At 44.6% G+C, this 119,468-nt stretch overlaps 6 protein-coding genes and 3 long non-coding RNA genes across 13 annotated transcripts; 4 read left to right on the forward strand and 5 right to left on the reverse strand.

The window, feature by feature from the left end:
- Positions 1–9,019: 9,019 nt before the first annotated feature.
- LOC126980325 (C-type lectin domain family 6 member A-like) lies at positions 9,020–28,316 on the forward strand. 3 transcript variants are annotated; one of them, XR_007733073.1, is made up of 5 exons: positions 9,020–9,226; positions 14,589–14,774; positions 15,825–15,918; positions 16,460–17,128; positions 28,191–28,316. XR_007733073.1 is itself a non-coding variant. In XM_050830071.1 (5 exons), exons 2-5 carry the CDS (start codon positions 13,876–13,878, stop codon positions 16,596–16,598), a joined length of 495 nt encoding a protein of 164 aa, XP_050686028.1. In that variant the 5' UTR covers positions 9,094–9,226; positions 13,562–13,875; the 3' UTR covers positions 16,599–17,254. The 3 variants fall into 3 exon arrangements, 2 of the variants coding, with proteins under 2 accessions (XP_050686027.1, XP_050686028.1); XM_050830071.1 differs by lacking the exon at positions 28,191–28,316 and adding an exon at positions 13,562–13,951 and having other exon boundaries at positions 9,094–9,226; positions 16,460–17,254; XM_050830070.1 differs by lacking the exon at positions 28,191–28,316 and having other exon boundaries at positions 16,460–17,254.
- LOC126980322 (killer cell lectin-like receptor subfamily G member 2) lies at positions 11,249–13,277 on the reverse strand. The gene is made up of 4 exons (XM_050830066.1): positions 13,121–13,277; positions 12,517–12,723; positions 11,973–12,069; positions 11,249–11,702 (listed from the first exon to the last, which is right to left on the reverse strand). The coding sequence occupies exons 1-4, from the start codon at positions 13,191–13,193 to the stop codon at positions 11,549–11,551; spliced, it is 531 nt and encodes a 176-aa protein (XP_050686023.1). The 5' UTR covers positions 13,194–13,277; the 3' UTR covers positions 11,249–11,548.
- On the reverse strand, positions 18,212–18,680 carry LOC126980327 (uncharacterized). Its single transcript, XR_007733074.1, has 2 exons — positions 18,503–18,680; positions 18,212–18,455 (listed from the first exon to the last, which is right to left on the reverse strand). It is a non-coding gene; the product is annotated as an uncharacterized LOC126980327 (long non-coding RNA).
- Positions 18,739–21,521, reverse strand: LOC126980323 (killer cell lectin-like receptor subfamily G member 2). The gene is made up of 4 exons (XM_050830068.1): positions 21,383–21,521; positions 20,521–20,727; positions 19,486–19,579; positions 18,739–19,024 (listed from the first exon to the last, which is right to left on the reverse strand). Exons 1-4 carry the CDS (start codon positions 21,453–21,455, stop codon positions 18,874–18,876), a joined length of 525 nt encoding a protein of 174 aa, XP_050686025.1. The 5' UTR covers positions 21,456–21,521; the 3' UTR covers positions 18,739–18,873.
- On the forward strand, positions 23,442–28,316 carry LOC126980324 (C-type lectin domain family 4 member E-like). Of its 2 annotated transcripts, XR_007733072.1 has the most exons (5): positions 23,442–23,604; positions 25,403–25,594; positions 26,338–26,452; positions 27,253–27,890; positions 28,054–28,316. XR_007733072.1 is itself a non-coding variant. In XM_050830069.1 (4 exons), the coding sequence occupies exons 1-4, from the start codon at positions 23,529–23,531 to the stop codon at positions 27,389–27,391; spliced, it is 522 nt and encodes a 173-aa protein (XP_050686026.1). In that variant the 5' UTR covers positions 23,442–23,528; the 3' UTR covers positions 27,392–28,316. The 2 variants fall into 2 exon arrangements, 1 of the variants encoding a protein (XP_050686026.1); XM_050830069.1 differs by having other exon boundaries at positions 27,253–28,316.
- Positions 28,317–31,398: 3,082 nt separating this feature from the next.
- On the forward strand, positions 31,399–33,797 carry LOC126980326 (U-scoloptoxin(01)-Cw1a-like). Its single transcript, XM_050830072.1, has 2 exons — positions 31,399–31,496; positions 32,889–33,797. The coding sequence occupies exon 2, from the start codon at positions 32,901–32,903 to the stop codon at positions 33,267–33,269; it is 369 nt and encodes a 122-aa protein (XP_050686029.1). The 5' UTR covers positions 31,399–31,496; positions 32,889–32,900; the 3' UTR covers positions 33,270–33,797.
- Positions 33,798–34,321: 524 nt separating this feature from the next.
- On the forward strand, positions 34,322–47,640 carry LOC126980321 (venom carboxylesterase-6-like). Of its 2 annotated transcripts, none has more exons than XM_050830064.1 (12): positions 34,322–34,402; positions 38,674–38,954; positions 39,255–39,410; positions 39,718–39,865; positions 40,273–40,458; positions 40,637–40,830; positions 41,159–41,309; positions 43,211–43,389; positions 43,733–43,892; positions 45,445–45,574; positions 46,297–46,411; positions 47,353–47,640. In XM_050830064.1, exons 2-12 carry the CDS (start codon positions 38,682–38,684, stop codon positions 47,512–47,514), a joined length of 1,854 nt encoding a protein of 617 aa, XP_050686021.1. In that variant the 5' UTR covers positions 34,322–34,402; positions 38,674–38,681; the 3' UTR covers positions 47,515–47,640. The 2 variants fall into 2 exon arrangements, with proteins under 2 accessions (XP_050686021.1, XP_050686022.1); XM_050830065.1 differs by having other exon boundaries at positions 34,381–34,402; positions 38,677–38,954.
- Positions 41,952–78,313, reverse strand: LOC126980328 (uncharacterized). The gene is made up of 3 exons (XR_007733075.1): positions 78,101–78,313; positions 77,002–77,090; positions 41,952–42,297 (listed from the first exon to the last, which is right to left on the reverse strand). It is a non-coding gene; the product is annotated as an uncharacterized LOC126980328 (long non-coding RNA).
- A 504-nt stretch (positions 78,314–78,817) lies between these two features.
- LOC126980646 (uncharacterized) lies at positions 78,818–115,444 on the reverse strand. The gene is made up of 3 exons (XR_007733437.1): positions 115,281–115,444; positions 80,226–80,300; positions 78,818–79,141 (listed from the first exon to the last, which is right to left on the reverse strand). It is a non-coding gene; the product is annotated as an uncharacterized LOC126980646 (long non-coding RNA).
- Positions 115,445–119,468: the final 4,024 nt, after the last annotated feature.

Below are 119,468 nucleotides of genomic sequence, written 5' to 3' on the forward strand. Positions count from 1 at the left end.
AAGGTTATCACCAGCCTGGGGAGTGTATGTGTGTGTGTGTGTGTGTGTGTGTGTGTGTTTGGGGGTCTTGTCTGGGGAAAACGCACATGCACCAACTCTCTCTCACACACACACACACACACACACACACACACACGTGGGTACACATACGCCATGAATCTACGCATTTATGTACACACACACGCACACACAAACTTTCTCATTCTTTTCCTAGCTCTCTTTCTCTCTTTCTCTATCTACCTGCCTATCTATCTATCTAACTATTTATCTATCTACATATCTATCTGTCTATTTATCTATTTTTTCTCCCTCTTTTGTAACTGCGCATAAAAAGTTTCCAAGCAAAAATTACTCTACCATTCTCAAGACAAATGTTGGCTATCATAATTCGTCACTGTCTTCTTCACGTTTTCCTCTTAACTATCTCTTTGCCTTCACTCAGCGCGTCAACCTTTCCTTCCCTTTCTCCCTCTTAGCGTCGGTCATCAGCAGTTAGGCGTGACGGAGGGAACACCACAACGCCTGACAGCACTTGTCACAACACCTCGATAGTTTCTGAGGACCATTTTCTGAAACATTTCGTCGCCCAAGAACACATAATCGACGAGACTTCTTCGTAGGCGTTTGGGGCATTTCCAGGGGGTAGTTTTATTGCCCTGGTGGTAGTTTGACCCTTCTCCTGCACCGTTAACCTAAAATACCACTCATTACAACCCGACTGATCTCCCTTTTGACCTTTGGGAATGGTTGACGTGAGAGGGGAAAGCGTTTGACAAGACCAACCTGAATCTTTTATAAAGTTTAGGAAAATAGTTTCGCTTATTATTACTATTATTATTAGTATGAGACGAAGCAGGTAGAGAGGGGTGAGTACGGACACTATAAGCTACCTGTACAGCAATCCCCTGAACACCTGAGACACCGAGAAAGGGAGGAATGAAAGTGAAAGCGACGAGAGAGGAGAAAGAGGACGGGAGAGTATAGACGATTATTGGAATGGAGGGACAGGGGGTTGAGGTAGGTATATAACTAAGGACTTTAGCGCATTATATAAAAGATGGTTACTAAGAGGCTTCAGGTACACGCAGGTTAATGAGCTTGTAAGGTGTGATATTTTTTTTTCTCTCGTGGTTATTAGACTCGTATCCAGTTCTGCCTTTTTTATATATATATTTTTTTTGTCTTCTTTTGTCTTCTCCTTTTCTCGCTCTTTATCACCTGTTTCGTAATATTCAGTTTCTCTATAGTTTCAACAATTTTTTTTTCTTTCGTTGTTGTAGATTTCTAGGTGACAACGATAATGTGTGTGTGTGTGTGTGTGTGTGTGTGTGTGTGTGTGTAGGTACGGGTTATGTAAATGAGCTGTGAGGAGGTACTTGTGTGTGTGTGTGTGTGTGTGTGTGTGTGTGATCACCGTCTATCTGTCTGTCTATGTTTTCTGCATGTTTACGCGTGTCTGTCTGTCTGTCTGTTTGTCTCATCTTCTCCCTTCGCCTGTCTGTCTCTCGCCTTTATCTCCTTTTGCTTGCTCCTAAAAAAAGCTTCCTACCTCCCTTCTCTCCATCACTTTCGTCATGCTTTTCTCTCCTTCCCTCCCTCCCTCCTTTCTCCTTCTCTTCCCCTTCCCTCCCCCCTCCCCCCCGACACGTTGCTTGACTAACAATAAGTATTACACCACCGCCGAAACCATCTCTCTCTCTCTCTCTCTCTCTCTCTCTCTCTCTCTCTCTCTCAACTTTTCTCCCATTTTCTACTTGTTTCTCCCACTTTCCTTTGTTTCCTCCTTTCTCTCTCATATTCTAACATTCCTCTTACTCTTCATTTTTATCTCTGACTATATCATCCACCTTCTTTCTCTTCTCTCCCTTTCATCTTCCTCAGTACATAATTCCGCCTCTCCTTCATTCCTTTCCCTCTTACTCCTTCCTTCCTTCTCCCTATTCTCCTTCCTCCTTCATCATTTAGTTCTCTTTCTCTCACTTTTATCTCCTCTTCCTCACCTCCCTACTCCTCTTTCACTTTTTCCTTCCTTTCCTCCATCTCTCTCCCTCCTCCCTCCTTCTCTCTCTCACACACTCCCTATTTCTCTCATTCTCCTCCCTACTTCCCTTCCTTTAACTCCCTTCTTCCTTCCATTTCTCTTCCTTCTCCTTCCTCCTCGCGACAATATGGTGAAATTCTTCGAAGAAAATAATATAATAAATAATTCGCAACATGGCTTCCAGAGTAAACGTTCGTGTTTAACTAACTTACTTGATTTTTTTCATTATATTTTTGAGGTGTTCGATGAAAGCAGATCAGTAGATATCATATATCTGGATTTTCAAAAGGCATTTGTTAAGGTCCCCCACCAACGATTGCTCAACAAACTATTGGCGCACGGTATCTCGGGTAACATTCACAATTCGCTTGTGGACTGGCTCTCTGAGCGGAAACAGAGAGTTGTTCTAAACGGTGTTACATCTAACTGGCTCGATGTCAGAAGCGGCGTACCTCAAGGATCAGTGCTTGGCCCCATGCTCTTATTAATTTATGTTAATAATACCGATGATGGGCTCACTTGCAAAGTATCAAAATTTGCTGATGACACAAAAATTGCTAGTAAAGTAACTGTGACACTCGACGAAGACGCTTTACAATCAGATCTAGATCGACTTGCACGTTGGGCCAATCAATGGCAAATGAAATTTAACGTTGACAAATGTAGTGTTGCACATCGGAAAAAATAACAATCGCGTTCGGTACGTAATGAATGGCCAACAGCTTTCTGCAGTAAGTAAAGAAAAGGATCTTGGAATCACTATATCAAGCGATTTAAAGCCCGGTCAGCATAGTTCAGAGGTAGTTAAAACTGCAAACAAATTGGTTGGCTTCATCGGACGAGTCTTTAATAATAAATCGGAAAAAGTAATATTAAAACTGTATAATTCATTGGTTCGACCCCGTCTAGAGTACGGTGTACAGTTTTGGTCTCCCTACTACAGAAAAGACATAGAAAAGTTGGAACGGGTCCAACGAAGAGTAACAAAGATGATTCCTAGGTTGAGAAATTTGTCATATGAACAAAGGCTTAAAGAAGAAAATTTATTCAGCCTATCAAAACGAAGAATGCGAGGCGATCTAATAGAAGTGTTTAAAATGTTTAAAGGATTCAGTGATATTAATGCGGAAGATTACTTTACAATTGATCGATCAAATAGAACAAGAAGAAATCACAATTTGAAGATAAGTGGTAAAAGATTCTCGTCGCACGAAGCTAAACACTTCTTTTTCAATCGAGTTGTTAATGTTTGGAACTCTCTACCTTGTGATGTCGTTGATAGTACAACAGTTTTTTCGGCCTTCAAGAATAGATTAGACAAGTGTTTTGAATCCAACCAACAACTAAGATATTACTCATTGTCGTAATAATGTTAAGTTCTTTCGAATACTGGTGTCCTTGTCCGCTTTTATCGCCCGGTTAGTGGTAGCAGTAATGGTAGTTCTTTTCTCTTTCCTACATAATTTCCATGCAGTTTTTCCATGCTGCATGGTTCTTTTTCCTTTCCTGCCAGCTTTGGCTGGAGGGATGGGGGGTGGGGAGGAGCCTTCGCCTTTGCTGTCCTTCATCTTCCACCTTTGATTAGATAGTTAGTGTAGCTTGTCACAAACAGCCTCGTAAGGACCAGCAGGTCTGCTGTTGTTTGCTCTTTCTTTGTGTATGTTTGTGTTCCTTTTCTCCCTCCCCGCGTTCCTCCTCCATGGGCAGACGAAGGAGGAAAGAAAAGACAGCGCCCGAGGGGAAAAATGATTCTTCCCTCCCCTCTCCCCTCCCCCTTCTCTCCCTCTCCTACAAGGCCAGCAGCTTTCCTCCTCCTCCCCTCCCCACACCCCATATCTCTCTCTCTCTCTCTCTCTCTCTCTCTCTCTCTCTCTCTCTCTCTCTCTCTCTCTCTCTCTCTCTCTCTCTCTCTCTCTCTCTCTCTCTTTATTGCGTTTTTGTCTTAATTTCCTTTTATTTTCTTACAATTTCTCTTTTTGATATTAAAGAAAAAAGTGAAAAATGAAAATAAATAAAATAAAACTGAAATTCCTAAATAATAAAAAATCTTCCTTAGTTTTGTTTATTTAACGACACACACACACACACACACACACACACACACACACACACACACACACATACCTCGTAAATTATTCACGAGCGAGACAAGTTGCCGGATAAGATTTTGCACGTGGAATTTCAAGTTTTTTCTGATGCTTTTACTCTCCTCTTCTTCTTCTTCTTCTTCCTCTTCCTCCTCAGCACAGAGTATCAATAGCTTCAAGTCTTCATTGGATAAGTACTTCAGGGATATAAGATTATACTGACCCTTCTTCGCATGTTTTCAGACAGATTGCAGCAAGACGTCAACCTAAATTAATATTATTCTCCCCCACAACCTAGATTGCAAGTAGCGTAAGTTAACAATAGAGTAAAGCAACAGTTAATGTCCGCATGACAGGTGGAGTGAGATGTGGGTGCAGTAAGGTGACAGGTTACTGGTGCGTGCCTAGTACCGCCGGTAAAACGAGGATCAAGCCTCCACCTGTGCCCCTGAAACTACACCTCACCCATCGTGGGTATTAGGGGGGATCCTGAGGCTGCCCTGTGTAGGTCACTCGTCCTCTTCCATTCTCCTTGTGTTTCTATGTTCTTATGTTCTTATGTAATGAAGTCATTTTCCCCCACAGCTTAGGTTACCAGTAGTGTAAGTTAAGGGTAGTAATTTCCTCTTATTTCTCTCTTTACTGTAAAATTCCCATGTCCCTTTCTTCCTTAAAGGTACATGGTGTTCTCTTCTAACTATTTCCTGCCGGCACGTTGCCGGAGGGAGAGGTGGGTGGGGAGGAGCCTTCATCTATTCTGTCCTGTCCTACCACACGTAGATTACTAGTAGTAGCGGTAGTAAACAGACACCCTCGCCATAGACCGATAGGTCTTCTGGTGTCTGTTCTTCCTATGTATCCTATGTATTCCTCCTCCTCCTCCTCCTCCTTTCTTCCTTCTCTCTGTCCTTCCCACTTTCCTCTTCATCGCAACTTAAGTCAATAATTACCTTGAGTCTGTAAGGGAGGAGGAAAGGGAGGAAGGAGGGCGAGAGGAAAATAGGAGTAACGAAAAGGAGGGAAAAAGGAGGAGGAAGAATGGATATAAGATGAGGAGAAAGAAGGGAGGAAAGAGGAGAAGGAAGAAGGAGGAAAAGGGAGGATGAAGGAAGGAAATAGGAGGAGGAAAAAGAAGGAGGGAAAAGGGAGGAAAAAGGAGGAGGAAGAGGAAAGGAAAAAGGAAAAGGAAGAAAAGAGGGAGAAGGTGGATGAGGGGAAAATAAAGCAGAAAATTAATAAAATGCAAAAACAACAACAAATGAAAAGGGAAAGAAAATCATGGATGAGAGTGGATGGAAAAGGAGAAAAGGAGGGAAAGAAAGGAGACACGGAAAAGGAAAACGAAAGTGGAAAAAAGCAGAGGATATAGAACAAAAGAAGATATATGAAAGATGAATGAAAATGAAGAGTGAGAGAAGAGTAATAGAGATGAAAGTAAGAAAATATGATAAATTGATAAAAAAACAGAAAAGAAAGGAAAATCTGAAAAAAAGTAGCGAATGTAGCAAGAAGACATATGAAAAGTGAGTGAAAGGAATAGAGAGAGAGAGAAAAATAAATTGTGGATGGAAATAAGAAAATGTAATGATAAAAAAAGTGAAGAAAGGAAAGGATGAAAAAAAATTGATATGAAAAAAAATATTGATATGAAAACGAAAGAGGTATGAAAAATGAATGAAAAGGAAGAGAGAAAATGTAATAGGGTATGAAAATAAGAAAATAAGAAAGATTAATAAAGAAAACGGAAGAAAAGGAAAGTCTGAAAAATGTCTAAAAACGGTAAACTAAAAAAAAGGGAAAAAAATCGTAACATGAAAGAAATTCCTCACTTATAACTTTACTACTTACGCTTTATACACTTACATTTTTAACTTTACTACTTATCAACTTTTCCACGTTTTATTTCATCATATAACATAACACAAAAAATCCAACAACTCCAAGGGTAACGTTTTTCTGCTTACACTCTTTCTAACATAATTCATTCCCCCAGACGTACAATTTTCTTAACCAAACACGAATATTATCATACAAAGCCTCTCTGGTGAATAGCAATTAGATTCATGTTCAGAAAGATTGGCGTATGACAGGAGGAGGAGGAGGAGGAGGAGGAGGAGGAGGAGGAGGAGGAGGAGGAAGGGTAGGTGGGTGGAAAGTGGAAGTAAATCAGCTAAAATTGAACAGGAGCAAAATTTAATGAAGGGAAGAGGAGGAAGAGGAGAAAGAGGAGGAGGAAGAGGAGGAAAAAGAGGAGGAGGAGGAGGAGAAGGATGAAGAAGAAAGAATAAGTAAATAAGTTAAAAGTGGGAAGGAGGAGCAAAAGATGGGAGGTAAGGAAATGAGGGAGGAGTAGGATTAAGAATAGGAGGAGGAGGAGGTGTGCGAGGACGGACAAGTGTGGAAGGTCTCCGTTAAAGGTCTTTTTTTTTTTGTGTGTGTGTGTGTGGGTGGGGGGGGGGGAAAGGGAGGGAGATGGGACAGCCAGGAAGAGGGTTTACCTTGTCCTTCCTAATTAACCTCGTCTTTCACCTGTTCACTGTCTTACTCCTCACCTTTTCTCATCCCATTCTCTTCCTCTCTTTCCTTATACTTACTCTTCGCTTTATTTCTCCTCTCGGTCTTTTCCTGCCCCTCTTTCCTCTCCTCTTCCTGCCCATACTTCTCCTCCTCCTCATTCTGTTTAGTTTTCCAATTTAACATCCTCCACCTTCTACATTTTCCCACTCCCATTGTTTATTTTTTTCTCCTTCTCGTCCTCCTCCTTCTAGTATCCTTGCTTTTCTCTTTGTATTCTTCTTTCTCCTCCTCCTCAAGCTACAGGGAATTGAAGTCTTGGGGATTACTCAGCCACACGTTGCGTTTTATATACTTCTAATTTCTTGATAAATGTTCACCACCAAATCCATCCTTTACTATTATTATTATTATTATTATTATTATTATTATTATTATTATTATTATTATTATTATCATTGTTGTTGTTGTTGTTGTCGAGTAGAAACAAATACTTCAGCATAAAAAGGAACGATCACATTTGATGAGAATCCTTATTTTGGACGTTGTTGGGGCAAATTCATATATATATTTTTTTTACTCCTTACTGAGCAAAAGACGAAAAAGTATTTATATGTTCCATACCCAATTCTGTCTTTATTTACGACTGTCACACACACACACACACACACACACACACCTGGGGCTTCACCCAAGGCTGGCGGCGTGGATGGCAGACTTTGTCAGCGCGCGTCATCAGGTTGTCAGATTCCAGAGCAAGACCTCATCACCCAAGCCCCTCACCTGCGGAGTCCCCCAGGGCACAAAAATCGGCCCTTTGTCATTTTTGATACTCATAAATGACGCGATGACCAACACTCCCTTGCGCTGGAAATACGTCGATGACTCCACGGCGGGGGGCACCATTGACAATGTACACCCTGACTACAGCCACCTGCACGACACACTTGACGACCTTCAGGAATGGACGAGGCTAAACAAGGTGACTGTCAACCAGAACAAGACAGTCCTCATGCACATCGCCACCTCCACACCAGCCACACCTCCACCTGTAGTCTCCATCAACGGCACTCCGCTCCAGTGGTGGAGACAACCAAGCTTCTCGGCGTCACCATTCACAACCGCTTGACCTGGAAGGAGCATGTCAGCCGCCCCATCGCTTCAGCCTCGTATCAACTCTACCTTCTGAGTAAGTTGAAGTCACTGGGGACTCCCACACGTGAGCTGGTGGGAGTCTATAACACATTCATCCTCCCCAAGCTCACTTACGCCTCCCCAGCCTGGTTTCCATCCCTCAAACCACCCAGCGCCGCCAGCTCGAGAGGGTTCAGAAGCGAGCGTGTAGGCTTATCCTGGGCCCGTCTTACTCCACCTATGACGAGGCCCTCGGCGCCCTACACCTGCCCACATTTCAAGACCGCTACCAGCACCTCCTCCAAAAATTTGCGGTACAACTATATATATATATATATATATATATATATATATATATATATATATATATATATATATATATATATATATATATATATATAAGGATGCATGTGTATGTATGTATTTGTAAGGTTCTATAAAATATTAAAAAAATGCCTAATTAGCTAACACAACGTGCTTTATCCTATATAACTGATAAAAATAAGGAGCTCTTTAAAATGATTTTTTTTCACTCAAAGAGCTCTGCCTTGTAATAATGTTGTAGTTGATTATTGTATTTTCAATTTATCAGGCAAATGTGTTTGACTTTTACTTGACTTTGACGTAACTGAACCTGCCAGGGCGAGTTTTTGTCGCAGCTCAGGTGAAAACGGATGACCTGACGATACTTAACTCTAGGAAACTTTTGTGTAGTTATGAAACTCTGGCTGAGATGATACGTGGACAACGTGTGTGTGTGTGTGTGTGTGTGTGTGTGTGTGTGTGTGTGTGTGTAGACAGGACAGGTACCGTACTCGTATTCCTGTCATTTTGCCAGAAAGTAAGAAAGTTATCTTGACCAGGCCTGTTTCCTCTTCCTCTTCCTCCTCCCTCTCTTTTCCAGTTACACACAAGTCATACCCTCTTCTCTCCTTCTTCTCTTCCATATCCTCCTTTCCCTTCCCTCTCCTCTCCTCTCCTCTCTTTCTCCTCTCCTCCTTCCCCTCTGCCCACCAACTAACTAGTCCAGTTCACTTAAAAAATAATATAAATAAATAAATAAATAAATAAAAAATGAGTTCCAGGAAGGCGAAATAAGCCACTCGTCACTACGAAAATTCAAGGCACATAATGAGACTCAAACGATGGATCGCGCCACAACAGAACCTGAGTAGCGAGAGCTGGGGTAGCAACAGGCAGAGTGGAAAAAAAAAAAAAAAAAAAAAGAGGAATACAAAGCAAGGCAAAAAAGGGAGTCGGTCAGGTTTACGGGGATGCCCATGTAAAGAGGCTGCGACAGGTGAACGCACGCACTCCCTGGCCGGCCGCCGAGCACAGCAGAACACAGACAGGTACAGGACGAGCAGCACTGAGATGGCACTACACTACATGACACCGATACTAATTCTTGCGGCTGCTCTGGTGGCACTCCCGACCGCCCTGGCAAAGTGTGAGTGTTTACGGTTTTATGGATTTACTTTAAGAGTACAGGGGATAAACCAAGAGCTACACAGGCATACTCTCTTATACTCTTTCTTTATAGAGGCAGTGATTGGCGTGTTTTTTTTATCTATTTTTTTGTCCTTTTTACCTTGAGTCGCTTCCTTTACTGTAAAAGAAGAAGGGTTGGTAAAGGCAAAATCTCAACGACATAAATTACTGTAAAAAAAGGGTTGTAAAAGTAAAAAAGATGGCATACTAGTCTTAATTTAATAATATTTGTGGTATGTGTGAGAGCTCGTTGATTTATTTACTTTAGGTTGCCGGAGATAAAGCAAAGACTAAACAAGAATAGATAAAGAGAAAACTCGCGACAGTGCTTCCAGAGAGTAAGAGAGAAGGTACGAACGTCATCCTAATTCAACGTGTTTTATAGTTCACTTTCCTTATGAATACAGGAATTACTGATTATAGAGATGCAGGTGTGTGTGTGGGTGGGGGTGGGGGAGGGGTGGATGTATGGGTGTGCGTGTAGGAGGGATATGTGTGTGTGTGTGTGTGTGTGTGTGTGTGTGTGTGTGTGTGTGTTACCATGTGGCATTGAAGCGGAATGCAGTGGGCAAAACACATACCCACAAGAACACCATACCACTACATCAATCGTCGTCGTCCTCCTCCTCCTTCTCTTTCTTCTTCCTCTACTCTCATTAAATCAGCTTCCTCGAGGTTGGGCGTTCTGTATCATCTGCGCCCGTTCTCCCCCCGCACAGATGATTTCCATTTATAGAGGCCTTGTCCGCCCGTGTATGGAGTATGAATCTCACGTGTGGGAGAGCTCTACTCACGCAGCTCTTCTGGATAGAATGCAGTCTAAGGCTCTTCGTCTCATCTGCTCTCCTCCTCTTGCTGATAGTCCTCTACCTCTTAAATTCCGCCGCCATGTTGCCTCTCTTTCAATCTTCTATCGACATTTTCACGCTGACTGCTCTTCTGAACTTGCTAACTGCATGCCTCCCCCCCTCCAGCGGCCCCGCTGCAATGGACTTTCTACTCTAGGTCATCCCTATACTGTCCAAACCCCTTATGCAAGAGGTAACCAGCATCTGCAGACTTTTATTCCCTTCACTGATAAACTCTGGAACAGCCTTCCTTCATCTGTATTTCCTCCCGCCTATGACTTGACCTCTTTCAAGAAGAGTGTATCAAGACACCTCTCCATCCAAAATTGACCTCTCTTTTGGCTAATCTTTACTGTCTTTTATGGGAGCGGCGAGTAGCGGGCTTTTATTTTTTTGCATTCTTTGTGTTGCCCTTGAGCCGGTTTCTTTGATTTAAAAAAAAAAAAAAAAAAAAAAAAAAAAAATTCCAGGGCACTGTGTGGATTAGATGGTCTGTTCCAGTGAGCCGAGATGGCCAGGTCAGTTCATGTCAGGTGAGTTTAGGTCAGGCAGTGACGACTATGGAAGGTTACAAAAGGTCACTTCTAGCCCGGTTAGACGCTTACGGCCATACCATACATCTCCCTCAAAACCTTCCTCTTCCTCTTCCCTCAAACAGTGTTCCCTTTCTGCTGGATACTATAACTTGATCTCGACCCCTTCCCTCGCTAGAACTTCTTCGAGCTGGGTCGGTAGCCTCTGCAAACACCTCCACATGGAAATCTTGATAACTGAATCATTTTATATACATTAGTGTGATTATACTATAAAGTGTGATTATGCTTTGGTGATTATACCAAATAAAATGGTTGACTGAATGGTAAATATATAGGTATCATTGCGTGCATAGCGTGAGTGACAGGGCTGGCATCCCTGCGCGGCCCGTGTTTCCACCTCTTCACGCAGTCAGCCCAGAGTCCACACGTGCCCGCCCTTCTCTGCCCCTCGCTACCATCCCGTCAAGCAAGGAGCCGTTAGAAAAGTGATCGAGCCCCATCGGAGCTATAGCAAAAGACTACCTACTTGAGTTAATCAAGCAGGTGTGTTGACACGGCAAGGGTTAAAAATCATGATACAACCCTAAAGTCTTTAACAACATTTTAAATAATTTATTTAAAAAAGGCTTGCCGATTCATATTAGATGAAATAAGCTTTATTATAATTCCTGGGTCATTTACTACTATATTAAAAGAAATGCAGGATTGATGCATAAAATATGCGAAGGGGCTGACGAAGATGTGCCTCTCTCGACCCTTTGACCCCTTGCCAGATTCCAACAATTTCCCCCAAGAACACCTTCCCTCCGCCTACGGAGCCCCCCCTCCAAATAGTATGGAAGGAGAAAATGGACGAAGAGGTTCTACATTCGAAGAGGCTGCCTAATGGTACGGCCGTTAGACGCCCGTCGCCTCACACACGTACCCCAGGCCCAAGGAATCGGCGGGAACGGCCCTCAAGTGGAGATGTCCACCATCAACGATGTTCCAACTCACGAAAGTGATAGCGTGAACGTACGTCTCATCAGGGTTGGGCTCCCCTTCCAGCCATCTGAGGGAGGAGGAAAAAAAAGTCATAGGTTAGGGTTGTCTAGTATGCTGAGGAGAGTTTCATGATGGTTCCAAGGCCACCGTATTACCTGCTTTTCTTTTCTTTTCTTTTTCTTTCTTCAGTAAGGGAGGCAGCTCAACGGCAATAAAATCTTCTAATGGCAGCCGGTTTACTAGTATCTTCGTATTTTTTGCCCTTGAGGCGCTTCCTTTACTACAAAAAAAGTTACTGGCCACGCACGCCCAGGGGACTGTGTCAGGGGGTACTCACATGTTGGAGTCCACGGGTAAGGGTGCTGAGTTGAGCCACCACCAGCCCGTCGCGTTCCTCGTGGCGCCCACCCACATCTGAAGAATTGAGCTGAAATCTGTTGGGGGAAGCAGAAGGCATCGTGTGAGGGAGAACTAAAGCTGAGAGGAAAACTGGGGAATAAAGGGAAAAAGGAATGGGAAGTCAGAGCTAGGGAAGGAGAGGGAGGTGAGGAGGAAACAGGAATAGGAAAAGGATGTGACAGGAAAACTGGAGGGTAAAAGGAGGGAGAAAGGGAGGGGCAGTCTGAGCTAAAGAAAGAGGAAGGTGAAGGAGACACAGGAAATAGGACAGGGATGTGACAAAGGAAAACCGGAGGGTAGAAGTCGATTGTTTAATGTGTTTGTCTGTCTGTCTGTCTGTATATGTCTGTTTGTATGTCTATTTGTGTGCCTCTCTTTAGAATGCTAACCTAATATGCTGCACCGTTCACATAATAAGTTTGAAGCGACAAAATTGAACGGAAATGGTAAATGTTGTATGTACCTATCTGTCTATGTCTCACCAAAATTTGAGTGGAGGTATTCCGTGAGGGCCTTGTGCTTCTCAGGTGTGTCCAGGGAGACCAGCCTGGCACCGTCGGCCTTGCACATATTGTTGGTGGTGGCCCAGGAGCGCGCGTCGAAGTAGTTCACATTCAGACTCCGCACCGACACGCACATCCCGAAGCCGATCCCCGTGAAGCCCTCGGGACACTGCTGCGGTGAGGCTCCTGGAGGGGGAGGGCGGGTAGAGAGGTGAGGAGAGGAACTAGAGGCGAAATGTACAAGGAAAAATAAATTGAAGAATATGTAAAATGAGAATAATAAAAGTGAGACATAGATACATATATAGATGATTGTTACAGATTGTTTGATAGATAGATAGATGGTGTTTATAAGAGAGAAGATAAACTAGAGTCGAATATACATTGACAAATAAGAGGGAGATTGTAAAATGAAAATAAGTGAATTGAGATTCCGATAGATAGATAGAGATAGAGATAAATAGATAGATACTCACCATCAAAAGTACTATCAGATGTGCATGTTGTGTGTGTGTGTGTGTGTGTGTGTGTGTGTGTGTGTGTGTGTGTGTGTGTGTGTGCGTGTGTGTGTGTGTGTACCCACGTTTAGCACGCGCCGCTAGCACTGCCACCACCTGCAGCGCCACCAGCAGGAGCACGCAACACCTGGTCTGCATCGCGGTCGTCAGGAAGAGGAGGAGTAACGCGTCGACGCTCCACCCTAGCTCTATATACCCTCCTGACGCGGCTCCCCCCTTGCCCTCCTTCTCTCCTTTTTCCCTCTTAACATCCCTCCCACCACACCCCTCTCCTCTTCCTCCTAACCTCCCTCCCACCACACCCCTCCTCTTCCTCCTCCTCTTCCTCCTCCTCCTCCTCCTCGAGAGAGAGAGAGAGAGAGAGAGAGAGAGAGAGAGAGAGAGAGAGAGAGAGAGAGAGAGAGAGAGAGAGAGAGAGAGAGAGAGAGAGATTTTCCTCTGCCAGCCAACTAACCAGTCCACTTCACAAATATGGTTAAATAGCTTCTGGCTTTCATGAGTTCCAGGAAGGCGAAAGAAACTCCACCCGTACACTAGGAAAATTCAAGGCACATAATGAGACTCCAACGAGGGATCGCGCCACACCAGAACCTGATTAGAGGATTGGAAACTCTGAGTACCGACAACTGGGGTAGCAGCAGGCGGGGTGGAGACGAACAAAGTAAAAAAAAGGAGGAATACAAAGCAAGGCAAAAAAGGGAGTCGGTCAGGTTTACGGAGATGCCCATGTAAAGAGGCTGCGACCGGTGAACACACGCACTCCCTGGCCGGCCGCCGAGCACAGCAGAACACAGACAGGTACAGGACGAGCAGCACTGAGATGGCACTACACTACATGACACCGATGCTAATTCTTGCGGCTGCTCTGGTGGCACTCCCGACCGCCCTGGCAAAGTGTGAGTGTTTACGGTTTTATGGATTTACTTTAAGAGTACAGGGGATAAACCAAGAGCTACACAGGCATACTCTTTTATACTCTTTCTTTATAGAGGCAGTGATTGGCGTGTTTTTTTTATCTATTTTTTTGTCCTTTTTACCTTGAGTCGCTTCCTTTACTGTAAAAGAAGAAGGGTTGGTAAAGGCAAAATCTCAACGACATAAATTACTGTTAAAACCTAAATTACTGTAAAAAAAGGGTTGTAAAAGTAAAAAAGATGGCATACGAGTCTTAATTTAATAATATTTGTGGTATGTGTGAGAGCTCGTTGATTTATTTACTTTAGGTTACCGGAGATAAGCAAAGACTAAACAAGAATAGATAAAGAGAAAACTCGCAACAACGCTCCCAGAGAGTAAGAGAGAAGGTGCGAATGTCATCTTAATTCAACGATGTCTGTGCTCCTTCCCCCCCACGAGCAAGCATACATACCCTCCCTTCCCGTCCTCTCTCCTCTTCCTCCCCTTCTGCGGATTTCTATACCCTACCCGCCTGTCAATCCTTCCCTCCTCTCCCTCCCCATTCCTACCCTGCGAGTTCGTACACACTCCCCGTCACATCACCCCCTTCAGCACCTTCCTCCTCTCCCCCTGCAGCCTGTCAGACGCCCTTCGTGCCCCTCAACAACCAGTGGTGCGTTCACGCCCTCATCACGGAGTCGGGTCCCGAGTGGCCGTCAGCGCGGGAGGAGTGCAAGAAGCTCGGTGGGGACTTGATGGTGGTGGACACTCACGAGAAGATGCAAGCTCTGACCGCTCACATCGCCGCTAAGTACCCTGGAGGTGTGTGTGTGTGTGTGTGTGTGTGTGTGTGTGTGTGTGTGTGTGTGTGTGTGTGTGTGTCGACGTCCCTTCATTCCATCCAGTCATCCCTCGTGTCCTATCATTTTCGTCCGTCCCACGCATTCCTGCCCCTAAGAGCAACCCCCTGACGTGAATCCTTTCCTATCCACTCCTATTCCAACCTTCCACACCCTCCCAGCCCTCAATGTCTAGCTTTCCTTCCTTCCATGCATCCCTTTATCACTCTTCCATATCTTAAAGCATTCCAGGCCGCAGGTCTTTCTTTTCCCTTCCTTCCCAGGCCTTCCTTTTCACCCTTCCACACCCTGAAAGATCCTAAGCCTCAATTCTTCCCCTTCCCTTTCTTTCCCATGCCTTCCTTTTCATCCTTCCACACCCTCAAATATCCTAGCCCTCATTGCCTCTCATGCATTCCTATTTCACTTTTCCACATTCTGAAGAGCACAGGATCTCTGTGGTCCCACAAAAATGCTTAACGCCCCAAGGCTCCAGCAAAGAGGCCTCAGAGGCCCAACACCACGGTATTTTGTTGCCCAAAAGTTCTAGGGAGTGACATCCTGGAGGCAGTAGCTGTTGTTTACCCCATTTCACGAGTTACTTGGAAGAATAACTGCTTGCACCGTCTTGGAGTCGGCTCTTACCACTATCTAGTTGTTTGTCTGAGCTTCTGCATCATAATCAACGTTTACATTAACGATAAACGGGAGGTTTAAACGGGCCCAAATTTTGGCATGCAAACTCGCACGGACTCCACACGAAAAATGGCAAATTGCACACTGACAGAGTTGGCTTCATTGCTGAAATTGCCGAAAATACTGCTCCTGTGACCGCAGCTTAAACACTTCTCCTTCTGGACCCTCCTACTTTTCCCTTCCTCTCATGCCTTATCACTTCATCCTTCCACACCCTGAATCATCCTAGACATCCATCCTTCCCTTTCCCTTCCCTCCTTGCCCCCTTTTCTACCCTTACCAAGTAACGTCTCACTCCCTACCACCTCCGCCCAACCTCCTCCTTTTTCCCCATCAGCGGCGTCGTCGTATCCTTACTGGGTCGGGGGCAGCAACGAGGCCGGCCAGTGGCAGTGGGTCAACGGTTCCCCGATGAGTCTCGCTTCCAACCTGTGAGTGTGTGTTCCCACCCGTGTGTCTTACGTGCTGGTGGTTTGTGATTTTTTCTCTGTTACCCCTTTGAAAGAGTGCGTTGGTCTTTCTTTCCATTGTATTCTTATGTATTTTTAATTCCTTCCTTCCTTTTTCTTTCTTTTTCTTTCTTTTCTTCCTTCCTCCCCCGTTCCCTTTATTTCTTTCTTTATCTAATTATTTCTTTTTTCTTTCTTCCTCCCTTACTTCTTGCCCTCCTTCCTTCTTTCTTTCTATCCTTCTTTCCTTCCATCTTTCCCTTCTCCCTTCCTTTCTTCTTTCTTTCCTTCCTTCCTTTCTTTCCTTCCTTCCTTTCTTCCTTCCTAGACCATAAGCACACGTCACGATTTTCACAACGTCTGCTTTGCTTTTCTTCCTCACCTTTCTCATAACTGTTCCCATATGCCCTTCCTTATGTGTCCCAGTACTAATGGCAGCTCGGTACGTCTAATGACATGGACCCAAACCCCTTTCCCTTACACGCCTAAAACCTCACCGGCCCTCCTCCTCTACCCCCCACAGTTGGTACCCCGGCAGTCCTGACGGCGGACCCCCAGACTACAAGTACACCTTGCTGATTTTCACCAGCCCGTGGAATAGGCGGTACCTGGGGTCTGTGTCCCCCACCGATAAAGCTCCCGCCTACGTGTGCGAGCAGTGACGAGACGGAGGAGGGGAAGAGATGCCGCGGCTACGAATGCCAACACCGTAGAGAGAAGAGGGAGAGGGTAGAGAGAGAAGGTGGAGAAGGGAGAGGAGGGAGAAGGTGGAGGGAGGGGAATAGGAGGGAGGGGTGGAAAAGAGAAAAGGAGGGAGAGGGTAGAGGGAGAAGAGGAGGGAGAAGGTGGAAAAGGGAGAGGAGAGAGAAGGAGGAGGGAGGAGAATAGGAGGGAGGGGTGGAAAAGAGAAAAGGAGGGAGAGGGTGAAGAAAGAAGAGGGAGACGATTGAAAAGGGAGGTTAAGAAAAGGGAGAGGGTGGAGGAGGGGGGAAAAAGAAGAGGGAGAGGGTGGAGAAGGGAGGAGAAGAGGAAGATGATGAAGGGATGACGTTGAGGTTACATCTATGACTACTAGAGGGAAGAAGAAGGGAAGATAAGCTGCTCAGAGGTAAGCTATGAAGGGAAGGGATGAAAGAGATAAAAGAGACTGGCAAGATAGGGATGAGACACGCTACGAAGACACACTACAAAGGTTCAACACTAATACAATGGAATGCGTTTTGAGCTAAGACAGAATTCAAGGAAAAAAATGTTCAAAAGACCCGAAAATTACAACCATGATTCTCTGATGCAATAAAACCTTTTGGCATTAAGACCATACATGTGTTTTATAGTTCACTTTCCTTATGTATTCAGGAATTACTGATTACAGAGATGCAGGTGTGTGTGGGGGGGGAGGGTGGAGGGGGGGATGTTTGTGTGGGTGGGGGGAGAGGGGGAGGGGGGGGGAATGTGTGTGTGTGTGTGTGGGGGGGGGGGGATGTGTGTGTGTGTGTGTGTGTGTGTGTGTGTGTGTGTGTGTGTGTGTTTTACCATGTGGTCTTGAAGAGGGATGCAGCGGGCAAAACACATACCCACTCCACACCATACCACTACATGCATCAATGGCGCCACTGTAAAAAATTGCCTGGGCCATGACGGGCTTGGGCCAACCATCTGGCCCTTGAAGAAAGTCTACCGGCGCTATAGGCGGGGATTAAAAAAAAATTAACAAAAAAAAAAAAAATCGTCCTCCTAATTCTTCCTCCTCTCCTCCTTGTCACTCGAAGGGGCCGCAAGGGTCAGTGCTGGAAACCATTTTCTTTATTATATGCATCGACGACTCAAATATAAGACCGAAACCCTCCATATCAAAGTTTGCTGATGAGACAAAGGTGGGTGGAATGATCCTCACGATGGCCGACTGCGAAATCATCCAAAAAGACCATGACTGCCTAACTCAGTGGTCTTAAAAGGCAAAGTCCTTCAACCGTGCTTAATGATGTTCACGCACTTTGGGTCCAGAAACAGAAACCAAAGATACAACATGTGTGGGAAGTCTTTGGAGGTCGCACGTTGGCAATCGGGTCTTTGGGTCACTACTAGCAGTGATTTGAAACATGTAAGTCTCACAGAAAAAAAAAAAAACTAATAATATGCTAGAGATCATATCGAGGAACTGAATGCGAGACTCCGGGAATAATGTCATCCTTGTATAACGCATTGATGAGGCCTTACACAAAATACGCATCGAATTATGTACTCACAACCATACAAAACATTGACACACATAACATACATCACAACTTTTTATTAACAAACACAGAAATCTCAGCCCAGACATTTCCTTCCCTTCATACTTCTTCTCCTGTCCCAGACACAACCAAGACAGACTCACTCACCGTTGAAATAAACATACAATCCCTTACAGATACCAGTGTGCCTCGTCTCACTCTCCCAGGTGTGTGCAGGTAAGGGTCCAGCCACACTGTACCTCCTGACTCAAACAGTATATATCAAGAAACTCAACCAACTTTCACCTAATATAACCTAACCTAACATATCACGAAACTCAACCAACTTTCACCTAATACAACCTAACCTAACCTAATCACACATTAGCCCCTGACCCAAACACCGTATATCAAGAAACTCAATTAACTCTCACCTAATCTACAGACATCGTTATGCCAAGACCAGGTGGACAGGTGGTCTGATCAGGTAAGTAAAGGAAGTGGTCTGTTCCACTGAGCCGAGATGGTCAGGTCAGGTTCAGGCCACTGCATATAGGAGGTGATCTGTTCCAGTGAGCGGAGGTTCATTTCCAGGGCACTGTGTGGATTAGATGGTATGTTCCAGTGAGCCGAGATGGTCAGGTCAGGTCATGTCAGGTGAGTTTAGGTCAGGAAGTGACGGCTACGTAAGGTTACAAAAGGTCACTTCTAGCCGGTTAGACGCTTAGACGCCCGTCTCCTCACACACGTACCCCACGGCCAGGGAATCGGCGGTAGCGGCACTCAGGTAGTGTCGCCCTTGGTTGTTGAGCGAGCGCGCGACAATGGTAGCGTGAACGTACGTCTCATCAGGGTTGGGCTCCTTCGGCAGCCACCTGAGGGAGGAGGAAAAGTCAAAGGTTAGGGATGTCTAGTATGCTGAGGAGAATTTCATGATGGCTCCAAAGCCACCGTATTACCTGCTTTCTCTCTCTCTCTCTCTCTCTCTCTCTCTCTCTCTCTCTCTCTCTCTCTCTCTCTCTCTCTCTCTCTCTCTCTCTCTCTCTCTCTCTTTTTCAGTAAGGGAGACAGATCAAGGGCAAAAAACTTCTACTGGCAGCCTGCTTATTGGTACCTTTGTATTTTTGCCCTTGAGCTGCTTCCTTTATCGCAAAAGAAGTTACTGATCACGTACACGCAAGGCACTATGTTAGGAGGGACTCAAGTGTTGGACTCCACAGCTGAACCTCGTCTAACAACAGCCAGCTTCTCAGTATCTTTGATTTTGTCTGTATAGCTTTCTTTACTTTACTGCATGACCACCTACGCCCAAGGAGCTGTGTCAGGGGGTACTCACATGTTGGAGTCCACGGGTAAGGGTGCTGAGTTGAGCCACCGCCAGCCCGTCGCGTCCCTCGTGGCGCCCACCCACATGTAAAGGGAGTTGAGATCTGTTGGGGGAAGCAGAAGGCATCGTGTGAGGGAGAACTAAAGCTGTGAGGAAAACGGAATGGTAAATGGAAGGGAGGGGCAGTCTGAGCTAGGGAAGGAGAGGAAGGTGAGGAGGAAACAGGAATAGGAAAAGGATGTGACGGGGAAACTGGAGGGTAAAGGGAGAAAGGGAGGGGCAGTCTGAGCTAAGGATAGAGGAAGGTGAGGAGGAAACAGGAATAGGAAAAGGATGTGACGGGGAAACTGGAGGGTAAAGGGAGAAAGGGAGGGGCAGTCTGAGCTAAGGATAGAGGAAGGTGAGGAGGAAACAGGAATAGGAAAAGGATGTGACGGGGAAACTGGAGGGTAAAGGGAGAAAGGGAGGGGCAGTCTGAGCTAAGGATAGAGGAAGGTGAGGAGGAAACAGGAATAGGAAAAGGATGTGACGGGGAAACTGGAGGGTAAAGGGAGAAAGGGAGGGCAGTCTGAGCTAAGGATAGAGGAAGGTGAGGAGGAAACAGGAATAGGAAAAGGATGTGACGGGGAAACTGGAGGGTAAAGGGAGAAAGGGAGGGGCAGTCTGAGCTAAGGATAGAGGAAGGTGAGGAGGAAACAGGAATAGGAAAAGGATGTGACACAGGGAAACTGGAGGACAAAAGTCGTATGTTTAATGCGTTCGTCTGTCTGTCTGTCTATTTGTCTGCCTCTCATTTGAATACTAACCTAATATGTTGCACCGTTCACATAATGAGTTTGAAGCGACAGAATTGAACAGAAATGGAAAAAGCTGTATGTTTAATGTGTGTCTGTCTGTCTGTCTGTTAATCTGTCCCTCTTTTACGTGCTGACATAATATGATGCACCGTTCACATAATCAGTTTGAAGTCAGTGAATTGAAAAGAAAAAGTTGTATTTAATGTCTCTGTCTGTCTGTCTGTGTCTGTGTGTCTGTCTCTCTCACCTGGATTTGAGTGGAGGTATTCTGAGAGTGCCTCCAGCTTCTCAGGTGTGTCCAGGGAGACCAGCCTGGCACGGTCGGCCTTGCAAAGCTCGTTGGTGGTGGCCCAGGACTGCGCGTCGAAGGAGTGCTGCACCAGACTCCGCCCCGACACGCACATCCCGAAGCCGATCCCCGTGAAGCCCTCTGAACACTGTTGTGGTGGGGCGCCTGGAGGGGGAGGGCGGGGTTGAGAGGTGAGGAGAAGAAAGTTGGAAAGTTTCGTTTAGTCGGCGCAACATCTGTGGTCATATACCGGAGAGAGACAGGAGGGGGAAGGAATTATAGGAGAAGGGAACAGACCTCAGGAAACGGGACACAACCCCCGATTAATACCTGGTACCCATTCACTGCTGGGTGGACAGGGGCGTAGGGTATCGGAAAAGCCGCCCAAATTTTTCCACTCCGCCCGGGAACCGAACCCGGGCTCTCTCGATTGTGAGCCGAGTGTGCTAACCACTGCACCACGAAGCCCCCGGTGAGGAGAAGAACTAGACGCGAAATATACAAGGTAAAGGAAAAAGAAGTATGTGAAAGGAGAATAAGTAAGTTGAGATATAGACAGATAGGTAGATAGATAGATAGATAGATTGATCGATAGATAGATGGTGTTTATAAGTGAGTGGAAAAACTTGAGTGGAAAAAAAAAGAAAAAAAAAAGAGGAAGTATGTAAAAGCAGAATAAGAAAATTGCGATACAGATAGATAGATAAATAGATAGATAGAGACATAGCAATATGGAACTAAAGTAATATCAGGTCTGTGTGTGTGTGTGTGTGTGTGTGTGTGTGTGTGTGTGTGTGTGTGTGTGTGTGTTTGTACCTACGTTTAGCGCGCGCCGCCAGCACTGCCACCACCTGCAGCGCCACCAGCAGGAGCACGCAACACCTGGCCTGCATCGCGGTCGTCAGGAGGAGGAAGAGTAACGCGTCGACGCTCCACCCTAGCTCTATATACCCTCCTGACGCGGCTCCCCCCTTGCCCTCCTTCACTCCTTCCCTCTTCACCTCCCTCCAACCACACCCCTCTCCTCTTCCTCCTCATTTCCCCCCTTCTCTCCCTCCTCACCTCCCTCATAGCACGCACCTCTTCTCTCTCTTCCTCCTTACCTCCCTCCCACCACACCCTTCTTTTTTTTCTCTTCCTCATCTCCCTCCTCCTCCAACACACATGCCCTCTACCCCCTATTTTCTTTCTTCTCCATCTCTCTCTCCCTCTCTCCCCTTCCTTCCTTCCTACCCCCTTCTCTTTTCTTCCTCTCCTTTCCCCTTTTCCCTCCAATTCTCGGTAACTTTCAAAATGCATGACGTGGGTGACTTCACACTTAAAGACATCGCCCATTTTTTTTTTCTTCGTCAGGTTCCCGGAAGAAGATTTCGTTACATTATTCTTTTTCTTTATCGAACTTAATGTAACTTGATGGATCTTTCCGCGTCTTCATGGAAACCCGCGCAGGCAGGTGACTAATTTGGACTGGAGGTGGATGGAATAGGTGAGGGCGATTGAGGAAGAAGAAAAAGAGGAAAAGGAAGTACGAGGATGTTAAGCAGATGGATGTGAATGGGCTGGAGGTAAGGGGAATAGATGAAGGTGTTTGAGGCAGAAGACAAAGAGGAGAACAGGAAAAGGAAGGAAGGGAGAGGGATTTTAGCAGAGCTTTAAAAGGACTGAAAGTAAATGGAATATATGAAGGTATTTGAGGAAGAAGAAAAAGAGGAAACCAGGAAAAGGAAGGAAGGAAGAAAAATTTTATGCAGAGAGAGTGTGAAGGGACTGACGGGAAATGGAAAAAAGTGAGTATATATGTTTGAGGAGGGAGGAAACTAGGAAGAGGAAAGGAATGAGGAGGGATGCTATGCAGAGGCTGTGAAAAAAAAATAGGGAAAGTTTGGAGGTTAAAAAATAATGAAAAAAGCGACGATAATGAAAATCAAGGAAATCGGGGAAGGAATGTAATTGACGAAACAAATAGAATAAACGTAACAGAAGTAGTGAGAAGCAGACGAAGGGAAGCAGAGGGAAGCAGACGTCACTGTACCTGCCAGGGCGAGTTTTTGTGTCCAAGCTCAGGTAAAAAAAGATGCACCTGTCGAAACATAACTTTGGGAAGCTTTTGTGTTGTTATGAAACTCCGGCGGAGGTGACACGTGGATGACCTGTACATGTGTGTGTGTGTGTGTGTGTGTGTGTGTATGTAGGTCAGGTACTGTACTCGTTTTCCCATCATATTGCCAGAGGGTAGGAAAGTTATCTTGACCCGGCCTGTTTCCTCTTTACCTCCTCCTCTTCCCTCTCTTTTCCCTTACACACAGGTTATACCCTCTTCTCTCCACCTCCTCCTCCTCCTTCTCCTGTGGCTTCATCGGACGAGTCTTTAATAATCAATCGGAAAAAAATAATATTAAAACTGTATAATTCGCTGGTTCGACCCCATCTAGAGTACTGTGGACAGTTTTGGTCTCCCTATTACAGAAAAGAAGCAGAAAAGTTAGAATGGGTTCAACGGAGAATAACAAGAGTGATTCCTAGATTGAGAAATTTATCTTATGAACAAAGGCTTAAAGAAGTAAATTTATTCAGCCTATCAAAACGAAGAATGCGAGGCAATCTAATAGAACTGTTTAAAATGATTAAACTTTAAAGGAGTTCCAGGAAGGCGAAAGGAACTCCACCCGTACACTAGGAAAATTCAAGGCACATAATGAGACTCCAACGAGGGATCGCGCCACACCAGACCCTGATTAGAGGATTGGAAACTGAATACTGAGAACTGGGGCAGCAACAGACGCTTGGGGGAGGTGGAGACGATAAAAGAAAAAAAGGAGGAATAGAAAGCAATGCCAAAAAAAGTGAGTCGATCAGGTTTAAGGGGATGCCCATATAAAGAGGCTGCGACAGGTGAACACACGCACTCCCTGGCCGGCCGCCGAGCACAGCAGAACACAGACAGGTAGAGGACGAGCAGCACTGAGATGGCACTACACGGGACGGCACCGATACTTCTTCTTGCGGCTGCTTTGGTGGCACTCCCGACCGCCCTGGCAAAGTGTGAGTTTTTTTTTTTTTTTTTTTTTTTACAGCAAAGGAGACAGTTCAAGGGCACACAAAAAGCAAACATTAATAAAAAAGCCCGCTACTCACTGCTCCTAAAAAGAATCCAAAGAGGTGGCCGAAAGATAGGTCAGTTTCGGGAGGAGAGGTGTCCTGATACCCTCCTCTTGAAAGAGTTTAAGTCGTAGGCAGGAGGAAATACAGATTAAGGAAGAGTGTTCCAGAGTTTACCAGCGTGAGGGATGAAAGAGTGAAGATGCTGGTTAACTCTTGCATAAGGGGTTTGGACAGTATAGGGATGAGCATGAGTAGAAAGTCGAGTGCAGCGGGGCCGCGGGAGGGGGGGAGGCATGCAGTTAGCAAGTTCAGAAGAGCAGTCAGCGTGGAAATATCGATAGAAGATAGAAAGAGAGGCAACATTGCGGCGGAATTTAAGAGGTAGAAGACTATCAGTATGAGGAGGAGAGCTGATGAGACGAAGAGCCTTAGCCTCCACTCTGTCCAGAAGAGCTGTGTGAGTGGAGCCCCCCCACACATGAGATGCATACTCCATACGAGGGCGGACAAGGCCCCTGTATATGGACAGCAACTGTGCAGGGGAGAAGAACTGACGGTACAGAACGCCCAGCCTCGAGGAAGCTGATTTAGTAAGAGATGAGATATGAAGTTTCCAGTTGAGATTTTGAGTTAAGGATAGACCGAGAATGTTTAGTGTTGAGGAAGGTGATAGCTGGGTGTTGTCAAAGAATAGGGGATAGTTGTTTGGAAGATTGTGTCGAGTGGATAGGTGGAGAAACTGTGCTTTTGAGGCGTTGAAGGACACCAGGTTCTTCTTGCCCCAATCGGAAATAATAGTAAGGTCTGAGGCTAAGTGTTCTGCAGCCTCCAGCCTTGAGTTGTTAAGTTCCTGAAGGGTGGGTCTTCTATTAAAAGAAGTTGAATAATGCAGAGTGGAATCATCGGCGTAGGAATGGATAGGACAGTTCGTTTTGGAAAGAAGATCATCAATGAACAACAGAAAAAGAGTGGGAGATAGGACAGAACCCTGTGGGACACCACTGTTAATAGATTTAGGGGAAGAACAGTGACCGTCTACCACGGCAGAAATAGAACGGTCAGAAAGGAAACTGGAGATAAAGGTACAGAGAGAAGGATAGAAACCGTAGGAGGGTAGTTTAGAAAGCAAAGATTTGTGCCAGACCCTATCAAAAGCTTTTGATATGTCCAGCATACGGTTACGGTTTTATGGATTTACTTTAATTAAGGATGCTGGGGCTAAACCAAGAGCCATAGCCATACTCTTTTATACTTTTTTTTATAAGGGCAGTGACGTTTTTTTATAGTTTTTTCTTGTTTTTTTTTATATCTTGAGTCGCTTCTTTTACTGTAAAAAAAAAAATAGTTGACAGAAGTAAAATCCCAACAACCTCAATTGGAAGTGAAAGACGAACAATACAGAAGAACCTAAACCATTATAGCCGTAAATAAAGGTACAGAAAATAGTCTTAAGTTAACGATGTTTGTGCTATGTGTGAGAGCTCGTTGATTTATTTACTTTAGGTTACCGGAGATAAAGCAAAGACTAAACAAGAATAGATAAAGAGAAAACTCACAACAGCGCTCCCAGACAGTAAGAGAGAAGGTGCGAATGTCATCCTAATTTAACGATGTCTGCCCCCCCACCCCTACCCCCGGAGCAAGCATATAGACCCTCCCTTCCCCTCCTCTCTCCTCTTCCTCTTCTGTCTCCCTGCCATACCACCCCCTTCAGCACCTTCCTCCTCTCCCCCTGCAGCCTGCCAGACCCCCTTCGTGCCCCTCAACAACCAGTGGTGTGTTCACGCCCTCACCAACGTGCCGGGGAAGACTTACACATGGCCGTCAGCGCGGGAGGAGTGCAAGAAGCTCGGTGGGGACTTGGTGGTGGTGGACACTCAGGGGAAGATGGAAGCTCTGACCGCTCACCTCGCCGCTACGTTCACTGAAGGTGTGTGTGTGTGTGTGTGTGTGTGTGTGTGTGTGTGTGTGTGTGTGTGTGTGTGTGTGTGTGTGTGTGTGTGTGTGTGTGTGTGTGTGTGTGAGTGTGTCCTGCCCCTACGAGTAACCCCCTGACGTGAATCCTTTCCTATCCACTCCTATTCCAACCTTCCACACCCTCCCAGCCCTCAATGTCTAGCTTTCCTTCCCTCCATGCATCCCTTTATCACCCTTCCATATCTCACAGCGTTCCAGGCCGCAGTTCTTTCTTTTCCCTTCCTTCCCAGGCCTTCCTTTTCACCCTTCCACACCCTGAAGGATCCTAGCCCTCATTGCCTCCTTTTCCCTTCCTCTCATGCACTCCTATATCATCCTTCCACGCTCTGAAGTATCCTAGGCCTTGACTCTTCATTTCCCCTTTCCATGTTTTCCTTTTTCAACCTTCCACATCTTGCAGAATCCTAGACTAAACTCTCCTTCTTCTCCTCCTTCTAGACCCTCCTACCTTTCCCTTCCTCTCACGTCTTATTACTTCATCCTTCCACACCCTGAATCATCCTAGACATCCATTCTTCCCCTTTTCCTTCCTCCCCTGGCCCCTCTGATACCATTACTAAGCCACAGCTTCCATATCTCGAAGGATCCTAAGACATCAATTATTTTTCCCCTTCCCTTCTTTTCCAATGCCTTCCACACCCCCGACCACCCTGCCTATCCCAGTAACCCCCAACCACCTCCTTTTTTCCCCGTCAGATGACTCGTCGTTTCCTGGCTTCGTCAAGTTGTATCCTTACTGGGTCGGGGGCAGCAACGAGGCCGGCCAGTGGCAGTGGGTCAATGGTTCCCCGATGAGTCTCACTTCCAACCTGTGAGTCTGTGTTCCCACCCGAGTGTCTTACCTGCTGGTGGTTTTGATTTTTTTGTCAGTTTCCCCTTTGAAATAGTGTGTTGATTTTTCTTTTCACTGTGTTCTTATGCGTCTTTCCTTCCTTCCTTCCCTCCTTTCTTTTTCATTCTTTTTTCTTCCTTTCTTCCTTCCTTCCATTCTTTCTTACTCTCTTCCTTCCTCTTCGATCTTCCCTCCTTTTCTTTCTATTTATCTTTCTTTCTTCCTTTTCTTCTTCTTTCCTTCCCTCTTTCCTTCTTTCCTTCCTTCCTTTCTTCCTTCCTTCCATTCTTTCTTACTCTCTTCGTTCCTCCCTCCCTCCTTTTCTTTCTATTTATCTTTCTTTCTTCCTTTTCTTCTTCTTTCCTTCCCTCTTTCCTTCTTTCCTTCCTTCCTTTCTTCCTTCCTTCCATTCTTTCTTACTCTCTCTTCCTTCCTCTTCGTTCCTCCCTCCCTCCCTCCCTTTCTTTCTATTTATCTTTCTTTCTTTCTTCCTTTCCTTCTTCTTTCCATCCCTCTGTCCTTCCTTCCCTTCTTCATTTTTCTTTTTCTTTCTTTCTTTCTTCCTTTCCTTCCTCCCTTCCTTCCTTCCTATTACATAAGCACACACAAGTCTCGATTTTCACTACGTCTATTTCGCTTTTCTTCCTAACCTTTCTCAACAACCCTTGCTTATGTGTCCAAGTACTAATGGCAGCTCGGAACGTCGAATAACATGGACCCAAACCCCTTTCCCTTACACACCTCAACCCTCACCGGCCCTCCTCCTCCACCCCCAACAGTTGGCTCCCCGACAATCCTAGCGGCGGCCCCTCAAACATCCAATACGCCTTGCTGGTTCGTGTCGGCCGTTCGAAGAGGCGGTACCTGAGATCTGAGCCCTCTACCAATGACGCTCCCGGGTACGTGTGTGAGCAGTGACGAGACGGAGGCGGAGGAGGGGAAGAGATGCCGCGGCTATGAATGCCAACACCGAAGGGAGAAGAAGGAGAGGGTGGAGGGAGAAGAGGATGGAGAAGGGAGAGGAGGGAGGAGGATAGGAGGGAGGGGGTGGAAAAGAGAAAAGGAGGGAGAGGGTGGAGGGAGAAGAGGAGGGAGATGGTGGAAAAGGGAGAGGAGAGAGAAAGAAGAGGGAGGAGAATAGGAGGGAGGGGGTGGAAAAGAGAAAAGGAGGGAGAGGGTGAAGGGAGAAGAGGAGGGAGAAGGTGGAAAAGGGAGAGGAGAGAGAAAGAAGAGGGAGGAGAATAGGAGGGAGGGGGTGGAAAAGAGAAAAGGAGGGAGAGGGTGAAGGGAGTAGAGGAGGGAGACGATAGAAAAGGGAGGTTAAGAGAAGGGAGCGGGTGCAGTAGAGGGAAAAGAAGAGGAGGGAGAGGGTGGAGAAGGGAGAAGAAGAGGATGATGATGAAGGGATGACGTTGAGGTTACATCTATGACTACTAAAGGGAAGAAGAAGAAGGGAGTAGAGGAGGGAGACGATTGAAATGGGGGGTTAAGAGAAGGGAGCGGGTGCAGTAGAGGGAAAAGAAGAGGAGGGAGAGGGTGGAGAAGGGAGAAGAGGAAGATGATGAAAGGATGACGTTGAGGTTACATCTATGACTACTAGAGGGAAGAAGAAGGGAAGATAAGCTGCTCAGAGGTAGGCTATGAAGGGAAGGGATGAAAGAGATAAAAGAGACTGGCAAGATAGGGATGAGACACGCTACGAAGACACACTACAAAGGTTCAACACTAATACAATGGAATGCGTTTTGAGCTAAGACAGAATTCAAGGAAAAAACTGTTCAAAAGACCCGAAAATTACAACCATGATTCTCTGATACAATAAAACCTTTTGGCATTAAAACCATACATGTGTTTTATAGATAACCTTCCTTTTGTATACAGGAATTACTGAGTACAGAGACGCTGGTGTGTGTGTGTGTTGGTGGGTCGGTGGTTGGAGGAGGGATGTGTGCGTGTGTGCGTGTGTGTGTGTGTGTGTGTGTGTGTGTGTGAGGGAGGTGTGTGTGTGTGTGTGTGGGGGGGGGGGGGGATGTTGGACCTGCCTGGCTAACCTCGTCCTGACCAGCTTCCTCAAGGCTATGAAGAAGACACCTGAATGATTACTTAAGGTGAGACGGCAGGTGTATTATTATTATTATTATTGTTATTATTATTATTATTATTATTATTAGTAGTAGTAGTAGTAGTTTTCGTAGTAGTAGTAGTAGCAGTAGTGATAGAGGTAGTTGTTGTAGTAGTGACTGTGGTGGCACCCATAAACATAACGGAGGTGGTGATGATGGTGTTGGTGGTGATGGTGGTGGTGATGATGGTGGTGGTGATTTTCGATGTTCATAAAAGGTGTCAAAGTTTGTTTTGATGATCTGACTAAATCGTCCTTGAGTGAACGGGACGGAGAGGGAAGAGGGTAAGATGACAAGGGATTGATAGACAGATATGGGTAAATAGACAGAGACTTGAACTCTTTCAAGAGGAGGGTATCAGGACACCTCCCCTCCCGAAGCTGACCTCTCTTTTTGGACACTCCTTTGACCTCTATTCAGGAGCAGTGAATAGCGGGCTTTTTTTTATATATATTTTTCTTTACGCCCTTGAACTGTCTCCTTAGCTGTAAGAAAAAAAAAAGAAATAAAAAAAAAAGATATATAGATAGCGATAGACAGATAGAGATAGATAGATAGATAGATAGATAGATAGATAGATAGAGAGATAGAGAGAGAGAGAGAGAGAGAGAGAGAGAGAGAGAGAGAGAGAGAGAGAGAGAGAATGTCTCATAAAATATCATCACTCGAAGTCAATGAATCATGAATATATTATTAAGAACGTATGACTGCAGAGTAATACCCGGTGGCCACGTCGCACCACAACATAGACTGCAGTTAAACGTGCCAAGACCGAGGAAAAGGATATATGAGAAGAGAATAAAGTGGACACAACTGCGGGAAGAGACGAAACGGTTAGAATTCAAGACAAAAGTGCTGGAAATGACGGAATGTGATATACAAGATGTTAATAGGTGGCGGGAGACAAACGCGGAAAGAGTGAGGAATGCAGCCAGGGAAGTACTGGGAAAACCACGTCGTGTGAGGCAGGAATGGTGGTGGAAACAGGACATACAAGAAAAGTTGAGGGAAAAGAAGGAGGCGAAGCGGAAATGGGAACAGACGAGGAATCAACTGGATAAAGAAGAATACCAGCGAGCGAAGAAGGCGGCAATGAAAGAAGTAGCAGTGGCGAAAGTGGAAGCTTGTGAGAACATACGAAGAAATGGAAGCTTCCCAAGGTCAGAAGAAAATATACTGGCTGGGGAAAAGCAGAAACAAGGCTACAAAAGCTATTCAACACGTAAAGCAAATATTAGATGCGGAAGGGCGTGTACTGAGTAAAGTGGAAGAGGTGCGTCAAAGGTGGAAGGAGTATTTTTCAGGACTGCTGAACGAGGAGAACCACCGTGAATATTTTGAAGATGGAGTTCCATGTAAGGGACCAACGAGGTCAATGGAGAGAGTGGAAGTGGAGAAGGCCCTGAAGAAAATGAAGAGGAACAAGGCAGTTGGCCCGGATATCATCCCCGTGGAGGCATGGTTGGCTTTGGGAAGGGAAGGAGTAGATATTTTGTGGATACTAATGAGGAAAATTGAAGACCAGCAAGTTATACCGGAGGAGTGGCGAGAAAGTGTAATGGTTCCAATCTTCAAGGAGAAAGGGAATGTGCAGGATTGTGCAAACTATCGTGGAATAAAGCTTCCGTCCCACACAATGAAGATCTGGGAGAGGATTATGGATGCAAGATTGAGACAGGTGGTGGAGATAGCAAGGGGCCAGCTCGGATTTATGCCGAAAAAGGGAACGACGAGTGCAATTTTTGTGCTAAGACAGACGATGGAAAAATATAGAGAGAAGCAGAGGGAGATACACGCAATATTCATAGACCTGGAAAAAGCTTATGATCGAATACCGAGGCAGGAAATATGGAGATGCAGGAAGAAGATGGTACCAGAGAGTCATATAAAACAAATTATGGAGATGTACAGAAAAGTGAAAACGAGGGTTAAAACTGCAGGAGGCATGACTGAGAGTTTTGATGTGATGGTTGGGCTACACCAAGGTTCAGCCCTCAGCCCTTTTCTCTTTAATATAGTATTTGATGTCCGCATGCATGGGACATTATGCATGTGGATGATGTGGTGTTGGTTGGTGAATCAAAACAAGAAGTGGAGGAGAGGATGGAGGAGTGGCGTATAGCACTGGAGAGGCGGGGAATGCGAATAAGCAGAAGTAAGACGGAATACATGGTGATGACAGACCAGGATCAAGGCAGGAACAGGGACATGAGGAGCATAACATTAGATGGCCAGTCTCTGAATAGCGTGAGGGACTTCAGATATCTAGGCTCAACGGTTGCGGCAGATGGAAATGAAGAGGCGGAAGTTACAAGAAGGATACAGGCGGGATGGAATAATTGGCGTGATATGTCAGGAGTCCTCTGTGACAAGCCAATGCCAATGAAATTAAAAGGGAAAGTGTATAGAAAAGTGGTGAGACCAGCTATGACATATGGCCTAGAAACTGTGCCAATGAAGAAGAGTAGTGAAAGAAAATTGGAAGTGGCAGAAATGAAAATGCTGAGATGGATGAGTGGAGTGACAAGAGAGGATAGGATTAAGAGTGAAGTCATAAGAGGTACAGTTAAGGTAACAAGTGTGGGTAAGAAGGTGCAGGAAGCGAGACTGAGACGGTTTGGTCATGTCATGAGGAGAGAGGAAGGGAGTTGTGAAAGGCAGATAATGGACATGAAAGTGGGTGGCAGAAGGAAGAGAGGAAGACCCAGGACAGTAATGCTGCGGAAAAAGAAGAATGTGTTTGTTTGCGTGCGTGTGTGTGTGTGTGTGTGTGTGTGTGTGTGTGTGTGTGTGTGTGTGTGTGTGTTCGCCAGGTGAGGGCCAACAAGGGAGGCTGCAGACAGGTATAAAAACGAGCCTCCTTCCCTCTGTCCACACACTACCTGCTTCATCTTCTCCAGGTAAGCATCGCATCTTTCCTGTTACATCCTTTCCTAATAATAACCTTTTTTAATGCAACCTTTCCTAACACAACCTCCCCTAACGCAATCTCTTCTAATATAACATCTTCTAACACAACCCTTCCTAGTACAACCTCTCCTAACGCAGTCTCTTCTAATAAAACATCTTCTAACACAACCTTCCATGACACAACCCTTCCTAGTATAACCGCTTAACATCTTCCTTAGAATGTCCCGTCTTGGTTCCTCTTCCCCCATTTTTATTGTCCTTTTTACATTTTCTTTAATCAGTACTTCTGTCATCTTTCTTAACCTCTATTTCACTAGCTTTTATGGTGTTGGTCTTTTTTTTCCTATTATTCAAACATCTATAATTTTTCCTATCCGCATAACGTGTATAAACATTTTTACTTGGTCTTCATCAGCACTTCCTATGCTGTTCTCTTCTCACACCATCTCTACAAACATTATTTCCCCATCTACTTAGTTTTCCCTCTTCGCTAAAACTCCTCCCGCATAACCGTGTATAATCATCTCTACTTTCCCTTCACCGCCACTTCTTATACTATTCCCTTGTCATACCATCTCTTATTTTCCCCATCTACTCAGTTTTCCCTCTTCGCTAAAACTCCTCTCGCATAACAGTGTATAATCATTTCTAATTTTCCTTTACCCTTCCACTGTTTCCCTGCTGCTGTACATTACCACCAAGTCTAAGTCGTAAGAAATCAAGTGTTCAAAACTCGCAGGGTAAACAAACAATAGGAAGCAAGCAACATCAGCGAGTTAACACACAAGTGAAATATTTGCGGCGCTGATGAACGTAGGTGCCAGTAAGATAGTGATAACCAGTGAATGTACAAACCATGGCGCGAAAGGGAATGATAATAGAGACTTGTGATCTACGAAATTCAATGCGATGAATACGATAATTTGGCAACGCTGCTTGTGATGGACATGGAGGTGGAGGGTAGACGGAATAGAGGCAGACAGACAGATGGATGGACAGCGTGAGGGAAGACCAACCTGACAGGGAGAGGAGTTCCGGGACCGCGCTGCGTGGAGAGGGCTTGTCAGGAACGTTGAAATACCGATAGAAACGGGAAATAAGACGCAGTAGAAGTGAGTGAAGGGAAAAGGGTCGTGTGATGGTCTTTGGTAGGGGGGGGGGGGGCACCAAAGCGAGGCAACGGCTTTAAATGATACACGAACTGCGGTAGTCACTGAAGGGGAAAAAAGTTGGGTTAGATTAGTCTGAAAGCGTAAACAACGGTAAACACACCCACACGGACGCTACCACCCACCCACACCCACAACCACGCACAACAACAACAACAACGCACACAGTCTCCATCTCTCCATTCCTCACAGTCCTTCATTCCTCCCTCCCAGGCCGCCTCCACCATGCTGCGCCCCGCCCTCCTCCTCCTGCCGCTGTTCGCCGTCTCCCTGGCACACTTCAGGTACGCCTTCCCGCTCCATTACGACGACCTCCTCATCAGCCCGCTCGTCACCTCCTTCAGCTGCGACAACCGCCCCTACGGCTACTACGCGGACGTGGACAACGCCTGCCAGGTCTACCACGTGTGCATGCCGCTCTTCGACGCCGACGGGGACCTGCACGGCTCCTATCACTTCTCCTTCGTCTGCGGCAACGCGACGGTCTTCTGCCAGCAAACGCTCACGTGTATTGTCCCCAACGAGTTCTGCCGCTGTGAGGACTCGCCAGAACACTACGACTTCGTGAATGCGCGGTTCGCGAAGGTGCATTAGGTAGAGGAGCTGGAGAAGTAGAGGCTGGGATAAGAGATTAGAGGTGGTGGAGGAGAATTAGAGGAGGAGGTGAAGTGTGTGGGTGGGATATGAGAGCAGAGGTGAAGTGATTGAGTGGGATATGAAATCAGAGGTGGAGAAGTGATTGGGTGGGATGCGAAAGTAGAGGAGGAAATGGAGAAGTGAGTGGATGAGATACGGTTCGATAGGAGGAGGAGGTGGAGGTGAAGTGACTGAAGGGGATACGGAAATTAAAGATAAGATGCTCGTGTAAATGGTTGCGTGATTTTTTACTCTTTCTGTCTCTCTCCTGTCTGTCTACATGTCTATCTGTCGGTCTGTCCGTCTCATTTAAGAGTTGACATACCTGCAGCTTCTCCATTCCGATACAGGTCCCGATTGTCAAAGGTCTTCTCTAAAATCAATCTCTATATTTCACCTCATCTATTTCTCTTCTCTAATAAGTTTCCGCTCCCTCGCCATGCCCTGTACACTGTAACTGATAAATAAACCAAAATCGACATTCAACCCCCTTTACAACACATCCCAAACACGTGAACCATGAAAGAAAACAAAACAGGAGACTCGCATTTAAAGAGTGACTTCCCTATAACGACAACCGTAAGAACACAAACGGCATGGCAGCTAAGGTCATCACATTTGCCATCACTATAAAGAGTAAAGAGGTGGAACGTTGACTCGTATCACTCTGAGAACTATTTTTTTGTGTGTGCGTTGGTTGGTCATTAGAGGAACTAATAACATCGCGTTGTGGGCACTGAGCGGGGAGACGAGAACGTGTGCAAGGAGAGGAGGGGGGGGGGGAGGGAGAAGGATGAGGAATGGAGAGAAAGAGAGAGGGGAGGAGAGGAGGGAAGGTAGAGAGAAGAGGTAAGTGAGAGGGTTATAAAAGGTATATAAAAAAAGAGGGTAGATAGTGGTAGATAGGAGAGCGTGATGAGAGGACGATGGGGGAGAGGAGAATGAGAGAGAGGAGAGGATGTGAGGGGGAGGGAGGGAGGGAGGGAGAGGAGTCATGATATCAGTGTACTCTCAACGATCTGGTCACTTAATCGTCACAGCGCGGCGGCACCCAGCATCAGGAGGACCTTCGCTGCTACACCCAGACGACGGTGAGTTAGCGCCTCCCCGTACCCCATTCAGTCTGAGGTGAGGATACGTCTGGAAAGTACCTCTCCTCATATAGGTAATGGAGGAGGGCATGGTTTCTCTGGGGCTGGGAATTGGTAACAGTTGATCCGATGAGCGCTGGGCAAAATCTAGCTTCAGGTTGTCAGGTATTAGGACTGCGGGCGGGACTTACTTGGGTCGTATTTCAAGACGTATCGCCACCCAAGAACACATAGTTGACTAGGCTTTCGCAGGAGTTGTGGGCATTTCCAGGGGTAGTTGTATGACCCTGGTGGTGGTTTGACACTTCCTCTGTACCGTGAACCTAAAGAAACACTCATTAGAACCCGACTGACCCCCTCTTTGACCTTTGGAAATAGGTGATGTGAGAACCGAAAATGTCTTGTAATACAGACCATATTCTCTGGTGCATTTTCACCTTATGCTGAATAGAGTTTGGTCATATTACTCCAGGACGCCGCTACACTCACACACGTATCCTCAGGCATCTTGAGGTTCACACACCCGGGTTTCATTAGCTTGTGTAGAGGTTGTGGGTCTTTCCATGTGAAGTTTTGCGAGCCAAGTGATAGTTTGACAAGGCTTCTGCACCGTGAATGTGATAAACAGCAGCGAGTAGCGGGCTTTTTATTATTATTTTTTTTTGTGTGCCCTTGAAAAAACAAAAACAAAAAAAAAACGCATGGGAACCCGACTCATCACCTTTCTGGGCTTCGGTTATATTTGTGAGAGCCGAAAGTGGTAAAAGCTAATGAAATATGGGTCTGAGAATATATGTGTGGGTGTAGCGGCGTCCTGGGTTAATATGACCAAACTATATTCAGCATAAGGTGCATCAGAGAAGAAGTCCCGCTCGCAATCCTCCTATCTGACAACCTGAAGCTAGATTTTGCCCAACCCCCATCGGATCAACTGTTACCAATCTTAACTTATTATTTATAGAAACCTCGCCCTCCTTTTTGGTGGCTATTAGGGTTTGCCTCATTGAAGTTTTCTATGACGAGATACTTTCAAAGGCTAGAAATTCACTCATAGAAGTCCGGTTAATCTTTTCCGTGGTCTTGGGAAATAGTAATAGAGGAAGCTTGGTAGTTTTTTTTTTTTTTTTACATTAGTGGAAACAGCTCAAGGAAAACAAAACAAAACAAAAAAAAAAAGGAAACAATAAAAAAAAAAGCCCGCCACTCTCTAGTAAATTCATTTCTCCTTATTATAAGACCATTTTTTTGTAAGCATAATAAAGTGTTTCCACAAAAAAAAAAAAGTCGAGCCGAGTCAAGGCCGAAAGACAGGTCAATTTCGGGAGGAGAGGTGTCCTGATACCCTCCTCTTGAAATATGGACCAAAATATCTTGAGGCTGAGCAGGGAGCGAGTGAGTGAGCTGTATTATGGAAGGGAACAAAGCATCTCAGGAAATACAATACCACTCCACAATAAGCACTACACCACTATCAGCAGTTCTGTTATCATTTTTGTGGAGTGGCGTTTTTCCTGTGTTTTCCCGGTTTGTCCTGCATCTCTCCGTGAGTAAAATTCCCAAGCAACAAAATGCACGAATTATTAATCAACACATGCAACAGTATATTCTAAATCCGTCTATGTCCTCATCTCCCTAATTCCTGAGTGCCGGCCTCAAGGACACCCCGGCACCAAGCATCCCTCCGCCCCAGCCTCCATACACGCGCGCGGTTTGCCTGACAACAAGACACAGGCACGTCCTGCTAGCTGCCTCCGTATAACCTCGGCCGATCACGTGATAACCGGCGACTAGCAGGCAGAGTGCGCTCGGGATGAATGTGTTTTGTCTCCTCTCGTGGCGGTAACCAACGTGGACAGGAGAAGAGGAGAAACAAAAGCCCGTATTCAAGATAGTATCGATGCCTCAGTTCGTCTGTTTGAATAGCCTCTCGTTGAAAGTTGGAAAGTTTCGTTTAGTCGGCACAACATCTGTGGTCATATGCCGGAGAGGAACAGAAGGGGAAGGAATTATAGGAGAAGGGAACAGATCCCAGTAGACGGGACACAACCCCCGATTAATACCTGGTACCCATTTACTGTTGGGTGGACAGGGGCGTAGGGTATCGGAAAAGCCGCCCAAATTTTTCCACTCCGCCCGGGGTCTCTCGTAGAAGTTGCTGGGCTTTTCATGGACTGTTTTCCAATCCTAGTGATAGTTTTACACGACCTCTGCCCCTGAACTGGAAAATCACCCATAAAAGCCCGGTTGATCTTCTCCGTGGCCTTGAGAAACAGTAATCAAGGGAGTTTGGTAAGATTAATAATATGGACCAAAATATACTGTGAGGGCGAGCAACGAGTAAGCTGTTTTATGGAAGGGTACGAAGCATCTTATAATTACTGATAAAAACATTGCTTACGTAAGATAACGACTTTCATTTTTCACTCCGCCGGGAGGAAAAATAGAATGAAGGAGCAAAACAGCGAAACCTTGAGCAGCGTTATCACGGCCCTTGACCTTGAGCGTGAGGTGGTCCGGTGTACCCCACTGAGAGGCCGACACGCGGGGGTGCTTTATCATCCTCCCCCCCACGCCTCCCTCCTCACCCCCCACACGGCTCGCTGGTAAGATTTTGTCCCTTATCATTGCTGACTTCTTAAGAACATTTTAAAGAGAGTGTTTAGCACCTCTTTAATTAAAGCCATCTCTTCATTTTCTTTACTATTCCTCTTTTCTTCATCCATCTGCTGCTGGCATTTATCACGTATCTTTTCTCTTATTAAGAAAAGATTATATTAAGGAGTACAGCAGTGTAAACACCAATATAATTTCATCATACCGTCCACTGAGTCCAGGAGCCTGAAAGCCTTGAAACCTGCGAAAACGAGAATCTGTAAACTTGAAGACACGAAAAACACAAAAGTTCTTGACTCCTGAAGCACGACAGCTAGGCCGAAATAGAAAAAAAACCCTGCCAATATTAAAAAAAAGGGGACAGAAGAAGGTGCCAAAAGACAGAACTACATTATGGTTCAAGATATGCATTATACTCCACTCATGAAAGATAAGCGATTCTGACTGGCAAATGTGCATGGTCAAATACCGGAAATGCTTGCTATGCTTCAACTGGATGACTGTCACGAGCAGGGTCCCTTGTACGAGGTGAGCACGCCGGCGCCACGCGGGACGGCGTTTCCTAGGGCCATATTTTTCAACCTTTCAAGGCCCAAGAACACAACTTTGACAACGCTTTCACGGGTAGTTTGGGCATTTCCAGGGGTAGTTCTTCGACCCTGGCGGTAGTGTGACAAAGCTTCTGTAACATGAACGTGGAAATAACATTAATAACAACGCTATTAATATCCTTTTCGGTCTTTGGATACAGCTGATGTGAGAGGCGGGAGCGTCTGAAACTACCGGCCCTAGTCCCAAGTTATCATCATGTAGGTTAGATCGAGATAACAACGGGGTTCGAGTGGCACCGTTGGGGACATGGGAGTCAGAGTGATTAGAGGTGGAGTACTACACGAGGAGCCACGAACACCAACTCCCCATTGACGGGATTGCCGGGGAGGGGCTGAGATGACGGAGATTGTGTAATGCTCATGTAACAACCTCCAGGGAAAGATGATTGGGTGGTTTGATGATTTAATTTATTTGTACCCCTTCTGGTGACATAATAGAGATAGTGATGAAGATGATGACAGCAATGGAGGCAGAAGTACAGGTAGAAAGGGAAAGATAATTGGGTGGTTTAATGATTTCATTTATTTGTACCCCTTCTGGTGACATAATATAGTGATGAAGATGATGACAGCAATGGAGGCAGCAGTACAGGTAGAATTGCTTAGTTATAGGTAGGTAGGTAGATAGTAGTAGTAATAGTCGTGTTTGAAGTAGCAATGGCGACTAGCGTATTCAGGCCTATAAACTTAACACGCGCAGGTGAGATCAACGATACGGGCAGGTAACGTAATGATAAGTGACGAAAACTTTGCAAACAGCCACCGACAACTGCTAAACCCGTCCGCTGCGATTGGCACGGAATTGGTCTTCCATGGTAGCCTGGTAACATATATAGTCCCATGTCTTTCCCTGCCTCTGTGGTGGATAGTAGGGTGTTTCCCATGTGGTATTGGTGTGCTGGATGTCCCCTCCCATGGTGCAGGACTTTACATTTTTCGATATTGAATTGTAACAGCCACTTTTTGCTCCATGCCTGTAGCTTGGTGAGGTCTTGTGAAAGGATATCCGCACCCAAAGGGGTTAATCTCCCTCTTGTCCTTCACCAGCAGGCACGATGAGGCTCCTGCTGCTGGCGCTGCTGGTGGGGGCATCCTTACTGACGGTGGTGGGGACGGAGGCAGAGAAGGTGGAGGCGACGGAGGAGGAGGTGGTGGTGGAGAAGGAGGTACTGTCCAAGGGGAGGGAGGAGGAGGGGGAGGTACCTGTGGTGATGACGTCCACAGGTAAAGTTTCGGGAATTCGCGAGAAGACGACGGAAGGGAAGACGTTTTTCTCCTACTACGCCATCCCCTACGCCAAGCCGCCTGTGGGTGACCTCCGCTTGAAGGTGGGTTCTGCGCACACACACACACACACACACACACACACACACACACACACACGAACATATGTTTAGGGTACGATGCTTGACCAAACACCCATCACTTCCCTAAAGAAATTTGTTTATAGTAGTGTGTGTGTGTGTGTGTGTGTGTGTGTGTGTGTGTGTGTGTGTGTGTGTGTGTGTGTGTACAATATTTTGCCTACGACATATCTTGAATACATCTATGACCACCACCACCACTACCACCACCACCACCATTATCAAAAACAACAACAAGAGTAACAATATTCTTCCCGCCGGCAGGACCCTCAGATGATCAACGGGTGGGGCGGCGTGCGGGACGGGTCCAAGCCCCCGCCCATGTGTACCCAGCTGTCCCTCATGGCGATGCTGACCGGCGTTGAGAGCAGCGTGGAGGGCGAGGAGGACTGTCTCTACCTCAACATCTTCACCCCCAAGGCACGACACAGAGGGCTGACGGGAAGCTCCTCTCTACATACTTTTCGCCTCTTCTTCCTCCTACTCTCCTCTACCACTACCATCGCTCCGCTAGTGCTCTTGGGTTAAATCATTCACGTCTATTTCTGTATTTCTTCCATGGGGAGTTAAAGGTGTGACTGAACTAGAAAAAGGACTAGACTTATATGGACCACTTCCCCTCTCTCCTGACTATAGTGAATTTATTTTTATGTTCTAAGGACTCCGTAAACGAGAAAGCGGTCATGTTTCCTTCTTGACTTAATTTCGTGCTGCCCGCCCCTCACAGCCGCGGGACCAGCGGCCGCTCCTTCCCGTCATGATCTTCATCCACGGCGGCGGCTACCAGCACGGCTCGGCGGAGGAGTACAAGCCACACGTCCTCCTCAACGAAGACATCGTCCTCGTCGTCATACAGTACAGGCTTGGCGTCCTTGGTGAGTCTCCAGAATGGGGGAGGCATGTTGCTATTGTACTGACGTGTGTGTATGTATGTGTGTGTGTGTGTGTGTGTGTGTGTGTGTCGTCATTATTATCATTTCAGAAGTTCAGGTCAATAAGAGCGCTGCATGAGGACCAGCACAATATTGATGCAGGAAAACACACACAAAAATGTAATATTATCTATATTTCCAAGAGGTGACCCTGTTAACTTGTGCTTGTCATAACATATAGGTATGGCAAGCCTTCTTCATATTAATTCAATCAGACAACGTGCAGGTGACGCCGTTGTGGTTCAGTAGAACCTTTTTATATGTATCGGTGCACATGCTTTGTTGTGGTGGGATTTTAGTGTAAGGGTTCCACTAGCCACTGCAAGACCCATTCTTTTTTCTCCGTGGAGGCTTCCTGTCCACCGAGGACGACGTGATCCCCGGGAACTTCGGCCTCAAGGACCAGACCATGGCGCTCGCCTGGATACAGAGGAACGTGCCCTCGTTTGGCGGCGAGCCGCTGAAAACGACGCTGTTCGGGGAGAGCGCCGGCGGCAGCTCCGTCCACCTGCAGATCCTCTCCCCAAAGTCCATCGGTGAGTGAGGCACTCCCGCCCGCCGAGGACCAGGCGTGCAAAGTATAGTTCGTGATGCCACTCATATAATGAATGCATCTACTATATTAATATCCTTCTGCATGACATCATCTAAAGGCCTTCAATAATCTTTAAGACTGAGCATACTTGTGGCACTGAACAGTTTCTCCCTCGGCAGGCCTGTTCCAGCGCGCCATTCTTCAGTCCGGCACGGCCCTGTGCCCCTGGGCGATGGGGGCCAGACACGCCGACGTGGCCGAGTACGCCGGCAACGTCTTCAACTGCAGCACGGACGAGGGCAGCGAGAAACTCCTCTCGTGCTTGCAGGAGGCGGACCCGGGCAAGCTTACCTCAGTCGGCTATTTTACCGCGGTAAGTAATGTTAAGAAGATCTGTTTCGTCTTATGTTACGTCCTTTAGCAGGGGACTGTCCACAGGTATGGCAAAGAGGTGCTAAAAGGGACTGCCTTAAAGAATTATTCGTGGGGGTTTTGAGATACATACCTGGAAGAAACAGCTGATCTTTAGAGAATCCAAACTGCCAACAAACAAACAAATCAAAAAACGTAAAAATAACGTACAAGAAAAGACAAAGCAGTGTGTGTGTGTGTGTGTGTGTGTGTGTGTGTGTGTGTGTGTGTGTGTGTGTAGCCCCCCCACACTCACCTCACTAAGCATGGCCGGGTCGGTGTCGGGGCAGGAGTGGCTCTTGTTTCCCCTCCTGCTGGGCCCGCGCGTGGACGGCCAGTTCCTCCCCGCCGACCCCGACTACCTGATGAAGGAGGGGAGGCACAAGCGCGTGGACCTCATCAGCGGCATCACGCGGGACGACGGGGCCATCTTCACCCTTAGTAAGTCCTGGAGTGGTGGAGTTCTTAAGGGGCTCTTCTACTTCTTCCTTATTCATTTTTATCTTCTTTTTCCTCCCCATCATCTTTTGTTTCGTTTTCTTTCTTTTCATTCTCTTCGTCTTCCTTTTTTATTCTTCTTTCTCCTTTTTCATTTTCATCTTTTTCTTTCCCATCTTCTTTTGTTTCGTTTTCTTCCTTTTCATTCTCTTCTTTTTTTCTTCTTCTTCTTTCTCCTTTTTCATTTTCATCTTTTTCTTCCCTATCATCTGTTTCGTTTTCTTCCTTTTCATTCTCATCCTCTTCTTTTTTATTCTTCTTCTTTCTCCTTCTTCATTTTCATCTTCTTTTACTTCCCTATCATCTTCTGTTTCGTTTTCTTCCTTTTCATTCTCTTCGACTTCTTTTTTATTCTTCTTCTTACTCCTTCTTCATTTTCATCTTTTTTCTCCCCATCATCTTTTGTTTCGTTTTCTTCCTTTTCATTCTCTTCGACTTCTTTTTTATTCTTCTTCTTACTCCTTCTTCATTTTCATCTTTTTTCTCCCCATCATCTTCTGTTTCGTTTTCTTCCTTTTCATTTTCTTCGTCTTCTTTTTTATTCTTCTTCTTTCTCCTTCCTTTTCATCTTCTTTTTTCTCCCCATCATCTTCTGTTTCGTTTTCTTCCTTTTCATTTTCTTCGTCTTCTTTTTTATTCTTCTTCTTTCTCCTTCCTTTTCATCTTCTTTTTTTTCCCCATCATCTTCTGTTTCGTTTTCTTCCTCTTTTTTTTTTCTATTTTTCTTCTTTCACGTCCTCCTCATCTTCTTTTTCTTTTTCTTTCCTTCATCTCCTTCGTCTTCTTCTATGTTGTCGCCGGTAGCTCCTGTCTTTGCATCCTGTTCCTCTCAACCCAACTTCCTCATGTCTCTCTCTAAACACTCCACCTAATCCTCTGTCTTCCCCTTGTTCTTCTTCCCTCCACCCTACTTCTCCACAGGACTCGTCTGCTGGGAGAAAGGAAACAAGCGATAGAACAGTCATTTAAGAGTACCATAAAAAAAAAAATAACATATTGAGATAATGTTGATAAAAATGAGGGAATTTGTAATTTTGGCGGAGAGGAAACGAGGATAAACATTACAAAACACATGAACCATAATCTAAGTTAAGAGTATAATTCAGAAACAGCAGCAGATGAACCTATTTTCTCTTAGTGGAGGCCTAGGTTCTCATCAGGTTAGGTAAACAAGGACACGAATACTTTTTTTCTTCTCACAACAAAGGAGACGGCTCAAGGGCAACAAAAAGAGTGTAAAAAAAAAAAAAAAAAAAAAAAAGCCCGCTACTTACCGCTCCCATAATAGACAAAAGCAAAGAGTGGCCAAAAGAGAGGTCAATTTCGGGTGGAGATACTACGACTACGATGATAGACGTTACAATACACAGGAACCATAATCTATGTTGGGAAAAGAAACTAAATTAGGGCAGGTATATCTATTCTCTCTCACTGGGGTGGTTTCGTAGGGGTTTTAGGCATCTCCAGGGGTAGTTTTAATGACCCTGGCGGTAGTGTGACCCTTCTTCTGTGCCATCAATGTGAAAAACCCCTCATGAAAGCCCGATTACTCTCCTTTTCAGCCTTTGGAAATAGTTGATGTAGGAGGTGGAAGCGTCTGAGAATATCGCCCTTGGATTCTCATTAACTTAAGAAAACAAGGAAACAAATACTACAGACACCATCTCCACCCGAAATTGATCTCTTCTGGCCTCTAATTCTGTTTTCTTTAGCCTTGTTCTTTGCCGCTGAGCTGCCTCCCTTGCTGTACAAACAAACAAACAAGGTAGCGAGTGAGTGAGTGAAAAAGCCGAAAAAGTGATTAAGAGAGCGAGTAAGCCTCCGTTCATCTTTTCTCCCTCAAGTGACCTACGCGAACGAGATGGCCCGCTCGTCCCTCATGTATGACTTCAAGAACAAGGCGCCCTATAGCCTCGAGTTCCGCCCGGGAGACGTGGCGCTGCTCAACCAGACCGTCATAATCTTCGACCGCTACCTCAAGGGCCTCAACGTGGACGCCGAGCATGCCGACGACGTGACTGCGGTGAGTAAACGCGTGATGGACGTAGCCATCGACCGCAAAAAATACACAGTCGTTTCACGCGCAGAATGATGACGTCACATGGTGCCTATCTATGATTCTAGACATTTAACTCCAGGCTCCTGAGTTCTTATAGAGAAAACTAGAATTAAGGGGATAACTCATGTGTGACGAATGGAACGCAAGTTAAAGACGGCGGAAGTAAGAAGCCTAGTGTTAGTCCTTGCAGCGAAACAGTGTAACGTCATGCGCGAACTGCTTCAAAACTGGAATCAAGAGTTAGATGACTGTTTATTCTGTGCCTGTGATAGAAACTAAGAACAGCCTCTTCCTCCCTTCACCGCAGATGTTCACGGACCGTCACTTCGCCGTGTGCCATGACCTCACCACCCAGCTGTACTCGGCCACGGTGGCGCCCTACAAGAACACCACCTACAGGTTCGAGCTGCGGCACCGGGCCAAGCGCTCTACCGCTGACATGTTCCAACTGAGCATCGGCAAGCACTGTGAGTTGAGCGACTGTGTGTGAGAGAGGACCTTCTTCTTCTTCTTCTCCTCCATTTGACTTGTATTGCATTGTATCGCTTAATAGCTTAATTCACTTGATCCCTCTCTTACTAAATCAGCTTCCTCGAGGTTGGGGGTTCTGTATCGTCTCCGGCAATTCTTCTCCCCAGCACAGATGCTGCCCATATACAGGGGCCTTGTCCGCCCGTGTATGGAGTATGCATCTCATGTGTGGGGGGGTTCCCACATACAGCCCTTTTGGACAGGGTAGAGTCTAAGGCTCTTCGTCTCATCAACTACCCTTCTCTCATTGAGTCTTTTACCTCTTAACTTCCGTCGCAATTTTGCCTCTCTTTTTATCTTCTACTAATTTTTTCATGCTGACTGCTCTTCTGAACTTGCTAACTGCATGCCTCCCCCTCTCCCGCGGCCCCGCTACACTCGACTTTCTACCCTATACTGTCCAAATCCCTTATGCAAGAGTTAACCAGCATCTTCATTTTTTTATCCCTTCTGCTGGTAAACTCTGGAACAGCCTTCCTTTATCTGTATTTCCTTCTGCCTATGACTTGGCCTTTTTCAGGAGAGGAGCATCAAGACACCTCTTCTTCCCAAACTGACCACTCTTTTGACCTCTTGTTCTACTGTTCTTTTGTTGGAGCAGCGCCTGGCGGGATTTTTTATTTTATTTGTTTTAGTGCCCTTGACCTGGCTCCCTTGCTGTAAAAAAAGGCATTCGTAGGAGCTATAAGGGTTTCCGGGTGGTGTTATGACCCTGGTGGTAGTGTGACAAAGCCTCTGTACCATGAATGTAATGAAATAATTGATGAGGGAGGCGGAGGCGTACATTAATACCGACCTCAGCACATGATTTAATATTTCTAAGCTCCCCTTTGAAACATTTTCTATCATAATATCAAAACAGAAAACGTAAATTTGAAGGCAAACTACACAGGATCCTCTGACACATGCAAGCTGACCTGAACACATTAATTTTATGCTACCATGAGCCACAAAGCTAACCGACCATTCAATATTTCTAAGCGTTCCTTAAAAGCGTTTTCTATTATGCCAACAACACCGAAAACGTAAATTCAAGGGCAAACTACACAGGAACTATATGCTCAAGCGTTTCAACATCTTAGTGCTTCTATGTAAAAAACCTCTCGTAGAAGTTTTAGTCATTCTCATGGGCGGTTTCATGACCCAGACGGCAGATGAGCAAGGTTTCTGCGCCAATAAGTTAAAAAATACTTTCGAGAACCTGTCTTATCTTCTCCGTGGGTTAAAAATAGTTGACAAGGGCTAAGTTGTCATTATTCTTTCGGCTCGCATAACAACAATATCCAAAGGCCACAAAGATGAGTCCGGTTTTCATGTGTGTTTTTCACGTTCGTGGTACAGAAGCTTGTCAGACTACCATTAAACTCATAAAACTACCCGTGGAAATACCCCAAACTTCTACGAAAGCCTTATCCTGTGTGGGTGTGTAATATGCCCCGGAATGTTTGAGAAGATGGGTGAGCTGACCTAACACTTGCACTCTGCCAGGGATCCCACACATGGACGACCTCATGTACATGTTCGAGGGGGGGCCCATCTTGCCGCAGCTGGAGGACGAGGTGGACCTTAAGCTACGGAAGACTATTCTCAAACTGTGGACCAACTTCGCCGCTACTGGGTAAGGGAGGGACAGGGGAACACAACGAGTGGGTGAACGGTGGTTTGTTTTTGTGGAGACTTATGTGTGAGATTGCTACTACTACTACTACTACTACTACTACTACTACTACTACTACTACTACTACTACTATTACTACTACTACTACTACTACTACTACCAATAATAATACTTGATAAAGAATAATAGAATAGGAATAATGATAGTAACAACAACCGCCATTCTAGTAATATAAATGACAATCAGATAATAATTCCTTCCTATGTGAATTAAAGAAGAGAATAGCAATCCACACTAAGGAAAAAAAAAAAAATCTTCGTCTAAATATGAACACAAATAGGTTCTCTGGAGTCACACAGTCGTTCTTCCTCAAAGCTTAACAGAATCACAATCATTAGCACCGGTAGTCGAGGCAATCACCACAAATTCATTTCTACTTTCTTACAACTATCTTCTTTTGAGTGGCGAAATAGATTACTTCAAGACGTTCCTTCCCTCTTTTTTGGTGTGACAGAGGTTACAACTAACCCAATCTTCTTTCCGTCTTATAGTCCTTCCTTAAGCAACAGGTACATCTAGGGAGTCTGTACAGTCGGCAAAAATACTATCGAACACTCATGGGTCGACGGAACAGACTTTGAGCGAAATCTAAAGACATGTGTTTTGTTGGTTTGGCTAACTGTACACTTTCTTTCACCTTCCTTTCCCTCCCTCCCACACAGGAACCCCACGCCGGACGACTCTCTAGGGTTCGTGTGGGAGCCTGTGAAGGGCGGGGATCTCAAGTACCTGGCGCTGCAGCCCTCGCCAGCCATGGAGGAGGACTACAGGAAGGAGGTGAGCCTGTCTGCGCCTGCGTATCCTCCTTCCCACGACTTGAAGACTATCAATCTGTACACGCTATGCCATAATTCCTTCCTTGCTAATTCGTTTCCGTGACGTCTGGTTCTCTTCCCTCACACCAAACCTGCGTATCCTCCTTCCTACGACTTGAACACGAAGACTATCAATCTGTACACGCTTTACTATGATTCCTTCCTTGGTAATCCGTTTCCGTGACATCTGGTGCTCTTGCCTCTCACACCAAACCTGCGCATGCTATTTTATGATTTTTTTCCTTATTAATCCCTTTCCTTTTACCTATACGTACTATAACCTAACCTAAGTTGACCTAACCTGACCTTACCTTACCTAACCTAACCTAACCTGACCTGACCTGACCTGACCTTACCTTACCACCTTACCTAAATTCCTTTCTTACTATTTTTTTTTTGTCCTCATTCTTCTTTATTGCAGACATTGTGGTTTCTGATTCTCTTTCCTCTCATACAAAACAGTTAACTACACGCTTTTCTGTGAGTCCTTCCTTACTAATACTTTTCCTCCTCATTCTTCTTTATTGCAGACCCGTGACTTGTGATTCTCTTTCCTCTCATACAAAACAGTTACCCACACGCTTTTCTATGAGTCCTTCCTTACTAATCCCTTTCCTCCTCATCCTTTATATTGCAGACCCGTGACTTGTGATTCTCGTTCCTCACACACAGAACATTTACCTACAAAGTTTTCCCTCCTAATCCTCCTCCTTCACCCTCATTGCAGACACGCAACTTCTGATTCTCTTTCCTCCCAAACAAAGCATTTACCTACAAAGTTCTCCCTCCTAATCCTCCTCCTTCACCCTTATTGTAGACCCGTAACTTCTGATTCTCGTTCCTCACACACAACATTTACCAACAATTTTCCCTCCTAATCCTCCTCCTTCACTCTTATTGCAGACACGCGACTTCTGGTACTCCCTCCCGCTCAAGCAAAACCTTTACCTCCACCCTGAACGAGTCCCCAATCTGGTCTACACACGCGTTGAGGAGGACGCCACCACGGACACGCCGACGCAGGGAGAGGCACCCCCGCCAGCGAAGGGGAAGGAGGAGCTATGAAAACACTCACTTGTATTCTTACCAACGTGATACTCAACTCGATGACGCTTTAGACGACCCGATAAGCCTACAGAAGGTGCCGAAGTGTTCAACAAAAGTGTTCGGAATAAATGAGTTTTTCCTACATGCTCTTCTTTACCTAACCCAACTTTCGGGGAGGAGGTGGAAGAGCAGCAGCAGGAGGAGGAGGAGGAAGGGGAGGAGGAGAGACAAGGAAAAATAAAAGAACAACAAGAAAAGTAGATGGGCCAAGAAGGAGAGTAGGAGCTGAAGGAGATGGAAGAGGAAGTAGTGTAGGAATAGGTTGATATGGGAAAGGAAATGGAGGGGATGGAAGAGGAGGAGAATAGGAAGGAACAGAATAAAGATGAATATGAGGATAGGGAGGAACAATATCGGAAGGAGGAGGAGGAGAAGGAAGAGAAAAAAGAAAAGAAGGAAAAGAAGAGTAGATTATGGGAAAGGAAAAACTGCTGGAGAAGGAGAAGGAGTAGTAAAAGAAGAACAAGAAAAAGAGAGGAGATGGGAAAAGGAAGAATTGTAGGAGGAGGATCGGCAAGAACAGAAACAAAGACAAAGATGAAGAAGATGAGGAGGCGAAGAAGGAACATAAGTAGTATATCGACGGCCGCGGTGGACAGGACTGGACGGGAAGCGCTGGTCGGTGTCGGTGTCGGTCGGTGGGTCGGCAGCGTCTCGTGTCTCATTTTGTCGAGTTTTGCCGTGTGAAAAAAGCGAGGAGTGTCGGCGTTCCATTAGCGGCGGACATGATGTATAGCGCGGCTTTGTTCCGCGCTGGGGACGCCGCGTGCTAATGGAGCGATTGTCTGCCGCGGAGGTGACGGCGACACGACCACCACCACCACCACCAGTACCATCGACAGGGGTGGTGAGTGTCAGTGATGGTGATAGCGGAGGACATCATCGCAGCACCAGAAGGGTTTTGTTTGTGTAGAGGCTGTCATTTTTATTGCTGTTATTGTTATTATTAATGTTGTTATTGTTTCTGCTTATACAACATACGCCACAATAGACATTTAAACGCTGGTTAATTCATAGTTTACGTTCATGAAGGTATCCATACATGTACATAACTATATACATACATTTGTTCATGCATACATAGCTCCACACACATGTCCACATACAAACAAAAAAAAACATACAAAAACATTCCCCAGCGTGCGTTTCTCCACACACTAATGATTTAGGGATTAATTAACACATGGAAGGAGGAAGAGGAGGATAAGTAGGTGGACACGGAGGAAGAGGAAAAATAGAAGACGAGAAAGAAAAAGAAGTGGAGGAGAAGGAGAAGTAAAGAAGGAGGAGAAGAAAAAAAGGAGGACGATAAGGAGGAGGACAAGGAGGAAGATGATTAACTGGAAGAGGAGAAAATGGAAGAAGAAGAAGAGGAGGAGAAGGAAAAGGAAAAAAGAGGAAGAAGGAAGAGGAGGAGAAGGAAGTGGAGAAAGAGGAAGAAAAGAAGAACGCTAAGGAGGACAAGGAGGAAGATGATAAACAGGAAGACGAGGAAATGGAAGCAGAGGAGGAGTAAAGAAGAAAGGGGAGAAAGAAGGAAAAGGAGAAGGAAGAGGAGGAAAAATAGGAAAAGGACGATAAGGAGGACGAGGAGGAAGATGATAAACAGGAAGACGAGAAAATGGAAGCAGAAGCAGAAGAAGCAGAAGAGGAGGAGGAGCAAAGAAGGAGGGGGAGAAAGAAGGAAAATGAAAAGAAGGAAGAGGAGGAAAAAGAGGAGGAGAAGGAGAAGGAGGAAGATGATAAACAGGAAGACGAGAAAACGGAAGCAGAAGAGGAGTACAGAAGGAGGGGGAAAAAGAAGAAAAAGGAGAAGGAAGAGGAGGGCGAATAGGAGGAGGACAAGGAGGAAAGGGCAAACCAGTAAGACAAGAAAGAAAATGGAAGCAGAAGCAGAAGAAGCAGCAGAAGAAGAGGAGGAGGAGGAGGAGGAGCAAAGAAGGAGGGTTGGGTAATAGGAGTTAAAATTATAAATGAAAAGTATGATGGGTCAATTAGGCGGACAAAAGGAGCCGGGCGTAAGAGTGTGGCCGAAAACACTTCCCACGTCGAGGCTCCGCGGGCTTTGTCTCATCCCATCTCCAACTGCATTTTACTGAAGACTCCTGAATGTACACTTAAACCAGCACCCTCACCCCTCCCCTTCCTCTAACACCCCTTACTCCCTACTCCCCCTTTCTCACCCTTGGCACCCCCCTCCTCTAGCTCATCTCACCCTTTAAATCCACTCACACTCATTTCCCTTCCATCCGTCTACTTTTCTCATTCTCCTTATTCAAAACTCATTAACTTATCCGTTTTCTTCTCATCCTCCTTTCTCATTCCTCACCTTAGTCCTCATTCCTTCCTTCATCCACTTTTGTCACTGCTCATCATCCACTGTTCTCATTCCTTCCTTCATCCACTTTCCCTATTCTCCTTCATCCACTTTTGTCATTGCTCATCATCCACTGTTCTCATTCCTTCCTTCATCCACTTTCCCTATTCTCCTTCATCCACTTTTGTCATTGCTCATCATCCACTGTTCTCATTCCTTCCTTCATCCACTTTCCCTATTCCCTTTCATCCACTCTCCCTCATTCTTCCATTATTAAGCCCTCCCCCCGCTCACCCACACACCCCTCTCTCTCTCACCCCTTAACCCTTCCTTCCTCTAACACCCCCTACCCCCACCCCCCTTTCTCACACTTGACACCCCCCTCTCCTCTAGTTCATATCACCCCATTCTCTCACCCTTTAAAACCCTCCCCCCGTTCACCCTCGCACCCTTCTCTCTCACCCTTAACCCCACCTTCTCATTCCCTATCGCCCCCCCTCGCTCATCTCACCCCACCCTCTCCCCGCTCACCCTCACACCCTTCTCTCTCACCCTTAACCCCCCATTCTCATCCCCTCTTCCCGTTTCTCACTCTGGACCCCCCCCCTCTCATCCCCCACCTCCCTTTCACCTCTCTCACCCTGAACACCTTCCATTTCTTCTTCTTGGTTGTGCTTTTTATTTTTCCTTCCTTCTTCCATTTTCTTTTTAATCTTTTTCTCCTTTTCTTCCTCTCCTTCACTTAAATTTCACCCTTCCTTCATTCTTTTCTCTTGCTTCCTTCCTCTCCCTCCTTTATTTGTTTTCTCTTACATTTTTTCCTCTCCACTGCTATACCTTTTCTCTGTCTTCTCTCTCTCTCTCTCTCTCTCTCTCTCTCTCTCTCTCCACTTGTCCACTTCAACACTCCACCCGTCTTCCTGTGATCACTTATTTTACGACTTTCATCCACTTGGTTCAGCCGCTCCTCTTCGGGACCCTCACCCATCATTTTCTTTTTGTTGCCCCTCTCTAAGAATCCTCGCCCCCCTCTCCCTCTCTTCCTCCCCCTCTTCTCCGCCTCCCCGTGTCTCTATCTCCCCCCATGGTGACGTTCGGCAGTCCGCTCTTAGATGGAGAGTTACGAGGGCACTCCCAAGCGAACTGAGATCTTCATAACTCTCTGATGACGCTAAACAGCGATTTCACCTTAGGCGGGTCGGGAACGAGGGGGTTGAGAGGGGTTGGGGGGACGGAGGGAGGGAGGGAGGAGGGGTTAAGAGAGAGGGAGGGATGCATGGAAGAGAGAGAAGAGAGGAAGAGAGAAAAGGAGAGGAAAAGAGAGCAGGAGAGAGAGAGAGAGAGAGAGAGAGAGAGAGAGAGAGAGAGAGAGAGAGAGAGAGAGAGAGAGAGAGAGAGAGAGAGAGAGAGAGAGAGAGATTGTGTACGTGCGTGTGTTTGTTTAACGATACAAATAGATAAATACATAGATATATATAGACAGAGAAGTAAAACCAGACAGAGAGGGAACGAGACAAAAACAAACCCATCCACAAAACAACAACAACAACAACAAAACGAAGACAGCAGCACCACCACCAGCAGAAGAAGAAAAAAAAGACAGACGGAGGGAGGAGGAAAAGGAGGAGCGACTGCAGCAGAAGGAAGAGGAGGAGGAGGAGGCAGGATCGAGCTAGCCAGTCAGCCAACTCGGAGGAAGGGGTAGGTGGGGTGGAAGGGGGATGGGGGGGATGGGGGGGGGGTCCGAGCGCTTCCTCCCATTACCCACTTTTGTTGTCAGAATTATGAAGAGTTACGAGTCGGCTGAGAGGAAGTGAGAGGCATTGTAAAGAGGACTCCGTTTCTGTTCCTCTCCTCCTCCTCCTCCTCCTCCTCCTCCTCCTCCTTCTCTTCGACTCGACTCTTCTTCCTCCTTCCCCGCCTCCGATCCGACTCGTCTCCTCTTCCTTCTGTGTGTGTGTGTGTGTGTGTGTGTGTGTGTGTTTACGGTAAGGTCTTCATTCTATCATTCTACTTTTTCTGTTCATCTTTTTATCTATCATTCCGTCAGTCTATCTAAATGTCTCAGTCAACCAGTCAATCAGTTAATCTCTCTCCCTATCTGTCTGTGTGTATCTGTCAGTCTGTCAGTTTATCTGTCCGTCGGTCTCTTTCTCTATCTCACATGTGCCTCAGATTTCCCTCCCTGTCAATCTAACAATCATCCAGCCAGTCAGTCAGTCAGTCAGTCAACCAGTAAGTTAAGTCAGCTTACCTAAAGAAACCCATCAAGCTTATAGTCAGTCAACCACAAGTCAACCAGTCAGTCAGTCCGTCAGCCAGTGTGACAGTCAGGAACAAGAGGAAGAAGAGGAACAAGAGGAACAAGAGGAATCCCAACACGCAGTTCTCCCTCGCACCCACACTCCGTCCCTTCCTTCACCTCCCCTTTTGTCTTTCCACGAGTTCGCCTCAATTCTAAAGTTTTCCAGGTGGCTTGCGGAGCGTGAAACCTTGACACAATAAACAGCAACCTTCTCTAATTAACCCGGAAGGACAGGTGAGGGGGGGGAGAGGAGGGGGCATGTTGGGGGCGGGTCTTCTTTAGGTGAAATTGTGGGGGATGGGACGGTGGGATGGGGGGACTAAGTCAGACTAAGAACTCCAAAACACAATACAGCCAGGTAGAAATAATACAACACAACAATAATAACAACACACTAATCTATATCCAGGTAAGAGAAGGGACGCGCAGGTATGAAGGAACATAAAGAAAAGTATCACAAAAGCACTACAATACAAGGTTCCAGACGCATCAATACTACTACAATACCAAAATACAATAACAATACACTAAGCAATATCCAGGTAAGAGAAGGGACGCACAGGTATGAAGGAACAGGAAGAAAAACATCACAAGAACACTACAACACAAGACTTCATACACTACAATACTACTACAACACCAAAATACAATAACAATACACTAAGCACAGTCCAGGTAAGAGAAGGGACTCACAGGTATGACGATGAAGGAACAGGAAGAAAAACATATAAAGAACACTACAACACAAGACTTCATACACTACAATACAACTACAACACCAAAATACACTAACAATACACTAAGCACAATCCAGGTAAGAGAAGGGACTCACAGGTATGACGATGAAGGAACAGGAAGAAAAACATATAAAGAACACTACAACACAAGACTTCATACACTACAATAAGACTACAATACCAAAATACAATAATAACACACTAAGCACAGTCCAGGTAAGAGAAGGGACTCACAGGTATGACGATGAAGGAGCAGGAAGAAAAGATCACAAGAGGACACAGAAGGGTTGGCAAGGACCTCGAATAAGCACAGATCCCTCGCCTCTCACGCACAAACGGTAATAAGATGATGCAGGAAGAGATGATCCGCGTGATCCTCCACTTCTCGCAGGGACGATGATCCACTTAACACCCACCCACACCCACACATACACGGGGGGCACAGAAGACACCCGCTACATAAGGATTTGTCTCTCGTGTGGAAGGGTGTTGTTTTGAGTTGGCACTGTGGTGTTCTTCACTGTCCTGGTCCCTTGTTTTTGTTCCCTCGTGTTTTAGTTCATTCCTTTCGTGTTTTGAGAATGATGGAGCTTTGATGGAGGTGAGAGGAAGCTTGAGTTTGTACAAGTTTGGTGTTATGCTTTTCTTTTTCCTTATGCAGTCTTCAATACTCGAGTTTTCTTCATTTTTTACTTATTTTTTGTTTTGTCTTTTTTTTTACAATATTTTTTTATGTTCTTCTATAGTGACTGTTTTCTCTCTCTCTCTCTCTCTCTCTCTCTCTCTCTCTCTCTCTCTCTCTCCCAAACTCGGTCAGTCTCTCTTGTATTTTTTTGCTTAGTTTTCTGTTTTCTCTTCGTCTTTGTTGTGTATTTATTAACTTTTCCACTGGTGTTAAAATTTGAAAGACATCAGTGGAAGTTTCTGACACATATTTTACGATTTCTAGTTCTTTAACACACACACACACACACACACACACATACACATAGACACATAACCCCTCCCCTCCAACACACCGAACCCCTTTACCCCCACATAAAGACACATAACCCTTTCCCCAACACACAGAACCCCCTTTCCTCCCCTATATACACACATAACCCCTCCCCACAACACACAGAACCCCCTTTCCTCCCCTATATACACACATAACCCCTCCCCACAACACACAGAACCCCCTTTCCTCCCCTATATACACACATAACCCCTCCCCACAACACACAGAACCCCCTTTCCTCCCCTATATACACACATAACCCCTCCCCACAACACACAGAACCCCCTTTCCCCCACATACAGACACATAACCCCTTTCCCCAACACACAGAACCCCCTTTCCCCCACATACAGACACATAACCCCTTTCCCCAACACACAGAACCCCCTTTCCTCCCCTACATACTCACATAACCCCTCCCCTTCCCCCTACACATAGTCCATCCCCCAACATACACATAAGATGAAACTGCCGGCGAAGGGAAGGGAAGGAGTGCGTAGGTGGACGAAGCTAAATGGGGAGGAAGTCTAATGAAAGCTTTTGACAAATGAATTCGGGGTCCAGAGAGTTTAATAAGAACATGGGATTTAAGTCCTTATGCTCCTCCTTTTTTTTTTTTTGCCTCCTCTTCCTCCTCCTCCTCCTCCTTCAGTTTTCCCTTTCCTATCTTTTCCATTTATACTTCTTCCTTCCTATCTTCACCTCCTACATTTTTTCCTGTCTTTCCTATTTTCTATTCTTCGTTTTCTCCTTCTTTCTTCTTATTTTCCTCCCCCTTCTCTTCCTTCAGTTTTCCCTTTTCCCTTTCCCATCTTCTCCTTTTACATTCCTTCCTTCCTATCTTTACCTCCTACATTTTTTCCTGTCTTTCCTATTTTCTATTCCTCGTTTTCTCTTTCTTATCTCTTCTTATTTTCCTCCTCCTCCTCTTCCTTCAGTTTTCCCCTTTCCCATCCTCTCCTTTTACACTTCTTCCCTCCTATCTTCATCTTCTACATTTTTTTTCCTTTCCTACCCCATGTATTTCTTTCCTATCTCCTACTCTTTGTTTTCTTTTTCCTCTATTTTCCTCCTCCTCCAGTTTTTCCTTTCCCATCACATCCTTTTATTACACTTCTTCCTTCCTTCTTCACCTCCTACATTCTTTTCCTTTCCTATCCCCTTCATTTCCTCCGTTCCTATCTCCTATCTTCGTTATCTTTTTCTTCTTATTTTCCTCCTCCTCCTCCAGTTTATCCCTCTCCCCTCTCCTTCTCCTTTTACACTTCTTCCTTCCTATCTTCACCTCCCTTTTCTTCCTTTCCCATTCCCCGCATTTCTTCCTTTCCAATCTCTTTTTCTACTTATTTCTTCACTTTTATCATCTCTTCCTCTTGCTTTCCACATTTAGCCTCTTTATTTCGACTCGCTTTCCCATTCCCATTCCTTTCTTATCCCTTTTCCTTCTTATTTCTTCACTTTTATCATATCTTTCTCTTGATTTCCACATTATGCCTCTTTATTTCGACTCCCTTTCTCATACTGTCCCCTCTCTCCTACATTTATTTTCTATGCCATTCTCCTCCTCCTCCTCCTCCTCCTCCTCCTACTCCTCCTCCCGCAGAAGATTACACAAGGCCCAGTAGAGACACAACGGCAGGTACAGAAGCTTATCGCCCTGCACGGCCCCCCTGGTGACCGCCCTCCCAAGATTGCTGCTGACGAAGACCTCTGCTGGGACGACTAAAATGCTGGCCCTCCACTCATGATATTAAGGCGAGGGGATGAGTGGAAATGTCGATACCTGATGCAGTTGTTACTTCTTGATTGATCTTTCTACTTGTTATGGATTTTGTGATGAAGGTAGAAGTGGAATGAATATAGAAGAGGAAGCAGCTCAAGGGTAAAAAAAAAATGGAAATAAAGAAAAAAAGCCTGCTATGAATGAATGAATGAATGAATGTGAAATGAACGTAATAATGAAATGAATGGAAAATGAATATAACCATTATAAAGACTATGATATATACATACTCCTATTGCTCTCTCATTTATTCTCCATTGCCTGGCGTCAGAATGTTATTAGTTAGGTTCGTTCATTAAGGTAAGCGTCTTTTCTTCTTTCCATCAAGACAATTAGTTTCCAAAAGCATTCAGTTTATTTTCTGTTATTTTTTCTTCCTTTTTTCTTTCCTTTTTTTCTTCAGAATTGCGTATTATCTTCTTTGTTTTCCTTTTTTCCTCTTCATCATTCTGTGTTATATTCTTCTTTCATTTTCTATCCTTTTCTCCATTATCATTCTGTCCATTTTCTTTCCTTTTTTCCTCCATCAATTCTGTGTTTTCTTTTTTCCATTTTCTTTCCTTTTTTTCCTTCAGCATTGTGTGTATTTTTCCTCTATTTTCTCTTTTTTTTCCTTCAGACTTCTGTGTATTTTCTTCTTTCCCTTTTTCTTTTCACTTTTCATTCAGTATTTTGTTATTTTCTTTCATTTTCCTTCTTCTTTTCATTTGTAATTCCGTGTATTTTCATTTTCCCTTCTCTTTCCTTTTTTCCTTCAGCATTGTGTATTTTCTCCTTCCCTTTTTTCATTCCTCTTTTCAATTTTCTTTCTCCATTTCCATTCCTTTTTTCATTTAGCATTGTGTGTGTATTTTTCTTCCCTTTTTCTCTTCTTCCTTGGTCCAGCTTTCTGAGGACGCTTCCGACTTCTCATATTTCTCAGAGGAGGTTTTTAGCATTACGCGAAAGAGCCGCCTTTGTTCCCTTCCTAAGTTGACATGATACTGATTAGAAATTTAGTCCAGGTTACGTTATGAAGGAGAAGGACTTTAAAACTATGATTACTCTCTCTCTCTCTCTCTCTCTCTCTCTCTCTCTCTTCTGCTTTCTTCCCTCCCCTTTCCCTTCCAATATAGAGTAAGCAAGAATGAACACACACACACACACACACACACACGCACTCAGCCTCTCTCTCTCTCTCTCTCTCTCTCTCTCTCTTACGGTTTCTTTCCATTCTTCTTTCCATCTCTATCTTCTTACTCTTTCTGCAACCCGCTCTCTCTCCCCTCTCTCCCATCTCCCCTCCTCCTCCACATCCTCTCTCGACTTAGTAACCAGACACATCCTCCGCAAGCCCGGCCTCTCGACTGCCACCCTTATTACCCCTGACAGGCCAATTTCTGAAGTAAGCCTTAAATCTGGAGCCCGGGAGTCGACGCTAATCTGTAAGCTGATTCCTCGGCTTCTCTTGTTTTATGGTTGCCTGGCCCGCTCTGGTTAAGCTTCATCGTGTTTGAGTTGCGTTGTGTTGTGTTGTGTTGTGTTGTGTTGGGGTTGAGGGATGGGGATGGGATGGGATGGGATGGGATGGGATGAGATGGGATGGGATGGGATGGGAGGGGAGGGGATGGGATGGGATGGGATGGGATGGGATAAGATGCTTCTCCTTCTCCTCATGTTGCTACTACTACTTCTACTACTACTACTACTACTACTACTGTTACTACTACTTCTACTGTTTTGTGATGCTATTTGGTAATGTTTAGTTAGGTTAGGTTACGTTAGGCTGGATTGTGTTGTGTTGTGTTGTTGGGTAGGGTTGGGATGGGATGGGATGGGATGGGATGGGATGGGATGGGGTGGGATGCTCCTCCTTCTCTTCCAGATACTACCACTACTTCTAATTTTTTGTGATGCTATTAGGTAATGTTTAGAAGGTTAGGTTAGGTTAGGTTAAGTTAGGTTAGGTTAGGTTGGCTTGTGTTGTGTTGAGTTGGGGTCGAGTTGAAGGGATGGGATGCTGACTACTACTACTACTACTACAACTACTACTACTACTTTTGTGTTGGTTGTGTTGTTGTTAGGTTAGGTTTAGATAGGTTAAGTTGGGGAAGGTGGAAGGTTAGGTTTGGTTAAGTTGGGGAAGGTGAAAGGTTAGCTTTAGTTAGGTTAAGTTGGGGAAGATGGAAGGTTAAGTTTAGTTAGGTTAAGTTGGCGAGGATGAAAGGTTAAGTTTAGTTACGTTAGATTGTGAATGTGATCGGAATAGCGTTGTCTTGTGTTGCGCGTGTATGTGTGTGTGTGTGTGTGTGTGTGAAGAACGGCAAGGAGGAGGGATGAAGGGCCGTGATTGGTGTTGGTATCTGTGTTGCCGATGGATATAGGAAAACGGTGTAGTGTTGTTGTTGTTGTTGTCGTGCTGTGCTGCATTGGTCTGGCGTGTGTTCAGGGGTGAGGAGGGGAGGAGGAAGGAACACACACACACACACACACACACACACACACACACACACACACACACACACACACACACACACACACACACACACACACACACAAGGGAGATAGAAGGAGGATAAGTTCTGTTTTGAGTTATATTGCTGTGAGTCACGTGAAGGGAAGTAAACAGAAAATGGAAGATATGTGTGAATGCTGAACCCATCTCCATCACTTCCATCACCCTTCCCTCTCTACACCTCTACACCCTCTACACCTACACTATCACCATCTTCGTCCCCTTTCCTTCCCTTCCTTATGAGTGACGTGAAGGGAAATAAACGGAGAAAACGAAGATGTGTGAGCCTTAAACCCCTTTCCTCCCATCCCTCTCATCACCCTTCCCTCTCTCTCTTCCTCTCTCCGCATCTACACTACACCCTTCCCCTATCATCATCTTCGTCCCCTTCCCTTCCCTTCCTTATCAGTCACGTGAAGGGAAATAGACCGAGAAAACGAAGATATGCGAACCTTAAACCCCTTTCCTCCCATCCCTAGCATCACCCTTCCCTCTCTCTCTTCCTCTCTCCCCATCTACACTACACCCTTCCCCTATCACCATCTTCATCCCTTTCCCTTCCCTCCTCCCCTTATGTGTGAAAGCTGACCCTCTTTCCTTACGATCATCACCCTCTCTCTCTCTCTCTCTCTCTCTCTCTCTCTCTCTGCATCTACACTAAACCATCCACACTATCTCCATCTTCGTCCCCTTCCCTGCAGCTCCCCCCCCACCCCCCAGCAGGTCTCAACGCTCCAAGCTCTCCTCTGGTACGCTCTCTGGGCCACTGGTCGCAACAGACTATGTTTCCCATTTGTCGGGGATGGAAGGGAAGGCGGAGGCGGCTTATGCTGGGGGAGGAGGAGGAGGAGGAGGAGGAGGCGAAGGAGGAGGAGGAGGAGGAGGAGGAGGTAAGAAGGTAGGGATTGCTTATGGAGGAAAGAAGAGGAATGGAGAGAATGGAGGATTATGAAGGAGACAAGGAGGGAGTAATAGGCAATGAAAGGAGGATCAGAAGAAGGGAGGAGAAGGAGGAAGAGGAGGAGGAGGAGGAGGAGGAGGATACGACTAAATACCAAAAGTAGGAATCTAACAAAAAAAATCCCTTATTCGTGACCGAGACAAAATCCACTTTCACTTTCTTTTCCTTTATGGTGAGTCAGGTATTCTTAACATCCCTTTTCTTTATCACATTATTACATCTTCTCGCTACTAACATAAGAACACAAGATATAAGAACTGATAATGAGGGAGGAAGGAAAGAAGATAGTGACGCCCTTATTCTCAGACGCATCATCATCATATCATCATTCCTCCTAACATCCTCCCTGAGCCCTAGACATTCCTAAATTAACATCCTTGAAAACACATCACTATCTAACATCCCTGGACACAGATAATCATTAACTAACATCCCTACACACAACACATCGCTGACCTAACATCCCCTAACTCCCTGAACTCAAGACATTCCTAATTCAACATCCTTCAAAACAACACATTCCTAACTAACATCCCTGGACACAATCATTAACTAACATTTCTACACACACCGTACCCCTAACTAACATCCCTAGACACAAAACATCGCTAACCTAATATCCCTTAACTCCCTGAACTCACGACATTCCTAATCTAACATCAATGAAAACAACACAAATAATCAACTAACATTCCTACACACACCGTCTAACTAACATTCCTACACACAAAACATCCCTGGCCTAACATCTCTTAACTCCCTGAACTCGCGACATTCCTAATCTAACATCAATGAAAACAACACATCCTTAACATCCCTAGACACAAATAATCAACTAACATTCCTACACACACCGTCTAACTAACATCCCTACACACAAAACATCCCTGACCGCAACACAGAAGCAGAGGTCAAACGGACGGTATGAAAACTGACCTCCCTTCCGCCCTTCGTGAGCTTCAAAGAACGTCCAATATTTGTCATAATCCTCGGTGTTGGTTTACAGTTTTTTCCCCTTCTCTCTCTCTCTCTCTCTCTCTCTCTCTCTCTCTCATGCAGCCTCCCAAAATAAAGAAAATAACCGAAAAACGACTGGAAAATGAAAACAGACGAAGAGAAATAAAAACAAACAAAGAAAATACACCAAGTAAAATAAGATAGAAGAGTAAAATAAGAAAATAAAGTGAATAATAAGATCCAAGAAACTCAAGATATTTCCACAGTTACTCCTCCTCCTCCTCCTCCTCCTCCTCCTCCTCCTCCTCCTCCTCTATTTCCTCCTCCACACCTCATCGTCCGAAGTAAGTCCCGCAGGAGTGAGTGAGTGAGGATATGCAGGGAGAGGAGGAGGCTGCGGGAGGAAGGGAGATGAGGAGGGAGATGATGGGAGGATGCAGCGTGTGGAGAAGAGTAGCGAAGGAAGGAAGGAAGGAAGGACGGAAGGAAGGAAGGAAGGAAGGAAGGAAGGAAGGAAGGAAGGAAGGAAGGAAGGAAGGAAGGAAGGAAGGAAGGAAGGAAGGAAGGAAGGAAGGAAGGAAGGAAGGAAGGAAGGAAGGATGGAAGGAAGGAAGGAAGGAAGGAAGGAAGGAAGGAAGGAAGGAAGGAAGGAAGGAAGCAAGGAAGGAAGGAAGGAAGGAAGGAAGGAAGGAAGGAAGGAAGGAAGGAAGGAAGGAAGGAAGGAAGGAAGGAAGGAAGCAAGGATGGAAGGAAGGAAGGAAGGAAGGAAGGAAGGAAGGAAGGAAGGAAGGAAGGAAGGAAGGAAGGAAGGAAGGAAGGAAGGAAGGAAGGAAGGAAGGAAGGAAGGAAGGAAGGAAGGAAGGAAGGAAGGAAGGAAGGAAGGAAGGAAGGAAGGAAGGAAGGAAGGAAGGAAGGAAGGAAGGCAGAAAGGATGAAAAGAAGGGAAGGAAGGTAGAAATGAAGGAAGGAAGGAAGGAAGGAAGGAAGGAAGGAAGGAAGGAAGGAAGGAAGGAAGGAAGGAAGGAAGGAAGCAAGGATGGAAGGAAGGAAGGAGGCAAGGAAGGAAGGAAGGAAGGAAGGAAGGAAGGAAGGAAGCAAGGAAGGAAGGAAGGAAGGATGGAAGGAAGGAAGGAAGGAAGGAAGGAAGGAAGGAAGGAAGGAAGGAAGGAAGGAAGGAAGGAAGGAAGGAAGGAAGGAAGGAAGGATGGAAGGAAGGAAGGAAGGAAGGAAGGAAGGAAGGAAGGAAGGATGGAAGGAAGGAAGGAAGCAAGGATGGAAGGAAGGAAGGAAGGAAGGAAGGAAGGAAGGAAGGAAGGAAGGAAGCAAGGATGGAAGGAAGGAAGGAAGGAAGCAAGGAAGGAAGGAAGGAAGGAAGGAAGGAAGGAAGGAAGGAAGGAAGGAAGGAAGGAAGGAAGCAAGGATGGAAGGAAGGAAGGAGGCAAAGAAGGAAGGAAGGAAGGAAGGAAGGAAGCAAGGATGGAAGGAAGGAAGGAGGCAAGGATGGAAGGAAGGAAGGAAGCAAGGAAGGAAGGAAGGAAGGAAGGAAGGAAGGAAGGAAGGAAGGAAGGAAGGAAGGAAGGAAGAAGGAAGGAAGGAAGGAAGGAAGGAAGGAAGGAAGAAGGAAGGAAGGAAGGAAGGAAGGAAGGAAGGAAGGAAGGAAGGAAGGAAGGAAGGAGAAGGAAGGAAGGAAGGAAGGAAGGAAGGAAGGAAGGAAGGAAGGAAGCAAGGAAGGAAGGAAGGAAGGAAGGAAGGAAGGAAGGAAGGAAGGAAGGAAGGAAGGAAGGAAGCAAGGAAGGAAGGAAGGAAGGAAGGAAGGAAGCAAGGATGGAAGGAAGGAAGGAGGCAAGGATGGAAGGAAGGAAGGAAGGAAGGAAGGAAGGAAGGAAGAAGGGCATGAAAGAGAAAGTGGAAGACAGATAGAAACACAGATAGATAGATAGACAGACGGATAGACAGGTAGATAGAGAGAGAGAGACAGAGAAGCATGGTGAATCAATCAATCATAAGAAACATACGCCAGGGGGAGCGTTTCCTCGCCCACCCTTATAAAAAAAAAACCGGTGAAGGCCTCCTTGATAACGAAATAGAACCAAGAAAGAGAAAACAACAACAAGAAAAAGAAGAAAAAAAAAGAGTTGGAGGAGGAGGAAGAGGAAGAGGAAAATAGGATGGAGACAAGGAGTAAAGATCATGAATAAAGGAGAGGAGGAGGAGGAGAGGATAAAATATGCAAACCCCCTTAAAGCTGGCTTACGGAAGAAGGAGAAAAGTAGAAGGAAAAGAGAATGGGAAGGAGGGAAAAAACTAACAGAAAAGTGGAAGCAAAGGGAATGAAAAGAAAGAAAAATATAAAAAGAAAAGTGCAAGAAAAAGTAGAGATTAAAAATAAAGAAAAGAGAGAAAAGTGAATGTGAAGAAGGAAAAAAACAAGCAGAAAAGTGGAAAAGAGAAAAAGGAAAGGAAGAAAAAGATTGAAAAGAGGAAGGAGAGGAAAAGAATGGGAAGGAGGAAAAAAACAAATAGAAAAGAGGCAGGAAAGAGAATGGATAAAAAGGAAAAGATAGAAGTGGAAAGGAAAAGGAATGGGAAAAAATAGAAAAGAGGAAGGAGAGGAAAAGAGAATGGGAAGGAGCAGAAAAAAGATAAATAAAAAGGTGAAGGAAAGGAAAAGAGAATGGGAGGGAAGAAAAGATAAAGAGAAATGTGAAAGAAAAGAAAGAGATTAGAAAGGAAGAGAAAACACAGAAAAGTTGAAGGAAAAGAGAATGAGAAGGAAGAGAAAAAAGATGAATATAAAAGTGGTAGGAAAAAGAGAATGGAAAAGAAAAAAATATATAAAAAGGAGGAAATAAATGAAGAAAATCGAGCATAACAAAAGAGGAACAGAAAGAAAAACACAGAAAAGGCAATAAAGAAAAGCAACAAAGGAAGAAGAAGAAGGATTGAAAGGAAGGCAGGAAGAAAGAAGGGAAGAAGAAGAAAGAGGAAAGGAGGGATAAAGGGGGCGAGGAAAGGAAGAAAGGAAGGAACGAAGGAAGGAACATACGAAAGAAAGAAAAGAAAATGGAAGAAAGAGGGAAGAAGAAAATAATGAGGCAAAGATAAATAGAAGGAAGGGGAAAGGCGACAGTGAAGAAGGAAGATGGAAGAGAGAGAGAGAGAGAGAGAGAGAGAGAGAGAGAGAGAGAGAGAGAGAGAGAGAGAGAGAGAGAGAGAGAGAGAGAGAGAGAGAGAGAGAGAGAGAGAGAGAGAGAGAGAGAGAGAGAGAGAGAGAGAGAGGGGGGGGAGAAGGGGGGGAGCAAGAAGGAGAGGGGGGGGGGGGGGATATCTCTGATAAAATGTGTGTCTAAAACAATATCTTCCGCAAGACAACGAACGCAATCGAGTGGCAACGACATCAAACAGGAGCCAGAGGGGGGGACACGTCGACCCTGCAGCGGCTATTGGATGTGTGTTTAATTGTGAAGGAGGAGGGGGGCGGGAGGGGGAGGGAGGGGGTGAAGGTGGAAGAGGAGTGATAGGAGGAAGAGGAGGAGAAGAAGAGAGGAAAGGGGAGGGTGACTGCAATGGAAGGGATGGATGGAACAGGTGAGGGGGGAGAAAGGGAGGGAGGTAGGAGGAATGCAACGGAAGAAGGAAGTGAGGGAAGGAGAGAAGGAAAGGAAGAAAAGGGAAAAGATTAAAGGAAGAAAGGAGGAGAGACTGTGGAAGAGGAGGAAGATGTTGAGATGGGAAGGAGAGAGAAGAGAGCGAGAGAGAGAGGAAGGGAGGGAAAGGAGACAGTAAAGAGAGGAAGGGGTTTGGAGGACGAGACAGAGAGAGAAAGATAAGAAGATTGACGGAAAGGAGGAATGACGGAACTTGTGAAAGGATAGAGAGAGAGAGAGAGAGAGAGAGAGAGAGAGAGAGAGAGAGAGAGAGAGAGAGAGAGAGAGAGAGAGAGAGAGAGAGAGAGAGAGAGAGAGAGAGAGAGAGAGAGAGAGAGAGAGACGGAAAAGAGGGAGAGAAGGAGAAAACGGAGACAGTGAAGGGAAGAAGGGGTTGAAAGAGGAGACGAAGATAGAAAGAAAAGTAGATTGACGGCAAGAAGGAATGAGGGTGGTCCAGGAGGGAGGAGGGAAGGAGACAGAGAAAGGGAGGAGGAGGAGGAGAAGGAGTGGGCAAGAGTAAGGGAGGGGAAGGTAACACAGTGCAGGTAAGAACAGGTTGAGGAGAAAAACTTGAAGGAAGAGACGGAGAGAAAGAAAACAAACACTGATGGAAGAGGGAGGGAGGGAGGGTTGTGAAGGAGGATACGAAGGGGGAAAAGGGAGAAAGGGAGGATGAACAAAGGGAGGAAGGAAGGGAGAGAGGTGACACGGTGAGGGGAAGAACAATAATCTGGTAGTTACTTTACAAATGAGTATCGACAAGAGGGACGAAGACGTGTGTCCTCGGTTAGGGGGGGCAGGGGGGGGTGCTCCGGACACTCCCAGGGGACAGGAAGGTGATGGGGGCAGGGGAGGGGAAAGGCAGCGCCCCCAGGGAAGGCTAAGAGGGGGAGAAAGGGAGAGGAGAGCGACGTGAGGGGAGTACAATATGCTCCTTCACGATCCATTTTTTATATGTATTTTCACAAGTGTTCGTGGATGATATCGTTTGGAATAGAATAAACTGCATCATCAGAATACCACCAAAAACAAACGAAATCCTTCACAGAGAAACATGTACTTGATTTTTTTAGGGCAAATGGAGGCAGCTCACAGGCAAAAATAAATAAATAAATAAATAAATGAATAAAAACAAATAAATAAATAAATAAAATAAAATACAAAAAATGGTAAATAAGGAAAAAAAAAGCCTGTTATGTCTCTGCACCACAATGATCTCTCTCTCTCTCTTTTTTTTTTTTTTTTTTTTACGTCGAAGCCTGTAGCACACATAGGCTTTCTTGAGGGGCCTGGTGGTCGGCCCAAGCGTGCAAAACTGACCAAGAAGACAAACCATTTCATAGAGACTAATAAAAAAGAGCACCAACTATCCACAGCCACTACAAGTATTTCTGGCTTGGTGTCTCGCGGCCGTGATCCAAGTTCTTCCTTACTATGAGAAAGAAACCAATCTTTTTTTTTCTTCCATCAGAGGACACGGCTCAAAAAAATAAATAAATAAATAAATAAATAAATAAATAAATAAATAAATAAAAAAATAAAAAAACGCTACTCGCCGCTCCCATAAAAGATAAAAGTAAAGAGTAGCCCAAAGAGAGGTCAATTTCGGGTGGAGAGGTTACAAACTCAACAAACAAAGGCAAATTCTAGACTATTTTCTCGCCTACATCTAATTCCACATACTTCACAAACAACTCATTTTTTTTTCCCGGCATACTTGCGCCATACTATTATTAACAAAGGAAAGGAGTGTCAGATGTGGCCATTAACCCGTAAAAAAGTGGTTCGTGGAAAGGTCGTAGGGCACGGTGTTGGCTCCCTGATATTGTTGGAACTGATACAAGGGAGACAGCCACGCCACTAACAGATAAAAACAAGGAAAACAGCCACGCCATTAAAAGTAAAAAAAAAATGTCCATTCTTTCTAGTTTTCGCTCATCCTCTCCTCCATCGTTCAATATAACACCGTACAATATATAAACAAACTAATGAACAAACAGTCACACCAGCAAAGCCACAAATTAACCTTCACATGCCCCCCCCACCTGTGTGTATGTGTGTGTGTGTTCCGTTACCTGTATATTTAATTAAGGAGGGTCTACCTGGTTATACGCCCCAAGGTTACTATTGCTCCGTATTTCTGTGTAGTTCTGAGTAATTCTATATCATTAAGGGGTCATTCATTACACACACCTTCTCCCCCACGCACAGGTTAGCGCTCTATTGCCCGGCGCCACGCTACGAAGTTGTAACATTAACCTGATGAAGGGGAACGAGTGCCATGTTTTAGTAAGGACGGCTGAGGCGGTGGCTGAGTGGTTAGCGTGCCGGTGCGGCGCTCAAGAAGACACAGGTTCGGATCCCGCCCGCCGCGAGAAACTAGCTGGCAATTTTTCAGTCACCGCCGAGTGGCCTAAGACTACCCACATGCTGTCCTGAAGACCACCTATCAACCTGGACTCTAGATATTCTCTCTCTCTCTCTCTCTCTCTCTCTCTCTCTCTCTCTCTCCACACACATCTCATTTTTTCTGTTTTTTTCATGTATTCTGTCTGTTTTGCCATCTCTCTCTCTCTCTCTCTCTCTCTCTCTCTCTCTCTCTCTCTCTCTCTCTCTCTCGTAAACACGCACGTATCACGGAGGTCGCCATCCATCCATCTGTCAGCCCCGCGTGTGTTTGTTTGTCCGTTCGTCTCCCGCCTTCACCCTCACTACACTAACAGGCGATAAATATTCCCTTAGCGAGTCAACACGTCACCACCTCCACCACCACCGCCGCCGCCGCCACCACCACCACCACCAGCATCAAAGGGCCGGATAATGACGCTGGTAAAGAGGGAGTGTTGTTACCTGAGACAAGTTTTATGCGCCAACACAGACTATCAGGAGAGTGGTAATAGTCAGTTGTTTTTTCTTTCTTTCTTCCTTCCTCTTTTCAATAGCTTTTTTTCTTCCCTTAGTGTCACTTTTTTCCTTCCTTCGTCTTTTTCAATAGCTGTTTTTCCTTGCTTTCCTTCTTTCTCTTTTTAATAGCTTTTTTTTCCTTCCCTTAGTGTCCCTTTCTTCCTTCCTTCGTGTTTTTCATTATCTGTTTTTCCTTGCTTTCTTTCTTTCTTTCCTACTTCCTCTGTTTAATAGCTTTTTTCCTTCCCTTAGTGTCCCTTTTTTCCTTCCTTCGTCTTTTTCAATAGCTGTTTTTTCTTGTTTTGCTTCTTTCTTTCTTTCTTCCTCTTTTCAATAGTTTTTTTTTTCCCTTAGTGCCCCTTTTTTCCTTACTTCGTGTTTTTCGTTATCTGTTTTTCCTTGCTTTTCTTCTTTCTTTCCTTCTTCCTCTTTTCAATAGCTTTTTTCCTTTCCTTAGTGTCCCTTTTTTCCTTCCTTCGTCTTTTTCAATAGCTATTTTTTCTTGCTTTGCTTCTTTCTTTCCTTCTTCCTCTTTTCAATAGCTTCCTTTTTCTTCCCTTAGTGTCCCTTTTTTCCTTCCTTCGTCTTTTTCAATTGCTGTTTTTCCTTGCTTTCGTTCTTTCTCTTTTCATGAATCTCTAATCTCGTTATCGGTTCCTGTCTTTCTCTCATTCATTCATTAGTTCTGTGCGTTATGACAGACTAACTGGAAAGAAATAATAGTCTGTGTGTTGGAAAGAAGTGATAGTCTGTGTGTTGGAAAGAAATGATAGTCTGTGTATTGGAAAGGAGTGATAGTCTGTGTATTGGAAAGAAGTGATGGTCTGTGTATTGGAAAGAAGTGATAGTCTGTGTATTGGAAAGAAGTGATAGTCTGTGTATTGGAAAGAAGTGATAGTCTGTGTATTGGAAAGAAGTGATAGTCTGTGTATTGGAAAGAAGTGAAAGTCTGTGTATTGGAAAGAAGTGATAGTCTGTGTATTGGAAAGAAGTGATGGTCTGTGTATTGGAAAGAAGTGATAGTCTGTGTATTGGAAAGAAGTGATGGTCTGTGTATTGGAAAGAAGTGATAGTCTGTGTATTGAAAAGAAGTGAAAGTCTGTGTATTGAAAAGAAGTGACAGTCTGTGTATTGGAAAGAAGTGATAGTCTGTGTATTGGAAAGAAGTGATAGTCTGTGTATTGGAAAGAAGTGATAGTCTGTGTATTGGAAAGAAGTGATAGTCTGTGTATTGGAAAGAAGTGATAGTCTGTGTATTGGAAAGAAGTGATAGTCTGTGTATTGGAAAGAAGTGATAGTCTGTGTATTGGAAAGAAGTGATAGTCTGTGTATTGGAAAGAAGTGATAGTCTGTGTATTGGAAAGAAGTGATAGTCTGTGTATTGGAAAGAAGTGATAGTCTGTGTATTGGAAAGAAGTGATAGTCTGTGTATTGGAAAGAAGTGATAGTCTGTGTATTGAAAAGAAGTGAAAGTCTGTGTATTGGAAAGAAGTGATAGTCTGTGTATTGGAAAGAAGTGATAGTCTGTGTATTGGAAAGAAGTGATAGTCTGTGTATTGGAAAGAAGTGAAAGTCTGTGTATTGGAAAGAAGTGATAGTCTGTGTATTTTGTCCTTTATTCCTTGCTTTCCCTCTTTCCTTCCTCTTTTTCTGAATCTATATAGGCCTGTTCACTCTGCCTTCGTTTCTTATCTCTCAGTTCAGCAAATGTGTCTCTAATCTTCGTTGATTTTGTTTTTGTTCTTTTGCTATTTTAATTATTCTGTCACGTTTGTTGTTTTTTGTTAGACTTATTGATTGTTACTTTGTCTGTCTGTCTGCCTGTCCGTCACTATCTCTTTGGGCCACATCTTTTTATTTTTCATATATCTTGCATTGATAAACAGCTCCTCCGATTTGTCCTCATTAACTCCAATATATAAAGGAATACAAACCTAAAACCAGAACCATTAGCGACGAAACAAACAAATCAACAGAGGAACAAAACACTTCGATAAATTATTAGATAAATGAACACAAAAACCTCCTCCCAACCCTTTTCTTTTGTGGGCACGAGACATTCCTCATTATTCTCCCTCACACTTCCTCCTCCTCCTCCTACTCGACCTCCTCCTCCTCCTCCTCCTCTTCTTCCGCCTCCTCCTCCCTGTTCGAGCAATATCCTGTCGGCTCTTATAAACCTAATTTCAGGGTCCTACGAGCCGTGAGACATAAACCCTCCTCTTCCACCTCTTAAGAAAATCCTCCTCCTCCTCCTCCTCCTCCTTTTAGAGCATCGATAATCTTTTCTTACGCATCCACAGGAAATTAATCATAGGAGGAGGAGGAGGAGGAGGAGGAAGGAAGCTGCTGGAAGAATGTGTGGCTGGGGAGTGTTAGAAGATGTGTGTATTTTTTTTTCTGTGTGGTTGATTGTTTTGTTGTTTGTCTTCTCTCTCTCTCTCTCTCTCTCTCTCTCTCTCTCACACACACACACACACACACACACCAACTCCCTTCTAGATATGGGATGTTAAGAAGGACAGGAAGAAGAAGAAGAAGAAAAAGAAGAAGTAGAAATAAAAAAGAGAAAGAACAGGAATCAAGGATGACGAATAGAGGGAAATGAGAGGAAAAGAAAACAAAACAGAGATAGAAAAAGAAACAAACAAACGAAAACAAATCACAGGAGGAGGAGGAGGAGGAGGAGGAGGAGGATGTGAAAGAGGAGGAACAAGACGAGAACAAGAAGACAAGGGGAAGACAAGGCGAAGACAGAAGAAGAGGAGGGGGAGTAAAGAGATACAGAGGGCACCACCACCACCACCACCACCACCACCACTACCACCACCACCGACCACCACCATCACCACCACCACCACTCACACGCGTATCGGGGGCGCGGCAATAGCGGTGATGGTGGCACTGTGAGGTTTGCCAATAGAACGATTAAAGGAGTTGAAAGACGAGGTGATCCCTTTTACAGCGCCCCCCCTCTCACCCCTCCCCCCCCACCCCCGCACCCACCCGTCACACCCCACGTCACCGCCCATCTCGTAACACCGCCCAGAAGTCACACAAGGCTGGAGGGTTTACAGGGGAGTCCTTTGTTGCGGTGTTGCTTGTTCTGTTTCATTGTACAAGGAGGCGATGTTTACCGTGGCCATTTTTACCGATAATATACTTTTTTTTTTTTTTTTGGTGGTTCGGTTTGGTATTGAGTCTTCTTTTGATTACAACGAAGAAGCTTTACACCGGCCAGTCTTTCGTTACGTTGTAGAGGGAGAGAATTTTTACGGTTGGTCATTTTTATTACCGATTGCATTTGTTTTCTTACGAGGGTCATTTGTTTAGGTGAGGTTTGGCTATTTTTTATTTTCCAACAAAGGAGACAGAAAAAAAAAAAAAAAAAAGTCATGACAAAAAAGGTTCCCACGAGCCTAAAAGGACCTGAGACTTTTATATTTTTTTACCTTGAGTGTCTTGAATTATATCCTTCGATGCTAAAAATAAGGAAATAAAGAAAAAATAAATAAAACCACCAAAAAGTAAAAAAATAAGAAAATAAACAAGAAAAAAAAAATTAAACCACCAAAAAATAAAATAAATCAGAAAATAAACAAGAAAAATCAAAATTAAACCACCAAAAAGTAGCTAAAACTATTCATATTTTCACCAAGAAGAGAAATTCACTAACACCTCAACCAACAAATACACACACACTACACACACATCAACACCCTGAACCAACACAACGAGTCACTGTTTTAACCTCAATGTAAGGACAAAATACACAAATGGGGTCTCATGAATAGAGAAAAAGGGCAAAACTAGACATATTAATATTACAGACGAGAACCAGCCTCGTCTTGTCCCTTAAAATGATGTAAATTATTCATAACTTGTCAACACATTAGGGGAATTATCCGGGGAGGGAGAAAAGGCGAAGGAAAGGAGGGAAAAGAAGAGGAAGTAGAGGAAAAGAAGGAAAAGTGACTGGTATAACGAAGAAAGGAGAAAGGAAGGAAAATGGGGAGGGAACGAGAGAAAGGAGTGAGAGAGATAGAAAGTTAGTGACGGGGCGAGAGATGAGGAAGGAAAGTAAATGAAAAGATAATGAAAGGAAGGTGGGAAAAGAGAGGGAGAAGGGAGATAAAGGGAGAGAAAGGGAGAGAAAGAAAACTAGCAACGTGAAAAGAAAGGGAAAGTTAGATGAAGAAGGAGGTAAAGAAAGAAAAAAAGGGAAGAAGGAGAGAAGAAAGAGAGAATGAGAGGAAGAAAAAAACAAAAGCAAGGGACTGACAGCACATTAGGAGAAGAAAGAAAGGCAATAAAAAGGAGGAAAAGAAGAAAAGAATGAAGAATGAGCAAGCAACAAAGGAAGAAAGGAGGGAAGGGAGGAGAGAGAAGGAAACATAAGCGACATAGGAAGAGGGAGAGAGAAAGAGAGTAAGGGGGGGAGAAAGGAAGAGAGGCAGAAGAGGACAGAGGGGAGAAATGAAAGGGGTCGGAGGGAGGGACGGAGGGAGTGAGAGAGAGGGAGGGAGGGAGTGAAGGAGGGAGGGAATGAAAGAACAAGTGACATATGGAAAGTAAAAAAAGAAAAAGAAACACACACAGAGAGAGAGAGAGAGAGAGAGAGAGAGAGAGAGAGAGAGAGAGAGAGAGAGAGAGAGAGAGAGAGAGAGAGAGAGAGAGAGAGAGAGAGAGAGAGAGAGAGAGAGAGAGAGAGAGAGAGAGAGAGAACGGGTGATACCTCCCTTTTCGACACACACACACACACCAGACAAAACATAATAAATCTTTCCGTGCCCGGCGAGGCCACAGCTTAAAGAGGCATTCCAGAGCTTGACCGGAGAACGCTTGACTGACTGGAGGGTAAGAGGAGAGAAAGGGGAATAGGAATAGGAATAGGGGGAATGAGGAAGAATGGAGAAGACAAGGATGAAACGGATAATAGATGCATAAGGAAGCAAATATGAGGATTAGGAAAGAAAAGACCGATAAAACAGAGGAATAATGACACAACGGGAATAAACGCAAGAAAAAGAAGAATAGACGGAGGGAAGACATAGATGAGAATGGATAAAGGTAAAGCATAGATAGAGATGACAGGAGAACGAAAGGGAACAACATACTACTAGTTAGGTTAGGTTAGGTTAGGTTAGGTTAGGTTAGGTTAGGTTAGGTTAGGTTAGGTTAGGTTAGGTTAGGTTAGGTTAGGTTAGGTTAGGTTTGGTTAGGTTAGGTTAGGTTAGGTTAGGTTAGGTTAGGTTAGGTTAGGTTAGGTTAGGTTAGGTTAGGTTAGGTTAGGTTAGGTTAGGTTAGGTTAGGTTATGTTAGGTTAGGTTAGGTTAGGTTAGGTTAGGTTAGGTTAGGTTAGGTTAGGTTAGGTTAGGTTAGGTTAGGTTAGGTTAGGTTAGGTTAGGTTAGGTTAGGTTAGGTTAGGTTAGGTTAGGTTAGGTTAGGTAGTAGGAAGCAATGAAAGAGGAGACAGAGAGAGAAGACAATAAAGGGTTGAGAATGGATAAATGAGAGACAAAACACACAAGAAACCGATAGAGAAAGTAGAGGGAAGAGGAAATAAGAGCAAGAAACATATGAAAGAAGTGTGAAAGAAAAGAGGAGAGAAAGATGGAGATAAAGACAGAGAGGAGGGGGAGGGAGGGGGGGGGAAGGGGGGGCTCAGATGTCAACACGCTAGTCTCCCGTCAGGACGCATGCAACATGGACCAGCAGGAACGAGCAATATGGCGAGGCTGTGCTGGACAATAAACACCCTACCCCCCTGACCCCTTGACCCCTCTCTCTTCACATCCCCTACCCCCCTGACCCCTTGACCCCTCTCTCTTCACATCCCCTACCCCCCCTGACCCCTTCACTCCCCTCCCTTCACATCCCCTACCCCCCTGACCCCTTGACCCCTCTCTCTTCACATCCCCTACCCCCCCTGACCCCTTCACATCCCCTACCCCTGACCCCTTCACCCTCTCTTCACATCCCCTACCCCCCCTGACCCCTTCACTCCCCTCCCTTCACATCCCCTACCCCCCTGACCCCTTGACCCCTCTCTTCACATCCCCTACCCCCCCTGACCCCTTCACTCCCCTCCCTTCACATCCCCTACCCCCCTGACCCCTTCACCCCTCTCTCTTCACATCCCCTACCCCCCCTACCTCCCTGACCCCTTCACACCGCGCCCTTCACATCCCCCACCCCCCTGACCCCTTCACCCCTCTCTATTCACATCCCCACCCCCTACCTCCCTGACCGCTTCACCTCCCCCTTCACATCCCCTACCCCCTCGACCTCCCTCTGGACCCCTCATCCCCTCACTGATCCCTCCCTCTCTATCCCCATGACTCCATCCTCTTTCCCCTTTCTTCCCCTCCCTCTTTTTTATCTCCTCCCCACCTTAATCCCCCTCCTCTCCCCCTTCGACTTCTTATCCCCTCCCCCTCTACTCCTCTTTTGACCTCCTTCTTTCTACCCTCTACCACGACGATGACCTTGACTCCGCTGATGATGATGATGATGATGACGATGAGGACGTGAGGATGAAAGGAACAGTGAAGACCTCTCTCTCTCTCTCTCTCTCTCTCTCTCACACACATACATCACTCACGAAAACAACAAATATAACAATGAAACAGACGGGAAAATATAGGAGGGGGAGGAGGAGGAGGGAGAGGAGGAGGAGGAGGACTTGGAGAACTACCACCACCACCACCACAACCACCACCAACGCATCCCCCCTCCCCCCCTCTCCTTCGTGTCCCAGCCTCTACTCCATCTATCTAAAGGCGAAGGAAGCAGTCGAAGGAACAGCTTGGGGGGGGGGGTCTGGAGGAGAGGGCGTCCCAGCAACGCAGGATAAATGGTCATCGAAATTTCAGCAATGATCCTCCCGTTTGTGTAAGCCTGAGTGACCGGGGGGGGGGGAGGAGGAGGAGGAGGAGGAGGAATGGAGAGAGAGAGAGAGAGAGAGAGAGAGAGAGAGAGAGAGAGAGAGAGAGAGAGAGAGAGAGAGAGAGAGAGAGAGAGAGAGAGAGAGAGAGAGAGAGAGAGAGAGAGGAGGAAGACGGACCAAGACAGGCACAGACTAAATACAGACAGACGGTACATAAAGACAGACAGACAAACTACGGACGTAAATACACACACATACATACATACAGACAGACAAACATATATACACTAACATAAAAACAGATGGATACAGATATGTGAACAGAACACAAAGACAGTTAATGAAAGAGGAAGAAACGGGAAAACAATACAGACGGGCACAAACAGACAGACACACAGAGGAGATAAAAGAGAAATAAAAGTAAACAAAAAAACGCAGAGGAAAAAAAGACAAAACTGAAGGAAACACAAAAAGACAAAACAACAACAACAAAAAATCCCCAACAAAAACAAACAAAAAAATAAACACTAATAAATCTTAACATAACTCATCCTCCTCTCGTCTTGCTCTCATCAGCGGCTACAGGACAATAAAATCATCACAACCACCCTCTTCCTATTGTCCTACGAGGCGAGGGAGACGAGACTGGGCTTATAACCGCGTGAGGGCCTCCGATGCGCATTACAAGGAGGGTAGGAAGAAGGGAGAGGGAGGAGGGAGGGGAAGAGTAAGGGAGAGAAGAATTAAGAGAGAGGGAGTGAGGGCAGGAGAGAAGGGAGGGAGAGTGAGAAAAGGGGGGAGTAAGGGAGAGGGTAGCAAAGATTGAAGAGAAGGGAGAGAATGAGCGAGGGAAGATGGGAGGGATAGGGAAGGTAGGGAGAGGAGAAGGAAGGGTAAAGTAAGGGAAGGAGGTATTAAGGGAACGGATTGGAGGGAAGGGAGAGAGGGAATAAGGGGGAGGGAGGGAATAAGGGGAAGGGAGAGAATGAGGGAGGAAAGAAGGGAAGGAGGTAGGGAAGAAAGGATGGGGATAAAGGAGAAGGAGAGGAGGAAGGGCTGGGAAGGAAGGAGGAGGAAGGGAAGAAGGGAGAAGGAAGGAAGAAGAAAGAGAAAGGGGATGAGGAAGGGAGGAAGGACAGGAGAGAGAGAGAGAGAGAGAGAGAGAGAGAGAGAGAGAGAGAGAGAGAGAGAGAGAGAGAGAGAGAGAGAGAGAGAGAGAGAGAGAGAGAGAGAGAGAGAGAGAGAGAGAGAGAGAGAGAGAGAGAGAGAGAGAGAGAGAGTAGCTACAGGAGGAACCGATGGAGGTAACAGAGGGAGAGAGAGACAAGGATATATGGAAGGGGAGAGGAAGAACAAAATGAAGGGAAGTTGGAGAGGGTGGCGGAGGTGAAAATAAATTGAGGAGGAGGAGGCGGAAGAGGAGCAAGAGGGAAAGATGGAAAGCCAGAGAAGGAAAGATGCGAAGAGGGAAGAAGGGAGAAGAGGGAATTAAAGGAGAGAGAGAGAGAGAGAGAGAGAGAGAGAGAGAGAGAGAGAGAGAGAGAGAGAGAGAGAGAGAGAGAGAGAGAGAGAGAGAGAGAGAGAGAGAGAGAGAGAGAGAGAGAGAGAGAGAATAAAAAAGGAGTTAAACGAGGTAGTGTTGATAAAAAGGACCAGAGAAAATTTAGGTAAAGAGACACGAAGGAGAGATAGATAGATAGATAGATAGACAGATATATAGAGAAAGAGATAGATAGAGAAAGGGAAGAACAGAAGAGGAAACTAAAGACAGAAAAAAAACGAGGAAGAGAGGAAAAATATAGTCAAAAATGTGTAAAGAAAGGCAAATGGAGGAGAGAAAGAGGAGAGGAGAGATGAGAGAGGATCAGGCTGGTAGGAATAAAGGAGGGGAGAGGAGGAGGGAGGAGGGAGAGGGGCGGCGAGGAGAGAGAGAGAGGGGAGGAAGTAGGAATGGCTAAAGGAAATAAAAACGAAAGAGGGAGAGAGGAACGGCTGAAGGGAGAGAAGGGAGGAAGTAAAAAAAATAAGGTCTCAAGGTACATTATATTATCACGCTTCCTTTGATCTGCTTTACGAATACGATGATGATGATGATGACAATAACAACAGCTGCTACTACTACTACTACTACTACATGAGCTTCCACTACATGTTCTTACGTCAGCTTGGGTTAGGATAGATTATGTTAGGTTAGATAAGTTAGGTTAAATAAGTTAGGTTAGATTAAGTTAGGTTAGATAAGTTAGGTTAGATTAAGTTAGGTTAGATAAGTTAGGTTAGATAAGTTAGGTTAGATAAGTTAGGTTAGATTAAGTTAGGATAGATTAAGTTAGGTTAGATAAGTTAGGTTAAATAAGTTAGGTTAGATTAAGTTAGGTAAGATTAAGTTAGGTTAGATTAAGTTAGGTTAGATTAAGTTAGGTTAGATTAAGTTAGGTAAGATTAAGTTAGGTTAGATAAGTTAGGTTAGATAAGTTACGTTAGCTTAAGTTAGGTTAGATTATGCTAGGTTAGATTAAGTTAGGTTAGATAAGTTAGGTTAGATTAAGTTAGGTTAGATTGTTAGGTTAGATTAAGTTAGGTTAGATAAGTTAGGTTAGATTAAGTTAGGTTAGATTAAGTTAGGTAAGATAAATTAGGTTAGATTAAGTTAGGTTAGATAAGTTAGGTTAGATTAAGTAAGTTAGGTAAGATAAATAAGGTTAGATTAAGTTAGGTTAGATAAGTTAGGTTAGATTAAGTAAGTTAGGTAAGACAAATAAAGTTAGATTAAGTAAGTTAGGTAAGATAAATAAAGTTAGATTAAGTTAGGTAAGATAAATTAGGTTAGATTAAGTAAGTTAGGTAAGACAAATAAAGTTAGATTAAGTAAGTTAGGTAAGATAAATAAAGTTAGATTAAGTTAGGTAAGATAAATTAGGTTAGATTAAGTAAGTTAGGTAAGACAAATAAAGTTAGATTAAGTAAGTTAGGTAAGATAAATAAAGTTAGATTAAGTTAGGTTAGATAAGTTAGGTTAGATTAAGTAAGTTAGGTAAGATAAATAAAGTTAGATTAAGTTAGGTTAGATAAGTTAGGTTAGATAAGTTAGGTTAGATAAGTTAGGTAAGATAAGTTAGGTAAGATAAGTTAGGTTAGATTAAGTTAGGTTAGATTAGTAAATTAGGTAAGATAAATAAGGTTAGATTAAGTTAGGTAAGATAAATTAGGTTAGATTAAGTAAGTTAAGTAAGATAAATAAGGTTAGATTAAGTTAGGTTAGATAAGTTAGGTTAGATTAAGTTGGTAACACTCTCACTCTCACACCTTTCCCTCAACCCACGACTCTGAAGATGAAAGCGAAGGCGACACAAATAAAGGACACTCAAAACATCACCTTCCCTCTGCTACAATTACCGTCGCCCTCAATGGATCAACACCTGGACAGGGCGGCCTAATTGGTCCATACCTGGCTTAGTGAGGTGCGGGAGTCAGCGGCGGCGGCTTGTGAAGAGGAGACAGGTAAGGCTTAATTGGCTGTGTAGGTGACAAGACCACCTGTGAGGGCGAAGAGGAGAGAAATGCAGGATTAGACTTAGTTCATCAAAGCGCAGAGAGAAACACACACAAGATAAAACAAGGCAACACAAAGCAACGTAGAATAAAACTTAAGTAGCAGAGTCATTTGGCAAAGTGTGCAGCGAGGCAAATATACCTGAAATGCACTTGAAGTTTACCTGGACCTAAAATGTTTTATACCTGTGACGGCATTTAGATGAATGAAAGAGGAGGGGGAGGAGAACGTGACAGATATAATATAGAACAAAGTGTTATGTCTCTTTCTGGGTAGGGAAATTAACATGACATATCTCTGTGAATAATGATACGAGAGTGAGGAGGAGGGAGAAGAAGGAAGAGGAGGGAGAAGAATTAAAGCAGAAGAGGAAGATGAAAAAGGGAAAAGAGAGAGGAGAAAGAGGAGGAAGGAAGAGAAGGAAGAGGACGAGAGGGGAGAAAAGTAAACAGAAGAGGAAGGAAAAAAAGGAAAAAGGGGGAGAAGGAGGATGAGGGAGAAGAAGGAAGACGAGGGAAAAGATGAAGGAAAAGAAGCAGAAAGTGAAGAAACAAAAAGAAGAGGAAAACGCAGAAGAAAAAGAAGATAACGAAAAAAAGGAAAGATAAAGAAAGAGGAAAAGAAGAAAAAAAAGAAGAGAAGGTAAGACGATGAAGAAAAAGAAGCAGAAAAAGAAGAAACAGCAAGAAGAGCAAAACGCAAAAGAAAAAGAGGAAGAAGACACAAAAAAAGGAAGATAAAGACAGGAAAAGAAGAAAAAAAAAGAAAGAGAAGGTAAGAAGATGAAGAAAAAGAAGCAGAAAAAAAGAAACGATGAAAACGCTGAAGAAAAAGAAGAAGAAAACGCAAAAGAAGGAAGAAGATAAAGAGAGAGGAAAAGAAGAAAAAGAAGAAGAGGAGGTAAAGGAGGAGGAAGAACGGAAGAAAGAACTTATACAGAAAAAACACCTACGAATCACAAGATCACAAAGGTACAAAACAAACCGGTTCTTACCTCGTAGCAGACAGAGAATACCTCCCTCCTGACACACCCACGGCAGGACCAGATATGTGAAGACCCCGAGGCACCCCAAGAATACCACTAGAGGGGGGAAAGGTGAGGCAGGAACGACTAACACCCTGAAACACTTAATTAGGAGAATGAACGACTCTGAAAGGCAAGAAGGTTAGGAGCATGAAAAGGATGATTTGGGAAGGGAAGGAACGTGGTGCGATGACGAAAAGTAAGTTACGGTCTCGAAATGTAAGTTACGTTCGCGGAAATAGGATCTGAAAGGGAAGGGAGGTTACGATCACTCCGCTAAAAAGTTACGATTACCAAAAAAAAAAAAGTTAAGATCGAAAAACGGGAAAATGTTACGAACCCCAAAAAGTTACGATAGAGAAAACAAAGAAAATCTGTTCTGAAAGGGAAAAAACCGTTAGAAAACCAAAAAGAAAGTTGCGATCACAAAAAAAAGTTGCGATAGACAAAAAAGAAAAATCTGTTCTGAAAGGGAGAAAAAAAGTTAGAAAAAAAAAGTTGCGACCACCAAAAAAAAAAGTTACGATCAGAAAAAAACTTAATCTGAAAGGGAAAAAAATACACTCACAAAAAAACATTGCAGAAAAAACACAACAAAAACTACAATCACAAAAAAAAATAATCTGAAAAAAAAACAGAAAAAAACACACACACCAAAAACATCACATAACATAACAGAACCAAGAACGGAACAAGAGGAGTTAGAGAAGCAAAGCAAAGGAGAGCAAAACAAACAAAACAAACAAACAAACAAAAAAAAAGAATCTGCTTCTGAAGGGAAAGGCGAGGAGAGGGAAGAGGCGCACAAAAATGAGTACACGGTGAAAGGGAAGGAGAGAGGGATGAAGCGCAGCGCCCGAGTAATGCTTCCTGAGAGCGGCGCGGAAGGAGGAGAGAGAGAATAGAAAGGCACATTAGTCTACTTTCCTGGCGGGGGTTAAAGATGTCTTGCTAACTGGTGCTCCCGCGAGGTCCCACGACGTCCCGCGATGAGATGTGCGTGGTACTTACCTGCGAAGAAGATAACTAATATATAACACCTGTCCACCTGTTTATCCACCGTTTATCTATACATACTTGACAGCGAGTAGCGGGCTTTTTTTTTTATTATTGTTTCCTTTTTTTGTGCCCTTGAGCTGTCTCCTTTGTTGTAAAAATAAATAAATAAATAAATAAATAAATAAATAAATAAAAACCTGTCCATAGTCACTGTTTACGTTTGTTTATTGTGGTATTTACCTGCGAAAAAGACAACAGAGATATATAACACCTGTCCACCTGTCCACTGTTCATGTTATTCATACTCGACATTGATATACAAATCTGCACCTGGTCACTGTTCACCTTTACCTATTCACAATAACTAAACCTATCCTCTGTTCATTTTATTCACACTCGACATTGATATACAAGCCTACACCTGGTCACTGTTCACCTTTACCTATTCACACTAACTAAACCTATCCTCTGTTCATGTTATTCACACTCGACATTGATATACAAGCCTACACCTGGTCACTATTCGTATACCTAATCACACTAACTAAAAATACTGCACAATGACCGAAGCAAAAACAAAATCATGTGACATACTAGTTCAGTTATACCACTATAAATACGCCACTTCACTCACTACATAATCTGAGTTATATTAGTTCACTTCGCAAACTCACAAAAGGCAATACACAGTTCAAAGTCAACTTCACTCTTGATAAATACACCCACAATATCAAACCTCCGATAACAAAATGATTACCCCTAAAACCAACTGACGGGGAAAACTCCTACACGCATGCCTCTGTATCACCTCCTTTGCTCTGGGCACTCATAAGCAACATTCCCAAGCGTGAGGCAAGGCAATTATAAAGTGGGAATCAGTACTAAACCCCCTCAAGCTAGATAATTACGCAAAATCAAATGACAAGCAAAACACAAACATCTGCACTACCTCCACTGTCCTAGATTTCATAAGCATTCCCCGCAGTGAGGCAGAGCAATTAAAACACAGATAAACTCAAGCCTCTAGCCCCGCCCCACCCTCACCCTCTGTACTACAACCAACTTTCCCAGCATGATCACAAGACAAGCTCCTCACCGATACAGAAGAGAAGGTGGAGCCTCACGGGAACACGTTGACTTCGCCCTCGCCGCTTGCATTCGTCCTCCACACCTGAAGCATATGAGAACACCTGTTGAGGGTTGGCTGGTATACCTGGTCTTGAGTTTGTGTGAGGTTAAATCATCACCATTACAAGACCATTGAAATAAAAAGTATAGTGTTCATCAATTAAGGAGAATACTGATAAAAGAAGAGTTTTAGAGAGATAATCTTCATCAAAATCTTCTACTGTATTATGTTTTAAGCACAAAATACAGGAAAGTGAAACCATTACTGTTGAAAGATCATTAAAGAAAAATAAATAAGTATGGTCGTTAGCAATTATGGAGAATACTGATTAAAGGTATTAGTAAGAGCGATAACCTTAGAGATACACCTACGATTGTATGATGTTCTAAATAGAAAATCCAGGAAAACTAAACATTAAAGGAAATAATAAGGAGAGTCTTCAAAAAATATGGATAGCATTGATTATTGAAGGTATTAGTGATAGCAATACCCTTAGCCATAAACCTACGACACAGAATACAGATAAACTAAATTTGATATGTTCGATACGACTCCAGGAAAGCAAATCAAGCAACTGCCGGCAACAAGCTCAGGTAAGACGCAGGTAAAGAGAAAGAAACGGGGAGAAAAAGACGATAAATGAATAAATGATTATGAAGTGGGAATTGAAACACACACGCAGGTAAAAATGAAGAGCGGGACAGGTATAAAATTAATGAAGAGAGAGAGGGAGGGAGTCACAGGCGTGCGCGAATCCAGGAACACAAAGATGGAGGGAGAAAAAGTGAAGGTAGAAATGTAATCGAAAAGGAAGAATGAGAGGGGCAGAAAGGAACAGGGATTAAAAAGGAAGGGTGGAAGAGATGTAAAGAGAAACTGAACGAGGGGAGGAAAGGCGGAAAGAAGGGAGAGGAGGAGGAAGGGAGGAAGGAGGGAGAGAGGAGAGAGGGGGAGAGAGAGAGAGAGAGAGAGAGAGAGAGAGAGAGAGAGAGAGAGAGAGAGAGAGAGAGCACGGGGGGTGGGGGGGGGGGAGGGGGCTGTGAATCATGATCTTGGCTACTATTGTTGTCTGATGGAACGACTCATCCGTCTTCCCCACACAACAGACATCTTATTGCCCCCATCACGCCTATTGCCAACCTCTTCCTCTCATTCTCTCTCTCTCTCTCTCGCTCGCTCGCTTTTCTCTTCCTCTCTTGCTGCTCGCCGCTAAAATCGTTCTGAATGTCTACGGGTTTTGTTTGCCACGTTTAAGTACCGTACATGTTTGAGGTCTTTATCTTTTTCTTTGTTTATTTGTTTTTATGATTATCTACCTGTATCTTCTTTCTTTCTTTCTTTCTTTTCCTTCCTTCCTTCCTTTCTTTCTCTCTTTTTTCTTTCTTTTTATCTCTAAATGTGTCCAGGCGGTTTGTTCAAAGATTCTCTCTCTCTACACACACACACACACACACACACACACACACACACACACACACACACAAGCATGAACAAACACATTATCAACGCCTGTGGCCATGAGCACGCACACAGGGAGCGAGGGATTAAACTCTCTCTCTCTCTCTCTCTCTCTCTCTCTCTCTCTGTTCTTCCCATTCACCTCTTCGTCTTTTCGCTTACAATCTGCATATTTAAAACTGGGTCTCGTGTGAAAGAAAGCCCGTTCAGTTGCCAATCTAACCCTTCACTTCACTTCACTTCACTTCACTTCACTTCACTTCTCTTCTCTTCTCTTTTCTTCTCTTCTCTACCCTACCCTACCCTACCCTACCCTACCCTAACCTAACCAAACCTACCCTACCCAACCCTAACCTAACTTACCCTTCCATACCCTACCCAAGCCTAACCTAACTTAACCTAACCTACCCAACCCTAACTTAACCTAACTTACCCTTCGATACCCTACCCTAGCCTAACCTAACCTAACCTAGAGGGAGGAAAGAGCGTTATAAATGGAGGAGGAGGAGGGGAAAGACGAGGAGGAGGATAAGGATGATGATAAGGAGAAGGAGAAGGAGGAGGAGGAGGAGGAGGAGGAGGATAACAGAGGGAGGAGGCGGGTGGAGGACACAAGAGACGAAGGAGTTTATTATTACTACATATTTTCATTCTTTTTTGAGATGCGAGAAAAAAAATGCGAATATGTTCTTGTAGTCATCGAAACCTTATCACATTGCTCCAGGTAAACACGCTCTGCTACAGGTGAGTTTATTAGTATTACACGTAACTTTTTATTCTTTTCTGTGAGGTGCGAGAGGAAAAACGTGAGTATGTTCTCGTTATTGAAACCTTGTCATCCCAGAGTGGATCCAATACCCCGCCCACACACGATTCTTTTTTTGAGGGATGAAGAGAAGGAAGGAAGGAAGGAAGGGATGGGGGAGAAGGGAAGGGAAGGGATGGGAGGAGAATGGAAGGGAAGGGAGGGGAGAGGAGAAGATGGGAAGAGAAAGAAGGGGAGGAGAAGGGAATGGAAAGCAACGGGAAGGAAAGGGGAGAAGGGAGAGGGTAGGGGAGAGAAGGGGAAGGGAATGGAAGTGAAAGGGAAGGGAAAGGAAGGGAGAGAATGGGAGGGGAAGGGAAGGGAGGGGATGGGAGGGAAGGGGAGAGGAAGGAAAGGAAGGGGAGGAGAAGGTAGGAGAATGGAATGAAAGGAAGGGGACGGGAGGGAAGAGACGGGAAAGGAAGGAAGAAGAGGGAAGGAGGGGAAGGGGACGGGAGGGAAGAGCCGGTAAAGGAAGGAAGGAGAGGGGAAGGGAGGGGAAGGAAGCGAGGGGGTACAGGGAAGTGTGGGAAGGGGACGGGAGGGAAGAGACGGGAAAGGAAGGAAGAAGAGGGGAAGGGAGGGGAAGGAAACGTGGGAGTACAGGGAAGTGTGGGAAGGGGACGGGAGGGAAGAGACGGGAAAGGAAAGGAGAAGTTAAGGGAGGGGAAGGAAACGAGGGGGTACAGGGAAGTGTGTGAAGGTGTATGTGTGGGGGGTGGGGTGGGGGTGAATATGGTAAGTGGGCGTGTACTGCCGCAGAGAGAAAAGGCTGATCGGACTCAACGTGGGGTTATTCCGACGAGCCGGTAGAGGGCGCGTGGAGCCGGGCGAGCCACCTGTAATCCCGCGAGCAGGTACAAACAACTCCAGGCAGGGTTTTACAGGGATACCAACCTACCACCACCACGAGTACAAGCTCTCTCTCCACCTCTATCAACACCACCATCACCACCAATATAAGCTCCCTCTCCACCAGTACTACCATCAACAAGAACACCCTCACAGTCATGACCACCATCACCACAATCAACAACACCCTTACACCACCTCCTCACCAACTATCATCACCATCATTACCCCTATCTTCACTTACACCAATAGCACCACTACCATCATCAACCCCACCAATACAAGCTCTTTCTCCACCACCATTAATAGCTCTAACTTCCTCTATCTACCTCATATCTTTATCTACCATCACCATCACTATCAATGCAACCTCTATATCCGCCACCACTACCTTCACCTTCCCCACCAAAAGCAAAACAAAACACCGAACACACAAGCCAGTATTGAAGAGCCGGGTCGGACTAACAAGAAATTCTGGGAGCGTCGTGTCGGGCCAGGATCAGCCCCAGCTTGGCCGCAGAACAATACAACAGCCTTGGCTTGAGCGGGTTGGCGCCGTGTCGGAAGGCTTGGTAGCGCTAAGCCTCCCCGTCTGTTGTGTATTGCCGCTTGTCATGGTGTTTATCGCTATGAAAACGGGTCCGTTGTGTTGCATATCTTTCTATCTTCTGTCGATATTTTCATGCTGGCTGCTCTTATGAATTTGTTAACTGCATGTCTCCCCACCTCCCGCGGCCATACTGCACACGACTTTCCATCCTTGCTCATCCATTTTCTATCCAGATCTTTTAAGGAAGAGTCAACCAGCATCTTCATTCTTTCATCCCTTCCGCTGGTAAACTCCGGAACAGCCCTCCTCCGTCTGTATGCTTTTTGTTTTTGTTTTTTGTTTTTGTATTGTTTCTTGCCCTTATGCTATATAAAAAAGATGACGTGTTTCCGCTGTGGTTTGTTTCCTTATACGGATGCAATGTGATGGCCGAGTTTTCCTTTTTCCCTCATCTATTCTTTACATTATTACTCACTACCTTCTATGTCTCTCTTACACACACACACACACACACACACACACGAAGTTCCAGCCCGTTTTACTTCCATACATTCTTTACTCCTTACATTCTCTCTCTCTCTCTCTCTCTCACACACACACACACACACACACACACACTAAGTCCCAGGCCCCGTACACACCTCTTCGCCCTCTTCGCCACCTGCCCGCCGCGGTATTTCCTGCCCCTCACGTTCTGTTGTGATGTATAACGAGCGGACTAACTCAGGATTCCCCTCGCCGCCTTTGACCAGCGCTCCGACTTGTCATTAGCGAGCAGAGGCGGCAGCGGCGGGCCATCTCGACGCGCTCTTGGCTCACTGGTTGCCTGTGTGCGTCTGTGTGCGTGCGTGTGTGTGTGTGTGTGTGTGTGTGTGTGTGTGTGTGTGTGTGTGTGTGTGTGTGTGTGTGTAAGTTTGGGGCTCCTTAATCCGCTGCACAATGACGCGACTCACTAGACACGGGAAGGTTTTGGTGGTGGTGCAGCGGCGTGGACTTAGCGAGAGGGAGAGAGCGAGAGAGGAGGTGGTGCCTAAGGGTGTGTGTGCAGGTAGAGGAAGGGTGTGTGAAGGTAAGTAGAGTAAAGATGCGTACAGGTAGGTAAAGTGAGGGACAAGGGTGTGTGTGGAGGTAGAGTAAGGGTGTGTGAAGGTAAGTAGAGTAAGGATGCGTACAGGTAGATAAAGTGAAGGTGTGTGTTGGTGAATAGAGTGAGTGAGAAAGGTGAATATTGTAGTTCGGTGGTGGTATTAGTGGTGAAATAGATAGATAGGTAGATACAGGAAGACAGATAGACTGATTGAGAAAAAAAAGTAGTGATCATTGACGAGTAAATAATGGCCGAGATACAGAGATAAAAACTGAAATAAATATAAATAAAAGTAGTGAATGTTGACTTAAGTATTGAGTTAGTATTGGTGGTATTAGTGATGAAACAGATAGATAAAGATAAATATAGGTAGACAGATAGACAGATTGAGAGAGAAAAAAAAAAACTAGTGATCATTGACGAGTAAATAATTGCCGAGAGATAGAGAGAAAAATAAAAAAAAAGGAAAAAGATACAGATAAAAATTGTGAATATTGACTTAAGTAACAATCACGTGGCGCCATTAAACGCATGAATGTTATCAAGACACCTCTCCTCCCGAAATTAACCCCTCTTTTGGGCGCTCATTACTCTTGTTCTTGTGGGAGCAGCGATTAGCGGGCTTTTTTATTACACATTTTTTTTGTTGCCCTTGAGCTGTTTCTTTGGCTGAAAAAAACCCAACCACCACCACCACCACCACCACCACCAAGCTGTCATCCTCTGCTATACCTTCATACTTTTCACACTAACTTCCAGCAACAGCATAACACAGCACAGCACAGGACACCCTTCTCACCTCAGATCACATGTGGTCCCGGGATATTCCTTTGCAACAGCTCCCGGATTTTCTGTTCACTCAATGTTCTCGTATTCTCTTATTTTCTTCTTATTTTCTTCTTCATTCTTATTTTCTTCTTCAGTTTTCACTTGACATCTAGTTGTTGTTTTTCACTGGTTTTGCCCTTGTGTTTTAGCCTTCTGAATTCGTTGTCTTTCCTTCCAGAGTTTTTTTTAAGTAATTTTTCCTTTCTTCTCTTTTCTCACTTCATTTATTGCTATTTTTGAGTAATATTATGTCAGCTAGGTGTTCGTCCGTGTCTTCCTTGCATGGCTGTTGTCCAAATGTGTGTTCCTTTCCCATCACACCACTACTAATAAATAAATAAACAGAATAAACAAATACAAGCACACAAAAACTTACTCACACAAAACTTCGCAAACAAAAACTTACTAATACAAAACTTCGCAAACAAAAGCTTACTAATACAAAACTTCGCAAACAAAAACTTACTAATACAAAACTTCGCAAACAAAAACTTACTAATACAAAACTTCGCAAACAAAAACTCACTAATACAAAACTTCGCAAACAAAAACTTACTAATACAAAACTTCGCAAACAAAAACTCACTAATACAAAACTTCGCAAACAAAAGCTTACTAATACAAAACTTCACAAACAAAAACTTACTAATGCAAACTTCGCAAACAAAAACTCACTAATACAAAACTTCGCAAACAAAAACTTGCTAATACAAAACATCACCACCACCACCACCACCACCACCATCATCATCACAACCTCTCACTCGTCTTCCCCACCATCACAGCAACCACCATCACCATCACCACCATTCCACTAATCCACCAGCCCCTCATCACCCCGTTCTCATTATTGTCATTCCACCACACTAGTACAGCGTTATTTCAAGGACAAACGCGAGCATAAAAGATTCAGTGTGGTGCGGGCGGGTGGGTGGGATAGTCGGGGACAGGGCGGGAGGCGGGGAGGAGGAAGGGGGTGAAGGAGGAGGGGAGGAGAGCGACACAAACACCTCATTACGTCATTTTGGAAAACTAATTATTTCGCCGGGAATGTAAACAGCTCACCCTATCACGGCCATGCCTCCCATTATTCCTGCCCCTTAAAAATTATACAAAAAAGGGTTCCTTATTTCGACATGACGTGGGGTAGAAAAAATAATAATAGGAAGATGACGGTAATGAATGATGTGAAAACGTGTGCCTAGTGTTTTCAATTAACAGGGATATATATAAGTGGAAGGGAAATTGAAAAGAAACTGATAAAAACAACAGCTTAGATGGGTCCATGAAAATAAGCTTAATTGGTAGAACATATAAAAAATAAGGTTTCAAAGGAAGTAAAATATAAATGAGATGGGCGGCTAATAGGAAAGGCTTGAATTATTTAGTTAAGTTAATAAAGGGAGATGTTTTATGTAGCCAACTCTTTACTGATGACTACACACACACACACACACACACACACACACACACACACCTTATCATATTCTAAACAGTTAACAAAAACCACAGATTGAATAGAATGTGGAAAGACAGAGAAAAACAAAAGAAACAAACGATGAAATAAAATAAATAAAATAAGTAAAAACAAAAAAAAGGAGCGAGACAAAGAAAAAACACCAAAAAATAAACAATCAATAACAAACAAAAATAAAACAAACAAAGAAACTCCCCCCCAAAAAAAGAGGCAAACAGAAAGACACACACACACACACACACACACACACACACACACACACACACACACACACACACACACACAAACAGACAAACGCCGGCTTACGTCTATGAATTTAATTGTCCGGTCAACAAGGTGAGTTTAATAGCCCGCCGATCCATATCTGTTGCATGCAAATGTGTTGAATAATGTAAAACGCTTCCCGAGCCGCGGCCAGTAATCCCGCTGCTACCCGCTCAGCCCCGACGCTATCACGCCGCCCCACGACCTGCTGCCGGGGAGGAGGAGGAGGAGGAGGAGGAGGAGGACGGGGGGGGGGGGGGGAAAGCGAAGAGTGTTGGAACTAGGAGTAGCCCGTATGGAAGTGAAGAAGATGGAGGAAGAGGAGGAAGAGGAGGAGGAGCAAGAGGGGGAGGATGAAGAGGAAGTGGAGCAGGAGGAGGAGGAGGAGGAGGAGGGGGGGGGGGAGCGGAGAAGTGCTGGAACTAGGAGTAACCCGTATGGAAGTGAAGAAGATGGAGGAAGAGGAAGAGGAGGAGGAGGAAGAAGAGGGGGAGGATGAAAAGGAAGTGGAGGAGAAAGAGGAAGAGGATGAGGAACTGGAGGTGGAGGAGATGGAGGATGAACAGAATTGAGATTATGAAGAGGAGGAAGAGGGGGAAGTGGAGAAATGTTGGAGGAGGAAGAGAAGGAGGAGGAGGATAAAGAAGAAGAGGAGGAGGATGAGGAACAGGATTAAGACTATGAGGAGGAGGAGGAAGACGGGGAAGTGGAGAAGTGTTGGAGGAGGAAGAGAAGGAGGAGGAGGATAAAGAAGAAGAGGAGGAGGAGGAGGAGGAACAGGATTAAGATTATGAGGAGGAGGAGGAAGAAGGGGAAGCGGAGAAGTGTTGTTAGAAGGAACATGCCGTATGGAGGAGGAAGAGAAGGAGGAGGAAACACGGAGGCATTTAAAATCAGGCAACAGAAAGTCAAATGGGTTATAAGGCTATTGCTTGATTTAGTGACCGGCAGAACAGATAAGGCGCGGGCAATACGAACAGGTAGCGAAGTGTAGGTCAGTAATTTTTTTTCTGACGAGTATTATGGTTTTCCTTTGGCTATTTCTGCAGGAAGTTTGTTTTAGTGAAGGATGACTTGATTTGACCTTTCCTAGACTAAATCATCAATCCTTTCCTTCCTCCTTCCTTTTTACTCCTTTTTTCTCTATCTTACCTTGATTTACTCCTTTCTATCTTCATTTTTTCTTTCTACTTATTGATTTACTCTTTCGCATACTCATCCTTATTTTTTCTTTATTTTTTCTTTAATCTTGGTCCATCTCTCCTTCCCTTCATCTGACTTCTTTCTCTTTGCATTCTTTATTACACTGCTTTCTTTCTCTTTTCTTTTCTTTACTCTTTTAATTCTCTCTCGCTCACCCTTCCCTTTACCTTCCACGCCAACATTCACATGCTGTCCGCTGTCACTTATCTCTTGCCCTTTCCTACTCCTTCCCATCCTCACTTCCCTCCCCCACACAATTTTGGATCTCCCGCCCTTTCCCTCCCTCCACTTTCCTTCCATTTAACGGCTCAGTGTTCTTCTAGCATTAACATCGCCCTCCTTCTCCACACTAATAGAAGGTAAATGTGAATGAAATGATAAACCAATAATTGACTTACCACATACTTACCTAATAACACTTGGTAATGGCGAAAACTAACCATGATCTGAAGAGGAGGTAAGACTAGATACAGAGGCAGGGTTGAGCAAGGGACCGTACCTGTGTTTACCTGCCTACCTGCTAACCTGTCACCTCTACACCTGGCAACACTTCTTAATGACTGAAAATTTAATCATAGCGAGTAGAGATGCAAGAAACTAGATCGACATACAGAGGAAGGGTAAACTAAGAGACTGTCCCCTATACCTGCCTTACCTGCTAACCTGTCACCTCTACACCTGACAACACTTAGTAATGACTCAAAATTTAACCATAGGCAGTAGAGATGCAGACGCTAGATCGACATACAGAAGCAGGGTACACAAAGAGACTGTCCCCTATACCTGCCTTACCTGCTCACCTATCACCTGTATACCTGACAACACTTAGTAATGACTCAAAGAGACTGTCCCCTATACCTGCCTTACCTGCTCACCTATCACCTGTATACCTGACAACACTTAGTAATGACTCAAAATTTAGCCATAGCCAGTTGAGATGCAAAACCGAAGTCGACATACAGAGGCAGGTTAAAATAAAGACTGTCCCCTATACACCTGAAGACAGTCTCTCTATACCTGCCTACCTGTTCAAATATCTCCGTACACCTGGCAAAACTAAGTAATGACTTTAACAATAACTATTTGATGAACTAAAATCTGATGGAGATGCAAAGGCAGGCTAAACTAAGAGACTACCTGTATACCTGAAGACACCCCCTCTATACCTGGCTATCTGTTCACCCGTCCACCTGTACACCTGGCAACAATTAGTATATGGATGACTTAAAACCAGGGCGACAAACAGAGGCAGACTTACATAAGAAACTGTCACCTTTATACCTGAAGACACCCCCTATACACTTCCCTACCTGCTCACCTGTCCACCTCTACACCTGACACCAATTAGTATAAGAACAATTAATATATGGATGAGTTAAAACCAGGGCGACATACAGAGGTAGACTTATATAAGAAACTGTTCCCTATATACCTGAAGACACCTCCCTCTATACCTCTCTACCTCCTCACCTGTCACCCGTACACCTGGCACCAATTAGTATAAGAACAATTAGCATAAGGGTGAACTAAAAACCAGGGTGACATACAGAGGCAGACTTACATAAAAAAAAACCTGTCCCGTATATATCCGAAGACACTCCCTCTATACCTCCGTACCTGCTCACCTGTCCACCTCTACACCTGACACCAATTAGTATAAGAACAATTAGTGTATGGATGAGTTAAAACAAGGGCGACATACAAAGGCAGACTTACACAAGAAACTGTCTCCTATATACCTGAAAACACTCCCTCTATACCTCCGTACCTGCTCACCTGTCCACCTCTACACCTGACACCAATTAGTATAAGGACAATTAGTGTATGGATGAGTTAAAACAAGGGCGACATACAAAGGGAGACTTACACAAGCAACTGCCTCCTATATACCTGAAGACACTCCTTCATTACCTCTCTACCTGCTCACCTGTCCACCTCTACACCTAGCAACAATTAGAATAAGGGTGAGTTAAAACCAGGGCGACATACAGAGGCAGACTTACATAAGAAACTGTCCCTATATACCTAAGACACTCCCTCTATACCTCCCTACCTGCTCACCTGTCCACCTCTACACCTGACAACACAAGCGCAACACAAACCAGCATTAGCCATACAGTACGCGCTATTACTTTCACTCTCGCAGCACGGCCATGGAAGTCAAGTAAAATCCGGCGTGACTTATGCAGCACATCGCACGGGCACACGGCGGCACACGGGACACGGCGGGCACACTGCTCTATTTATTCCGTACATGCACAAGCGATTCTGTGTGGACAAGTGCCGCCGTCCTGCTCTTGAATAAATGAATAACCAACTTTGAATGCGGGTCTGTCTGTGTGTTTGTGTGTCCGTGTATGTGTCTGTGTATGTGTGTATGTCCCTCTTAGTTTGTCTAGCGTGTCATCTACCTCTCTGTTTTTGTCTCTCCTACCTTACCACGCCCTTACCACCACCTATATAGAAATGATAGATTAATTTTCCTATATTACACAAAGAAGAAGGAAGAAAGGAAGGGAAAGGGCGATACAAATGCTAACAGGAAGAGCGAAGGGAGTGAAAGTCAGGAAGCCAAGTAAAGGAAAGGAGAGGACAGCATGGGCGGTGACTGAAAAATCCGAGTGGTAGCGTGGGATTCGAACTACCCCACTTACATTATAATGGCACTCATTGAAGGGAAAATAAATCTATAGTCTTAATCTATCGCTAAAGACTCCATCCATCCCTTCCCTTACCGCCCCCTTTCATGGATTATAAGACCCCCCCTCCCTTCCCTTTCCCTTTCTTTCCTTACCCCCTTTCCCTTCCCTCCCTTCCTCCACACTCCCACCCTTCCAGTCCCTCTTCCTTTCATCTCCCTTCCCTTTCCTTCCTTTCTCCTATCTCCATTTCTCCTCCTCCTCCTCCTCCTTCTCGTCCTCCTGCCCCGTAAACCAAAGAGAAAGGAAAGGTCCCGTACGGTATTATGTGATGGGCGGGGAGGCTGAGAATGAGGGAGGGGGAGAATGAAGGAGAGGAAGTAGGAGGGGAAGAAAAAAAATACTCCCTCGTGTTGCCCTTTGTCAGCCGCTGAGGAAGAAGAGGCCTAGAGAATTTCCCTTAAAAGTTCCTCTTGGTCCTCTTCTTCCCCCTCTTCCTCTCCCTCCTCCTCCTCCTCTTCATCTCCTGCCGCTATTTTTTTTTCCTTTTTTTTTACGAGGGCGGAAGATGAGAAGTAGCAAAAGTTTATCCTGATCTCCTCCTCCTCCTCCTCCTCCTCCTCCTGTTTGTCCTAGCGTCAAGAGACCTCAGGGATGCCTCACCCCATCAATCATCTCTCTCGCGTGTGTGTGTGTGTGTGTGTGTGTGTGTGTGTGTGTGTGTGTGTGTGTGTGTGTGTGTGTGTGTGTGTGCTTTAATCAATAATTGAGCAAAACGTGACTCGAATAATATAAAAAAACGAAGCAATAAAATGAAATAGAAAAAGAACAGGGAAGAAAAAGAAGAAAAATGGAAGAAAAAGAAGAAAAATATATAATAAACTCTCTCTCTCTCTCTCTCTCTCCATTCCTTCTCTCCTCCTCCCTATCTTTCCCTTCTTCCTCTTTCCTCCTCTAATTATAAACCTTTCCCTTTTCCTTCATATCCCTTTATTTATCCTCCCCTTCCTTTATTTCGTCACTTCTCTTAACTTTTCTCATAATTCTAGTTTTGCATTATTTCACTTCTCTATTCCTTTCTATACATCTTCCTCTTCTCCATTCTTCTCTACTCTTCTCTTCTCTCATTCTTCCTCTTTCCTTTCTTTATTGCTATCATCCTCTCGTTTACTTTCCTTCCTTTCATCCTCCTTTCGTACTTTCTGTTATCTTTTACCCTTTCTTTCCCTTCTCCTTCATTTCTTTTCCTTTCCCTTCCTTCCTTCACTTCATTCTCCTTTCGTTCTTCCTGTTACCCTTTTTATCACACTTTCCCTTCCTTCCTTTCATCCTTCTTCACTTCTTCTGTCACCCTTCCTACCACATCTACCTCCCCCACTCCCTCCCTCTCTTTCCCTTCTCCTTCATTTCTTTTCCTTTCCCTTCCCTTCCTTCCTTCTTCGCTTCCTCTCTGTCACCCTTCCTACCACTTCTACCTTTCCCTCCCTCCCTTACCTCCTCTTCCTCCTCCTCCTCCTCCTCCTCCCCCATTAAGAGAGGAATAACACTACCCCTCCTCCCTCCCCCCTTTCCTTGCCCACTCCGTACATCAAATCAAGAAGAGTCCCAAGGCGATACACGTCAAAATATCTGATCGCACTCCTCTTCCTCCTCCTCCTCCTCCTCCTCCTCCTCTTCCTCCTCCTCCTCCTTCCTCATACTATTACTACTGCTACTTCTGATTTATCCCCTCCTCCTCCTCTTCTTCCTCTTTTTCCTTTTCCCTTCCTCCTCCTTTTTTATTTCTTCTTCTCCTTCTCTGTTTCCTCTTCCTCCTCCTCCCCTTCCTAGGCAACAACGTGTGTGTGTGTGTGTGTGTGTGTGTGTGTGTGTGTGTGTGTGTGTGTGTGTGTGTGTGTGTGTGTGTGTGTATTTTTGTTTTTGTTAATTCATCTTTCCTTCCATATTTTTTCCTATTTCCTACATGTTCTCTCTCTCTCTCTCTCTCTCTCTCTCTCTCTCTCTCTTTGAACTTATGCATCCTCCCATGAGAAATAGGGGAGACCAAACACACACACACACACACACACACACACGTAATACACATGTCCCCTTCGCACTGAGAGAAAACGGACAATAATGAGTCAAAGCAACGGGGACTCAATCAACTTAAAAATGATAACTCATACACGATTTTACAAAGACGTTCTGGGCGAGTCTGTATACCTTGATTAATGGTAGTAGTATAGCATTAAATATACTTTTTTCCTTACTGCCATGTCACTAATATTACGTTAAGAAAAATAAAGGATGAATATGATCCTTAATAAGTGTTTCAAGTGTGGCAAATGTTTTCTTCTTCTTTTCCTTTGTTTTCCTACATCTCCTCTCTTTCTTTCTCTTCCACTTAGTTTTCCCTTCTGTTTCTGCTTTTCCATTTTATTATTTCCTTCTCTTCCTCTCTCCGCTTTCACCTCAGCCTCCTTCTCCTATTCCTTTCTCTTCTACACCTCTCTCTCTCTCTCTCTCTCTCTCTCTCTCTCTCTCTCTACTCTGTCGTCTCTCCTTTCAGCTGTTCCCGCTTATTTTTCTTTTCTTCTTCCTTCCTTTTCTTTCCTTTCTCCCTTGCTTCTTCCTTCCTCTTCCTTCTGGTTCTTCCTATACTTCACTCCTCTTACCTCCCTTCTTCCTCCTCCTCCTCCTCCTCCCCTGTCGTCGCCCAGCTTCAGGACGCCTCACAATGGGTATCGACGTCCGCCAAACACCCTCGGGGACTTCGTGACTCACCCCTCCCTTAGCGCCGCCGCCGCCGACACCCAACTCCCCTCCCCCCCGCGGCCCCCCCGCCTCCACCCACGGGAAAGCATAAAAAAGGAAAAAGAAAATCGAAATCTTACTGAGGACGACTGAACAAAATCGTGAATGTGCGAGAAAATGAATAACGGAACTCGAATCTCTTGGGGCGAGCATTCCCGTTATTTTTTTTTTATAATGAACATGTCTTTCAGAAATGTATGTATAATTTTTACTTAAAAAATAAACATTAAGGAAATAAGTAAATATAAATAGAAGGAAATGTAAGTTCGGTGTTGCTTTTCTTATAAGACCTTCCCTTCCTTTCCCTTACTTTCCTTTCCCTTCCCTTCCCTTCCTCTTCTTTCCCTTCCCTTACTTTCCCTTCCTTTCCTTTCCTTTTCCTTCCCTTACTTTCCTTTCCCTTCCCTTACTTTCCCTTTCCTCCCTTTACCTTACTTCCCTTTCTCTTTCGTTTCCCTCCCTCCTTTCCTGGCTTTTCCTCTTTTCCTCTCCCTTCTTTTCCCCTTCCCTTCCCTTCTATTATCATCCTTTCCCCTTTCCTTCCCTTACCACCCTCTCCCCTTCCCTTCCATCTCTTACCACCCTTTCCTTCTCCTCCCTTCCCTACCCTTACTTCACCTTTCCTCTCCCTTCCTTCCCACACTTTTCTCCCCACTTCCCCTCCCACCCCACTCCTCTCCCTCCCTCTCTCTTCCCCTCTTCCCCTTTGACCCCGGGGCCGGCACCCTCCCAAGACGCACTTTGGGAAATAAGGTCACATCCATCCCGACACATTCCTCTCCTCCGAGGCTCCGGTCGACGCTCTCTGATGCGGCCTCGAATTTTACGGTGAATGTGTCCGATACGGCGGGGGGGAGGGGGGAGGAGGAGGAGGAGGAGGAGGTAAAGAGGGAGGAAGAGGTGGATGGGGGGACAGGAAAAGGGGGTTAGGAGCGAGGGATAGAGGGAGGGGTGAAAGGGGTGGGGGCAAAGAAAAAGAAGAAGAAAAAGAAGAAAAAGAAGAAGAAAAAGAAGAAGAAAATTAAGAAGAAGAAAAAAAAGAAGAAGAGGAAAAAGAAGAAAATTAAGATGATGAAGATGAAGAAGAAGAGTTAGAAAAAGAAGAGGGATAAATGTGAACAGGGTGAGAAGAGGGGGAAAAGGGAAAGAGAAGTGGAAGCGAAGAAGAGGAAGAAGGGGAGCGGTGAATGGGAAGAGAGAGAGAGAGAGAGAGAGAGAGAGAGAGAGAGAAGGGAAGGAAGAAGTGAGGAGAAAAGAGGAAGAGGAAGCAAAGGGGTGAATAGCAAGGAGGTAGGGAGGAAGGAGGGGAGGAGGGCGAGGAAGAAGAGGGGTAGGAGAGCGAAGGATGGGTCAGAGAAGGCGGGAGTAAGAGGAAGGGGAAGAGGAGGAGGAAAAGGGAGGAGGAGAGAGACGTGACTAGGGGAGAAAGGATGGGGTGAAGAGAGTGAGGGAGAGTGAACAGCTGAGAATGACAAGGATAAGGCTGTGTGACGTGTGTGTGTGTGTGTGTGTGTGTGTGTGTGTTATCTCGCCACACCTGCTCCCACTCACACCTCCGCAAGTCACATGAACAACGACACTTATCTAGAAATCATCACGAGGTATTGGGGGGGAGGGGGTGACTGATGAGGAGAATCTTATGCCACATTACAACAGTCTTGCCTCACAGATCTTCCCAAGCCGTCTACTGAATCATTACTATCAGCACTGTTCGTCAAAATATTAGCCAACTCCTGCTTAAAAATTCCCCTTGAGTCACCCATCAAATCATTACCTTGGAGTTCATATCTTGCCCCATTCTCTTTACCTCTCCCTTTCCTTTCTCTTTACTATACCTCCTCGTTAAATTATCAGCCAAAACATTCTTGCTTGATATATCTTCCACAGTCCCCCATCGATGCATTACCTAGAAATACACACGAGTTTCCTGTATTACATTTTCGCTTTCTATATTAACTTCTCCTCTTCTGTTCTCTATTTTATTTACATCTCATTTTCTACACCTTTTTGCTTGACACATCTTCCACAGTCCCCCATCCATACATTACCAAGAGTCACAAGCGAGTTTCAGTATTACATTTTCGTTTTGTATGTTACCTTTCCGTCTTCTGAATTACACTTCCGTTTTCTGTGGTACCATTTGTTTACTCTCGTTAAAAAAAAAAAACTAAGATAAAAACAGCTGCTTCCCAACACCTCTAAGCAGAAAATTCCTTCATAATACTTTTTTCACCTCTTCGCAGTAAACAATCCTAGTGTTCATATGTTAGCAAATGTTTCTAGTCCGATTAAGTCACGCACTCTCGGTCTAGTGTGTTCCGCTTGAATTAAATGTCAATATTATGCAAATGCTTCCCAACTAGGTCAGCAATTATTAAAGGCGAGTCATTCACGCCCTGACACACTGTTTGATTAGTGAAAGGAATCCGGGTAACACGCCACTGATTATATTCTTAAGTTTGTTATCATTCAGCTTTTGGAGTGAATATAAAACAGGTAATTGTAAGCATGAGACCAAATTACTCACACTTCTTCAAGACATATAATCAGGTAATTGTAAATATGAGACCAGATTATTCACACATTCTTCACGACAAATTACAGTTAAATGATTATTATCCTTGCACTTGACAACACAGTAACGAGAAAAGCTACATCAGAATTTTTAAACTGTAATGGAAGGAGGAAAAAGAAACAGCAGAAGAAGAAGAACGGGGGAGGGACGGAGTTAAACGGGGAGAGAAAGAGACGGAATGGGAGGAAGGGATGGAAGCAAGGAAGAGGAGAGGGAAGAAGGGGTGGAATCAAAGAGGGGGAAAGGGAGGAAGGAATGAAAGCAAGGAGGAGGAGGAGTTGGAGGGATAGAGGTGCATGGGGAAAGGAAGAGTGAGAAGAGGAGAGAGGGGTGGAGGGGAGAAGGAAGTGAGGAGTGTTATTGATGCTACAGGGAGCGGGAACGGCGTGGGATGTAAAGCGGAAAGAAGTATTGGACCAGGCACACCGAGGAGGCGAGATCAAGAACAAGAGGCTGAGGCTACAAACAGAGGACACCCAAGCCACTGGCCCTCACGCTGCGCCTCTGAGGACCCACAACACCTCGGCGGCACAAGGAAAGGATGGCAAACAAGTGAAAGTGATAAAGGGGGAGGTTAAAAGTGAGAGTAATAGTTTCCAGGTGAGTTGACAGGTGGAAGAGGCGTGGAGTGGGTCGGGGCGGTGTTGCTAATGGTAAAGGAACGCCTGTATCAGTGCGAAGGGATGAACGGAGGGAGTGTGAAGGGGAGGAGATGGGAAGAGAAGGGGAGTTATTTGGGCGGCGTGTGAATGGCGATGGAAGGGACGGAAGGGCGGTGGTGTGGAAGGGAAAGTGAAGGGAAGCTGGAGCTGGAATGGTGAGGAAGGGAAGGTGAAGGGATGGACAGAGGGTGTGTGAAGGGGAGGAGAAGGGACAGAGTATTCTATTAATCAAAATGTAAACGGAGGAGTCAACTTAAATATAGAGGTAGAAATATTTTGTTCATTAGTTAACATGAAACTTATAAAAAAAATCTACATGTAATAATTCTTTGGGATAACCGATACTCTCATTTTTTTTTCTTGTATGTATGTATGTATGTATGTATGTTTGTATGTATGTAATATTCTCCATAAGGATTTTGATTTATTTTGCCATATTCTCATGTAATCAAAATAATATCGGTCTCCTCTCAGTCACAATGTAGTACTCTCCTTCTCCTCCTCCTCCTTGTATCCGTCCCCGTCACTTTTTTTCCCGTTTTTCGTCGTATCTCCTCACCCAGCAACTTTTCTCACCCACTCCGTCTGCTCCCATTTTCCTTCTTTTTCACTCTCCTTCTCTTTTTGTCGCCGTTGCTGAGACTCGTTAATCTACGTGTGTTCGCTCATCCTTCACCTGCTACGACCTTTCAATATGTTTTCCTACTAACCATTTGCATATCATTTTTTCTCTAACTTACACACACACACACACACACACACACACACACACACACTCACTTACTCACTCTCTCTCTCTCTCTCTCTCTCTCTCTCTCTCGGGTAACCACAGCATCCCGAAATGAGAACCTGATCTGCATGTCGCTCGCATGATGATGGCCCACTCGCCTGATTGTTCTCTCTCTCTCTCTCTCTCCACCATTCGTCCCTTTCTTTTCTTAACCCTTTCACTCTTTTTTTTTACCCTCTTCCATTCACAACCATCTAAACTCTTCTCAATGAACAAGTCTAAGCTGCCCTTTCATCCCCTTTCAACTATCTTCCTTTTCTCTACATCTGTCACCTTACCACCTGTCATATCTGTCCTTTCTTTTCCCTTAACTACAGTGTCACCAAGTATATTTTAATCGCTCCCATATTTCTTCAATCTTACTTTCTTTCGTATATTCACAAACCTTAACCTTACTTGCATTCCCTTTTCCTTCTTTCTCTCTCCTTCACTTACTTTTTTTTTTTTTTACAACAAAGGAGACAGCTCAAGGGCACAAAAAAAGGAAAAAATAATAAAAAAAGCCCGCTACTCACTAAACCATCAATGTGTATCATCTAACCGTTCCTATACTTCAATTTTTCTTTCGTAAATACACAAACTTTAAACTTCCCTGCACTTCCTTCTTCTCCCTCCCTATCCCTCTCTCTCTTCCTCTCGCTCGTGTCTTCCTTAAACTATCATATAATCGTTATCAGACTCCTTCATCCTTACTTTCTTTCGTAAATAGCAACAAAAACCTTAACCTTGCCTGTATTCCTTTTCCTCTCTTCTCCCTTTCTCTCTCTCTTCCTCTCGCTCATGTCTTCCCTAAACTATCATATAATCGTTATCAGACTCCTTCATCCTTACTTTCTTTCGTAAATAGCAACAAAAACCTTAACCTCGCCTGTATTCCTTTTCCTCTCTTCTCCCTTTCTCTCTCTCTTCCTCTCGCTCATGTCTTCCCTAAACTATCATATAATCGTTCTCACTCCTTCATCCCTACTTTCTTTCGCCTGCATGCTCGCTCTCTCTCTCTCTCTCTCTCTCTCTCTCTCTCTCTCTCTCTCTCTCTCTCTCACCTCTCCCTCTTCTGTACACACTCCGCCCTTCCTTGCCCTTAATTAAAAGCTCAAGACTTAAGCTCCACTCCAGCCTCCCTTCACCTTCCCTTCCTCACCACTGCCCTTCCGTCCCTTCCTTCCATTGCCTCTCACGCCGCCCAAATAACTCCCCTTCTCTGCCCTTCTGCGCCCCTTCACACGAACTCTGTCTACCCCTTCACTTTCCCTTCCACACCTCCGCCCCTTCGTCCCTTCCATCTCCTCCCAAGTCCCGCAAACATAACTACTCCCCTTCCCTGCCCTTCTGTACCCCATCACACGAACTCTGTCCATCCCTTCACCTTCCCTTCCTCACCCATCCAGCTCCAGCCTCCCTTCACTTTCCCTTCCACACCATCGCCCTTCCACCCCTTCCATCGCCACTCACGCCGCCCAAATAACTCCCCTTCTATTCCCTTCTCCTCCCCTTCACACGCCCCCTGTCCATCCCTTCACCTTCCCTTCCTCACCTATCCAGCTCCAGCCTCCCTTCACTTTCCCTTCCACACCATCGCCCTTCCACCCCTTCCATCGCCACTCACGCCGCCCAAATAACTCCCCTTCTCTTCCCTTCTCCCCTTCAACACTCCCTCCGTTCATCCCTTCGCACAGATACAAGCGTTCCTTTACCATTAGCAACACCGCCCCGACCCACTCCACGCCTCTTCCACCTGTCAACTCACCTGGAAAATATTACTCTCACTTTTAACCTCCCCTTTATCACTTTCACTTGCTTGCCATCCTTTCCCAGTCACTTTTTATTTTTACTTTGGCTCCTGACTTTCTTCTATGTCGTATAATAAAATAATAAAAATAAAAATAGAACAGAAAACAGAAAGTTCATAGTGGTTATTTAGCCTTATCTTTATCCTTTATACGTCTTTATCTTCACTGTGACAAAAATAAAAACAAACCAGCGTAACGTCAACAAACATACATGGGTTAAGGAAGGAGGAGGAGGAGGAGGAGGAAAGAGAACAGGAGGAGAGGAGAGAGAGGACAATATGCTAGGAAGGAGTAGCTGGGAGATATGGAAGAAGAAATAATGAGAGAGAAGGAAAGACAACAGGAGAATAGGACAAAGGAGAAGAGAAAATGCTAGGAAGGAGGAGATGGGAGATAGGGGAGACGAAAGCATGAGGGAAAGGAGAAATAAGAAGAGAAGATTACGAGAAAGAAGGAGACAGGAGACAGGGAAGGAGGATAAAGAATGAGGGAAAGGAGACTAAGAGAACAAGAGAGTAGGAGAAAGGAGGAGACAGGAGATACGGGAGGAGAAAGAAATGAGGGAAAGGAGAAAACAGAGAATAGAAGGGAAGAAACGGAAGACGGGGAAGAAGAAAGAATGAGCGAGAAGAGGAAAGAAGAGTGGGAGAAAGGAGGAGACAGGAGACAGAAGAGGAGAAAGAGAGAGGGAAAGGAGAAAAGAAAACACAGAACAGGAGAGAGGAAATGGGAGACAAGGGCGGAGAAAAATGAGGGAGAGGAGGAAAGAAGAGTGGGAGAAAGGAGGAGACAGGAGACAGAAGAGGAGAAAGAGAGAGGGAAAGGAGAAAAGAAAACACAGAACAGGAGAGAGGAAATGGGAGACAAGGGCGGAGAAAAATGAGGGAGAGGAGGAAAGAGAACAGGAGGATAGGAGAGAGAGGAGGAGAATTGCTTCACATTAGCTGATTAATTCCAACAACTGCGGTACGCTTGGAAAATTATTGCAGGCGTCGCTCGTTTGCTCGCTCTCCCCCCGACTGGCTGACTGGCTGGCTGCACCGGGCTTCGACTACCGCCTTGCCTCGACCCACTGACCAAAGGCGTATTTCCACAGCCACAAGGCCCCGTACAGATCAGTTTTGGCCATCCGGAACGCTCACTTGATCCACACAGCCACCGATGGACAACCAGAGATTATTCTAAAACTATTCGAGGCTTACACACCCACATTTGACAGGGCTTTCGTGGATGTTGTGGGCATTTATGAACCTGGTGATAGTTTGGACAAGGGTTTCGTGGAGGTTGTGGGCAGGGTAGTCTCATGAACCTAGCGATAGTTTGACAAGGCTTTCGTGGATGTTGTGGGCATTTATGAACCTGGTGATAGTTTGGACACGGGTTTCGTGGAGGTTGTGGGCAGGGTAGTCTCATGAACCTAGCGATAGTTTGACAGGGCTTTCGTGGATGTTGTGGGCATTTATGAACCTGGTGATAGTTTGGACAAGGCTTTCGTAGAGGTTGTGGGCACTTAATAACCTGGTGATAGTTTTGACAAGGCTTTCGTGGATGTTGTGAGCATCTATGAACCTGGTGATAGTTTTGACAAGGCTTTCGTGGATGTTGTGGGCATTTATGAACCTGGTGATAGTTTTGACAAGGCTTTCGTGGATGTTGTGGGCATTTATGAACCTGGTGATAGTTTTGACAAGGCTTTCGTGGAGGTTGTGGGAAGAGTAGTCTTATGAACCTAGCGATAGTTTGACAAGGCCTCTGCACCATGACTTCTTTTTACAGTAAAGGAAGCAGCTCAAAGGAAAAAAAAAAAGACCGTTAATCACTGCCCCCATAAGAGAGTGTATACATGAGTGGCCTAAAGAGAGGTCAATTTCGGGTGGAGAAGTGTAACGATACTCTGCAATACTGTGTGAAAAAAAAAAAAAAACACCAATCATGAGAACTTAACTAATCTCCATTGTGGCATTTGAAAACACTTGTGAGAGCCGAAAGTTTTTTATATGGGTTCAGTTTGTTCCTATTTTTTAAGCCTCGGTGAACAACTATTAACACCTGACCAGTCCACACTAGTCCACACCTGGTCAGAAATGCTCGTGAGAATACGCATGAAGGCAGCTGATTGGTGGACGGGCAGACAGAGAGACAGAGAAAGACCGCTCGTGTGATGATCGGAGCTTCGGTTCGGTTTGGTTGGTAACAGTGGCAACAATAACGTGGTCGGGATAATGGTCATGCCTCGCGCCAGTGTGTGTTTGTGTTTGTCTGCGTGTGGGTGTGTGGGGAGGGGAGGAGAAGGTTTAAAGGGACAGAAAGGAAGTAAAGGGTGGTAGGAAAGGGAGTTTAAATAGTAGTATTAGGGAGGTTAAGTTAAGGGAGGCAGAGAGAGATCTTTAAGGATGTGTCCATGTGTGTTTGTTTGGGGGAAGGGGGGGGGGGCTGATTTATAGGGAGGGGGGCTCATTTAAAGGGACAGAAGGGAGGTAAAGGGTGGTAGGAAAGGGAGTTTAAAGAGTAGTATTAGGGAGGTTAAGTTAAGGGAGGTAGAGAGAGATCTTTAAGGATGTGTCCATGTGTGTGTGTGTGTGTGGGGTGAGGGCTAATTTAAGGGGGGACAGAAGGAGGGTACAGGGTGTTAGAAAAGGGAGTTTAAAGAGCGGTAATTGGGAGGTTAAGTTCAGGGAGGTAGAAAGGTATAAGTGCCTGTGTGTGTGTGTGTGTGTGTGTGTGTGTGTGTGTGAGTGTGAGATCTTAAGGGGAGAGAAGGATGGTAAAGGGTGGCAGAAAAGGGAAAAGGAAAAGGGAGGGGAATGAAAGCGCTTGTAAGGGAAGCAAAAGGAGCATTAAGGCAAGGAGAAAAAAGGTAGATATGAGAAATTAAAAGAATGAATAGGGAAGTAAAGGGAGTAAAGGGAGTATTAGGGAAGGGAATAAAAAGGAAGAGATGAGGAAGAGGGAGAGAACGAAGGAAGTGAAGAACATGGTAGGGAAAACTTGAGAGATGAGGCAATAGTTGATAAAGAAGAGGAGGAGGAAGAGGAGGAGAAAGAGGAGGGTATTAGGCAAGGGAAGAACAAGGAAGAGATGATAAAGTAGAGAAAATTACTGAAAAGAGAGAGAGAGAGAGAGAGAGAGAGAGAGAGAGAGAGAGAGAGAGAGAGAGAGAGAGAGAGAGAGAGAAAATAACGGAAATAGTTAATAATAAAGAAGAGGAGGAAGAGGAAGAAGAGGAAGAAGAGAACCAAGACATTTAAACTCGTCACACCCTAATTTCTCCCTCTTCTCCCTCACCCTTCACCCCCCTCATCCTCCTCTCACCCTTCCCCCGACCTTCCACCCATCAGGAACGGGTCGACGAAGCTCCTTAAGAGAGAGAGAGAAAAAAAAAAAAGAGGCGAAGAGGCTCAGTACAGCGATCAGGAGCCAGCCAAGGGGAAACTGTGGCAAAATTATTAGGTAGGAAAGGAAGGAAAGGGAGGTGAAGGGAAGGGAGGGTATGGAAGAGGAGGGAGGGATGGAAGGAAGGGAAGGAGGTAAAATGTGAGGGCATGGAATAGGAAACGGAAGGAAAAGGAAGGAAGGGAGAGAGGGAGGGAGGGAGAATGGGAGGGCATGGAATAGGAAACGGAAGGGAAAGGAAGGAGGGAAGGAAGGAGGGGAAGGAGAGAGGGAAAACTGGAGGGCATGGAAGAGGAGACAAATAAATGGAAGGAAAGAAGGAAGGAGAGAGAGAAGGAGGAAAGAGAAAGAGAGGGAGGAGGAGGAGGAGGAGGAGGAGAAAGAGGGAGAGGAATTTGACATCACTTCTTGCTCTATGTGTGTGTGTGTGTGTGTGTGTGTGTGTGTGTGTGTGTGTGTGTGTGTGTGTGTGTGTGTGTGTGCTAACTATATTTATTACCCAAGGAGCAAGACGCAGAAGATGGAATAATTAACTTCAACACATGTAAGTAAGTTTAGAGAAGCGTTGCAGGAGACAAGAAAATATAGAAGAAGAAATGTCACTCAAAAATGACTATGCACTCACCTCACCGCCGACCCGATCTTCATAAATGTGACAAGGTGGGGCAAAGGTGATGCATATTAACGAGACTAATTACGGAACTTACGATACAGGTGTGAGTCTTGCTGCAGCGTCTTTGCCTGTCTGTCTGTTTGTCTGTCTGTCTATCTGTGTCTTCTTGTTTATACGTCTGATACTCTGTTTGTCTGTCTGTCTGTCTGTGTGTGTGTCTGTCTATGTCTTCTTGTTTATATGTCTGATTCTCTGTTTATCTGCCTCTCTGTTTGTCTTTCTGTTGTCTCCCTTCTTTCTTCTTCCTTTCCTCTTCTTTGTCTTTTTCTTCTTTTCTTCGTCTTCTTCTCCTTCTTCTTCCTCTTTTTCGTCTTATTATTATTATTTTTTGTTTTCTTCTTCTTCTTCTTTTCTTCTTCTTCTTCTTCTTCTCCTTCCTCGTTTTACTCTACTTCTTCTTCTCCTCCTCCTTTTCTTCTTTTTTTTCTCTTCTTCTTTTCTTCTTCTCCTCCTTCCTCGTTTTATTCTACTTCTTCTTCTCCTCCTCCTTTTTTTTTCTCTTCTTCTTCTTCTTCTTCCTGTCTGCTACTTTGAGTCTATTTGTGTCTGTCAAACCGTCCATCTTTCTGTATCTTTTATATCTATTTTTTTATGTCTGTTTGTCTGTGCCTGTCTGTCTAATGTGAACTCCTAAACAGCATCATTACGCCAGCATATCCACTACACTCTCCAGACACAACTAAGAAAAACAAACAGCAAAACAAAATAGTACACACAATAGCACAATTTGAGTAGCGGGCTTTTTTTCACATTTGTTTCCTTTTTTTATGCCCTTGAACTGACTCCTCTGGTAAAAAAAAAAAAAAAAAAAAAAAAAAAAAAAAAAGAAGCCCAGCAACACCACAGCGCAACACACCACACACAAACAAACTTATCCTTCCCACTGCCACGCCTACAAGTCTACCACACGATAAGTTACAAGAAAAAAAAAATCACTATACCACTCGACGCCGCTGGAAAAAAATCTGACAAAATGAAACGCATTAAGGAAGATTGTGCCCCCGAGACTTGTAACCCCCTTCCCCCACTCCCCCCCCCTTCCCCTTTTTCCTTCCTCTCGCCCCCCCTTTAGGCTCCTTTATCCTCTCCCCCTTTCCTTCCCTTTGTTCCTCTTCACCCTCTGCTCCTTACTTCTTTTTGCTCTTGTTTAAATTTCATCGTTTCGCTTTTTTTTTTTTTTTTTGCCTTCGTTTCTCAGTTCTTTCCCCTTCCCTCCTTTTTATTTCCTATCACCCTAAACACTCTTCCTCTTCCTCCTCTTCTTCCACCTCCTCTTTCTCCTCCTTCTGTCCGCTATTACGTTCCGGAGTCTGATTGATACCGTGTGTCTGTGAACGCTAAAAAGGCAGGCTTAAACTGTTTGTGTGTGTGTGTGTGTGTGTACGCGGGTATTATTGACAAGGAAGAGTACTGAAGTATATTCCAGTACATAATTATCCAACACAAACAAACAAAACAAAAAAACAAGACACGCAAAACAACAACAATAACGACAACACAAAAAAAGACAAAATCAATTCATTATAAAAAAACATTAATACTTTTTTCTGTCCTCCTCTTCTTCCTTCTTCTCCGCCGGCGTTACCGCAAAATAATTCATCTCATTCAATTTATCACCGGCGCGGCAGACTTTCCCGTGCATGCTGAGAGCGGCAGTGCTCCCCGGGGCGCACTCCCCCCCTAGTTATGATTCCGTCATTATCCTGAAGAAGTGGCCTTAACGCGCGCAATTAGAGAGAGAGGATGGGCCCCTGGAGCGTCTGGGAGAAGAGCACGAGGAGGATGAGGAGGAGGAGAGGAAGAGAGGAAGAGGAGGAAAAGTTCAGAAAGAGGCGACACTTCCTCTGTTATTATCGCCGTCCTGAATACAAACTCAACTCTCTCACACACTTAGCACGATGAAGCTAGACTGTACCTGCCCTGGCCTACCTTGCCCTACCCTCACCTGTCCTAGCTTGACCTGTTCTACCTTCACCTGTCATATCTTTACCTGTCCTATAATTACCTGTCCTATCTTTAACTGCCCTATAATTACCTGTCCTATCCTTACCTGTCCTATCTTCACTTGTCCTGCTTGCTTTCACTTTCTCTACCTTTACCCGTCCTGTCTATTATATATTATCACACACACACACACACACACACACACACACACACACACACACACACACACACACACACACACACCTCCGTCACCTTCACCATTATCGGCAGGCTCAGTGAAAGGCTCCCTGTCTGATTTTACAGCTTTTATCCTGCGACATATTTCGTACCCGGCCTGTCCTCTGCCTCCTCCCCTCTCGCTCCTCAAACGCTGCCTCGTCCCTCCCTCGGGCTCTTCAGGAGGAGGAGGAGGAAGAAGGAGGAGGAAGGAGGAGGAGGAAGACCTGCGCTGAGAATCACTTCCCTTCTCACACACCTTCATGCTCCGCCCCCTCCTCCTCCTCTTCTTCTTCTTCTTCCTCTTTTCCTCCTCTTCCTCTTCTTCCTCCTTTTCCTCATGGCTGTTGTTTATGTCTTTATCGGTTTGGTTTTATTGGTCCTTCGTTTGGTGTTTTATTTTTTCTGTTTCTCGTTTTTCTCGTTTTATTTTCGTTTCCTCTTTCTTTCGGTTCTTATTTATTTCTCCTTTTTTTTTATAATTTGGTGAATTTTTCTCCCTCCTCTGACTTCTCCTTCTTCGTCTTTTGTTTTTTTTCCTTTTTCTTCCTCTTCTTTGTATTCCTTTCCTTTCAGATTCGCTCGATTACTTCTCTTCTCCTTCCGTGCACTTTCTCTTCTATCCATTTACGTCTCTCTCTCTCTCTCTCTCTCTCTCTCTCTCTCTCTCTCTCTCTCTCTCTCTCTCTCTCTCTCTCTCTCAAATCGTGTCACGTGGTTCATAAAGGTAGTCAACCGTATGCAATCACAGACACCAGCGGAAATATTCTCTCTCTCTCTCTCTCTCTTAAATAACGACCCTTGCCTTATCATCATCATCATCATTGTCATCATTTATGTCTGCTATTAATGTTCCCTGATAACCTTCCCTTCTTCTTCCTCTCTTCTTCCATCTTTATCTCCTTCGTCCTTGCCTTCTAGCTTTTCTCTCTCCTTTTCTTTTCATCAAACTCCTTTATTTTTTCTCTACTTTTATCATCTCACTCACTCTCTTTTGTTTATTTTCCTCTTTTCCTCTTTTTTTCCTCTTTCTTTTCAAACTTCCCCTTCATATTTTCCTTCTTCCTCTTCTCTACCCATTTTCTTTACTTCGTTCTTCTTTTTCCTCTCCTTATGTTATCTACTCCTTCTCCTCTTCTTCCTTCCTTCCTTCCTTTCTTTCTTCAGTGGTATCTCCTTCCTTTTCCTTTTTTCTTCTTTCCCCTCTTCTTTATGCGCTTCTTCTTTCCTCTCCTTGCTTTCATTTTTCCTTCTTCATATTTTTTTTCCTCTTTATGTTCTCTCCTCCTCCTCCTCCTCTTCCTTCCTTCCTTCCTCCTTCTCTTGCGAACACCATCTGCACTGATCTTTTTTTTCTTTACTCCTGAAAGTGAAGCCTCATCGCACTTCACCGAACTCCTCAACATCTTACGTTACCTGCATTATAAGCCGATTACACGCACACACACACACACACACACACACACACACACACACACACACATCAACAACCCGCTTCAATGTTTCCCGTCTCTACATTCCTTTTGGTAACTATTAACTTTATTTGTTGTCTGTTTGTTATTGTTACCTGTTTTGTCTGTCTGTCTGTCTGTCTGTGTGTGTGTCTGTCTATGTCTTCTTGTTTATATGTTTGATACTCTGTTTATCTGTCTCTGTCTGTCTTTCTGTTCTCTCCCTTCCTTCTTCTTCCTCTCTTCTTCTTTGTCTTTTATCTTCTTTTCTTTGTCATTTCCTTCTCCTTCTTCTATTTGTTTTTGTATTTCCTTTTATTCCTCGTTTCTCATCTTTTTCTCTTCCTTATCTTTCGTCTCCTGTCTCCTTTCTCGAATGTTTTCTTTACCGTTTATTCCATTTTTTCCTCTCCTACTCGTTCTCCTCTTCCTTTCATTTTCCTCTTTTCTTTAACATCCTCCATCACTTCCTTTTTCTTCTCTGTTTTCCACCTTTTCTTCTTCCTCTTTCGGGTTTACCTCTCTCCTCCTTTTCCTCCTCCTCTTTCTTTTCCTCCCTTGTCTCATCCCAGCCTCCTCTTCCTCTACCCCTTTCATCCGCTTTTCTTCCTCTGCTCACTCTTTCTCCTCCTTCTTCTCCATTTTTTCCTCTCCTCTTTCTCCTCTTCCTTTTATTTTTTATCTTTTCTTTATCCTCCTCCATCACTTCCTTTCTCTCCTTAGTTTTCCACCTTTTCTTCTTCTTTCTTCGGGTTTACCTCTCTCTCCTTTTTCCTCCTCTTTCTTTTCCTTCCTTTTCTCATCCCAGCCTCCTCTTCGTCTCTCCCTTTCACCCACTTGTCTTCCTCTTCTCCCTCTACCTCTGCTCCTCTACTGTCTCTCTCCTTACGCCCTCCTCTTTCTCAGTCACCGTCACCCACTTCTCCCTCTCCCTCTCCCTCTCCTTCTCCTGCTCATTCTACTGCCTGTCTTTTCATAACGCCCTTTCACCTTTCTCCTCAGCATCCTTCTACTCCCTCTCCTGCTTTTCCTCCTACTGTCTGTCATCTCCTCACGGGCTTTCTCTTTTCCTTCTCTTTTCTCCTTGGGACCCGGAGGCGTCGTGTAAGAAGTGGCCAAGGGGATGATACAAAGGGCCTCTAACCTCCCCCTTACCCCTCCGTCAGCCCTCCTTCGTCAGTCCCGACCCATTCCTCCTCCTCCTCCTCCTCCGTCACCCACGCCATTAGGATACAATCGAACAATAAAAGAGATCGGCTTCAGGAGCAACAAAGAAGACCAGTCGAGGATGATGTAAAGCTTTGATATATCACGAGGAGGAGGAGGGAAAGAAGGTAGGAAGGAAGGAAGGAGAGAAGAAGGAAAGCCATGATGTTATTGTTGTGTGTGTGTGTGTGTGTGTGTGTGTGTGTGTGTGTGTGTGTGTGTGTGTACCCTCACATCCTAACCTTCCCATTTACCTCCCTCCCTCCCTCTCTTCCACCCTCCCTTCCTACCTCCTTACCTCCCTCCCTTCCTCCCTGCCTACCTACCCATCCATCAGTAGAAGATATGAAGGAGAGAAAAGCCACATTCTTCTTCCTATGCATCCACAGACCCACCTACCCACCTACCTTACCCACCTACCCATCTATTCCTCTTGTTAATGGCGCGGTGGTCTCGATGTGTCTTGAGGTTCACGGTTACGGTTACGACTTGTGATATTTGGTATGATTGCACTGAGTTTTGCCTTCCTTATCTGCATCTCCAAGTGGGTGTGTTAATCTTAGGATGTTGATGTTTGTATTGCTGTTCATGGTGGTTGTTTTTGTTTTTGTTTTGTTTTGTTTTCGTTGTAAGGATATTAATGGATGGATTGTGGTTGTGTCTGTTTTTCTCTTCTTTATCAATCCTTCCTCCATTCTTCTCTCCTTTCTCAACTTTTCCTCATTCCTCGTTCTTTCTTCTCTCCTTCTCTCCCTTCATTCCATCCATAATAGTTCTCTCCTTCCTCTTTTCATCTCTTCTTTCTCAACCCTTCCTCTCTTCCTTCCTTCATTACTTCCTCTATTCTTCTCTCCATAAATCCATCTACTCTTGTTTCCTTCAGTCCTTCCTCTGACCTTCCCTTCATCAATTCTTCCTCCATCCATCCTTCCCTTCAGCTGTCCTTCTTCTAGTGGGATTCAACATATATGGGTTTTGATTGCTTTGGGTGGTTTTCCTCTCAAGAAGTGTAGAATCCTTTATATGAGATGGGTGAGATTCTTTAAGTATGGACTCTGATTCCTCTTTGAAGGTTTGCCGCTCAAGACGTAAAGGACCGTATAAGGATTCTGATTCCTTAGATTCCTGTGGCCTGGATAGCGTAATGACAGCAAGACGCTTCACTTCCTGTTGAGGGTTCTGCAGCAGCCAGTGTTTTACGATAGTCTCCCCCTCATATGCAGGTAACCGAGGCAACGTCCTATTAGCCCCGTGGTCGCCTCCCCTCACCGCCTCCTCAGACTCAACGTTGCAAGATTGTCGTACTCACCGATTATATTTCCCGACCTCCTGCCCCCAAACCGTCTTCTGGGCTTCAATAGCGAAACTCATTTATAGTTATCGTTAAAAGAGTTAGATCCTGATGTTTCTTGGCAATAGTTAAGCGTCAGAAACCGGTAAATACTATGCTCTGAGTACGATAACCTGGCAACGGTATCCTCAGTCCCTTCCCGCAGCGTTGTTCGTGGGATTCAGCAGGATTTTCCCGGTAATGGTGCTTCGTTGCCCCTTACGTTCATGGATGCCAAAGATACACATTTAACTTCTTTCTCGCTTATTCATCTTTTCTATATTCGTTCCCTTTCCATATATATCACAGAAATAGGCCTTTTTTTCCCTCTCTTTGTCTTCCACTTTTCTTCTTCTTTCCCTTTATCTTTCTCTCTTCCTCCTCCCAGCAGTCTTCTCTCTACCTCCTTCTCTTCATTTTTCTCATCTTTATCATACTCCTCTCTCTCCTCTTCCTCCTTCTCAGTCACCTCCACTCACTTCTCCCTCTCCTTCTCCTTCTCCTGTTCCTTTCACAATATCCCCCCCCGCCCGAAGTCTAGTCAGTATAGCCACTCATTTAACAAAATAAAATAAAAAGAGACGGATAAATATGAAAAAAAGTAAACAGAAATAAACTACAGCAAAAAATATATATAAATAGATGAAATAAATAAGCCATAAATTTATCCCAAAGTCCAATTCTGCTCTTCCCTTGTGAGTCTAAATCATGGACGACACACCCAAAAGAAAAGGAAAAAAAAAAAGATAAATAAGAGGAAAAAAAAACGTAAGAGGTGGGAGGGACTAGATATATCATTTTCGAGAGGCGTCAACATGTCATCGGCGTTGTTACTCTCTCTCTCTCTCTCTCTCTCTCTCTCTCTCTCTCTCTCTCTCTCTCTCTCTCTCTCTTTCTTTTACGAGCGTGTCAAGGTCGTTTGTTTCTTTTTTTCTTTTTTTTGTTGTTGTCGTTGTCGCTGTTGTTGAAAAGGACAAAAAAAAGGTCCGTGGGTAGGCCTAACGTGTGGAGAGAGAGAGAGAGAGAGAGAGAGAGAGAGAGAGAGAGAGAGGTGAGTGAAGCAACGCGTAATCAGAGTCTGGAGTCTTAGTCAGGTAAAGAAATGGACAAAAGAAAGTGACTAGTTCCTCTTTGCCATTCTCTCTCTCTCTCTCTCTCTCTCTCTCTCTCTCTAAGGCGATTTTAGGGATGGGTGCGTTCTGTGCTTCGTTGGTGGTGGTGGTGAGGAGGAGGAGGAGGAGGAGGAGGAGGAGGAGGTGGTGAGGAGGAGGAGGAGGAGGAGGAGGAGGAGGAGGAGGAGGAGGACGTGAGAAGTTAACATGCAAGAACGAAGAGGAGGAACGAAGTGGCAGTAAAGTAGTAGTAGTAGTAGTAGTAGTAGTAGTAGTAGTAGTAGTAGTAGTAGTAGGAGTAGTAGTAGTAGTAGTAGTAGTAGTAGTAGTAGTAGTAGTAGTAGTAGTAGTAGTAGTAGTAGTAGTGTAGTAGTAATTAGTAGCAGTAGTAGTAGTAGCCATAGTAGTGCTGCTAGTAAGTAGTGTACTAGTAGTGCTAGTATTAGTAGTAGTAGTAGTAGTAGTAGTAGTAGTGGTAGTAGAAGTAGTAGTAGTAGTAGACCCTTCCCATGCTCCTTCCTTCTCCTTCCTCCTTCCTTCCACTATACCTTCTTCCCACCTCTTACTTGGCCCCTCCTCCTCTTCTTCCTCCTATCTTTCTCCTTTTCTCCTTCTCCTATTCCTCCTCCTTCTCCTGTCCTTTCTTTCCCGCCCGCTCCTCCTCCTTACCATCCTCCTCATCCCTCCAGTCCTTTTTTCCAGTCCTTTATCCTGCTCCTCCTCTTCTGTCCACTGTCCTTTTTTTCCAGCTCCTCCTCCTCCTCCTCCTACTCCTTCTTCTCTTCTCCCTGTCCTTTCTTTTCCAGCCCCTCCTCCTCTTCCTCCTCGTTCTCCAGCGTGATAACTGTGTCCTATGATCTCCCAGGACTTGGTAATCCCACAAATACTTCTCGGAGGCAGCTCAGAGCCAAGTGGATTCAGCATTAGCGACCGACAAAGCCACAAGCCTGGGACACAGAAGATCACCGCTCCCCCTCTCCCCCTTGTGCCCCCTCCTCCCCCTCCTTCCTCCGTGAAAAATATACCTTAGTCTGGGCCTCGGCTTACGGGATCAAATGAGGAAAACGGATTGAACTTCTGCCGTCAATTATTAGAGGTTTCCAGGTCTTACTTCCCAATCACAGAGGGAGTCAAAGAGAGAGGGAGGGAGGGAGTAAAGAGAGAGGAAGACAACCTGATTGGCTTTTTAAAATGATGTGATGATACTGATTTTTTTTACAGGAAAGGAAGTAACTCAAAGGCAAATAAATAAATAAATAAATAAATAAATAAATAAAAATAAATAAAATAAAAATAAACGAGGAATAAAAAAAGTTCGCTAATCACTGCCCCTAAATAGACTAGCTTGTGTTTGTAATCATTTTCGTTATACTAATTCTCATGCTGCGTTTTTCTTTCCTTATAATGCTACTGATACTGTGTTTAGTCTCTCCTTCGCTATACTGATACTGACACTGTTTTCTCTTTTCCGTTTAAATATCATCATCTCATTTGCGGTGGTGGTGGTGTGGTGGTGATGATGATGATGCTGGTATGAGTGAGGATGGTGGTAGCGGTGATGATGATGGTGTTAGTGGGGCTTCTTAGAGGAACAGGATAAAGGAAGGAGGAGAGAGAGAAACAGAAACAGAAGAAGAGAGCAACAAAATAAATGGGTGATGGAGCACTTTTTAGAATATACAAACCCACAAAACAGAAACAGAACAAGAAGAAGAAGAAGAGAACAACAAAATTAATGGGTGATGGAACGCTTTTTAGAATATACAAACCCACAAAACAGAAACAGAACAAGAAGAAGAAGAGAGCAACAAAATTAATGGGTGATGGAACGCTTTTTAGAATATACAAACCCACAAAGCAGAAACAGAACAAGAAGAAGAAGAAGAGAACAACAAAATTAATGGGTGATGGAACGCTTTTTAGAATATACAAACCCACAAAACAGAAACAAAACAAGAAGAAGAAGAGAACAACAAAATTAATGGGTGATGGAACGCTTTTTAGAATATACAAGCCCACAAAACAGGAACAAAACAAGAAGAAGAAGAAGAGAACAACAAAATTAATGGGTGATGGAACGCTTTTTAGAATATACAAACCCACAAAACAGGAACAAAACAAGAAGAAGAAGAAGAGAACAACAAAATTAATGGGTGATGGAACGCTTTTTAGAATATACAAACCCACAAAACAGAAACAAAACAAGAAGAAGAAGAGAACAACAAAATTAATGGGTGATGGAACGCTTTTTAGAATATACAAGCCCACAAAACAGAAACAGAACAAGAAGAAGAAGAAGAGAGCAACAAAATTAATGGGTGATGGAACGCTTTTTAGAATATACAAACCCACAAAACAGAAACAAAACAAGAAGAAAAGAGCAACAAAATGAATGGGTGATGGGATGCTTTTTAGAATATACAAACCCATAAAGCAACGCACACACAAGGAGGATAAACAGAAGCAGAAGAAAAAGAAGAGCAAAATAATAGGGTCATGGAACGCTTTTTAGAATATACAACCCCACAAAGCCACGCACACACACACACACACAAGGAGGATAAACAGAACCAGAAGAATAAGAGAGCAACAAAATAAATGGGTGAAGGAACGCTTTTAAGAATATACAAACCCACAAAGCCACACACGCACACACAAGGAGGATAAACAGAAGCAGTAAAAGAAAAAGAACAGCAAAATAAAAGGGTAATGGAACGCGTTTTAGAATACCCAAACCAGCAAAGGCCATACACGTACACATCAAGTATATAAAAAACGAGAGAGAGAAAGAGAGTGACCGAGAGAGAGGGGGGGGGGAGGGCACTTTGGCAGATTAAGACGAACTGAAAACCATCAACCGGAATTTATTATCGGAAACTTTATTTAGAGTTGCGAGACCCGGGAAAGGACGAGAGAGAGAGAGAGAGAGAGAGAGAGAGAGAGAGAGAGAGAGAGAGAGAGAGAGAGAGAGAGAGAGAGAGAGAGAGAGAGAGAGAGAGAGAGAGAGAGAGAGAGAGAGAGAGAGAGAGAGAGAGAGAGAGAGAGAGAGAGAGAGAGAGAGAGAGGGGGGGGGGGGTCAATGCGAAGTCTGGACCTAATATGACCCTCTCCGTGTGAAAGGGAAAGGGATGACCAGTTCTTTACCGCAGCTGAAAGGGATCTGAACGGGGTTGGGAAGGGAAGGGAGGGGTCGAGGGGGGGAAGGAGAGGAAGGGGGCGAGGGTTGAGGAAAACCTAGACTCACGGATACAATTAGGATTACGTGGAATAGAAGAGATGGTGGAGGAGAGTTCTTGTGGCGAAGTGTGTATGTGTGAGGGGTAGTGGAAGGGGGGAAGGGGATGATAGTGTGTCTGTAAAGTGTGTTGGTGTGGCTGACGATGTGGCTGTGGGTGTGACTGAGGGTGTAGGTGTGTGAATGAGGTATTGGTGTGACTGAGGTGTTGGTGTGGCTGAGGAAGTGTGGCTGTGTAAGTGTGGACGATATTTTATGTGTGTGTGTGTGTGTGTGTGTGTGTGTGACAATGACCGTAGAGAGTGTGAGAGAAAAAGTGAATCAAGAAAGGAAAAATTCAACTCACCCCAGCAGTTAAAGATAGAAAAAATAAATAAAAACAGAATTATGGAAGAAAACAAACTTTCCCTATAACAACGCAATGATGTATATTGATAAAGAAAAAAAGAATGAGGGGCAATAAAAAGAAACGTGGCCGATGAGTGAGGCAAAGTTATATAAGAGAAGCGAATGAAAGAGCTACAGACACACAGACAAACAGACAGAGAAAGGGGGTAGAGAGGCAGACAGGCAGGGGAGGGAGGGAGGAAGGAAGGGTAGGTAGGGACGTATAGCCAGCAGGATGAAACCAAAGCAGAGAAGAGAAAGGAAAAAACAAACAATCAAACCCAGCTCGCAACACTCACCCCTTCAACACTTGGCTATGACGAAGTTGCTCAGCGGTGGTTGTGTTGCGCTGAGTTGAGTTGAGTTGCTTTTGTCGCCCAAGTCCGTGCAGATGACTCGACTTTCCACGGCTCGGGGAAGGGGAGTCATGAGGGGACGCGAGGCAGGGTTGTGTCACGCGGAGGATCTGGTAAAAAAAAGGAGAAAGGGTGAGAATTATAGACACATGAACAGGATACCGTGCAATAATATAATGAAGGTTGGCCCATACATAGAAACAGGAAAAGGGTCCCGTAAAACAATATAATGCAGTTTTTTTTTTTACAACAAAGGAGACAGCTTAAGGGCACAAAAAAGGAAACAATTATAAAAAAAGCCCGCTACTCGCTGCTCCTAAAAAGACTCCTTTCTACACGAATTTACATTATTTTATGTGTATTTTGAATATATATTTTTATACGTATTGACAACGAAGTCGTTGTCAAAACCCCTATTTCTTTATATTCCAGATATTTTTTTCTTTATTCATGTTAACATTTCTCCTTTCAGTATTAAGTATAAAAATGATATCCACGGGAAATATCTGCTTTTTAGCATAATTCTATTGGAACGTAAACAAATACATAACTCACATACAAAAGTATCTTATATAATAAAATATCATTATTCCATGAAGAGTTGACAAATTGCAATGAAGAGCTTCCTTTTACTAAGTACCACAGACTTTTGTTCTGTATGAGAGGACACCAACCGTGAACACGGAGAACACTTTTACATTACACAGACGAGAGATGTAAGGGGAGCAGATGGAGGAGGAACAAATAAACAAAGAAAAGGAGGAAGAGGAGGAGGAAGAGGAGGAAGAGGCGGGGTTAAAGACAAGAAGAAGAAGAGGTAGAGGAGGAGGAGGACGTGCAGCTTGAGGCTTAGGAGGAGGAGAAAAAGTAGGAGGAAGAGAAAGAAAAAAATAAAGAGAGGTATAAAAAATGAAGAAGAGGAATGGTAAATAGAAATGCAGAAAGAATACGAAACGATAATATTTAGAGGAAAAAGGAAAGAAAAATAAAATACATAAGAGGTAGGATGAGCAAGAGAAGGAGGAGGAAGAGGAGAAGAAGAAGAAGAAGAAGAGAAGAAGCAAAATGATAATGATAATGATGATGATAAAGAGAAGAAAATTAATCTCACTAAAAATCTTAATAACTAGCAAATGCAAAACTAATTAAAATTTACACGAAAACAACAACAAAAAAATCTACCAAAATAATAATAATTGAATGAAAGAAAGAGAAGCAACATTGAAGGTCGAAGCTTGGATGAAGAAGGAGGAGGAGGAGGAGGAGGAGGAGGAGGAGGAAGGAAGAAGAAGAAGAAGAAGAAGAAGAAGAAGAAGAAGAAGAAGAAGAAGAAGAAGAAGAAGAAGAAGAAGAAGAAGAAAAGAAGAAGAAGAAGAAGAAGAAGAAGAAGAAGAAGAAGAAGAAGAAGAAGAAGAAGAAGAAGAAGAAGAAGAAGAAGAAGAAGAAGAAGAAGAAGAAGAAGAAGAAGAAGAAGAAGAAGAAGAAGAAGAAGAAGAAGAAGAAGAAGAAGAAGAAGAAGAAGAAGAGGAGGAGGAGGAGGAGGAGGAAGGAAGAAGAAGAAGAAGAAGAAGAAGAAGAAGAAGAAGAAGAAGAAGAAGAAGAAGAAGAGGAGGAGGAGGAGGAGGAGGAAGGAAGGAAGAAGAAGAAGAAGAAGAAGAAGAAGAAGAAGACGAGGAGGAGGAGGAGGAGGAGGAGGAGGCAAGAAGGGTCAACACACGCCTCGGAAGCAAAAACCTCGAAGACTCGGCCCACGCAGCTTCATAATATTTGATTTCTTATAAATATTATTTTTTTTCTCTCTGTCTCTCTTCATGTCATGTCTTTTTTTTATTTTCATGTCTCACTTTTATCGCTTGTCAAAAAAATATTCAATACTATGAAACCAAATGTACGAAAATGAGAGATAAATAGAGCGGCGCATAAACATTTTCCTGCACGTCTCTCCCTTCAACTCCTCATACTCAGCTGTTTTTCCTCTATGCAGGAATATTAGGGGTAGATAAATAGATACAAATAATTAAATAGAAGGTTAAATAGCTACATATAGATAGATAGATACATAGATAGATAGATTGCCAGGGAGATAAATAGTTCGATAACTTGGTTTCATCTCAAGGAGCGTAAGCAATAGGAGCGCTGAAGTCATCCTCAAACTCTACTTAGCACTAGTTAGACCTCATCTCGATTATGAAGTTCAGTTCTGGTCCCCCTACTATAGAATGGATATGAAGATGTTAGAATCTGTACAGAGGAGGATGACAAAGATGATTCAGGGGGTGAGAAACTTGCCTTATGAAGACAGGCTGAAGCAGTTCAATCTACACTCTCTAGAAAGGCGAAGGTTGCGAGGAGACTTGATCGAAGTCTATAAATGGATGAAGGGCTTTAATAAAGGGGATGTCAATAAGATTTTGAAAGTAAAAGAGCCAGGTAGGACGCGTAGCAATGGTTTTAAGTAAGACAAATTCAGATTTAACAAAGACATAGGCAAGAATTGGTTCACCAATAGAGTGGTGGACGAATGGAACAGGCTTGGGGGCCATGTTGTGGGTGCCAATACTGTAGATACTTTCAAGTGGTTAGATAAAGCCATGGATGGTGAGGTAAGGTGAGGTTGAGTGTACAGGAGTTGCCTTGTATAGGCTAACCGGTCTCTTGCAGACTCCTTACGTTCTTTTGTTCTTATTTCTGACACCAGACTCTGGTTCGCTCATGAAACTCAGCACATCTGGTTTGCTTGCAGGCTACCTTCGTGTGTACACCTTCATGGTCTGTCTTACCATCTAGTGTACTCTCCTCTCTACACCCCCACTACCTGGACATCTCTTTGACATCCACAATTTGCCGACTCCCGGCAGATCTAGATTGTGACAAGGGTGGAGATAGTGATGAATTTTAGGGAATATGTTCCTTCTAATACTGCTTGAAATATGTTCATTGTTTACACTAGGTTTTGATTCGCTAAAAATGCCAATGTACTTAGATGTCAAGTACTCTCAACAACAGAAGAGAAATGAGCACCTTTATTTCTTTGTGAGTTATGTTTAGTTACTTTAGTTCATGAATTTTTTTCAAAGAATATTTGTTTTTATTTTATTTATTTATTTTTTATTTATTGATTTGTTTTTACGTCTGAGCCTGTAGCACCGGTAGGCTATCTTGGGGGGCCTGGTGGTCGGCCCCAGCCCATCTTGGTGCAGGCAAGTGTTTATAGCGGCGCCATCTTTTCTTGGTTCATGCTGCCACCCGGAGGTCATTCTTGAATAACTTGGACTGTTCTTCTAGAGTCCGGTCCGGACAACATGTGGGTAGTAGTCTTAGGACACTCGATGGTGACTGAAAAATCCCAGGTAGTAGCGGCGGATTCGAATCAGAGTCGTTCAGAACGTGTGGAGTGCGGGGCCCGCACGCTAACCACTCACCCACAAGAAAATTTATTTATTTTTTATTATTTATTTATTATAACTGAATTACAGACATTCAAAACACTTAACATGTGTATCAAATTCTTCATTACAACCTCAAGTATTGTTGCAATCTCATGACGAGTCAAACTGAAACCAGAAAACATTGATCCGCACTCAGAGGAAAAGACTGAATTGAGTGTATGCCCAATGCCAGCTTTTTTTTTTTTTTTTTTTTTTTTTTTTACAGCTAAAGAGACAGTTCAAGGGCGTAAAGTAAAATATATATAAAAAAAGCCCGCTACTTACTGCTCCTGAATAGAAGTCAAAGGAGTGTCCAAAAAGAGAGGTCAATTTCGGGAGGAGAGTTTCACTGAGATTACCTCATATTAACAAATAATCATTGTGCTGTTACACCCACTAGTGTTTTCATTAGGCATTTAACAGTTGAGATACACAGAGGAAAGGTTATTTAAAATTGTTTTTATATTGCAGGAATACATTGTTTCGGCACAGTTGGAGAGGGATGAAAAACGGGAGCACTACATGTTCTTTCATCAGCTGCCAGAGCTAACGTAAACAAAATATTATTCCCCAGAGCTGAAATACAAAAAAGGAAGTGTTAAACACCATTATAAACGGATTATCAATGCAAAATTTTGTAAAGCGTTAGAGAAATGACCATTTAAAAAAGGGTCACCTGGTGACATTGGGCTTTCTAGGGTTA

Source organism: Eriocheir sinensis, chromosome 44 (assembly GCF_024679095.1).
Source record: "Eriocheir sinensis breed Jianghai 21 chromosome 44, ASM2467909v1, whole genome shotgun sequence".
Classification (NCBI taxonomy): Eukaryota; Metazoa; Arthropoda; class Malacostraca; order Decapoda; family Varunidae; genus Eriocheir; species Eriocheir sinensis.

Coding starts and splice junctions, on each gene's coding strand:
- LOC126980325 (XM_050830070.1), top strand. CDS start 9,151: ATGGCACTACACTACATGACACCGATACTAATTCTTGCGGCTGCTCTG. Junction 9,227..14,588: donor CCCGACCGCCCTGGCAAAGT/GTGAGTGTTTAC, acceptor CTCCCCCTGCAG/CCTGTCAGACGCCCTTCGTG. Junction 15,919..16,459: donor ATGAGTCTCGCTTCCAACCT/GTGAGTGTGTGT, acceptor TACCCCCCACAG/TTGGTACCCCGGCAGTCCTG.
- LOC126980322 (XM_050830066.1), bottom strand. CDS start 13,193: ATGCAGACCAGGTGTTGCGTGCTCCTGCTGGTGGCGCTGCAGGTGGTG. Junction 12,724..13,120: donor GCTAGCGGCGCGTGCTAAAC/GTGGGTACACAC, acceptor CTCCCCCTCCAG/GAGCCTCACCGCAGCAGTGT. Junction 11,703..11,972: donor TTACCCGTGGACTCCAACAT/GTGAGTACCCCC, acceptor CTCCTCCCTCAG/ATGGCTGGAAGGGGAGCCCA.
- LOC126980323 (XM_050830068.1), bottom strand. CDS start 21,455: ATGCAGGCCAGGTGTTGCGTGCTCCTGCTGGTGGCGCTGCAGGTGGTG. Junction 20,728..21,382: donor GCTGGCGGCGCGCGCTAAAC/GTAGGTACAAAC, acceptor CTCCCCCTCCAG/GCGCCCCACCACAACAGTGT. Junction 19,580..20,520: donor ATACCTCCACTCAAATCCAG/GTGAGAGAGACA, acceptor TTCCCCCAACAG/ATCTCAACTCCCTTTACATG.
- LOC126980324 (XM_050830069.1), top strand. CDS start 23,529: ATGGCACTACACGGGACGGCACCGATACTTCTTCTTGCGGCTGCTTTG. Junction 23,605..25,402: donor CCCGACCGCCCTGGCAAAGT/GTGAGTTTTTTT, acceptor CTCCCCCTGCAG/CCTGCCAGACCCCCTTCGTG. Junction 25,595..26,337: donor CGCCGCTACGTTCACTGAAG/GTGTGTGTGTGT, acceptor TTTCCCCGTCAG/ATGACTCGTCGTTTCCTGGC.
- LOC126980326 (XM_050830072.1), top strand. CDS start 32,901: ATGCTGCGCCCCGCCCTCCTCCTCCTGCCGCTGTTCGCCGTCTCCCTG.
- LOC126980321 (XM_050830064.1), top strand. CDS start 38,682: ATGAGGCTCCTGCTGCTGGCGCTGCTGGTGGGGGCATCCTTACTGACG. Junction 39,866..40,272: donor GTACAGGCTTGGCGTCCTTG/GTGAGTCTCCAG, acceptor TTCTCCGTGGAG/GCTTCCTGTCCACCGAGGAC. Junction 40,831..41,158: donor CAGTCGGCTATTTTACCGCG/GTAAGTAATGTT, acceptor GTGTCGGGGCAG/GAGTGGCTCTTGTTTCCCCT.